At 42.7% G+C, this 119,664-nt stretch overlaps 1 protein-coding gene, 1 long non-coding RNA gene and 40 gene segments (V, D, J or C); all 42 read right to left on the bottom strand.

Moving 5' to 3' along the window:
- Positions 1 to 9,318: 9,318 nt before the first annotated feature.
- LOC121193493 lies at positions 9,319 to 10,291 on the bottom strand. The segment is given in 2 exon segments: positions 9,319 to 9,855; positions 10,162 to 10,291. Coding segments are annotated over 2 exon segments (420 nt in total).
- A 131-nt stretch (positions 10,292 to 10,422) lies between these two features.
- LOC121193510 lies at positions 10,423 to 22,117 on the bottom strand. The segment is given in 3 exon segments: positions 10,423 to 10,637; positions 14,095 to 14,220; positions 22,048 to 22,117. Coding segments are annotated over 3 exon segments (396 nt in total).
- Positions 11,131 to 15,412, bottom strand: LOC121193504. The segment is given in 2 exon segments: positions 11,131 to 11,501; positions 15,249 to 15,412. Coding segments are annotated over 2 exon segments (411 nt in total).
- On the bottom strand, positions 12,915 to 13,818 carry LOC121193484. The segment is given in 2 exon segments: positions 12,915 to 13,309; positions 13,616 to 13,818. Coding segments are annotated over 2 exon segments (423 nt in total).
- On the bottom strand, positions 17,659 to 18,900 carry LOC121193485. The segment is given in 2 exon segments: positions 17,659 to 18,331; positions 18,638 to 18,900. Coding segments are annotated over 2 exon segments (423 nt in total).
- Positions 22,118 to 22,301: 184 nt separating the features above from the next.
- LOC121193503 lies at positions 22,302 to 23,064 on the bottom strand. The segment is given in 2 exon segments: positions 22,302 to 22,672; positions 22,925 to 23,064. Coding segments are annotated over 2 exon segments (411 nt in total).
- A 2,027-nt stretch (positions 23,065 to 25,091) lies between these two features.
- LOC121193507 lies at positions 25,092 to 25,931 on the bottom strand. The segment is given in 2 exon segments: positions 25,092 to 25,474; positions 25,588 to 25,931. Coding segments are annotated over 2 exon segments (402 nt in total).
- A 2,602-nt stretch (positions 25,932 to 28,533) lies between these two features.
- Positions 28,534 to 45,106, bottom strand: LOC121193481. The segment is given in 3 exon segments: positions 28,534 to 28,934; positions 29,122 to 29,218; positions 45,102 to 45,106. Coding segments are annotated over 2 exon segments (429 nt in total).
- LOC121193475 lies at positions 29,163 to 30,044 on the bottom strand. The segment is given in 2 exon segments: positions 29,163 to 29,797; positions 29,911 to 30,044. Coding segments are annotated over 2 exon segments (438 nt in total).
- On the bottom strand, positions 33,971 to 34,959 carry LOC121193516. The segment is given in 2 exon segments: positions 33,971 to 34,510; positions 34,763 to 34,959. Coding segments are annotated over 2 exon segments (378 nt in total).
- On the bottom strand, positions 36,561 to 37,538 carry LOC121193512. The segment is given in 2 exon segments: positions 36,561 to 37,097; positions 37,211 to 37,538. Coding segments are annotated over 2 exon segments (399 nt in total).
- Positions 39,027 to 39,857, bottom strand: LOC121193522. The segment is given in 2 exon segments: positions 39,027 to 39,421; positions 39,728 to 39,857. Coding segments are annotated over 2 exon segments (423 nt in total).
- Positions 39,989 to 51,155, bottom strand: LOC121193511. The segment is given in 2 exon segments: positions 39,989 to 40,332; positions 51,056 to 51,155. Coding segments are annotated over 2 exon segments (399 nt in total).
- LOC121193505 lies at positions 43,168 to 43,819 on the bottom strand. The segment is given in 2 exon segments: positions 43,168 to 43,567; positions 43,678 to 43,819. Coding segments are annotated over 2 exon segments (399 nt in total).
- Positions 43,931 to 44,670, bottom strand: LOC121193497. The segment is given in 2 exon segments: positions 43,931 to 44,302; positions 44,510 to 44,670. Coding segments are annotated over 2 exon segments (411 nt in total).
- Positions 51,156 to 51,226: 71 nt separating the features above from the next.
- On the bottom strand, positions 51,227 to 52,100 carry LOC121193791. The segment is given in 3 exon segments: positions 51,227 to 51,283; positions 51,385 to 51,680; positions 51,933 to 52,100. Coding segments are annotated over 3 exon segments (393 nt in total).
- Positions 52,101 to 53,209: 1,109 nt separating this feature from the next.
- LOC121193491 lies at positions 53,210 to 54,006 on the bottom strand. The segment is given in 2 exon segments: positions 53,210 to 53,589; positions 53,896 to 54,006. Coding segments are annotated over 2 exon segments (423 nt in total).
- A 150-nt stretch (positions 54,007 to 54,156) lies between these two features.
- Positions 54,157 to 54,724, bottom strand: LOC121193513. The segment is given in 2 exon segments: positions 54,157 to 54,500; positions 54,611 to 54,724. Coding segments are annotated over 2 exon segments (399 nt in total).
- A 139-nt stretch (positions 54,725 to 54,863) lies between these two features.
- On the bottom strand, positions 54,864 to 58,970 carry LOC121193502. The segment is given in 2 exon segments: positions 54,864 to 55,235; positions 58,808 to 58,970. Coding segments are annotated over 2 exon segments (411 nt in total).
- LOC121193480 lies at positions 56,063 to 57,245 on the bottom strand. The segment is given in 2 exon segments: positions 56,063 to 56,931; positions 57,119 to 57,245. Coding segments are annotated over 2 exon segments (429 nt in total).
- On the bottom strand, positions 57,383 to 58,134 carry LOC121193482. The segment is given in 2 exon segments: positions 57,383 to 57,782; positions 57,896 to 58,134. Coding segments are annotated over 2 exon segments (426 nt in total).
- A 964-nt stretch (positions 58,971 to 59,934) lies between the features above and the next one.
- LOC121193494 lies at positions 59,935 to 60,842 on the bottom strand. The segment is given in 2 exon segments: positions 59,935 to 60,432; positions 60,713 to 60,842. Coding segments are annotated over 2 exon segments (420 nt in total).
- Positions 60,843 to 60,973: 131 nt separating this feature from the next.
- On the bottom strand, positions 60,974 to 61,572 carry LOC121193508. The segment is given in 2 exon segments: positions 60,974 to 61,320; positions 61,431 to 61,572. Coding segments are annotated over 2 exon segments (402 nt in total).
- A 112-nt stretch (positions 61,573 to 61,684) lies between these two features.
- Positions 61,685 to 73,392, bottom strand: LOC121193498. The segment is given in 2 exon segments: positions 61,685 to 62,055; positions 73,254 to 73,392. Coding segments are annotated over 2 exon segments (411 nt in total).
- On the bottom strand, positions 70,357 to 71,775 carry LOC121193488. The segment is given in 2 exon segments: positions 70,357 to 71,317; positions 71,624 to 71,775. Coding segments are annotated over 2 exon segments (423 nt in total).
- On the bottom strand, positions 71,834 to 72,672 carry LOC121193506. The segment is given in 2 exon segments: positions 71,834 to 72,231; positions 72,345 to 72,672. Coding segments are annotated over 2 exon segments (402 nt in total).
- A 972-nt stretch (positions 73,393 to 74,364) lies between the features above and the next one.
- On the bottom strand, positions 74,365 to 75,712 carry LOC121193524. Its single transcript, XR_005895295.1, has 3 exons — positions 75,525 to 75,712; positions 74,610 to 75,260; positions 74,365 to 74,496 (listed from the first exon to the last, which is right to left on the bottom strand). It is a non-coding gene; the product is annotated as an uncharacterized LOC121193524 (long non-coding RNA).
- Positions 75,713 to 76,214: 502 nt separating this feature from the next.
- On the bottom strand, positions 76,215 to 79,644 carry LOC121193476. The segment is given in 2 exon segments: positions 76,215 to 76,767; positions 79,570 to 79,644. Coding segments are annotated over 2 exon segments (399 nt in total).
- An 81-nt stretch (positions 79,645 to 79,725) lies between these two features.
- LOC121193499 lies at positions 79,726 to 80,607 on the bottom strand. The segment is given in 2 exon segments: positions 79,726 to 80,194; positions 80,447 to 80,607. Coding segments are annotated over 2 exon segments (411 nt in total).
- A 1,110-nt stretch (positions 80,608 to 81,717) lies between these two features.
- LOC121193487 lies at positions 81,718 to 82,548 on the bottom strand. The segment is given in 2 exon segments: positions 81,718 to 82,112; positions 82,419 to 82,548. Coding segments are annotated over 2 exon segments (423 nt in total).
- A 112-nt stretch (positions 82,549 to 82,660) lies between these two features.
- On the bottom strand, positions 82,661 to 83,276 carry LOC121193514. The segment is given in 2 exon segments: positions 82,661 to 83,023; positions 83,134 to 83,276. Coding segments are annotated over 2 exon segments (399 nt in total).
- Positions 83,277 to 83,343: 67 nt separating this feature from the next.
- Positions 83,344 to 84,841, bottom strand: LOC121193479. The segment is given in 3 exon segments: positions 83,344 to 83,773; positions 83,961 to 84,627; positions 84,741 to 84,841. Coding segments are annotated over 2 exon segments (429 nt in total).
- Positions 84,842 to 90,363: 5,522 nt separating this feature from the next.
- LOC121193483 lies at positions 90,364 to 91,562 on the bottom strand. The segment is given in 2 exon segments: positions 90,364 to 90,993; positions 91,300 to 91,562. Coding segments are annotated over 2 exon segments (423 nt in total).
- A 516-nt stretch (positions 91,563 to 92,078) lies between these two features.
- LOC121193500 lies at positions 92,079 to 93,020 on the bottom strand. The segment is given in 2 exon segments: positions 92,079 to 92,642; positions 92,850 to 93,020. Coding segments are annotated over 2 exon segments (411 nt in total).
- A 3,092-nt stretch (positions 93,021 to 96,112) lies between these two features.
- Positions 96,113 to 97,037, bottom strand: LOC121193478. The segment is given in 2 exon segments: positions 96,113 to 96,597; positions 96,711 to 97,037. Coding segments are annotated over 2 exon segments (432 nt in total).
- Positions 97,038 to 98,864: 1,827 nt separating this feature from the next.
- On the bottom strand, positions 98,865 to 99,726 carry LOC121193473. The segment is given in 2 exon segments: positions 98,865 to 99,290; positions 99,597 to 99,726. Coding segments are annotated over 2 exon segments (462 nt in total).
- A 131-nt stretch (positions 99,727 to 99,857) lies between these two features.
- LOC121193515 lies at positions 99,858 to 100,355 on the bottom strand. The segment is given in 2 exon segments: positions 99,858 to 100,201; positions 100,282 to 100,355. Coding segments are annotated over 2 exon segments (399 nt in total).
- A 2,648-nt stretch (positions 100,356 to 103,003) lies between these two features.
- On the bottom strand, positions 103,004 to 104,944 carry LOC121193792. The gene is made up of 4 exons (XM_041056254.1): positions 104,766 to 104,944; positions 104,279 to 104,652; positions 103,980 to 104,046; positions 103,004 to 103,791 (listed from the first exon to the last, which is right to left on the bottom strand). Exons 1-4 carry the CDS (start codon positions 104,818 to 104,820, stop codon positions 103,406 to 103,408), a joined length of 882 nt encoding a protein of 293 aa, XP_040912188.1. The 5' UTR covers positions 104,821 to 104,944; the 3' UTR covers positions 103,004 to 103,405.
- A 4,797-nt stretch (positions 104,945 to 109,741) lies between these two features.
- Positions 109,742 to 113,169, bottom strand: LOC121193509. The segment is given in 2 exon segments: positions 109,742 to 110,290; positions 113,086 to 113,169. Coding segments are annotated over 2 exon segments (402 nt in total).
- Positions 113,170 to 113,339: 170 nt separating this feature from the next.
- Positions 113,340 to 114,133, bottom strand: LOC121193501. The segment is given in 2 exon segments: positions 113,340 to 113,710; positions 113,963 to 114,133. Coding segments are annotated over 2 exon segments (411 nt in total).
- Positions 114,134 to 115,320: 1,187 nt separating this feature from the next.
- On the bottom strand, positions 115,321 to 115,945 carry LOC121193518 (the record flags this gene model as incomplete). The annotated part of the segment is given in 2 exon segments: positions 115,321 to 115,634; positions 115,822 to 115,945. Coding segments are annotated over 2 exon segments (357 nt in total), but the record flags the coding sequence as incomplete, so codon positions are not given.
- A 10-nt stretch (positions 115,946 to 115,955) lies between these two features.
- On the bottom strand, positions 115,956 to 116,935 carry LOC121193477. The segment is given in 2 exon segments: positions 115,956 to 116,494; positions 116,608 to 116,935. Coding segments are annotated over 2 exon segments (435 nt in total).
- Between the last annotated feature and the right edge of the window lie 2,729 nt (positions 116,936 to 119,664).

Consider the following 119,664-nt stretch of genomic DNA (forward strand, 5'->3'; position numbering starts at 1 on the left):
TCACCAGCATCAGTGCTGGACCTCACTGAGGAGTGGAAGCTGTCAGAGCAGCACGTTAATGAACGTGGAGTCATGATCTCATGCTAAAGTGTCATGTTTGGACCATGTGAAGCTGAGACTGAGCAGCCAGGGTTCAGTTTGATCAAAGAGGAGTCTGTTGTCAGCAGGAAACAGGAAGTGTGAGCACGTTGTTGCGGTGGTGTGAGGACCTGCTGTCCTCGTGTCGGGCCGTCCTCTGCTTTACGGCAGCACACGTCCAAATTCTACAGTGAACCTGGAGTTTGGGGACATTTGCTTTTTCACATTCAGTGGTTCAGACTTTCTGATCCTTCCTGTCAGTGGCTGAGATCTGGTGAGATGCACAACCTGGACACTGTCTCACACCTGAGTGTGTGCTCAGGTGTGACTTGTCCACAAACACATGAAATCATCATCATCAGCATCTGGACATCGACATTTTCACATGTTCAGACCAGAAGAGTCAAAACTTAGAGGTGAACACACCGAGACATCACTCTGTTTAAAGACTGAACGTGATCAAACCGAAGCGTTTAAGTTCATCACTGATCTTCATTAAATGAGAACATGAAGGGTGAAGTGAATGAATGAATATTAAGAAAAGTATAAAAGAGACAGAGCTACAGGTAAATATCGACTTTATCTGCAAACAAACAGAAAAGTTCACTTTCATAAAGGTTTAAATTATAAGCTGCAGTTATGTGGAGGTGTTAGCATCTGCGATCTGATTGGCTGCTGCTGCTGCTGGAAAATCTTCTGCCTCATTGTTTCCACAGGATGTGGTCGCTCGATGTGATCGAGCTGCACGAAGACGCCTGCGTCACAGACGAAGGCGGCGGCGGTTTCAGCCTCAAAGCCTGCAGGGACAGGATGTGTGTGTGTGTGTGTGTGTGTGTGCGTGTGTGTGTGTGTGTGTGTGTGTGTGTGTGTGTGGGCGGGGAAATTGAGGTCAGGTGGAGCTGAGGTGAAGACCCATCATCAGGTGTGGCCTCAGAATCAGAGTGAGAAAACAGATCAGACGCCTAAATATAAACCCTCGCTGAAGCAGGTCACACCGTTCATCTCCTCACCTCATAAATATGTCACTATATATTTTCCTTACATGTTCAGGTGTAACGACACCAGGTGGACACACAAACACCTGCTCAGGGCCTGAAGCCACCACTCAGCCTTTCCACTCAGCTTCTGCTGTTTTTTAATTCATTGTCATTTTTCTGATCCTTTTCTGTCAGTTTTCGTTCCCATAACATCACTGTGCAATTTTTCTCTTCTTCTTACAGTCACTTTAATTTATTAAAGTTTTTTTATATTCAAATACAATAAATCCAAACAAAGAGGAAACATAAGATAAACTCAAACATCACTGATTCACCGAGAGGAAAATTACGTTAAACCTGTTTCATCAGGTTCTTTCCAAAGTTCCTGAGTATGTAACAGGACCAGAGAAGAGCCGGAGAGACAATAACTGTCTTCATCTCATCCATTGTGTCTTATGTCAGGACACGTTGTCGATGATCATCACTTAGGAGCATATATGTCTCTACTGATTGATTCATTTTCTTTGTCTCCCTCGTCTCATTTTCTCTTTGTGTACGTAGTTTTTTTTTTTTAATCGGCTGCGTTTTGTTGGTTTGCTCTGTGATTCTGATGCTGGGGGGCAAACTGGTTACCCTGCACACTTTCAGTTTCATCCCCACCAACATGTCATTTAGTCTCATCTGAATCTGAATCTTCTGCTCGATGGGAAAGTGAATTTCTTTTAAACTGCAGTTTCTGAATTTTCGACAAATAAGAAAAAAGAGCTTAGGACTCAATAATCCACAGAATTCCATGATGGCAGGTTGTTGTCCAGTGGTCAGGCTTCGGCCATGTGAAGAGAGCGTGGTTCATCTTCACTGAGGTCAGTGTTTTACACTGAAGCTGAGACTCAGCTACCCTGGGGCCCCAGACTCCCAGCATGTGATGACAGGCCGTGTGAAACGTTTGTGGTGCAGAAGAACGAACATTACGGTGAGACACTGTGTGATTTCAGGCTGGGCTCTTTGAGATGACTCACCTGGACTCCAGGTCTGAATCATGTGGTCTCAGTTTGCACGGACAGAGGAACTGTCTGTTGTACAGGTTTGATTTTGGTGCCTGGGAAAGTCTGTGTGGACGAATTTAGGTTTATTGTTGTGTTTCTGTTTTACAGATGAACAACACTTTTACAGCACCTGTATGTCCTTCACCCTCCACTCTGAACTTCCTGTCATGTAGAGTTTGTCCAAATTATCCACTTTCTGAACAAACCTTATCCCTGATGATTTCAGTCGAGGCCAGATTGTCTTCGGTGGCTCCACATTTACTGTTGCACAGGAAAGATGGCGGCTTCGCTTTGTTTTGAACAGAGACCCAGAAACAGGACTCGTCTCCTGGAATACAACCTGCTCCAGGTTTTCTGTATGTTTCAACTTTGTTCAGTAAACTGCATCAGCTGAAACCATGAAGGTCTCCTCTGCAACACAGGGCCAAACGCCTCTGATGCTGTGGGGACCAGCTGAAGTTGTACTGTGTGAGGCCCAGACTAACTTGTGATCAATCAATCATAACACGGCCTTGGTTTATGTTTCCTGTTTTCTCATTTGTCCACTGTGACACACAGTGTTTATCTCTGCACAGCACTTTATAACCTCATTTTTACATTTGTCCATTTGTAGAACATTGTACCTTATTTTTATGTCATTCCCCTCATTTGGTCTGAAGTTCATAACAGAAATGTGTATCATCATCATCACTCTCATTCTCACGATGGAGGCAGAGTTTGACCTGGTTTTTGTGTCAGCTCCGTGTGACCTGCTGTAAATAACCAGGTGACTCTGACAGCCATGGAAACGCACTTGTTTGTTGGTTGGTTTTGTTTGGTTTGTTTTTTGCAGCTTCACAACAGGTAGTGTGCAGCAGAGTGTGCATGAGGTTGAAGAAGCAGAGGAAGTACGGCGGCTGCAGCAGCGTGAGGCTTTGAGGTCAGGTCACCTCCTGACAAACATCCGTCAGCAGACAGAGAAGAAGAAAAACACGACCTCCGAATATTTCCCCTGCAGCTGAAGCTGTTTTAAAACTTTCAGAAAGTTACAGGACATGTATGTTGTATAAATATACAACATGTTTATGAACAGTGTTCAGTATTAGTTCTACATGTTTTATATCATTCCAGCTGTGTTTGACTATGTTGTTGTTAATTATCTATGTAGTTTTTACAGGAGCCTCCACTGACCTGTGTCCACAGGATGAGTCAGAGCTGGAATCAAACTCATTAAAAAACAATGAGCTCTGAGTATAGTCTGTTAGAGACCAGATAAATATGGAGACTGGCTGTATCTCAGTCCAGCAGCAGCTCAGTGAAGCTGAACGTTTCTATGTGTGTCCACCTGCTCCACCTGGGCCTTATCAATGCAACGGGCCAAAAGGGAAAAGCAGGAAATCAGAGACGTGAGTCAGATATTAAGAAGCAAGTCAGACATGTGTCCACATACTTTTGACCAAATACTGTATATAAAATCAAAACAGAGCAACAAACAACAAACAAACCACGTCTGCTCTTCAGCATGGAGAGTTTTTATTATATGTTCCTGTGTGATATGTGATATTTGACACTTCTGTCTGCGTCGTGCAGCACAACATGTTCTCAGTATCACACTGTTAGTCATCGCTCAGAGTTTATAATTATCCTTTATTTCAGCGTGTGTTGTTTCTGTTTGTCACTGCAGGCTTCATGTTGTGTACAGTGTATTTGGCTGAATGTGTTGTTTGTTGTGTGGAGATTTCTGATTTCATTTAATCTCCTGATTGGTTCATAAAGGAAGATCATACAGTTTTATCCAATGATAGTGAGCTTTTCCCAAAATGAACACACGTCAGGTTAAAAATGAATGAACTTCTCTTTCACAGTCTGGCCTGTTGTGTTTCCAGCTCTGCAGGGACTTCAGGGGTCAGAGGTCAGAGATGAAGGTGTGGTGGTGGCTGTCTTTTCCTTATGAATTCTCCCTCACATCTTTCCCTGGTCTTGCTCATGGACACTTTAGCATCGTGGAGGTGTGAAGTCAGCTCTCTGTGTAAAGACACAGAGAACAGATGAGTTAACAGTTTCTTTCTTTTTGTTTTTAATTCAACAATGATCACCGTGAGTTTGACGCTCAGTCATAGTTGTATTGTGGAGTCATGGAAGAGTAAAACTGGATTTTATGTTGAAGCTGCTGAAGCTTGTTTGTCAACTATGAAAAATATAGAAATTAGTTTTGTCCAGGGCTGAAAGTCCAGGCTGTAAAAACATGTGAGGTGTTTGAGTGCATCAAAAAATCTGAAATAGAAAACTAGATTTTTCATCATGTCAAATGAAAACTCTTTTTTTTTTAAACTGTTATATTTGGATTAAAAAATGATCTTAATTCAAGCTACAAAGCCACAGCATGTAGGTGATGTCTCCTTCTTCTTGCTGTTTGACGAGTGATAGAGGTGAGATCTTATTCCTACAAACTTCATCCAGTAAAATGCACAGACAGAGCCTGTACAGTCCAGCTGCAGCAGTGTGTTCATGTTATCAGCGGTGGTTGTAGTTTGGACTCATGTGTCCTGTAGGTGGAGTCCTGCAGGCTTTCTCTTTGCTTTCTGATGTGACACCAGCACCACCTTGTGGCTTTTACTGGACTATGCAGGTCTTTTCTGTCACATGCTGTGGGACAGCTTTTTGTTTTTATTAGCTTTTTTTCTGAAGCTTAGTTAGTGTACACTGCTGAGATGAATCCTTTAAACAGGTCTGTGGGTCCAAACAGGGATGTGGGTCAGGCTCAGCAGAGTTCATCAGCTTCAGTGAGATAATAGAAAGAACCACTAATAATCATGAAATTTCCCAGCTTTGTTCTCAGCCCTTAAAATGAACAAAAGGGGCCTGAGTTTGTTCCCAGATTTACTCCCATGATGTGAAATGAAATGAAAATGCTTGAATGATACTGGATGTTGGCTTTTCTAACAAATGAAGCTTCTCAGGATACGATGCCTTGATAAGAAAGGTCTGCTGCTGAAATATCAGATGTCTCACCGTGTGGGTTTTTAAAAAAAAATAAATTAAAAATAAAAATAAAATAAAAATAAGGAATATTTACTTTAACCCGTTCAACAGAAATTATAATTCCACATTTCTATGAATTAAGTTACAGCTCAGAGATAAAGGAGGAGACAGTTTATATCAACATGCCACACGCGCGCATCGCACTGCAGAAACATGATTAATGTGTGCGGATCGATCTTCAGCGTTGTTTCTCAAACTCATGTAAAGAAACTGTGAATGTGAACGTGACTTCCGGCAGCACGAGCAGCTCCGAGAGGCGGGACCGCTGACTGCCTACGCGCGATGTGATTGGCTGATTCAAACACGAGCCTTGGGAGCGTCGCGAGCGTCTCCGGCTGTCACGCACTTTTTTTTTCCAGCGGTCATTCAGACACAACCTGCGCGAAGTTTGGATCGTGTGAGCCGCGGAGCACGAAGCGCACACACCGCGAAGAAGCCAGTTTAAAAGGAATTTATTGTGGAAAATTTTCCGGGAAGTGAAGAAGTTCGTGTTGTGGAGGATTTCACGGAAGAACTGACTGTTTTTGGCGCTTCCAAGGTTAAAGTCGGCGAAGGGAGACTCGGCGTTGTACATGTCGTTAGCTAAGTTAGTTAGCTAAGGTCATTAGCACTGTACGTGAGGCTGTGCTGACCCGGACTGTGCCACCGTGATGAGCGCAAACATTTAACGTTCACCACCGAAGACGTTTGTAAGGTAAGTGTGTTTCCGTGAAAATACCGAGGATTCGTTGTTAGCCCGGTGCCTTGTGTGTCCGTGTCATCCCTCCATTCTGTCTGAAAAACGATAGACGAGTTGTTGTTTCATTTTTCTGTGTGCATCAGAAATTAAAGCAGGGAATCAAAACGAAGTAACAAGTTTGGTTTCCGTTTTTCTTTATTTTCCTGTATTTATTTTTGCCATGTCTTTAACGTGCCGGTTCACCAGCCGTCAGCTACACCGGGACAGAGTGCACGCAAACGGCCCCCGCAGCCGGCAGCGATGTTGTCACATTGAAGAAGAGTCACAGCGACAGAGGAAGACATGACAGAAAGATTTCAGAAATATTTCAGGGATTATGGTCATCAGACGTTAAGGTTTGCACGCGATAACACATCTCTTTATTTATTTATTTATTTATTTATAAAATCTTCATGTAAAATAAAAATTGTTCGGCTTATTTTTAAGGGACAAAGTTGCAGAGGCAGTGTCCATTGTACCGTGTATGTCTATATAGCTGAAGCTAATTTCTAACACCAGTGTCCTCATGGGCATTTATGGGTCAAGCGATCAAGGATCAAGGAACTTTATTGTCATACCAGGACATTTGCATGTTATGGTACGAAATTGGTACTCAGGTCCCAGTTTTAAGCCATAAACATTAGAAAAGTATAAATATAAACATTAGAGAAATGATAAACATTAGAGAAATATAAACAGAGCAGATATATAAACATTGTGAAATTTAACAACTAACAATTAAATAAGATAAAAATAGATAAGGTAAGGTAAGGAGGCCGAAGTTAGCATGTGCAAAAAAAAAAAAAAATACTCGTGCAAGTAGGAAGTAGTGGTAGTGCAAGGGTCAAGTGTTAGTGTCCATTAAAGGATGAAGAACAACATAAACATGGGCTTTATAACAGTATATCATTCAAAGCTTTAATTGATCAAACAATGTGTGTTCCAGCAATAATAATAAATGAATGGAGATTTAACAACAGGTCAATAGTTATAAAAACACAATAGAAGACATGTGATATGTATTATTTGGATGGAGGGGGATTCATTAGACCGAGTCACTAGATGGCGGTATGGTTACATGGTAAAATATTGGCTCAGACCATGCAATACACCTTTAAGCTTCCCCACAGCTTAGAAATTTAAAAGTTCAACCAAATTACCTGTAGGACAATTATCTTCATTTAATTCATTCATGTTGAAAAGAGGAACATTCTAGTTCCTAGCCATCAATAGAATGTAGTGTGATATATGGTATATCTCTGCAAAAGTCTAGTCATTCAGGTCATGGTATTTCTAAATACCAATAATATCATGCTTGCTTAGTAAATCCAGTTGCTTTTGTATAGCAGATATTTATTGTAGATGTAAAGGGTCATTTGGGACCCCTTAGGGGATGGGAAAGGGGAAGGGGGGGGGGGTCTGCAGTGTCTGTGCAGGTGATCCCAGTGAGTCCCTGGTGTCGTGAAAGATGCACACCTCAGTGAAAGGTGCACACCTCAGTGATAAGCCCAGTCCTTGCTGTATTTCTTTCTCGGAGAGGAATAACAGTCAGATATCAATCAGGTAGTTTAATTATGGGAGGTCAGGAACAGCAAGCCTTTTCTTGTTGAACTGCTGGTTAGTCTACACAGTTGTGTAGATTAACACACACACTTCTCTGATCATACAGCTGAAGTGGTACCTCTCTGAAACCGTTTAAACAAGAACTGAATATTTATATCCTTTGCATAGTGTTTATAACTGGTGCTGATTTATTGCAGGGCTGATTTATTGGACTGCATTAGTTATTTAGCCAGGTGGACCTAATAAATTGGCTGCTGATTGTAGTGCTCTGCCTATGTCTGTCAGAGAATAATGGATATGTCTAATTCCAATACTCTGGTTTCATCTACTGAAGAAGAAAGAAGGTAAGTTGTCCGAGGCTGTACCTCACTGGCGATGCCTATATGGCGGTGTTCCATGCAGCGGAGGGCCACTTCATTTCATTCAGTCACAGGGACAAGGTGATTGGATTATATATATATATATATATATATATATATATATCTTCTTTGTTCAATTTCTTCTTCATTTTTCACTTGGGAGTGTATAAGTAACAAAAGAATTTCCCTATGGGGATTAATAAAGTTTTTTCTGATTCTGATTCTGAGGGCTGTGTTTGTGCCGGTTTCAAGTCTTAACGTCACTGCCTCAGGGCCTCCTGCTGCTTCTTCCACGAGCAGCCAGTTTTGATTCTCCAGGTTGGTTAGATCAGCTTCTCAGGATTCAGTCCCTGAAATTCTGAAAGGTAAGATTCACTGAGCACGAGTCCTGTTCATGATTGCCAAAGTAAGAAAAATGCCTTAGGAAGCAATGAGCAACAACTCCTGAAAACAGAGTGGAATTTTAAAGAGTTACTTAATTTGAACAACTTCATTTACCTTGTTTTCCACTGCTTCACAATTTGGTTGCAAAGATTTTGTGGGCCTTGAATTACATCGGCATTGGCCCCAGATTTCTAACCGTACCCATGAACCATATCAGACTTTTGCAGCCATTTCAGATAAAGCTAAATTAATATGTGAGGAGAACGTACACAGGTTCTTCTCGGGGGTTTCATTGCTCCCTGCCATCACTCCTGGTTTTCTTCTTAGTGATTTAGTTCTTTGGTTCTTCACCCAAGATTTAATTCCATCACTTTGTAGGGTTGTTTTTTTGTATTTATCTTCAGTGAAAACAGGCTCACATCATGTCAAATTATACCATGTGTTTCAAACAAAGGACTATTAACATACATCTGACATGAGTATTTAAAAAAATTAAAGAAAAGCAACTATAATATCAACAGTCTAAACCATGTTACCTACAATAACTGAAATGACACCATTGTTTACATTGAGTCTTTTGTTTAGTGTTAATTCTAAACTTGATGCTACACATTGGAATTTTGGTTTGTTAAAGCCTACATGTCAAAGTCAAGGCCCGCGGGCCACATCCGGCCAGCAAAAGAATTTTCTATGACCCCCGGGATGATATTTGATTAGTATTAGAACCGGCCCGCTGGCCGTAGCCGCCCGCTGCCGTTTTGCGTGCGCCAATACATTACCTACAATGCAACGGTCGCATTCAGACTCACTGCAGTGCTAGCCTGGTTGTCATGACTACCAAAACTCTTCGCGCTATTGCAGTGCAGCAAGCGGGCATCGTTTTAATAATCCATCAGCAGTCAGAGCAGATGCTGACTTTCAGCTACCCCCCTCCCTAAAAAATGGCTAAATGGAAGGTGGACGCTTGAAATTACTAACAGAGCCATAAGACAATATTGCTTTATTCATTTAATGTACAGGACATGTGATTTCTCTTTAAAGGAAGTTTGTTTTTGTCTATGTGCCTGCTGAAAATGTTTTCACTGGAAATTACTGACAGAGCCATAAAAAATACTGGATTATTCATTTAAACATTGGCCTAAATAGTATACACCTTGTTGGGTATTGGTTCAATAGGCTATGTGTAATCATTTCAATATGTTTTAATAAACACTGAATCAGCCCGGCCCTTGGCTTGTAGCAAATTTGTTTTTTTGGCCCTCTGTGTATTTGACTTTGACATCCCTGTGTTAAAGGTACAAACATTGTAGTCTTTCAATGTAACAACTCCCTCTAGTGGATGTTGTGGAGTATTCTGTTGTCTTTGCTCCAAAGGTTTTTGTACAGAGTTGTGCTGTTTCCTGTCACTGTGGGCCTCAGAGCACAGTAGTACACAGCAGAGTCAGACAGCTGAAGCTTCTGGATCTTCAGAGGAACTGATTTCTCTTTGAGCTCAGCGTGAAATCTGTCTTTCTGAGAATCTTCAGGATCTTTTGTTCCAGAGAAACGTCGAAGTACAAGCTTGGGAAAATCATTTGCTTCTTGTTTGTACCAGAATAAATAATAACTTGTGCCACTGGTCTCATATTTACAAGGGAGTATAACTGTCTCTCCTTCAGCAGCAATGACATCTCCTGTTGGCTGCATCACTTTGTCTTCTCCTTTACACTCTGGGGAAGAACAGAACATGCAGAGGAAGAGATCAATCAAAAAAGATGATTGATTAAAGGAGATCAATCAGTAGCTTTACAGAGTTACGGAGCCAGAGAGTCAGACACACAGACATGTAGAATAGATGTGATTTTCACTGATCATTGTCACTTTGAAGCATAGAAAGTGTTTTTACAAGCTAACAAATGTCAGCACAAATGATCTGCTGTGATTTTCTCTATCATAAACATTGAAAGCTCTGACTGTACAGCTCAGTAATATGTCAAAGTGTTTGAAGAGGAAACATGTTGTGCTTTGTATCTTACCAAAGAAAAGAGCAGCAAGAATCATCCACAGCCAATGTTCCATCTCTACAAGAAGGTTTAAAGCAACAGGAGAAAGTAGCTGATGTTCAACACTGAGTCTGACAATTCTTCTCTTCACAGCAGCAGTTATTATTGACACAATGCTTGAACAGAGAGCACAAGTAGTGCACCGCCTACTTCATAATGTCGCCCTCTAGTGGAGCTAAAAAGTTGAGTTCAGCACTTTGTTGGAAAAAAGGCTTCCAGCAGCTTGTCAGTGAGTCAGCTTGTGTTTTTGTACAGAGTTGTGCTGTTTCCTGTCACTGTGGGCCTCACAGCACAGTAGTACACAGCAGAGTCTGTCACTGCAGCAGAGGAGATCTGCAGATCCATTTGGGTTTGATCCCGACTCACAGTAACCGTCAGTCCAGAGCCTGGATTTAAGATTTCTCCTTTCTCTGTGTGAGAGATGAGGAGCTGTGGTGGTTTTCCTGGATGTTGTTGATACCAGTAAAACTCATCACCAGCAGCAGCTTCTTTGGAGTATGTGTAGGACAGAGTAACAGAGCTGCCTTCTGAACTGAACTCTTCATCCTTGACAGGAGTCAGTTGTTCACAGCTGACACCTGAAGAAAGAGAAATCTGTTTTTAATCTGTCACAAAACTCTCAAAAAGTGAGTCACATTTCGAAAATATTGGAATTAAACCTTGTTTTCAAATGCAGATTGTAACATACCTGTTAGAGTAGAGACAAACAGTAGAGACAGTAGATTATAGTCTAATGACAGCATGTTGAATAAAGGGAAAGTTTATGGTCTGTGTATTGAACTCTGCTGAATATGGAAGTTCCTCTCTCTTCTATAGTTCAGTAACAGCTCAGCTCCTCCCTGAATCTCTCCGTCTCCTCTTAGATCTGGATTTTCTCTTCTCTTGTGAGCTTCTCTAACTGATTGGTTTCCTCTGGCTTGGTTGAACAGTGTGTGACTCCCTCTAGTGGATGTTGTGGAGTATTCTGTTGTCTTTGCTCCAAAGGTTTTTGTACAGAGTTGTGCTGTTTCCTGTCACTGTGGGCCTCAGAGCACAGTAGTACACAGCAGAGTCTGTCACTTTAGCTGAGATGATCTTCAGATCTACACGTTTCTCTGTTTTGTCAATGTGAGCTGAGAAATCAGAAAGAGTTGGATGAGTCGATCCTTCCTCTGTGATGGAGAGCAGGAACTCTGGTCTGGATCTGTGGTTCTGTCGGTACCACTGGATACTGTAGATAGAACCCTCATATTTACAGGTCAGGCTGATGGTTCTTCCCTCTTCAACAACTTCCTCTGTAGTTTCTGGCTTGATGCTGTTCATGGAGCCCATGGCTGCAAAATGAGAGTTATTCATGTCAGTTAGTTTGCAAGAGATTCAACCATGAAGAGACTCATCAGAGGTTGTTGACTTTTTCTTCACCATGTGATCATTCTGACATGGATTTAAGAACCAAGACAAACGTCCTGTTTTTCTATCATGGAAAGTGTAAAGTTCCACAGATAAACCTCTGCTTATGAAATGTAGAGCAAATATCTTGTTAAAGCAGCAGGTGAACTGAGACACTCATTAGTTGGGAAACTCACCTATGAAGTCAGATAAAAGCAAAAAGAGGTAAAGCAACACGTCTTTGGAGTTGTTGAAGCCAAACAGACAGCAGATGAACAATGTTCTTCCACTGCAGTAGAATCAAGCAACTAAACAGCCTCTCTGCTGCACAGCCCTTCTCCTCAACATCAAGCTGATTGTGCTTTTACTTCCTCAGACATTTCTGCTCTGGAGACACAAAGAATCTCATTGGCTGAGGGAGACTTCAGGGGGTGGGGCCGAGTTATCACATTTCCTTTTCTTCAATCATCAACAGGTATTGGAACAAAGAGTCCATTGCAACTAAAAGAGTTTACTGTATAAATTTTGCAACTTTACAATAAAGGTCACTAAAATAAACCAGAAATGCTGCAGAGTGTTTCAGTGATTCTAGTTAAGAAAAACAAAACCAAACATGTTCACTGTACATAAATGTGTAGTATAACTACAAACATACACATATATCAGGGGTAATCAACCCTGTTTTCAACCTTTGGCCACAAGTTTTCATCCACATCAGACTGTCTGTCCTCTGTTCAGTTTACCTGATCCATCCTGACTGTCTTCTGCAGATACGTCCACACATCCAGCATTCATTGTGTCCAGGAGGGACATCTGACGATAAACTGTCTCCTTCCATGAGGAGAAGAGTTCGTCTGTGGGGCTGAGGGATGGAGAGTTAGGTGGATGGAAAAGTGCCACCATCCTGGGACGGGCTGGAAACCAGTGTGTGACTGGGAGAGAACAGTGAAACACTACATGGTCCCACACAATTACAAAACCCAGTGGATTCAGCCTCAGCTGCCCCCTTTCCTCACCTGGTACAAGTCTTTCATAGAGATCATCATGGAATGAAAGGAGGTGCTCAGTGTTGTACGTCTCAGTTTGGAGTTCATGACAATTCATAGTTTTATTTCTTTGTAGGTGCAGATGTAGAGAATGTAGAAAGTATCAGGCTGATTTACAGTCATTTTTATGAAGTTTTAGGTTTTGAACCAAGTTTGAAGATGTGGTGATTGTCTGCATTTTGTGTCCGAGCAGTGGAAAGTGATCCACAGAGTCGTCCACACTGACTGCTGTTGTGCTGACTGTGTGAAGAGTCTTCAAATATTGGACTCAGTGTAGAGAAATGTGAGTTAGCAACTGTAAGATACTGTGACAGTGTGTGACTCCCTCTAGTGGATGTTGTGGAGTATTCTGTTGTCTTTGCTCCAAAGGTTTTTGTACAGAGTTGTGCTGTTTCCTGTCACTGTGGGCCTCAGAGCACAGTAGTACACAGCAGAGTCAGACAGCTGAAGCTTCTGGATCTCCAGAGGAACTGATGTCTTGTTGGCCACAGCATCGATTCTCTCTTTCTGTTTATCTGCAGGATTACCTGCTGTTGTTGGGAAGCGCTGCAGCAGAAGCTTTGGAAAATCATTTGCTTCTTGTTTGTACCAGAACAAAGTTGGACCTGGGTCACTGGTCTCATATTTACAAGGGAGTATAACTGTCTCTCCTTCAGCAGCAATGACATCTCCTGTTTCCTGGATCACTCTGTCTTCTCCTTTACACTCTGAGGAAGAACAGAACATGCAGAGGAAGAGATCAATCAAAAAAGATGATTGATTAAAGGAGATCAATCAGTAGCTTTACAGAGTTACGGAGCCAGAGAGTCAGACACACAGACATGTAGAATAGATGTGATTTTCACTGATCATTGTCACTTTGAAGCATAGAAAGTGTTTTTACAAGCTAACAAATGTCAGCACAAATGATCTGCTGTGATTTTCTCTATCATAAACATTGAAAGCTCTGACTGTACAGCTCAGTAATATGTCAAAGTGTTTGAAGAGGAAACATGTTGTGCTTTGTATCTTACCAAAGAAAAGAGCAGCAAGAATCATCCACAGCCAATGTTCCATCTCTACAAGAAGGTTTAAAGCAACAGGAGAAAGTAGCTGATGTTCAACACTGAGTCTGACAATTCTTCTCTTCACAGCAGCAGTTATTATTGACACAATGCTTGAACAGAGAGCACAAGTAGTGCACCGCCTACTTCATAATGTCGCCCTCTAGTGGAGCTAAAAAGTTGAGTTCAGCACTTTGTTGGAAAAAAGGCTTCCAGCAGCTTGTCAGTGAGTCAGCTTGTGTTTTTGTACAGAGTTGTGCTGTTTCCTGTCACTGTGGGCTTCACAGCACAGTAGTACACAGCAGAGTCTGTCACTGCAGCAGAGGAGATCTGCAGATCCATTTGGGTTTGATCCCGACTCACAGTAACAGTCAGTCCAGAGACTGGACCTGATGATAGTTTTCCTGATGCCAGATGAGAGATGAGGAACTGTGGTGGTTTTCCTGGATGTTGTTGATACCAGAAGAAATTTTCATTAGTTGCTTTTTTGGAGTATGTGTAGGACAGAGTAACAGAGCTGCCTTCTGAACTGAACTCTTCATCCTTGACTGGAGTCAGTTGTTCACAGCTGACACCTGAAGAAAGAGACAAATGTTGTTAAAGACCATGTTAAAGTGTGATTGGCTGTTCCAGTGGTTTCTAGCAAACAGATCCTCTAAAGTCATTTCTTCTTCCTGCTTTAACCTACCTTTTAGTATGATGAGAACCAAAGGAAACATTCCACAGTAAAGCAGTGAGAGCATCTTACACACAGTATCTGTGTTATGTATGCTTTAGATATTGAATGCATCTGACAGTGGGAGTTGTTGTCTGTCCTGCTCTTTGACAGTGTTGCTCCTCCCTCAGCCTGTTCCTCCTCTCATATCACTGTATGTTGTAGCAGCTGTAACCACAGTGACTCTGATAAAAGAGGAATTAGCAGAATCCATCTGATATGAAGCTGTGGTTTGAATACCACTTCCCTCCTCTTTGAAGAGGAGTCAGATATCTGTGTTCAGGTTTTTGTACAGTCTCTTCTACACGTTGTATCACTGTGTTTCTAAAGCACAGTAGTAGAGAGCTGTGTCTGCCAGGGTTAGTCTGCTTATGGTCAGTGTAGTTGATGTATCTGTTGTTTGGGATTGATATTGATCAAAAGGAATATGTTCATGATCACTCAGCGATCTTGCTCCTTTCCAGAGAATAAACTGAGGAGCCTGAAGGTCAGAATGATGTTTGTACCAGTAAAGGAGAACATTATCATATGATGTCTCATATTGACATCTGAGTGTGACAGATTGTCCTTCTGTTCCACTGACTTCAGCTCGTTCAGGAGAGATTGTGTCTCCAGCTATTAGTCCTGGAAAAAGTGGAGAAAATGAAGCCATTAGAGCAACATTGTCCATGAGGCTGAGAGGAGAAGACAGTGGAAAATGTCAGTGTACAGTGTTACTCTGTGGACACAAACAGCTCAACTGAAGCTCACATCATAACTAGATTGTACAGGACGTCATGACAAAGACAGATGATTGTGAGTTTTCAGCTGACAAAGTCATAAAATGGCGGCCAAATATCTTGTTAAAGCAGCAGGTGAACTGAGACACTCATTAGTTGTGAAACTCACCTATGAAGTCAGATAAAAGCAAAAAGAGGTAAAGCAACATGTCTTTGGAGTTGTTGAAGCCAAACAGACAGCAGATGAACAATGTTCTTCCACTGCAGTAGAATCAAGCAACTAAACAGCCTCTCTGCTGCACAGCCCTTCTCCTCAACATCAAGCTGATTGTGCTTTTACTTCCTCAAACATTTCTGCTCTGGAGACACAAAGAATCTGATTGGCTGAGGAGGACTTCAGTTGGGCGGGGCCAGAGAAAAACCTTTCTTTTTTTTATTGTGAGGAAACAAGCATTTAGATAATAAAGGTTTACTATTTGGATCACACCACACTTTGTCAGTGAGAGAATAACCTGCTTTCTTCCATGCATGTCTCTGTTCAGGTTTCTCTCTGGTCTGAAGTAGGTGTTAAAATCAGCTGTAGGTGTTAGTGGTGTTTCAGTCGTGGCAAGACTCTGAACAGCATGTTTTTGTTTTGTGGCTGCTTTTGCAGGTACATCTGCTCTGGCATTTCCCTGTGACACAGAGCCAGTGTTATTAGTGTGCACCTCTTGTTCGTAGACAGCAACCAGTGAAGGGAGGAGGACAGTGTAAAGAACTGCATCAGCCTAGGTGTGGTGGGCAATAGGTTTTCCTGTAGATATCCATAAAATCCTTTTAGGAGGCTAAAATCCTGTACCACTCTCTGTGCTATCTGCTGTCAGTGTAGAAGTTGCTTAAGTTGGGGCAACTAGTTCTGCAGCTTGTGCAGAGAAATTTGAGGGAAGTGGTGTGGAAAACTTTTTTCAATACTCAGTTTGGGCTTGTTAATTTAGAAATAAGCTGAACCCCAAACCTTCCTGTACAAGTTTTGTTCAGTCTGTCGTTACTTGTAATGTACACTACTCACAGTAAGTTAGGGATAATGTGAGAGACTCAGTGGATGTCATACATACAGTGTTTGTTTCATTTCAGAGATTTTTGGGATAGGGAGGAAATTGTATTGGGGTGATAGACACACCTCATTTTGTGTTTTCCATGTAATGGGCTCACTGTGTACAGTGTGCCTTACATTTTGGGGCCAATACCAAAAAATACTAAAAGAAAACCCTTTTCAATGTGACATCAACTTCAACATTCTGTGGGTATAAAAGCTGGTATTGTCAGTAAGTCATTACAAGTTCATCATTCAAACAGCCATGAACACACGAAGTCACTTCATGGACGAGCAGCGCCACCTGGCCATAGCACACCTTTGGGTCGGTGGCAGGCAGTCAGATGTTGCTCGTGATCTTGCTGTGTCTCAAAGTGCCATCAGCAGACTTGCATCAAGACACAGAACTACTGGCAGAGTTCGTGACAGACCCAGGAGTGGAGCCCCACGAGTGACAGGCCATAGCAATGTCCCCTGACCTGAACCCCATAGAGCACGTCTGGGACCAGCTGAAGCAGAGACTGGATGATCGTACCCCACCCCCATGTGACCTGGCAGAACTGTGTGTAGCACTTGTGGAAGAGTGGAACGCATTGCCTCCGAACAACATCATGAGGCAAGTGAGGAGCATGAGACGTCGCTGTCATTGTGGCAAATGGTGGAAACACCCGCTACTGACATTGTCAATTTTTGTTATTTGGGGCTATCCTTGTTATTGTCTAAATTTTTGGGGTAATAAATATTAAACTAATGAAAATGTTTCTTCTCATTCATTATTAGTGATATCAAAGGGAACTTTTACTTATTTTATTAAAATTCAGACCAAATAGGAAAAGCACTCATATAAATAACAATATCCCTAACTTATTGTGAGCAGTATATATTTTAAAATATCCATTCATTGAAGTAAAACACATTTATCTTTTCTTTATTATTAAATGAAAAAACGTGGTAATCCATCTCACCCTCCTCAGGAGACTTTCCACAGCAGGCAACTTGAGTGCTTTCTGAGAGGCCAGGTTGAGAGTGTGAACATAGCATTTCACATGTAGGAACTTAACCAGTTGAGCAGCAACAACCATATTTGATGCGTTGTCAGTGACTAACACCAAATCTTTGTCTGTAATCTGCCTTTCTTCTGCTACTTTCTGCAGCAGCTCAGCTACATTTACACCGGTGTGACTCTCACTCATCACTCTGGAGGACATGACTTACCAGCTTCCAGTTGTTGCTCATCTCACGCATAGAGTGTGCAACGTAAGATTCAGTTGCAACTGATGTCCACGCATCACATGTCAGAGCGACTCTGCCTGCTGTCTTTCATTATCTGGACTGGATCATAAGAAACCATTGAGATGACTGGGAGAGAACAGTGAAACACCACATGGTCCCACACAATTACAAAACCCAGTGGATTCAGCCTCAGCTGCTCCCTTTCCTCACCTGGTACAAGTGTTTCATAGAGATCATCATGGAATGAAAGGAGGTGCTCAGTGTTGTACGTCTCAGTTTGGAGTTCATGACAATTCATAGTTTTATTTCTTTGTAGGTGCAGATGTAGAGAATGTAGAAAGTATCAGGCTGATTTACAGTCATTTTTATGAAGTTTTAGGTTTTGAACCAAGTTTGAAGATGTGGTGATTGTCTGCATTTTGTGTCCGAGCAGTGGAAAGTGATCCACAGAGTCGTCCACACTGACTGCTGTTGTGCTGACTGTGTGAAGAGTCTTGAAAAATTGGACTCAGTGTAGAGAAATGTGAGTTAACAACTGTAAGATACTGTGACAGTGTTTGACTCCCTCTAGTGGATGTTGTGGAGTATTCTGTTGTCTTTGCTCCAAAGGTTTTTGTACAGAGTTGTGCTGTTTCCTGTCACTGTGGGCTTCACAGCACAGTAGTACACAGCAGAGTCAGACAGCTGAAGCTTCTGGATCTCCAGAGGAACTGATGTCTTGTTGGCCACAGCATCGATTCTCTCTTTCTGTTTTTCTGCAGGATTACCTGCTGTTGTTGAGACGCGCTGCAGCAGAAGCTTTGGAAAATCATTTGCTTCTTGTTTATACCAGAACAGAGTAGAACCAGAGTAACTGGTTTCATATGTACAAGGGAGTATAACTGTCTCTCCTTCAGCAGCAATGACATCTCCTGTTTCCTGGATCACTCTGTCTTCTCCTTTACACTCTGGGGAAGAACAGAACATGCAGAGGAAGAGATCAATCAATAAAGATGATTGATTCAAGGAGATCAATCAATAGCTTTACAGAGTTACGGAGCCAGAGAGTCAGACACACAGACATGTAGAATAGATGTGATTTTCACTGATCATTGTCACTTTGAAGCATAGAAAGTGTTTTTACAAGCTAACAAATGTCAGCACAAATGATCTGCTGTGATTTTCTCTATCATAAACATTGAAAGCTCTGACTGTACAGCTCAGTAATATGTCAAAGTGTTTGAAGAGGAAACATGTTGTGCTTTGTATCTTACCAAAGAAAAGAGCAGCAAGAATCATCCACAGCCAATGTTCCATCTCTACAAGAAGGTTTAAAGCAACAGGAGAAAGTAGCTGATGTTCAACACTGAGTCTGACAATTCTTCTCTTCACAGCAGCAGTTATTATTGACACAATGCTTGAACAGAGAGCACAAGTAGTGCACCGCCTACTTCATAATGTCGCCCTCTAGTGGAGCTAAAAAGTTGAGTTCAGCACTTTGTTGGAAAAAAGGCTTCCAGCAGCTTGTCAGTGAGTCAGCTTGTGTTTTTGTACAGAGTTGTGCTGTTTCCTGTCACTGTGGGCCTCACAGCACAGTAGTACACAGCAGAGTCTGTCACTGCAGCAGAGGAGATCTGCAGATCCATTTGGGTTTGATCCCGACTCACAGTAACAGTCAGTCCAGAGACTGGATCTGATGATAGTTGTCCTGAAGCAGAGTGAGAGATGAGGAACTGTGGTGGTTTTCCTGGATGTTGTTGATACCAGAAGAAATAATCACCAGTTGCTTTTGTGGAGTATGTGTAGGACAGAGTAACAGAGCTGCCTTCTGAACTGAACTCTTCATCCTTGACTGGAGTCAGTTGTTCACAGCTGACACCTGAAGAAAGAGACAAATGTTGTTAAAGACCATGTTAAAGTGTGATTGGCTGTTCCAGTGGTTTCTAGCAAACAGATCCTCTAAAGTCATTTCTTCTTCCTGCTTTAACCTACCTTTTAGTATGATGAGAACCAAAGGAAACATTCCACAGTAAAGCAGTGAGAGCATCTTACACACAGTATCTGTGTTATGTATGCTTTAGATATTGAATGCATCTGACAGTGGGAGTTGTTGTCTGTCCTGCTCTTTGACAGTGTTGCTCCTCCCTCAGCCTGTTCCTCCTCTCATATCACTGTATGTTGTAGCAGCTGTAACCACAGTGACTCTGATAAAAGAGGAATTAGCAGAATCCATCTGATATGAAGCTGTGGTTTGAATACCACTTCCCTCCTCTTTGAAGAGGAGTCAGATATCTGTGTTCAGGTTTTTGTACAGTCTCTTCTACACTTTGTATCACTGTGTTTCTAGAGCACAGTAGTAGAGAGCTGTGTCTGCCAGGGTTAGTCTGCTTATGGTCAGTGTAGTTGATGTATCTGTTGTTTGGGACTGATATCGTTTATCAGGAATATGTTCAGCTGTGCTCTGCTTTGCTCCTTTCAAGAGAATAAACTGAGGAGCCTGAAAGTCAGAATGATGTTTGTACCAGTGAAGGTAAATATTCCTCAGGTTTGTCTGATATTGACATGTGAGTGTGACAGATTGTCCTTCTGTTCCACTGACTTCAGCTCGTTCAGGAGAGATTGTGTCTCCAGCTATTAGTCCTGGAAAAAGTGGAGAAAATGAAGCCATTAGAGCAACATTGTCCATGAGGCTGAGAGGAGAAGACAGTGGAAAATGTCAGTGTACAGTGTTACTCTGTGGACACAAACAGCTCAACTGGAGCTCACATCATAACTAGATTGTACAGGACGTCATGACAAAGACAGATGATTGTGAGTTTTCAGCTGACAAAGTCATAAAATGGCGGCCAAATATCTTGTTAAAGCAGCAGGTGAACTGAGACACTCATTAGTTGTGAAACTCACCTATGAAGTCAGATAGAAGCAAAAAGAGGTAAAGCAACATGTCTTTGGAGTTGTTGAAGCCAAACAGACAGCAGATGAACAATGTTCTTCCACTGCAGTAGAATCAAGCAACTAAACAGCCTCTCTGCTGCACAGCCCTTCTCCTCAACATCAAGCTGATTGTGCTTTTACTTCCTCAAACATTTCTGCTCTGGAGACACAAAGAATCTGATTGGCTGAGGGGGACTTCAGTTGGGCGGGGCCAGGTGATCATCTTTGTTTCCTCTAATATTTTCTTCCAGCTGTTTGTAGGCTTCATTAATCTCTTTCGTTGCTGCTTGTACACTTTTCTTTAGAATCCTTGTGAACCGTGAGCTTAAATTGATAAACTGAGGAAATCAATCCTTTACCTGAGCAATGTTTAGATGATGTTTCTTCCCCTTCCTTATTTGTAGGAATTTCATCAAGTCTTTACTTGGTAAATTAAATATAGTTTCCAGATCTTGAAAGGACATTAGGTTTTCATTCCTGTCTAGAACTTCAATCTTTCTAATTCCTTCTTCTGAGCCACATTTGAAACCTTAGTCCAGCCTTCCAGGTTTAAATTCTTACTCATGGTTCCATGTGGTGACAGAGATTAACAAGAACAATTGAATGAGTTAAGTTCTTAGGTAGAAACTATTCAGGACTCTGGAAGTTCAGGTCTCAGTGGACCTATAGCGCCTCCCAGAGGGCAGCAGAGTGAACAGGTGGTGGCCTGGATCAGATGAGTCCTTGATGATGTTTGTGTTCCTCCTTCCTTTGAAGATTTTCTGAAAAGCCTGCGACCCCAACGGACTCCAACAGGCAAACTGGTCTTGGTCTATGGTGGGTGGAAGGGAAGATTTGTTGTGCCTTAGGACCAGCGTCTGGAAACACTTCATTACAGTGGCAGTGACAGCCACAGGGCTGTAGTCATTAAGGCTGCTGACTGCTGCTGTCTCTGGGACAGTTACAATGGTGGGAGGCTTCATTTCATCATTTACTAGAACTTGTGCTAATGTGTCGTCTGATCTGCTCTAATGAATGAGTTCAATGTTCCCATCTACTGTTTGCAGAGGTCTCAGCAGAGTTCAGTAGAAAAACACGTGTAGTTGTTTCTCTGAATTCTGGAGATGAAGGAGCAGGAAACAATGAGTTTGTTCAACTTTCAGAGCAGCTCTGTGTCTCTGACATTTACTGCTTCATTTTCTGTTGTTTGATTCTGATCAGTTCTAAGAATCTATACTGGATCATAAGAAACCATTGAGGCTGAACAGTGTGTGACTCCCTCTAGTGGATGTTGTGAAGTATTCTGTTGTCTTTGCTCCAAAGGTTTTTGTACAGAGTTGTGCTGTTTCCTGTCACTGTGGGCCTCACAGCACAGTAGTACACAGCAGAGTCTGTCACTGCAGCAGAGGAGATCTGCAGATCCATTTGGGTTTTATCCCGACTCACAGTAACATTCAGTCCAGAGACTGGATCTGATGATAGTTGTCCTGATGCCAGATGAGAGATGAGGAACTGTGGTGATTTTCCTGGATGTTGTCGATACCAGAAGAAATAATCACTACCAGTCGCTTCTTTGGAGTATGTGTAGGACAGAGTAACAGAGCTGCCTTCTGAACTGAACTCTTCATCCTTGACTGGAGTCAGTTGTTCACAGCTGACACCTGAAGAAAGAGAAATCTGTTTTTAATCTGCCACAAAACTCTCAAAAAGTGAGTCACATTTCGAAAATATTGGAATTAAACCTTGTTTTCAAATGCAGATTGTAACATACCTGTTAGAGTAGAGACAAACAGTAGAGACAGTAGATTATAGTCTAATGACAGCATGTTGAATAAAGGGAAAGTTTATGGTCTGTGTATTGAACTCTGCTGAATATGGAAGTTCCTCTCTCTTCTATAGTTCAGTAACAGCTCAGCTCCTCCCTGAATCTCTCCGTCTCCTCTTAGATCTGGATTTTCTCTTCTCTTGTGAGCTTCTCTAACTGATTGGTTTCCTCTGGCTTGGTTGAACAGTGTGTGACTCCCTCTAGTGGATGTTGTGGAGTATTCTGTTGTCTTTGCTCCAAAGGTTTTTGTACAGAGTTGTGCTGTTTCCTGTCACTGTGGGCCTCAGAGCACAGTAGTACACAGCAGAGTCTGTCACTTTAGCTGAGATGATCTTCAGATCCACACGTTTCTCTGTTTTGTCAATGTGAGCTGAGAAATCAGAAAGAGTTGGATGAATCAATCCTTCCTCTGTGATGGAGAGCAGGAACTCTGGTCTGGATCTGTGGTTCTGTCGGTACCACTGGATACTGTAGATAGAACCCTCATATTTACAGGTCAGGCTGATGGTTCTTCCCTCTTCAACAACTTCTTCTGTACTTTCTGGCTTGATGCTGTTCATGGAGCCCATGGCTGCAAAATGAGAGTTATTCATGTCAGTTAGTTTGCAAGAGATTCAACCATGAAGAGACTCAACAGAGGTTGTTGACTTTTTCTTCACCATGTGATCATTCTGACATGGATTTAAGAACCAAGACAAACGTCCTGTTTTTCTATCATGGAAAGTGTAAAGTTCCACAGATAAACCTCTGCTTATGAAATGTAGAGCAAATATCTTGTTAAAGCAGCAGGTGAACTGAGACACTCATTAGCTGTGAAACTCACCTATGAAGTCAGATAAAAGCAAAAAGAGGTAAAGCAACATGTCTTTGGAGTTGTTGAAGCCAAACAGACAGCAGATGAACAATGTTCTTCCACTGCAGTAGAATCAAGCAACTAAACAGCCTCTCTGCTGCACAGCCCTTCTCCTCCACATCAAGCTGATTGTGCTTTTACTTCCTCAAACATTTCTGCTCTGGAGACACAAATAATCTCATTGGCTGAGGGGGACTTCAGAGGGCGGGGCCAGGTGATCATCTTTGTGTCCTCTAATATTTTCTTCCAGCTGTTTGTAGGCTTCATTAATCTCTTTCTTTGCTACTTGTAAAGTTTTCTTTTAGGACCCTCTTGAACCTTGAGCTTACCTGAGCAATGTTTAGATGAAGTTTCTTCCCCTTCCTTATTTGTAGGAATTTCATCAAGTCTTTACTTGGTAAATTAAATATAGTTTCCAGGTCTTGAAAGGACATTAGGTTTTCATTCCTGTCTAGAACTTCAATCTTTCTAATTCCTTCTTCTGAGTCAAATTTGAAACCTTAGTCCAGCCTTCCAGGTTTAAATTCTTAATCCTGGTTCCATGTGGTGACAGAGATTAACAGGAGCAATTGACAGAGTTCAGTTGTTTGGTAGAAACTATTCAGGACTCAGGAAGTTCAGGTCTCAGTGGACCTATAGCGCCTCCCAGAGGGCAGCAGAGTGAACAGGTGGTGGCCTGGATCAGATGAGTCCTTGATGATGTTTGTGGTCCTCCTTCCTTTGATGACTTTCTGAAAAGCCTGCGACCCCAACGGACTCCAACAGGCAAACTGGTCTTGGTCTATGGTGGGTGGAAGGGAAGATTTGTTGTGCCTTAGGACCAGCGTCTGGAAACACTTCATTACAGTGGCAGTGACAGCCACAGGGCTGTAGTCATTAAGGCTGCTGACTGCTGCTGTCTCTGGGACAGGTACAATGGTGGGAGGCTTCAATCATTTACTAGAACTTGTGCTAATGTGTCGTCTGATCTGCTCTAATGAATGAGTTCAATGTTCCCATCTACTGTTTGCAGAGGTCTCAGCAGAGTTCAGTAGAAAAACATGTGTAGTTGTTTCTCTGAATTCTGGAGATGAAGGAGCAGGAAACAATGAGTTTGTTCAACTTTCAGAGCAGCTCTGTGTCTCTGACATTTACTGCTTCATTTTCTGTTGTTTGATTCTGATCAGTCCAAAGAATCTAAACTGGATCATAAGAAACCATTGAGGCTGAACAGTGTGTGACTCCCTCTAGTGGATGTTGTGGAATATTCTGTTGTCTTTGCTCCAAAGGTTTTTGTACAGAGTTGTGCTGTTTCCTGTCACTGTGGGCCTCAGAGCACAGTAGTACACAGCAGAGTCAGACAGCTGAAGCTTCTGGATCTCCAGAGGAACTGATGTCTTGTTGGCCACAGCATCGATTCTCTCTTTCTGTTTTTCTGCAGGATTACCTGCTGTTGTTGGGAAGCGCTGCAGCAGAAGCTTTGGAAAATCATTTGTTTCTTGTTTGTACCAGAATAAATAATAGTTTGTGCCACTGGTTTCATATGTACAGGGGAGTGTAACTGTCTCTCCTTCAGCAGCAATGACATCTCCTGTTTCCTGGATCACTCTGTCTTCTCCTTTACACTCTGGGGAAGAACAGAACATGCAGAGGAAGAGATCAATCAATAAAGATGACTGATTCAAGGAGATCAATCAGTAGCTTTACAGAGTTACGGAGCCAGAGAGTCAGACACACAGACATGTAGAATAGATGTGATTTTCACTGATCATTGTCACTTTGAAGCATAGAAAGTGTTTTTACAAGCTAACAAATGTCAGCACAAATGATCTGCTGTGATTTTCTCTATCATAAACATTGAAAGCTCTGACTGTACAGCTCAGTAATATGTCAAAGTGTTTGAAGAGGAAACATGTTGTGCTTTGTATCTTACCAAAGAAAAGAGCAGCAAGAATCATCCACAGCCAATGTTCCATCTCTACAAGAAGGTTTAAAGCAACAGGAGAAAGTAGCTGATGTTCAACACTGAGTCTGACAATTCTTCTCTTCACAGCAGCAGTTATTATTGACACAATGCTTGAACAGAGAGCACAAGTAGTGCACCACCTACTTCATAATGTCGCCCTCTAGTGGAGGCAAAAAGTTGAGTTCAGCACTTTGTTGGAAAAAAGGCTTCCAGCAGCTTGTCAGTGAGTCAGCTTGTGTTTTTGTACAGAGTTGTGCTGTTTCCTGTCACTGTGGGACTCACAGCACAGTAGTACACAGCAGAGTCTGTCACTGCAGCAGAGGAGATCTGCAGATCCATTTGGGTTTGATCCCGACTCACAGTAACATTCAGTCCAGAGACTGGATCTGATGATAGTTGTCCTGATGCCAGATGAGAGATGAGGAACTGTGGTGGTTTTCCTGGATGTTGTCGATACCAGAAGAAATAATCATTATAATCAGCTTCTTTGGAGTATGTGTAGGACAGAGTAACAGAGCTGCCTTCTGAACTGAACTCTTCATCCTTGACTGGAGTCAGTTGTTCACAGCTGACACCTGAAGAAAGAGACAAATGTTGTTAAAGACCATGTTAAAGTGTGATTGGCTGTTCCAGTGGTTTCTAGCAAACAGATCCTCTAAAGTCATTTCTTCTTCCTGCTTTAACCTACCTTTTAGTATGATGAGAACCAAAGGAAACATTCCACAGTAAAGCAGTGAGAGCATCTTACACACAGTATCTGTGTTATGTATGCTTTAGATATTGAATGCATCTGACAGTGGGAGTTGTTGTCTGTCCTGCTCTTTGACAGTGTTGCTCCTCCCTCAGCCTGTTCCTCCTCTCATATCACTGTATGTTGTAGCAGCTGTAACCACAGTGACTCTGATAAAAGAGGAATTAGCAGAATCCATCTGATATGAAGCTGTGGTTTGAATACCACTTCCCTCCTCTTTGAAGAGGAGTCAGATATCTGTGCTCAGGTTTTTGTACAGTCTCTTCTACACTTTGTATCACTGTGTTTCTAAAGCACAGTAGTAGAGAGCTGTGTCTGCCAGGGTTAGTCTGCTTATGGTCAGTGTAGTTGATGTATCTGTTGTTTGGGATTGATATCGTTTATCAGGAATATTTTCATATCCACTCCGTGATCTTGCTCCTTTCCAGAGAATAAACTGAGGAGCCTGAAGGTCAGAATGATGTTTGTACCAGTGAAGTTCAGGATAAGTATATGTTGTCTCATATTGACATGTGAGTGTGACAGATTGTCCTTCTGTTCCACTGACTTCAGCTCGTTCAGGAGAGATTGTGTCTCCAGCTATTAGTCCTGGAAAAAGTAGAGATAATGAAGCCATTAGAGCAACATTGTCCATGAGGCTGAGAGGAGAAGACAGTGGAAAATGTCAGTGTACAGTGTTACTCTGTGGACACAAACAGCTCAAACAACTGGAGCTTAACTAGATTGTACAGGAAGTCATGACAAAGACAGATGATTGTGAGTTTTCAGCTGACAAAGTCATAAAATGGCGGCCAAATATCTTGTTAAAGCAGCAGGTGAACTGAGACACTCATTAGTTGGGAAACTCACCTATGAAGTCAGATAAAAGCAAAAAGAGGTAAAGCAACATGTCTTTGGAGTTGTTGAAGCCAAACAGACAGCAGATGAACAATGTTCTTCCACTGCAGTAGAATCAAGCAACTAAACAGCCTCTCTGCTGCACAGCCCTTCTCCTCAACATCAAGCTGATTGTGCTTTTACTTCCTCAGACATTTCTTCTGTGGAGACACAAAGAATCTCATTGGCTGAGGGAGACCTCAGTGGGCGTGGCCAGAGAAAAACCTTCGTAGAGATTCTCTGTCTTCCAAAGACCAGTTCAGACAGTGAGATCATTTCTTCATCCAGAGCAGCTCTGCCTCAGAGAAATGTTTGCTGAATGTCCAGTCTCACTTCTTCACACCATTGTTAGACCGAGGTCGGACACACCAGGAGGAAACTTGGTTACCTGAAGCTTTTGTCTTTATTCTGGGACCATGTGGAACATTTTATTGTATATAGTATTGAACCTCTGATTTTAGCAGGTGCAGCAGAGTGAAGAGTGGCTGACACAGTGCTCTCCAACTGAGAGACAACTTCATCTGTGCTCACATGGGCTGGTGGAGTCAGGAGGACTGTGTGGTGACCTGAGATCAGAGATTATGGCCATGTGATCTTACAGGTGAAGATCTTCCAACACGAGGCTGGAGACAGAGACCTAAGGACAGAACTGAATCCAGGCTGTGACCTTTAACGTGTTGGTCCATTGACAGACTCTATGAAAACTCTATAAACATGCGAATAGTCAGTTTGAATGCCATACTGGATCAGTCAGGACTGAGTTTAAAACGACTGCCATCAGTGCTGTTAATCTACAGGGTACTAGCGGAAATTGGACTACTGTTGGTCGAAAGAGAGGAGGCAGATCACTGACAGAGAGAGAAGAGGAAAGGCAGGAGTGTAGGTCTGAGAATAGGGACTCTTAAAGTTAGTACAATTTTTGATTTTAATTGAAAAAATTAAGAAATGACAAGGAAAGGTAGAGGGCTGGCAGACATGATGGAGAGAAGCAAGGTAGACATACTGTGTGTGTGGAAGGGTAGCAAAGTGCGTAGTATTGGAGGGGGAGGTCGGGCAGGTAGACTACGTCCTATGTACACGAGGTAATCTGAGAGGGATTAGTGACTGCAAAGTGGTGGCAGGAGAGATTGTAGCCAGACGGCATCGGATGGTGGTGTGTAGGATGACTCTGATGGTCAGGAAGAACAGGAGACCAAAGAAAGAGAAGAAGACCAAGTGGTGGAAGTTGAAAAAGGAAGAATGTTGTGAGGAATTCAGACAGAAGTTGAGACAGACTCTGAGTGGTCAGGAAGAGCTTCCAGATGACTGGGAAACTACAGCAGAGAGTGATCAGGGAGACAGGACAGGACTGAAGAAAGCAGATTAGCGAGACAGAGAGATAGAGATGGGAAGGATGTGCAACAGGTTAGGGTGATTAAAGATAGAGATGGAACGGTGCTAACAAGTGAGGAGAGAGTGCAGAGAAGATGGAAGGAGTGTTATGAGGAAAATGAGAGGGAAAGAAGGGGGGAAGAGATGAATGTTGTAGAGCAGGAAGTAGCAAAGATTAGAAAGGATGAGGTGAGGAAGGCTCTGAGGAGGATGAAGATATATAGTTCAGTAACAGCTCAGCTCCTCCCTGAATCTCTCTGTCTCCTCTTCGATCTGGATTTTCTCTTCTCGGTGTTACACTTCCTCCTGATTAACACACTGGTATCAGCATTTTATCTTTTCTTTTCCTTTTTTCTAATTTCTGTATAACAGGAAAAACAATAAAGTATCTGCTGTGAATAAAAGGTGGTACACCACAAATCTCTTACCAACCAGTTTATGCAGACGCTTGTTTAACATCGTTTCATTAGTAAGAACTAGAATTAAATATAACTGAAAATATGTTAAATCAACCTTTATGTTATGATTTTTTTTACCTCATTCTGAGTTTTGTCTTTACTGCTTCATTTTCTGTTCTTTGATTCTGATCAGTCCAAAGAATCTAAACTGGATCATAAGAAACCATTGAGGCTGAACAGTGTGTGACTCCCTCTAGTGGATGTTGTGGAGTATTCTGTTGTCTTTGCTCCAAAGGTTTTTGTACAGAGTTGTGCTGTTTCCTGTCACTGTGGGCGTCAGAGCACAGTAGTACACAGCAGAGTCTGTCACTGCAGCAGAGGAGATCTGCAGATCCACTCGATTCCTCTCCTCGTTCAGTTCAGCAGTCAGTCCAGGGTGTGGAGGTTTTGCTTTCACCACATCAGGCTCCTTTGTGTCAGTGATGAGGAGAAGATACTGAGGACCTGATCCAGGATCCTGTCGGTACCACTGGAGGTTTTCAGCTTTAACTGAATATTTACAGGACAGAGTAACAGTACGACCCTCTGATGAAAACACTTCAGCTCTGCTGGCAGTAATATCATCCTCCAAGCTGTTTCCTAATGAGGGAAACAAATGATCCTGTTAACATCAGAGTCTGCAGCTGTTACTGATGAGTCTTTATCATTTAGATCTCTATCTTTGAAATGTTAAATCCTGAGCTTCAACTAAAAAACTCCAACCAGGTCCTGAGATGCTTTGAAACTGTCTTTGTGTTTCAGGTTTTCTTGTCTGAAACATACGTACCTACGAGAGCTGAGAAGAACAAAAGAGCAGCGAGTTTTTCCATGTTCACTGAGGTGAAGTGTTGTAACTGTTCAGCGAGACAAAGTTGTGAGTGGTTCTGTGAGTTGTGTTTGGTTCACAGCTGGAATGAAACAGTTCTCTGCCAGACAGCCTCCTCTACAGGTCAGTAGGAGGAGACTGGTGTCAGATTATCTTCATTTCTAAAGCTCTTCATCACAGCTGTGTCTCATGAGTAAAAAGCATCCAGACTGGATCACAAGAAACCATTGAAGTTGAACAGTGTGTGACTCCCTCTAGTGGATGTTGTGGAGTATTCTGTTGTCTTTGCTCCAAAGGTTTTTGTACAGAGTTGTGCTGTTTCCTGTCACTGTGGGCTTCACAGCACAGTAGTACACAGCAGAGTCTGTCACTGCAGCAGAGGAGATCTGCAGATCCATTTGGGTTTGATCCCGACTCACAGTAACAGTCAGTTCAGAGACTGGATCTGATGATATTTCTTGTCCTTTCCCTGTGTGAGAGATGAGGAACTGTGGTTGTTTTCCTGGATGTTGTTGATACCAGAAGAAATAATCAGTGGCATCAGCTTTTTTGGAGTATGTGTAGGACAGAGTAACAGAGCTGCCTTCTGAACTGAACTCTTCATCCTTGACTGGAGTCAGTTGTTCACAGCTGACACCTGAAGAAAGAGACAAATGTTGTTAAAGACCATGTTAAAGTGTGATTGGCTGTTCCAGTGGTTTCTAGCAAACAGATCCTCTAAAGTCATTTCTTCTTCCTGCTTTAACCTACCTTTTAGTATGATGAGAACCAAAGGAAACATTCCACAGTAAAGCAGTGAGAGCATCTTACACACAGTATCTGTGTTATGTATGCTTTAGATATTGAATGCATCTGACAGTGGGAGTTGTTGTCTGTCCTGCTCTTTGTCAGTGTTGCTCCTCCCTCAGCCTGTTCCTCCTCTCATATCACTGTATGTTGTAGCAGCTGTAACCACAGTGACTCTGATAAAAGAGGAATTAGCAGAATCCATCTGATATGAAGCTGTGGTTTGAATACCACTTCCCTCCTCTTTGAAGAGGAGTCAGATATCTGTGTTCAGGTTTTTGTACAGTCTCTTCTACACTTTGTATCACTGTGTTTCTAGAGCACAGTAGTAGAGAGCTGTGTCTGCCAGGGTTAGTCTGCTTATGGTCAGTGTAGTTGATGTATATGTTGTTTGGGACTGATATCGTTTATCAGGAATATGTTCACTATCACTGTAGTCTCTTGCTCCTTTCCAGAGAATAAACTGAGGAGCCTGAAGGTCAGAATGATGTTTGTACCAGTGAAGTTCAGGAAGAGTATATGTTGTTTCATATTGACATGTGAGTGTGACAGATTGTCCTTCTTTTCCACTGACTTCAGCTCATTCAGGAGAGATTGTGTCTCCAGCTATTAGTCCTGGAAAAAGTAGAGAAAATGAAGCCATTAGAGCAACATTGTCCATGAGGCTGAGAGGAGAAGACAGTGGAAAATGTCAGTGTACAGTGTTACTCTGTGGACACAAACAGCTCAACTGGAGCTCACATCATAACTAGATTGTACAGGACGTCATGACAAAGACAGATTGTGAGTTTTCAGCTGTCAAAGTCATAAAATATCTTGTTAAAGCAGCAGGTGAACTGAGACACTCATTAGTTGTGAAACTCACCTATGAAGTCAGATAAAAGCAAAAAGAGGTAAAGCAACATGTCTTTGGAGTTGTTGAAGCCAAACAGACAGCAGATGAACAATGTTCTTCCACTGCAGTAGAATCAAGCAACTAAACAGCCTCTCTGCTGCACAGCCCTTCTCCTCAACATCAGGCTCATTGTGCTTTTACTTCCTCAGACATTTCTGCTCTGGAGACACAAAGAATCTGATTGGCTGAGGGGGACTTCAGTGGGTGGGGCCAAGCAATCACATTTCCTTTTCTTCAATCATCAACAGGTATTGGAACAAAGAGTCTATTGCAACAAAAAGACTTTACTGTATAAATTGTGCAACTTCACAGTCAATGTAAGTAAAATAAATCAGAAACGCTGCAGAGTGTTTCAGTGATTTTAGTGAAGAAAAACAAAACCAAATGTTCACTGTACATACATGTGTACAATAACTACAAACATACACATACAGGTAGGGAAAAAATTATTTTATCTTCTGCTGATTTTGTAAGTTTGCTCAGTAACAAAGAAATGATCAGTCTATAATTTCAATGGCAGGTTTATTTGAACAGTGCGAGACAGAACAATAACAAAGAAATCCAGAAAAATACATTACAAAAAAGTTATAAATGAAATTGTATTTTCATGAATAAGTATTTTATTCCTTTGCAAAATGTGCTTCAGTACTTGGTGGTAAAACCTTTGTTGGCAATCACAGAGATCAGACATTTCAGGCCAAAAGGTTTGCTCACATCTCAGGGGGGATTTTGTCCCACTCCTCTTTGCAGATCCTCTCCAAGTCATTAATGTTTCTTTGCTGATGTTTGGCAACTCCAACCTTCAGCTCCCTCCACAGATTTTCTATGGGGTTAAAGTCTGGAGACTGACGAGGCCACTCCAAGACCTTAATATGCTTCTTCTTGAGCCAATCCTTTGTTGCCTTGGCCGTATGTTTTGGATCATTGTCATGCTGAAATACCCACCCACAACCCATGTTCAATGCCCTGACAGAGGGAAGGAGGTTCTCACCCAAGATTTGACGGCACATGGCCCCATCCATCCTCCCTTTGATACGGTGCAGTTGTTCTGTCCCCTTGGCAGAAAAACACCCCCAAATCATAACGTTTCCACCTCCATGTTTGACGGTGGAGACAGTGTTCTTTGATGCCAAAGAGCTCGATTTTGGTCTCATCTGACCAGAACACTTTCAGCCAGTCCTCCTCTGAATCATTCAGATGTTCAGTGGAAAACGGGCCTGTACATGTGCTTTCTTGAGCAGGGGGACCTTGAGGGCCCTGCAGGATTTCAGTCCTTCATGGCGTAGTGTGTTACCAATTGTTTCCTTGGTGACTATGGTCCCAGCTGCTTTGAGATTATTGACAAGTTCCTCCCGAGTAGTTCTGGGCTGATTCCTCACCGTTCTCATTATCATTGAAACTCCAGGAGGTGAGATCTTGCATGGAGCTCCAGACCCAAGGAGATGATGTAACCCTCATCAGATTTGATGTTTCTTCCATTTGTGAATAATAGCACCTGCTGTTGTCACCTTCTCACCCAGCTGCTTGGCGATGGTCTTGTAGCCCCTTCTAGCCAGTTCCATGATCTTGTCCCTGACCTCCTTGGGAAGCTCTTTGGTCTTGGCCACGGTGAAGAGTTTGGAATCTGGATTGATTGATTCCTTCTGTGGACTTTTTCCCTAACTGTATATCAGTGGTAATCAACCCTGTTTTCAACCTTTGACCACAAGTTTTCATCAGGGAATGAAAGGAGGTGCTCAGCGTTGTACGTCTCAGTTAGGAGTTCATGACATTCATTAATTTTCTACCGCTTAATCTGAGCTGGAGCCTATCCCAGCTGACTATGGGCAAGAGGGGGGATCTGGACTGGTCGCCAGTCAGTCGCAGGGCTGACACACAAAAAGACCACACATACACCTACAGGCAATTTAGAGTGGCCAATTAACCTATCCCATGCATGTTTTAGGGATTGTAGGAGGAAGCCGGAGTACCCGGAGAGAACCCACGCAGGCACAGGGAGAGCATGTAAACTCCACACACACCACAGGCTGGGGTTCGAACCTGGAACCTTCTTTCTGTGAGCCGACAGTGCTAACCACTGCACCACCGTACCGCCCTAAGTTCATGACAATTCATCGTTTTATTTCTTTGTAGGTGCAGATGTAGAGAATGTAGAAAGTATCAGGCTGATTTACAGTCATTTTGTATCAAGTTTTATGTTTGAACCAAGTTTGAAGATGTGGTGATTGTCTGCATTTTGTGTCTGAGCAGTGGAAAGTGATCCACAGAGTCGTCCACACTGACTGCTGTTGTACTGACTGTGTGAAGAGTCTTCAAATGTTGGACTCAGTGTAGAGAAATGTGAGTTAGCAACTGTAAGATACTGTGACAGTGTGTGACTCCCTCTAGTGGATGTTGTGGAATATTCTGTTGTCTTTGCTCCAAAGGTTTTTGTACAGAGTTGTGCTGTTTCCTGTCACTGTGGGCTGCAGAGCACAGTAGTACACAGCAGAGTCAGACAGCTGAAGCTTCTGGATCTCCAGAGGAACTGATGTCTTGTTGGCCACAGCATCGATTCTCTCTTTCTGTTTTTCTGCAGGATTACCTGCTGTTGTTGGGAAGCGCTGCAGCAGAAGCTTTGGAAAATCATTTGCTTCTTGTTTGTACCAGAACAAAGTTGGACCTGGGTCACTGGTCTCATATTTACAAGGGAGTATAACTGTCTCTCCTTCAGCAGCAATGACATCTCCTGTTTCCTGGATCACTCTGTCTTCTCCTTTACACTCTGGGGAAGAACAGAACATACAGAGGAAGAGATCAATCAATAAAGATGATTGATTAAAGGAGATCAATCAGTAGCTTTACAGAGTTACGGAGCCAGAGAGTCAGACACACAGACATGTAGAATAGATGTGATTTTCACTGATCATTGTCACTTTGAAGCATAGAAAGTGTTTTTACAAGCTAACAAATGTCAGCACAAATGATCTGCTGTGATTTTCTCTATCATAAACATTCAAAGCTCTGACTGTACAGCTCAGTAATATGTCAAAGTGTTTGAAGAGGAAACGTGTTGTGCTTTGTATCTTACCAAAGAAAAGAGCAGCAAGAATCATCCACAGCCAATGTTCCATCTCTACAAGAAGGTTTAAAGCAACAGGAGAAAGTAGCTGATGTTCAACACTGAGTCTGACAATTCTTCTCTTCACAGCAGCAGTTATTATTGACACAATGCTTGAACAGAGAGCACAAGTAGTGCACCGCCTACTTCATAATGTCGCCCTCTAGTGGAGCTAAAAAGTTGAGTTCAGCACTTTGTTGGAAAAAAGGCTTCCAGCAGCTTGTCAGTGAGTCAGCTTGTGTTTTTGTACAGAGTTGTGCTGTTTCCTGTCACTGTGGGCCTCACAGCACAGTAGTACACAGCAGAGTCTGTCACTTTAGCTGAGATGATCTTCAGATCTACACGTTTCTCTGTTTTGTCAATGTGAGCTGAGAAATCAGAAAGAGTTGGATGAGTCGATCCTTCCTCTGTGATGGAGAGCAGGAACTCTGGTCTGGATCTGTGGTTCTGTCGGTACCACTGGATATTGTCGATAGAACCCTCATATTTACAGGTCAGGCTGATGGTTCTTCCCTCTTCAACAACTTCTTCTGTAATTTCTGGCTTGATGCTGTTCATGGAGCCCATGGCTGCAAAATGAGAGTTATTCATGTCAGTTAGTTTGCAAGAGATTCAACCATGAAGAGACTCAACAGAGGTTGTTGACTTTTTCTTCACCATGTGATCATTCTGACATGGATTTAAAAACCAAGACAAACGTCCTGTTTTTCTATCATGGAAAGTGTAAAGTTCCACAGATAAACCTCTGCTTATGAAATGTAGAGCAAATATCTTGTTAAAGCAGCAGGTGAACTGAGACACTCATTAGTTGGGAAACTCACCTATGAAGTCAGATAAAAGCAAAAAGAGGTAAAGCAACATGTCTTTGGAGTTGTTGAAGCCAAACAGACAGCAGATGAACAATGTTCTTCCACTGCAGTAGAATCAAGCAACTAAACAGCCTCTCTGCTGCACAGCCCTTCTCCTCAACATCAAGCTGATTGTGCTTTTACTTCCTCAGACATTTCTGCTCTGGAGACACAAAGAATCTCATTGGCTGAGGGAGACTTCAGGGGGTGGGGCCAGGTCATCACCTCCGTGTTTTGAACCACCAACGTTAAGTTCTTTAAATTATTTGAGCGTCCAGAAGACGTGTGCTTCTGGGAACCAGATCAAACTCAAGCTGTGATGTACTGTCATCATTTTTGTCCACTCTGGAGAATCATTTTACCTGTTGGAGGTGAAGTGATCAGAAATCAGTGACATCATCATTTATTGCATTTAGACAATAACTGGGAAACACAGTCAACATCCACACAAGTAAATTATGTTCATGGTTCAAGGTTTTCTTCATTGTCCCACTGGTGGAAATTTGTTTTGCAGCAAGTGTTCACACAGAGACAGAATACAGAGTAACAGCATCAACAACAGCATCAACAGTAAATCACAAATTTAGAGCAAGAAAATGGAAATTCACACAAATTACAAATACACAAGTGAGCAGATGTGCCAGGGTCGTTCAAGGAATGCAACCAAAGTGTTAGTGTCCATGAAACAGTAGCATTTGGGATGAGAGAGACATGAAGCCTTTCAGTCCTCAAGTGTCCTGAAATGACGGCCTGAGGACAGCAGCTCAAACTCCCTCTGAAGTGGATGGTCCTGACAGTCCAATATAACATAAGGCCTCCAAAGGACCTGCCTGTTATAAATGAGCAAAAGCTTGGTCTGACTCCTCCCTGAGATCTTCCTGCTCATTTTACCAAGACTTCCAAGTCTGTTCTCATTGGACAAGTTTAGGTTTCCAAACCAAGCAATAATAGAAACACCTTCATGTGAATACTACAATGGATCATAAGAAACCATTGAGGCTGAACAGTGTGTGACTCCCTCTAGTGGATGTTGTGGAGTATTCTGTTGTCTTTGCTCCAAAGGTTTTTGTACAGAGTTGTGCTGTTTCCTGTCACTGTGGGCTGCAGAGCACAGTAGTACACAGCAGAGTCAGACAGATGAAGCTTCTGGATCTTCAGAGGAACTGATTTCTCTTTGACCTCAGCATGAAATCTGTCTTTCTGAGAATCTTCAGGATCTTTTGTTCCAGAGAAACGTCGAAGTAAAAACTTGGGAAAATCATTTTCTTCTTGTTTGTACCAAAATAAATAAGGAAATTGGTCACTGGTCTCAAATGTACAGGGGAGTGTAACTGTCTCTCCTTCAGCAGCAATTACATCTCCTGATTCCTGGATCACTTTGTCTTCTCCTTTACACTCTGTGGAAGAACAGAACATGCAGAGGAAGAGATCAATCAATAAAGATGATTGATTCAAGGAGATCAATCAGTAGCTTTACAGCGTTACGGAGCCAGAGAGTCAGACACACAGACATGTAGAATAGATGTGATTTTCACTGATCATTGTCACTTTGAAGCATAGAAAGTGTTTTTACAAGCTAACAAATGTCAGCACAAATGATCTGCTGTGATTTTCTCTATCATAAACATTGAAAGCTCTGACTGTACAGCTCAGTAATATGTCAAAGTGTTTGAAGAGGAAACATGTTGTGCTTTGTATCTTACCAAAGAAAAGAGCAGCAAGAATCATCCACAGCCAATGTTCCATCTCTACAAGAAGGTTTAAAGCAACAGGAGAAAGTAGCTGATGTTCAACACTGAGTCTGACAATTCTTCTCTTCACAGCAGCAGTTATTATTGACACAATGCTTGAACAGAGAGCACAAGTAGTGCACCGCCTACTTCATAATGTCGCCCTCTAGTGGAGGCAAAAAGTTGAGTTCAGCACTTTGTTGGAAAAAAGGCTTCCAGCAGCTTGTCAGTGAGTCAGCTTGTGTTTTTGTACAGAGTTGTGCTGTTTCCTGTCACTGTGGGCCTCACAGCACAGTAGTACACAGCAGAGTCTGTCACTGCAGCAGAGGAGATCTGCAGATCCATTTGGGTTTGATCCCGACTCACAGTAACCGTCAGTCCAGAGCCTGGATTTAAGATTTCTCCTTTCCCTGTGTGAGAGATGAGGAGCTGTGGTGGTTTTCCTGGATGTTGTTGATACCAGAAGAAATAATCAGTGGCATCAGCTTTTTTGGAGTATGTGTAGGACAGAGTAACAGAGCTGCCTTCTGAACCGAACTCTTCATCCTTGACTGGAGTCAGTTGTTCACAGCTGACACCTGAAGAAAGAGACAAATGTTGTTAAAGACCATGTTAAAGTGTGATTGGCTGTTCCAGTGGTTTCTAGCAAACAGATCCTCTAAAGTCATTTCTTCGTCCTGCTTTAACCTACCTTTTAGTATGATGAGAACCAAAGGAAACATTCCACAGTAAAGCAGTGAGAGCATCTTACACACAGTATCTGTGTTATGTATGCTTTAGATATTGAATGCATCTGACAGTGGGAGTTGTTGTCTGTCCTGCTCTTTGACAGTGTTGCTCCTCCCTCAGCCTGTTCCTCCTCTCATATCACTGTATGTTGTAGCAGCTGTAACCACAGTGACTCTGATAAAAGAGGAATTAGCAGAATCCATCTGATATGAAGCTGTGGTTTGAATACCACTTCCCTCCTCTTTGAAGAGGAGTCAGATATCTGTGTTCAGGTTTTTGTACAGTCTCTTCTACACTTTGTATCACTGTGTTTCTAGAGCACAGTAGTAGAGAGCTGTGTCTGCCAGGGTTAGTCTGCTTATGGTCAGTGTAGTTGATGTATCTGTTGTTTGGGATTGATATCGTTTATCAGGAATATTTTCATATCCACTCCGTGATCTTGCTCCTTTCCAGAGAATAAACTGAGGAGCCTGAAGGTCAGAATGATGTTTGTACCAGTGAAGTTCAGGATAAGTATATGTTGTCTCATATTGACATGTGAGTGTGACAGATTGTCCTTCTGTTCCACTGACTTCAGCTCGTTCAGGAGAGATTGTGTCTCCAGCTATTAGTCCTGGAAAAAGTGGAGAAAATGAAGCCATTAGAGCAACATTGTCCATGAGGCTGAGAGGAGAAGACAGTGGAAAATGTCAGTGTACAGTGTTACTCTGTGGACACAAACAGCTCAACTGGAGCTCACATCATAACTAGATTGTGATCATCTTTGTTTCCTCTAATATTTTCTTCCAGCTGTTTGTAGGCTTCGTTAATCTCTTTCTTTGCTGCTTGTACAGTTTTCTTTTAGGATCCTTGTGAACCTTGAGCTCAAATTGATAAACTGAGGAAATCAATCCCTTACCTGAGCAATGTTTGGATGAAGTTTCTTCCCCTTCCTTATTTGTAGAAATTTCATCAAGTCTTTACTTGGTAAATTAAATATAGTTTCCAGATCTTGAAAGGACATTAGGTTTTCATTCCTGTCAAGAACTTCAATCTTTCTAATTCCTTCTTCTGAGTCAAATTTGAAACCTTAGTCCAGCCTTCCAGGTTTAAATTCTTAATCATGGTTCCATGTGGTGATAGATTAACAAGAGCAATTGGCAGAGTTCAGTTCTTTAGTACAAACTATTCAGGACTCTGGAAGTTCAGGTCTCAGTGGACCTGTAGCGCCTCCCAGAGGGCAGCAGAGTGAACAGGTGGTGGCCTGGATCAGATGAGCCCTTGATGATGTTTGTGGTCCTCCTTCCTTTAGTGACTTTCTGAAAAGTCTGCGACCCCAACGCACTCCAACAGGCAAACTGGTCTTGGTCTATGGTGGGTGGAAGGGAAGATTTGTTGTGCCTTAGGACCAGCCTCTGGAAACACTTCATTACAGTGGCAGTGACAGCCACAGGGCTGTAGTCATTAAGGCCACTGACTGCTGCTGTCTCTGGGACAGGTACAATGGTGGGAGGCTTCAATCATTTACTAGAACTTGTGCTAATGTGTCGTCTGATCTGCTCTAATGAATGAGTTCAATGTTCCCATCTACTGTTTGCAGAGGTCTCAGCAGAGTTCAGTAGAAAAACACGTGTAGTTGTTTCTCTGAATTCTGGAGATGAAGGAGCAGGAAACAATGAGTTTGTTCAACTTTCAGAGCAGCTCTGTGTCTCTGACATTTACTGCTTCATTTTCTGTTGTTTGATTCTGATCAGTCCAAAGAATCTAGACTGGATCATAAGAAACCATTGAGGTTGAACAGTGTGTGACTCCCTCTAGTGGATGTTGTGGAGTATTCTGTTGTCTTTGCTCCAAAGGTTTTTGTACAGAGTTGTGCTGTTTCCTGTCACTGTGGGCTGCAGAGCACAGTAGTACACAGCAGAGTCAGACAGCTGAAGCTTCTGGATCTCCAGAGGAACTGATGTCTTGTTGGCCACAGCATCGATTCTCTCTTTCTGTTTTTCTGCAGGATTACCTGCTGTTGTTGAGACACGCTGCAGCAGAAGCTTTGGAAAATCATTTGCTTCTTGTTTGTACCAGAACAGAGTTGGACCTGAGTAACTGGTTTCATATGTACAGGGGAGTGTTACTGTCTCTCCTTCAGCAGCAATGACATCTCCTGTTTCCTGGATCACTCTGTCTTCTCCTTTACACTCTGGGGAAGAACAGAACATGCAGAGGAAGAGATCAATCAATAAAGATGATTGATTCAAGGAGATCAATCAGTAGCTTTACAGCGTTACGGAGCCAGAGAGTCAGACACACAGACATGTAGAATAGATGTGATTTTCACTGATCATTGTCACTTTGAAGCATAGAAAGTGTTTTTACAAGCTAACAAATGTCAGCACAAATGATCTGCTGTGATTTTCTCTATCATAAACATTGAAAGCTCTGACTGTACAGCTCAGTAATATGTCAAAGTGTTTGAAGAGGAAACATGTTGTGCTTTGTATCTTACCAAAGAAAAGAGCAGCAAGAATCATCCACAGCCAATGTTCCATCTCTACAAGAAGGTTTAAAGCAACAGGAGAAAGTAGCTGATGTTCAACACTGAGTCTGACAATTCTTCTCTTCACAGCAGCAGTTATTATTGACACAATGCTTGAACAGAGAGCACAAGTAGTGCACCGCCTACTTCATAATGTCGCCCTCTAGTGGAGGCAAAAAGTTGAGTTCAGCACTTTGTTGGAAAAAAGGCTTCCAGCAGCTTGTCAGTGAGTCAGCTTGTGTTTTTGTACAGAGTTGTGCTGTTTCCTGTCACTGTGGGCCTCACAGCACAGTAGTACACAGCAGAGTCTGTCACTGCAGCAGAGGAGATCTGCAGATCCATTTGGGTTTGATCCCGACTCACAGTAACCGTCAGTCCAGAGCCTGGATTTAAGATTTCTCCTTTCCCTGTGTGAGAGATGAGGAGCTGTGGTGGTTTTCCTGGATGTTGTTGATACCAGAAGAAATAATCAGTGGCATCAGCTTTTTTGGAGTATGTGTAGGACAGAGTAACAGAGCTGCCTTCTGAACCGAACTCTTCATCCTTGACTGGAGTCAGTTGTTCACAGCTGACACCTGAAGAAAGAGACAAATGTTGTTAAAGACCATGTTAAAGTGTGATTGGCTGTTCCAGTGGTTTCTAGCAAACAGATCCTCTAAAGTCATTTCTTCTTCCTGCTTTAACCTACCTTTTAGTATGATGAGAACCAAAGGAAACATTCCACAGTAAAGCAGTGAGAGCATCTTACACACAGTATCTGTGTTATGTATGCTTTAGATATTGAATGCATCTGACAGTGGGAGTTGTTGTCTGTCCTGCTCTTTGACAGTGTTGCTCCTCCCTCAGCCTGTTCCTCCTCTCATATCACTGTATGTTGTAGCAGCTGTAACCACAGTGACTCTGATAAAAGAGGAATTAGCAGAATCCATCTGATATGAAGCTGTGGTTTGAATACCACTTCCCTCCTCTTTGAAGAGGAGTCAGATATCTGTGTTCAGGTTTTTGTACAGTCTCTTCTACACTTTGTATCACTGTGTTTCTAGAGCACAGTAGTAGAGAGCTGTGTCTGCCAGGGTTAGTCTGCTTATGGTCAGTGTAGTTGATGTATCTGTTGTTTGGGATTGATATCGTTTATCAGGAATATTTTCATATCCACTCCGTGATCTTGCTCCTTTCCAGAGAATAAACTGAGGAGCCTGAAGGTCAGAATGATGTTTGTACCAGTGAAGTTCAGGATAAGTATATGTTGTCTCATATTGACATGTGAGTGTGACAGATTGTCCTTCTGTTCCACTGACTTCAGCTCGTTCAGGAGAGATTGTGTCTCCAGCTATTAGTCCTGGAAAAAGTGGAGAAAATGAAGCCATTAGAGCAACATTGTCCATGAGGCTGAGAGGAGAAGACAGTGGAAAATGTCAGTGTACAGTGTTACTCTGTGGACACAAACAGCTCAACTGGAGCTCACATCATAACTAGATTGTGATCATCTTTGTTTCCTCTAATATTTTCTTCCAGCTGTTTGTAGGCTTCGTTAATCTCTTTCTTTGCTGCTTGTACAGTTTTCTTTTAGGATCCTTGTGAACCTTGAGCTCAAATTGATAAACTGAGGAAATCAATCCCTTACCTGAGCAATGTTTGGATGAAGTTTCTTCCCCTTCCTTATTTGTAGAAATTTCATCAAGTCTTTACTTGGTAAATTAAATATAGTTTCCAGATCTTGAAAGGACATTAGGTTTTCATTCCTGTCAAGAACTTCAATCTTTCTAATTCCTTCTTCTGAGTCAAATTTGAAACCTTAGTCCAGCCTTCCAGGTTTAAATTCTTAATCATGGTTCCATGTGGTGATAGATTAACAAGAGCAATTGGCAGAGTTCAGTTCTTTAGTACAAACTATTCAGGACTCTGGAAGTTCAGGTCTCAGTGGACCTGTAGCGCCTCCCAGAGGGCAGCAGAGTGAACAGGTGGTGGCCTGGATCAGATGAGCCCTTGATGATGTTTGTGGTCCTCCTTCCTTTAGTGACTTTCTGAAAAGTCTGCGACCCCAACGCACTCCAACAGGCAAACTGGTCTTGGTCTATGGTGGGTGGAAGGGAAGATTTGTTGTGCCTTAGGACCAGCCTCTGGAAACACTTCATTACAGTGGCAGTGACAGCCACAGGGCTGTAGTCATTAAGGCTGCTGACTGCTGCTGTCTCAGGGACAGGTACAATGGTGGGAGGCTTCAATCATTTACTAGAACTTGTGCTAATGTGTCGTCTGATCTGCTCTAATGAATGAGTTCAATGTTCCCATCTACTGTTTGCAGAGGTCTCAGCAGAGTTCAGTAGAAAAACACGTGTAGTTGTTTCTCTGAATTCTGGAGATGAAGGAGCAGGAAACAATGAGTTTGTTCAACTTTCAGAGCAGCTCTGTGTCTCTGACATTTACTGCTTCATTTTCTGTTGTTTGATTCTGATCAGTCCAAAGAATCTAGACTGGATCATAAGAAACCATTGAGGTTGAACAGTGTGTGACTCCCTCTAGTGGATGTTGTGGAGTATTCTGTTGTCTTTGCTCCAAAGGTTTTTGTACAGAGTTGTGCTGTTTCCTGTCACTGTGGGCTGCAGAGCACAGTAGTACACAGCAGAGTCAGACAGCTGAAGCTTCTGGATCTCCAGAGGAACTGATGTCTTGTTGGCCACAGCATCGATTCTCTCTTTCTGTTTTTCTGCAGGATTACCTGCTGTTGTTGAGACACGCTGCAGCAGAAGCTTTGGAAAATCATTTGCTTCTTGTTTGTACCAGAACAGAGTTGGACCTGAGTAACTGGTTTCATATGTACAGGGGAGTGTTACTGTCTCTCCTTCAGCAGCAATGACATCTCCTGTTTCCTGGATCACTCTGTCTTCTCCTTTACACTCTGGGGAAGAACAGAACATGCAGAGGAAGAGATCAATCAATAAAGATGATTGATTCAAGGAGATCAATCAGTAGCTTTACAGAGTTACGGAGCCAGAGAGTCAGACACACAGACATGTAGAATAGATGTGATTTTCACTGATCATTGTCACTTTGAAGCATAGAAAGTGTTTTTACAAGCTAACAAATGTCAGCACAAATGATCTGCTGTGATTTTCTCTATCATAAACATTGAAAGCTCTGACTGTACAGCTCAGTAATATGTCAAAGTGTTTGAAGAGGAAACATGTTGTGCTTTGTATCTTACCAAAGAAAAGAGCAGCAAGAATCATCCACAGCCAATGTTCCATCTCTACAAGAAGGTTTAAAGCAACAGGAGAAAGTAGCTGATGTTCAACACTGAGTCTGACAATTCTTCTCTTCACAGCAGCAGTTATTATTGACACAATGCTTGAACAGAGAGCACAAGTAGTGCACCGCCTACTTCACAATGTCGCCCTCTAGTGGAGGCAAAAAGTTGAGTTCAGCACTTTGTTGGAAAAAAGGCTTCCAGCAGCTTGTCAGTGAGTCAGCTTGTGTTTTTGTACAGAGTTGTGCTGTTTCCTGTCACTGTGGGCCTCACAGCACAGTAGTACACAGCAGAGTCTGTCACTGCAGCAGAGGAGATCTGCAGATCCATTTGGGTTTGATCCCGACTCACAGTAACAGTCAGTCCAGAGACTGGATCTGATGATAGTTGTCCTGATGCCAGATGAGAGATGAGGAACTGTGGTGGTTTTCCTGGATGTTGTCGATACCAGTAGAAATAATCAGTAGCAGCTTTTTTGGAGTATGTGTAGGACAGAGTAACAGAGCTGCCTTCTGAACTGAACTCTTCATCCTTGACTGGAGTCAGTTGTTCACAGCTGACACCTGAAGAAAGAGAAATCTGTTTTTAATCTGTCACAAAACTCTCAAAGAGTGAGTCACATTTCAAAAATATTGGAATTAAACCTTGTTTTCAAATGCAGATTGTAACATACCTGTTAGAGTAGAGACAAACAGTAGAGACAGTAGATTATAGTCTAATGACAGCATGTTGAATAAAGGGAAAGTTTATGGTCTGTGTATTGAACTCTGCTGAATATGGAAGTTCCTCTCTCTTCTATAGTTCAGTAACAGCTCAGCTCCTCCCTGAATCTCTCCGTCTCCTCTTAGATCTGGATTTTCTCTTCTCTTGTGAGCTTCTCTAACTGATTGGTTTCCTCTGGCTTGGTTGAACAGTGTGTGACTCCCTCTAGTGGATGTTGTGGAGTATTCTGTTGTCTTTGCTCCAAAGGTTTTTGTACAGAGTTGTGCTGCTTCCTGTCACTGTGGGCGTCAGAGCACAGTAGTACACAGCAGAGTCTGTCACTTTAGCTGAGATGATCTTCAGATCTACACGTTTCTCTGTTTTGTCAATGTGAGCTGAGAAATCAGAAAGAGTTGAATGAATCAATCCTCCCTCTGTGATGGAGAGCAGGAACTCTGGTCTGGATCTGTGGTTCTGTCGGTACCACTGGATATTGTAGATAGAACCCTCATATTTACAGGTCAGGCTGATGGTTCTTCCCTCTTCAACAACTTCTTCTGTACTTTCTGGCTTGATGCTGTTCATGGAGCCCATGGCTGCAAAATGAGAGTTATTCATGTCAGTTAGTCTGCAAGAGATTTAAACATGAAGAGACTCAACAGAGGTTGTTGACTTTTTCTTCACCATGTGATCATTCTGACATGGATTTAAAAACCAAGACAAACCTCTGCTTATGAAATGTAGAGCAAATATCTTGTTAAAGCAGCAGGTGAACTGAGACACTCATTAGTTGGGAAACTCACCTATGAAGTCAGATAAAAGCAAAAAGAGGTAAAGCAACATGTCTTTGGAGTTGTTGAAGCCAAACAGACAGCAGATGAACAATGTTCTTCCACTGCAGTAGAATCAAGCAACTAAACAGCCTCTCTGCTGCACAGCCCTTCTCCTCAACATCAAGCTGATTGTGCTTTTACTTCCTCAAACATTTCTGCTCTGGAGACACAAAGAATCTGATTGGCTGAGGAGGACTTTAGGGGCGGGGCCAGAGAAAAACCTTCGTAGAGATTCTCTGTCTTCCAAAGTTCAGTTCAGACAGTGAGATCATTTCTTCATCCAGAGCAGCTCTGCCTCAGAGAAATGTTTGCTGAATGTCCAGTCTCACTTCTTCACACCATTGTTAGACCGAGGTCGGACACACCAGGAGGAAACTTGGTTACCTGAAGCTTTTGTCTTTATTCTGGGACCATGTGGAACATTTTATTGTATATAGTATTGAACCTCTGATTTTAGCAGGTGCAGCAGAGTGAAGAGTGGCTGACACAGTGCTCTCCAACTGAGAGACAACTTCATCTGTGCTCACATGGGCTGGTGGAGTCAGGAGGACTGTGTGGTGACCTGAGATCAGATTATGGCCACGTGATCAGACAGGTGAAGATCTTCCAACACGAGGCTGGAGACAGAGACCTAAGGACAGAACTGAATCCAGGCTGTGACCTTTAACATGTTGGTCCATTGACAGACTCTATGAAAACTCTATAAACATGCGAATAGTCAGTTTGAATGCCATACTGGATCAGTCAGGACTGAGTTAGAAACAACCGCCACTGGTGCTGTTAATCTACAGGGTACTAGCGGAAATTGGACTACTGTTGGTCGAAAGAGAGGAGGCAGATCACTGACAGAGAGAGAAGAGGAAAGGCAGGAGTGTAGGTCTGAGAATAGGGACTCCTAAAGTTAGTACAATTTTTTATTTTAATTGAAAAAATTAATTAATGACAAGGAAAGGTAGAGGGCTGGCAGACATGATGGAGAGAAGCAAGGTAGACATACTGTGTGTGTGGAAGGGTAGCAAAGTGCGTAGTATTGGAGGGGGAGGTCGGGCAGGTAGACTACGTCCTATGTACACGAGGTAATCTGAGAGGGATTAGTGACTGCAAAGTGGTGGCAGGAGAGATTGTAGCCAGACGGCATCGGATGGTGGTGTGTAGGATGACTCTGATGGTCAGGAAGAACAGGAGACCAAAGAAAGAGAAGAAGACCAAGTGGTGGAAGTTGAAAAAGGAAGAATGTTGTGAGGAATTCAGACAGAAGTTGAGACAGACTCTGAGTGGTCAGGAAGAGCTTCCAGATGACTGGGAAACTACAGCAGAGAGTGATCAGGGAGACAGGTAGGAAGGTGCTAGGTGTGTCATCTGGAAGGAGGAAAGAAGATAAGGAAACTTGGTGGTGGAGTGAGGAAGTACAGGACAGCATTCAGAGGAAGAGTTTAGCTAAAAAGAAGTGGGACGTAGAAAGGACTGAAGAAAGTAGATAAGCGAGACAGAGAGATAGAGATGGGAAGGATGTGCAACAGGTTAGGGTGATTAAAGATAGAGATGGAAAGGTGCTAACAAGTGAGAGTGTGCAGAGAAGATGGAAGGAGTGTTATGAGGAAAATGAGAGGGAAAGAAGGGGGGAAGAGATGAATGTTGTAGAGCAGGAAGTAGCAAAGATTAGAAAGGATGAGGTGAGGAAGGCTCTGAGGAGGATGAAGAGTGGAAAGGCTGTTGGTCCTGATCACATACCTGTGGAGGTGTGGAAGTGTCTGGGAGAGACAGCAGTGGAGTTTCTAACTAATTTGTTTAACAGGATTTTAGAGAGTGAGAAGATGCCTGAGGAATGGAGGAGAAGTGTTCCTGTGCCGATCTTTAACAACAAGGGTGGTGTGCAGAGTTGTAGCAGCTACAGAGGTATAAAGTTGATGAGCCACACAGTGAAGCTGTGGGAAAGAGCAGTGGAAGCTATGCTAAGAAAGGAAGTAGATGTTTGTGAGCAGCAGCGTGGCTTCATGCCCAGAAAGAGAACTACTGATGCAATTATTCCTCTGAGAATGTTAATGGAAAAATACAGAGACGGGCAGAGGGAGCTGCATTGTGTCTTTGTGGATTCAGAGAAAGTGTATGACAGGGTGCTGAGAGAGGAGCTATGGTGCTGGATGAGTGGCAGAGAAGTACTTCAGTGTAGTTCAGGATATGTGTGAGAGGAGTATGACAGTAGTGAGATGTGCTGTAGGTCAGACAGAGGAGTTCAAGGTGGAGGTGGAGCTACATCAAGGATCGGCTTTGAGTCCCTTCTTGTTTGCTATGGTGATGGACAGGTTGGTAGATGAGGTCAAACAGGAATCTCTGTGGACAACGATGTTTGCGGATGACATTGTGATCTCTAGCGAGAGCAGAGAGTAGGTGGAGTAACACCTGGAGAGGTGGAGGTTTGCTCTGGAAAGAAGAGGAATGACAGTCAGTCATATTAAGACAGAATACGTGTGTGAATGAGAGGGAGGGAAGTAGAACAGTGAGGTTACACAGGGCTGAGGTCCAGAAGGTGCAGGAGTTTAAGTACTTGGGGTCAACAGACCAGTGCGACGGGGAGTGAGGAAAAGAGGTGAAGAGGCGAGTGCAGACAAGTTGGAGTGGGTGGAGAAACGTGTCAGGAGTGTTGAGTGATAGAAGAGTGTCAGCAAGAATCAGAGTAAAGGTGCACAAGACAGCAGTGAGACCAGCTGTGCTGTATGGTTTAGAGACGGTGGCGGGAAAGGACAAGAAGCAGAGCTGGAGGTAGCAGAGATGAAGATGTTGAGGTTCTGTTTAGGACTGATGACGAGGATGGACAGGATTAAGAACGAGCACATGAGAGGGACAGCTCAGGTTGGCTGTCAGTCAGAGAGACTGGATTGACATGGTTTGGACATGTGCATAGGACGGATACTGTTTATACTGGTAGAAGGATGTTGGAAATGAAGCTGCCAGGAAAGAGATGAAGGAGAAGGCCAAAGATGAGATAGAAGGATGTGCTAAAAGAGTACATGAAGTTAGTTGGTGAGAGAGAAGAGGATGCAGAGCATAGGGTTCGGTGGAAAGAGATGATTCTCTGAGGCGACCCCTGACAGGAAGAGCCGAAAGTAGAAGATGAAAACAACTGATTAGAGCACATTTAAGAAATCACAAGTCAAAGTTAGTTTTATTCACATAAATAAATTTCACTCCACTCCTCATTATCATCAGAGTTTGAAAATAAAAATTTCTATCATTGTTTTTCATCTTTACTGCTTCATTTTCTGTTGTTTGATTCTGATCAGTCCAAAGAATCCAGACTGGATCATCAGAAACCATTGAGGCTGAACAGTGTGTGACTCCCTCTAGTGGATGTTGTGGAGTATTCTGTTGTCTTTGCTCCAAAGGTTTTTGTACAGAGTTGTGCTGTTTCCTGTCACTGTGGGCCTCAGAGCACAGTAGAACACAGCAGAGTCTGTCACTGCAGCAGAGGAGATCTGCAGATCCATTTGGGTTTGATCCCGACTCACAGTAACATTCAGTCCAGAGCCTGGATTTAAGATTTCTCCTTTCCCTGTGTGAGAGATGAGGAGCTGTGGTGGTTTTCCTGGATGTTGTTGATACCAGAAGAAATAATCAGTGGCAGCAGCTTTTTTGGAGTATGTGTAGGACAGAGTAACAGAGCTGCCTTCTGAACTGAACTCTTCATCCTTGACTGGAGTCAGTTGTTCACAGCTGACACCTGAAGAAAGAGACAAATGTTGTTAAAGACCATGTTAAAGTGTGATTGGCTGTTCCAGTGGTTTCTAGCAAACAGATCCTCTAAAGTCATTTCTTCTTCCTGCTTTAACCTACCTTTTAGTATGATGAGAACCAAAGGAAACATTCCACAGTAAAGCAGTGAGAGCATCTTACACACAGTATCTGTGTTATGTATGCTTTAGATATTGAATGCATCTGACAGTGGGAGTTGTTGTCTGTCCTGCTCTTTGACAGTGTTGCTCCTCCCTCAGCCTGTTCCTCCTCTCATATCACTGTATGTTGTAGCAGCTGTAACCACAGTGACTCTGATAAAAGAGGAATTAGCAGAATCCATCTGATATGAAGCTGGGGTTTGAATACCACTTCCCTCCTCTTTGAAGAGGAGTCAGATATCTGTGTTCAGGTTTTTGTACAGTCTCTTCTACACTTTGTATCACTGTGTTTCTGAGAGCACAGTAGTAGAGAGCTGTGTCTGCCAGGGTTAGTCTGCTTATGGTCAGTGTAGTTGATGTATCTGTTGTTTGGGATTGATATTGTTTATCAGGAATATGTTCAGCTGTGCTCCTCTTTGCTCCTTTCAAGAGAATAAACTGAGGAGCCTGAAGGTCAGAATGATGTTTGTACCAGTAAAGGTAAATATAACTATCTGTTGTCTCATATCGACATCTGAGTGTGACAGATTGTCCTTCTGTTCCACTGACTTCAGCTCGTTCAGGAGAGATTGTGTCTCCAGCTATTAGTCCTGGAAAAAGTGGAGAAAATGAAGCCATTAGAGCAACATTGTCCATGAGGCTGAGAGGAGAAGACAGTGGAAAATGTCAGTGTACAGTGTTACTCTGTGGACACAAACAGCTCAACTGGAGCTCACATCATAACTAGATTGTACAGGACGTCATGACAAAGACAGATGATTGTGAGTTTTCAGCTGTCAAAGTCATAAAATGGCGGCCAAATATCTTGTTAAAGCAGCAGGTGAACTGAGACACTCATTAGTTGGGAAACTCACCTATGAAGTCAGATAAAAGCAAAAAGAGGTAAAGCAACATGTCTTTGGAGTTGTTGAAGCCAAACAGACAGCAGATGAACAATGTTCTTCCACTGCAGTAGAATCAAGCAACTAAACAGCCTCTCTGCTGCACAGCCCTTCTCCTCAACATCAGGCTCATTGTGCTTTTACTTCCTCAAACATTTCTGCTCTGGAGACACAAAGAATCTGATTGGCTGAGGAGGACTTCAGGGGCGGGGTCAGGTGATCATCTTTGTGTCCTAATAATATTTTCTTCCAGCTGTTTGTAGGCTTCATTAATCTTTTTCTTTGCTGCTTGTACACTTTTTTTTTTATGATCCTTGTGAACCTTGAGCTTAAATTAATAAACTGAGGAAATCAATCCCTTACCTGAGCAATGTTTAGATGAAGTTTCTTCCCCTTCCTTATTTGTGGGAATTTCATTAGGTCTTTACTTGGTAAATTAAATAGTTTCCAGGTCTTGAAAGGACATTAGGTTTTCATTCCTGTCTAGAACTTCAATCTTTCTAATTCCTTCTTCTGAGCCACATTTGAAACCTTAGTCCAGCCTTCCAGGTTTAAATTCTTAATCCTGGTTCCATGTGGTGACAGAGATTAACAAGAACAATTGACAGAGTTCAGTTCTTCAGTAGAAACTATTCAGGACTCTGGAAGTTCAGGTCTCAGTGGACCTATAGCGCCTCCCAGAGGGCAGCAGAGTGAACAGGTGGTGGCCTGGATCAGATGAGTCCTTGATGATGTTTGTGTTCCTCCTTCCTTTGATGACTTTCTGAAAAGTCTGCGACCCCAATGGACTCCAACAGGCAAACTGGTCTTGGTCTATGGTGGGTGGAAGGGAAGATTTGTTGTGCCTTAGGACCAGCCTCTGGAAACACTTCATTACAGTGGCAGTGACAGCCACAGGGCTGTAGTCATTAAGGCTGCTGACTGCTGCTGTCTCTGGGACAGGTACAATGGTGGGAGGCTTCAATCATTTACTAGAACTTGTGCTAATGTGTCATCTGATCTGCTCTAATGAATGAGTTCAATGTTCCTATCTACTGTTTGCAGAGGTCTCAGCAGAGTTCAGTAGAAAAACACGTGTAGTTGTTTCTCTGAATTCTGGAGATGAAGGAGCAGGAATCAATGAGTTTGTTCAACTTTCAGAGCAGCTCTGTGTCTCTGACATTTACTGCTTCATTTTCTGTTGTTTGATTCTGATCAGTCCAAAGAATCTAGACTGGATCATAAGAAACCATTGAGGCTGAACAGTGTGTGACTCCCTCTAGTGGATGTTGTGGAGTATTCTATTGTCTTTGCTCCAAAGGTTTTTGTACAGAGTTGTGCTGTTTCCTGTCACTGTGGGCCTCACAGCACAGTAGTACACAGCAGAGTCTGTCACTGCAGCAGAGGAGATCTGCAGATCCATTTGGGTTTGATCCCGACTCACAGTAACAGTCAGTCCAGAGACTGGATTTAATATTTTTCCTGACCCCATATGAGAGATGAGGAACTGTGGTGGTTTTCCTGGATGTTGTCGATACCAGAAGAAATAATCAGTAGCAACAGCTTTTTTGGAGTATGTGTAGGACAGAGTAACAGAGCTGCCTTCTGAACTGAACTCTTCATCCTTGACTGGAGTCAGTTGTTCACAGCTGACACCTGAAGAAAGAGAAATCTGTTTTTAATCTGTCACAAAACTCTCAAAAAGTGAGTCACATTTCGAAAATATTGGAATTAAAACTTGGTTTCAAATGCAGATTGTAACATACCTGTTAGAGTAGAGACAAACAGTAGAGACAGTAGATTATAGTTTAATGAGAGCATGTTGAATAAAGGGAAAGTTTATGGTCTGTGTATTGAACTCTGCTGAATATGGAAGTTCCTCTCTCTTCTATAGTTCAGTAACAGCTCAGCTCCTCCCTGAATTTCTCCATCTCCTCTTAGATCTGGATTTTCTCTTCTCTTGTGAGCTTCTCTAACTGATTGGTTTCCTCTGGCTTGGTTGAACAGTGTGTGACTCCCTCTAGTGGATATTGTGGAGTATTCTGTTGTCTTTGCTCCAAAGGTTTTTGTACAGAGTTGTGCTGTTTCCTGTCACTGTGGGCCTCAGAGCACAGTAGTACACAGCAGAGTCTGTCACTTTAGCTGAGATGATCTTCAGATCTACACGTTTCTCTGTTTTGTCAATGTGAGCTGAGAAATCAGAAAGAGATGGATGAGTCGATCCTGACTCTGTGATGGAGAGCAGGAACTCTGGTCTGGATCTGTGGTTCTGTCGGTACCACTGAATATTCCTGATAGAACCCTCATATTTACAGGTCAGGCTGATGGTTCTTCCCTCTTCAACAACTTCTTCTGTACTTTCTGGCTTGATGCTGTTCATGGAGCCCATGGCTGCAAAATGAGAGTTATTCATATCAGTTAGTTTGCAAGAGATTCAACCATGAAGAGACTCAACAGAGGTTGTTGACTTTTTCTTCACCATGTGATCATTCTGACATGGATTTAAGAACCAAGACAAACGTCCTGTTTTTCTATCATGGAAAGTGTAAAGTTCCACAGATAAACCTCTGCTTATGAAATGTAGAGCAAATATCTTGTTAAAGCAGCAGGTGAACTGAGACACTCATTAGTTGGGAAACTCACCTATGAAGTCAGATAAAAGCAAAAAGAGGTAAAGCAACATGTCTTTGGAGTTGTTGAAGCCAAACAGACAGCAGATGAACAATGTTCTTCCACTGCAGTAGAATCAAGCAACTAAACAGCCTCTCTGCTGCACAGCCCTTCTCCTCAACATCAGGCTCATTGTGCTTTTACTTCCTCAAACATTTCTGCTCTGGAGACACAAAGAATCTCTTTGGCTGAGGAGGACTTCAGGGGCGGGGCCAGGTGATCATCTTTGTTTCCTCTAATATTTTCTTCCAGCTGTTTGTAGGCTTCATTAATCTCTTTCTTTGCTGCTTGTACAGTTTTCTTTTAGGACCCTTGTGAACCTTGAGCTCAAATTGATAAACTGAGGAAATCAATCCTTTACCTGAGCAATGTTTAGATGAAGTTTCTTCCCCTTCCTTATTTGTAGGAATTTCATCAAGTCTTTACTTGGTAAATTAAATATAGTTTCCAGGTCTTGAAAGGACATTAGGTTTTCATTCCTGTCTAGAACTTCAATCTTTCTAATTCCTTCTTCTGAGCCACATTTAGTCCAGCCTTCCAGGTTTAAATTCTTACTCATGGTTCCATGTGGTGACAGAGATTAACAAGAACAATTGACAGAGTTCAGTTCTTCAGTAGAAACTATTCAGGACTCTGGAAGTTCAGGTCTCAGTGGACCTATAGCGCCTCCCAGAGGGCAGCAGAGTGAACAGGTGGTGGCCTGGATCAGATGAGTCCTTGATGATGTTTGTGGTCCTCCTTCCTTTGATGACTTTCTGAAAAGTCTGCGACCCCAACGGACTCCAACAGGCAAACTGGTCTTGGTCTATGGTGGGTGGAAGGGAAGATTTGTTGTGCCTTAGGACCAGCCTCTGGAAACACTTCATTACAGTGGCAGTGACAGCCACAGGGCTGTAGTCATTAAGGCTGCTGACTGCTGCTGTCTCTGGGACAGGTACAATGGTGGGAGGCTTCAATCATTTACTAGAACTTGTGCTAATGTGTCGTCTGATCTGCTCTAATGAATGAGTTCAATGTTCCCATCTACTGTTTGCAGAGGTCTCAGCAGAGTTCAGTAGAAAAACACGTGTAGTTGTTTCTCTGAATTCTGGAGATGAAGGAGCAGGAATCAATGAGTTTGTTCAACTTTCAGAGCAGCTCTGTGTCTCTGACATTTACTGCTTCATTTTCTGTTGTTTGATTCTGATCAGTCCAAAGAATCTATACTGGATTATAAGAAACCACTGAGGCTGAACAGTGTGTGACTCCCTCTAGTGGATGTTGTGGAGTATTCTGTTGTCTTTGCTCCAAAGGTTTTTGTACAGAGTTGTGCTGTTTCCTGTCACTGTGGGCTGCAGAGCACAGTAGTACACAGCAGAGTCAGACAGCTGAAGCTTCTGGATCTCCAGAGGAACTGATGTCTTGTTGGCCACAGCATCGATTCTCTCTTTCTGTTTTTCTGCAGGATTACCTGCTGCTGTTGAGACGCGCTGCAGCAGAAGCTTTGGAAAATCATTTGTTTCTTGTTTGTACCAGAACAGAGTTGGAGTTGGGTTGCTGGTCTCAAATGTACAGGGGAGTGTAACTATCTCTCCTTCAGCAGCAATGACATCTCCTGTTTCCTGGATCACCTTGTCTTCTCCTTTACACTCTGGGGAAGAACAGAACATGCAGAGGAAGAGATCAATCAATAAAGATGATTGATTCAAGGAGATCAATCAGTAGCTTTACAGAGTTACGGAGCCAGAGAGTCAGACACACAGACATGTAGAATAGATGTGATTTTCACTGATCATTGTCACTTTGAAGCATAGAAAGTGTTTTTACAAGCTAACAAATGTCAGCACAAATGATCTGCTGTGATTTTCTCTATCATAAACATTCAAAGCTCTGACTGTACAGCTCAGTAATATGTCAAAGTGTTTGAAGAGGAAACATGTTGTGCTTTGTATCTTACCAAAGAAAAGAGCAGCAAGAATCATCCACAGCCAATGTTCCATCTCTACAAGAAGGTTTAAAGCAACTGGAGAAAGTAGCTGATGTTCAACACTGAGTCTGACAATTCTTCTCTTCACAGCAGCAGTTATTATTGACACAATGCTTGAACAGAGAGCACAAGTAGTGCACCGCCTACTTCATAATGTCGCCCTCTAGTGGAGGCAAAAAGTTGAGTTCAGCACTTTGTTGGAAAAAAGGCTTCCAGCAGCTTGTCAGTGAGTCAGCTTGTGTTTTTGTACAGAGTTGTGCTGTTTCCTGTCACTGTGGGCCTCACAGCACAGTAGTACACAGCAGAGTCTGTCACTGCAGCAGAGGAGATCTGCAGATCCATTTGGGTTTGATCCCGACTCACAGTAACAGTCAGTCCAGAGACTGGATCTGATGATAGATCTCCTGATGCCAGATGAGAGATGAGGAACTGTGGTGGTTTTCCTGGATGTTGTCGATACCAGAAGAAATAATCATTAGTTGCTTTTTTGGAGTATGTGTAGGACAGAGTAACAGAGCTGCCTTCTGAACTGAACTCTTCATCCTTGACTGGAGTCAGTTGTTCACAGCTGACACCTGAAGAAAGAGAAATCTGTTTTTAATCTGTCACAAAACTCTCAAAAAGTGAGTCACATTTCGAAAATATTGGAATTAAACCTTGATTTCAAATGCAGATTGTAACGTACCTGTTAGAGTAGAGACAAACAGTAGAGACAGTAGATTATAGTCTAATGACAGCATGTTGAATAAAGGGAAAGTTTATGGTCTGTGTGTTGAACTCTGCTGAATATGGAAGTTCCTCTCTCTTCTATAGTTCAGTAACAGCTCAGCTCCTCCCTGAATCTCTCCGTCTCCTCTTAGATCTGGATTTTCTCTTCTCTTGTGAGCTTCTCTAACTGATTGGTTTCCTCTGGCTTGGTTGAACAGTGTGTGACTCCCTCTAGTGGATGTTGTGGAGTATTCTGTTGTCTTTGCTCCAAAGGTTTTTGTACAGAGTTGTGCTGTTTCCTGTCACTGTGGGCCTCAGAGCACAGTAGTACACAGCAGAGTCTGTCACTTTAGCTGAGATGATCTTCAGATCTACACGTTTCTCTGTTTTGTCAATGTGAGCTGAGAAATCAGAAAGAGTTGGATGAGTCGATCCTTCCTCTGTGATGGAGAGCAGGAACTCTGGTCTGGATCTGTGGTTCTGTCGGTACCACTGGATACTGTTGATAGAACCCTCATATTTACAGGTCAGGCTGATGGTTCTTCCCTCTTCAACAACTTCTTCTGTACTTTCTGGCTTGATGCTGTTCATGGAGCCCATGGCTGCAAAATGAGAGTTATTCATGTCAGTTAGTTTGCAAGAGATTCAACCATGAAGAGACTCAACAGAGGTTGTTGACTTTTTCTTCACCATGTGATCATTCTGACATGGATTTAAGAACCAAGACAAACGTCCTGTTTTTCTATCATTTAAAGTGTAAAGTTCCACAGATAAACCTCTGCTTATGAAATGTAGAGCAAATATCTTGTTAAAGCAGCAGGTGAACTGAGACACTCATTAGTTGGGAAACTCACCTATGAAGTCAGATAAAAGCAAAAAGAGGTAAAGCAACATGTCTTTGGAGTTGTTGAAGCCAAACAACAGACAGCAGATGAACAATGTTCTTCCACTGCAGTAGAATCAAGCAACTAAACAGCCTCTCTGCTGCACAGCCCTTCTCCTCAACATCAAGCTGATTTTGCTTTTACTTCCTCAAACATTTCTGCTCTGGAGACACAAAGAATCTGATTGGCTCAGCGGGACTTCAGTGGGCGGGGCCAGGTCATCACCTCCGTGTTTTGAACCACCAACGTTAAGTTCTTTAAATTATTTGAGCGTCCAGAAGACGTGTGCTTCTGGGAAACAGATCAAACTCAAGCTGTGATGTACTGTCATCATTTTTGTCCACTCTGGAGAATCATTTTACCTGTTGGAGGTGAAGTTATCAGAAATCAGTGACATCATTATTTATTGCATTTAGACAATAATTGGGAAACACAGTCAACATCCACACAAGTAAATTATGTTCATGGTTCAAGGTTTTCTTTATTGTCCCACTGGTGGAAATTTGTTTTGCAGCCAGTGTTCACACAGAGACAGAATACAGAGGAACAGCATCAACAACAGCATCAACAGTAAATCACAAATTTAGAGCAAGAAAATGGAAATTCACACAAATTACAAATACACAAGTGAGCAGATGTGCCAGGGTCGTTCAAGGAATGCAACCAAAGTGTTAGTGTCCATGAAACATCAGTTGCATTTGGGATGAGAGAGACATGGAGCCCTTCAGTCCTCAGAACAGGTGTCCTGAAATGACGGCCTGTGGACAGCAGCACAAACTCCCTCTGAAGTGGATGGTCCTGACAGTCCAATATAGCATAAGGCCTCCAAAGGACCTGCCTGTTATAAATGAGCAAAAGCTTGGTCTGACTCCTCCCTGAGATCTTCCTGCTCATTTTACCAAGACTTTCAAGTCTGTTCTCATTGGACAAGTTTAGGTTTCCAAACCAAGCAATAATAGAAACACCTTGATGTGAATACTAGAATGGATCATAAGAAACCATTGAGGTTGAACAGTGTGTGACTCCCTCTAGTGGATGTTGTGGAGTATTCTGTTGTCTTTTCTCCAAAGGTTTTTGTACAGAGTTGTGCTGTTTCCTGTCACTGTGGGCGTCAGAGCACAGTAGTACACAGCAGAGTCTGTCACTGCAGCAGAGGAGATCTGCAGATCCACTTGATTCCTCTCCTCGTTCAGTTCAGCAGTCAGTCCAGGGTGTGGAGGTTTTGCTTTCACCACATCAGGCTCCTTTGTGTCAGTGATGAGGAGAAGATACTGAGGACCTGATCCAGGATCCTGTCGGTACCACTGGAGGTTTTGAGCTTTAACTGAATATTTACAGGACAGAGTAACAGTACGACCCTCTGATGAAAACACTTCAGCTCTGCTGGCAGTAATATCATCCTCCAAGCTGTTTCCTAATGAGGGAAACAAATGATCCTGTTAACATCAGAGTCTGCAGCTGTTACTGATGAGTCTTTATCATTTAGATCTTTATCTTTGAAATGTTAAATCCTGAGCTTCAACTAAAAAACTCCAACCTGGTCCTGAGATGCTTTGAAACTGTCTTTGTGTTTCAGGTTTTCTTGTCTGAAACATACGTACCTACGAGAGCTGAGAAGAACAAAAGAGCAGCGAGTTTTTCCATGTTCACTGAGGTGAAGTGTTGTAACTGTTCAGTGAGACAAAGTTGTGAGTGGTTCTGTGAGTTGTGTTTGGTTCACAGCTGGAATGAAACAGTTCTCTGCCAAACAGCCCCCTCTACAGGTCAGTAGGAGGAGACTGGTGTCAGATTATCTTCATTTCTAAAGCTCTTCATCACAGCTGTGTCTCATGAGTAAAAAGAATCCAGACTGGATCATAAGAAACCATTGAGGTTGAACAATGTGTGACTCCCTCTAGTGGATGTTGTGGAGTATTCTGTTGTCTTTGCTCCAAAGGTTTTTGTACAGAGTTGTGCTGTTTCCTGTCACTGTGGGCTTCACAGCACAATAGTACACAGCAGAGTCTGTCACTGCAGCAGAGGTGATGGTCATGTTGATTTGGTTTTGCTCCACTTCAATCTTCAGTCCTTTGATTGAATCAGTTCCTTCTGCTCCTGAAGCAGAGTGAGAGATGAGGAACTGTGGTGGTTTTCCTGGATGTTGTCGATACCAGAAGTAATAATCAGTAGCAGCTTTTTTGGAGTATGTGTAGGACAGAGTAACAGAGCTGCCTTCTGAACTGAACTCTTCATCCTTGACTGGAGTCAGTTGTTCACAGCTGACACCTGAAGAAAGAGACAAATGTTGTTAAAGACCATGTTAAAGTGTGATTGGCTGTTCCAGTGGTTTCTAGCAAACAGATCCTCTAAAGTCATTTCTTCTTCCTGCTTTAACCTACCTTTTAGTATGATGAGAACCAAAGGAAACATTCCACAGTAAAGCAGTGAGAGCATCTTACACACAGTATCTGTGTTATGTATGCTTTAGATATTGAATGCATCTGACAGTGGGAGTTGTTGTCTGTCCTGCTCTTTGACAGTGTTGCTCCTCCCTCAGCCTGTTCCTCCTCTCATATCACTGTATGTTGTAGCAGCTGTAACCACAGTGACTCTGATAAAAGAGGAATTAGCAGAATCCATCTGATATGAAGCTGTGGTTTGAATACCACTTCCCTCCTCTTTGAAGAGGAGTCAGATATCTGTGTTCAGGTTTTTGTACAGTCTCTTCTACACTTTGTATCACTGTGTTTCTAGAGCACAGTAGTAGAGAGCTGTGTCTGCCAGGGTTAGTCTGCTTATGGTCAGTGTAGTTGATGTATCTGTTGTTTGGGATTGATATCGTTTATCAGGAATATGTTCACGATCACTGTAGTCTCTTCCTCCTTTCCAGAGAATGAACTGAGGAGCCTGAAGGTCAGAATGATGTTTGTACCAGTGAAGGTAAATATAAGTATATGTTGTCTGATATTGACACGTGAGTGTGACAGATTGTCCTTCTGTTCCACTGACTTCAGCTCGTTCAGGAGAGATTGTGTCTCCAGCTATTAGTCCTGGAAAAAGAGAAAATGAAGCCATTAGAGCAACATTGTCCATGAGGCTGAGAGGAGAAGACAGTGGAAAATGTCAGTGTACAGTGTTACTCTGTGGACACAAACAGCTCAACTGAAGCTCACATCATAACTAGATTGTACAGCACGTCATGACAAAGACAGATGATTGTGAGTTTTCAGCTGTCAAAGTCATAAAATGGCAGCCAAATATCTTGTTAAAGCAGCAGGTGAACTGAGACACTCATTAGTTGGGAAACTCACCTATGAAGTCAGATAAAAGCAAAAAGAGGTAAAGCAACATGTCTTTGGAGTTGTTGAAGCCAAACAGACAGCAGATGAACAATGTTCTTCCACTGCAGTAGAATCAAGCAACTAAACAGCCTCTCTGCTGCACAGCCCTTCTCCTCAACATCAAGCTGATTGTGCTTTTACTTCCTCAGACATTTCTGCTCTGGAGACACAAAGAATCTGATTGGCTGAGGGGGACTTCAGTGGGCGGGACCAGGTGATCATCTTTATGTCCTCTAATATTTTCTTCCAGCTGTTTGTAGGCTTCATTAATCTCTTTCATTGCTGCTTGTACAGTTTTCCTTTAGGATCCTTGTGAACCTTGAGCTTAAATTAATAAACTGAGGAAATCAATCCTTTACCTGAGCAATGTTTAGATGAAGTTTCTTCCCCTTCCGTATTTGTAGGAATTTCATTAGGTCTTTACTTGGAAAATTAAATATAGTTTCCAGATCTTGAAAGGACATTAGGTTTTCATTCCTGTCTAGAACTTCAATCTTTCTAATTCCTTCTTCTGAGCCACATTTGAAACCTTAGTCCAGCCTTCCAGGTTTAAATTCTTACTCATGGTTCCATGTGGTGACAGAGATTAACAAGAACAATTGAATGAGTTAAGTTCTTAGGTAGAAACTATTCAGGACTCTGGAAGTTCAGGTCTCAGTGGACCTGTAGCGCCTTCCAGAGGGCAGCAGAGTGAACAGGTGGTGGCCTGGATCAGATGAGTCCTTGATGATGTTTGTGGTCCTCCTTCCTCCAACAGGCAAACTGGTCTTGGTCTATGGTGGGTGGAAGGGAAGATTTGTTGTGCCTTAGGACCAGCCTCTGGAAACACTTCATTACAGTGGCAGTGACAGCCACAGGGCTGTAGTCATTAAGGCTGCTGACTGCTGCTGTCTCTGGGACAGGTACAATGGTGGGAGGCTTCAATCATTTACTAGAACTTGTGCTAATGTGTCGTCTGATCTGCTCTAATGAATGAGTTCAATGTTCCCATCTACTGTTTGCAGAGGTCTCAGCAGAGTTCAGTAGAAAAACACGTGTAGTTGTTTCTCTGAATTCTGAAGAAGAAGGAGCAGGAAACAATGAGTTTGTTCAACTTTCAGAGCAGCTCTGTGTCTCTGACATTTACTGCTTCATTTTCTGTTGTTTGATTCTGATCAGTCCAAAGAATCTAGACTGGATCATAAGAAACCATTGAGGTTGAACAGTGTGTGACTCCCTCTAGTGGATGTTGTGGAGTATTCTGTTGTCTTTGCTCCAAAGGTTTTTGTACAGAGTTGTGCTGTTTCCTGTCACTGTGGGCTGCAGAGCACAGTAGTACACAGCAGAGTCAGACAGCTGAAGCTTCTGGATCTTCAGAGGAACTGATTTCTCTTTGAGCTCAGCATGAAATCTTGTTTTCTGAGAGTCTTCAGGATCTTTTGTTCCAGAGAAACGTCGAAGTAAAAACTTGGGAAAATCATTTTCTTCTTGTTTGTACCAAAATAAATAAGGAAATTGGTCACTGGTCTCAAATGTACAGGGGAGTGTAACTGTCTCTCCTTCAGCAGCAATTACATCTCCTGATTCCTGGATCACTTTGTCTTCTCCTTTACACTCTGTGGAAGAACAGAACATGCAGAGGAAGAGATCAATCAATAAAGATGATTGATTCAAGGAGATCAATCAGTAGCTGTACCAACAGACATGTAGAATAGATGTGATTTTCACTGATCATTGTCACTTTGAAGCATAGAAAGTGTTTTTACAAGCTAACAAATGTCAGCACAAATGATCTGCTGTGATTTTCTCTATCATAAACATTCAAAGCTCTGACTGTACAGCTCAGTAATATGTCAAAGTGTTTGAAGAGGAAACATGTTGTGCTTTGTATCTTACCAAAGAAAAGAGCAGCAAGAATCATCCACAGCCAATGTTCCATCTCTACAAGAAGGTTTAAAGCAACAGGAGAAAGTAGCTGATGTTCAACACTGAGTCTGACAATTCTTCTCTTCACAGCAGCAGTTATTATTGACACAATGCTTGAACAGAGAGCACAAGTAGTGCACCGCCTACTTCATAATGTCGCCCTCTAGTGGAGGCAAAAAGTTGAGTTCAGCACTTTGTTGGAAAAAAGGCTTCCAGCAGCTTGTCAGTGAGTCAGCTTGTGTTTTTGTACAGAGTTGTGCTGTTTCCTGTCACTGTGGGCCTCACAGCACAGTAGTACACAGCAGAGTCTGTCACTGCAGCAGAGGAGATCTGCAGATCCATTTGGGTTTGATCCCGACTCACAGTAACAGTCAGTCCAGAGACTGGATCTGATGATAGTTTTCCTGACTCCAGATGAGAGATGAGGAACTGTGGTGGTTTTCCTGGATGTTGTCGATACCAGAAGAAATAATCACCAGCATCAGCTTTTTTGGAGTATGTGTAGGACAGAGTAACAGAGCTGCCTTCTGAACTGAACTCTTCATCCTTGACTGGAGTCAGGTGTTCACAGCTGACACCTGAAGAAAGAGAAATCTGTTTTTAATCTGTCACAAAACTCTCAAAAAGTGAGTCACATTTCTAAAATATTGGAATTAAACCTTGTTTTCAAATGCAGATTGTAACATACCTGTTAGAGTAGAGACAAACAGTAGAGACAGTAGATTATAGTCTAATGACAGCATGTTGAATAAAGGGAAAGTTTATGGTCTGTGTATTGAACTCTGCTGAATATGGAAGTTCCTCTCTCTTCTATAGTTCAGTAACAGCTCAGCTCCTCCCTGAATCTCTCCGTCTCCTCTTAGATCTGGATTTTCTCTTCTCTTGTGAGCTTCTCTAACTGATTGGTTTCCTCTGGCTTGGTTGAACAGTGTGTGACTCCCTCTAGTGGATGTTGTGGAGTATTCTGTTGTCTTTGCTCCAAAGGTTTTTGTACAGAGTTGTGCTGTTTCCTGTCACTGTGGGCCTCAGAGCACAGTAGTACACAGCAGAGTCTGTCACTTTAGCTGAGATGATCTTCAGATCTACACGTTTCTGTGTTTTGTCAATGTGAGCTGAGAAATCAGAAAGAGTTTGATGAGTCGATCCTGACTCTGTGATGGAGAGCAGGAACTCTGGTCTGGATCTGTGGTTCTGTCGGTACCATTGGATACTGTTGATAGAACCCTCATATTTACAGGTCAGGCTGATGGTTCTTCCCTCTTCAACAACTTCTTCTGTACTTTCTGGCTTGATGCTGTTCATGGAGCCCATGGCTGCAAAATGAGAGTTATTCATGTCAGTTAGTCTGCAAGAGATTCAACCATGAAGAGACTCAACAGAGGTTGTTGACTTTTTCTTCACCATGTGATCATTCTGACATGGATTTAAAAACCAAGACAAACGTCCTGTTTTTCTATCATGGAAAGTGTAAAGTTCCACAGATAAACCTCTGCTTATGAAATGTAGAGCAAATATCTTGTTAAAGCAGCAGGTGAACTGAGACACTCATTAGCTGGGAAACTCACCTATGAAGTCAGATAAAAGCAAAAAGAGGTAAAGCAACATGTCTTTGGAGTTGTTGAAGCCAAACAGACAGCAGATGAACAATGTTCTTCCACTGCAGTAGAATCAAGCAACTAAACAGCCTCTCTGCTGCACAGCCCTTCTCCTCAACATTAAGCTGATTGTGCTTTTACTTCCTCAAACATTTCTGCTCTGGAGACACAAAGAATCTGATTGGCTGAGGGGGACTTCAGTGGGTGGGGCCAAGCAATCACATTTCCTTTTCTTAAATCATCAACATGTATTAGAACAAAGAGTCCATTGCAACAAAAAGACTTTACTGTATAAATTGTGCAACTTCACAGTCAATGTAAGTAAAATAAATCAGAAACGCTGCAGAGTGTTTCAGTGATTTTAGTGAAGAAAAACAAAACCAAATGTTCACTGTACATACATGTGTACAATAACTACAAACTACTACTACAACTACTATTCATATTCATATTCATATTCACAATTAGTAGTACAAAAATCGTTATGTAAGAGAGAACACATTGAATGCTCATTATTCTATTGAAACTAAACCTGCATTATAAGAAATTAGTCAGAAAAAGTGCTATGATCAGAAATCAATACCTTTATGTGAATGAATGCTCTTGATTGCTGGGAACAAAAACCCACAGCCACATGGCCCTTTTGCTCTCTCCTGTTTCTAAGTGATATGTCGGTCGCGACCGCAATGGCCATCTTTGAAGTGAAGGACGGGAGCCGCAGCCGCTTTTTGTTTTTTCGTTCACGTGATTGGTCAAGTACCTGACGTGCGGCGTGTCCGCACTAAGCCGGGGGGGGGGGGGGGGGGGGGGTGTTGCGGTAGCGGGGGTTACAGACACAGGAGAGAAAGAGAGAGAGAACAGCCCCTAAAGAGACAACACGCTGAGAAGGTGACAAAATGAGTGACCGCAGGAAAATTAATTAATTTTACACGTAATTTTACATTATTTTGTTAATAAATCAATTTAAGCAACAAAAAACATCTGCGGAGAACCTGGGGAGCTGAAAGAACCGGCACTTTTTAGCGAGCCGAGCCATAAGAAAATCACTACTGTTTTTACGCACGTACACACGACTAGCTGACATCCAGTATATTTGTTTACGCACGGTCTTGTAGCCCCTCCTCCTTCCACAATCACAACATGTGACACTTCCCCACGACTGCAATCTCATTGGCTACACGGCCATTAGATCAGATTCAGCGTAAGATATGATAGGCGGAGAAGACAAGCGTCAGAGTGGGCGGTGCACTTTAACGTGTTAGAGTCGCTCATTGGCTATTTCTGGCTGTGGGGGGGCCATAGATCTTCCTGGATGGTCAAATGAGGTGTCAATCAAAAGCAGAGGGCAGGGACTACAAACCAAGCTTCATGGTATTAATTTTCAAAACAAAACAGAGGCGACAAAACGTAGAAACGAAGGAGCAATAGTGCACTGTAGTTTTCAGTCGGAAAAATTCGATTGCAACTTTTGATCATTTATGCACCTAAAGAAATGTTTTTGACCGCATTTTTCAACTCGACGTGATTCTTTAGACTTTTCCCGACAAAACAAGACCATTTTTGTTGTTGTTGCGCTGCGTGTTGAACCGCAGGGCGACTAGTAAAAAAATAAAAACAGTGAGCGACGACAGTTATTACTTTGTTGTTTTTTAGAAGATGGTTTAGTTCTACCTAAAGTTGTTGTTTTATCTTGTAAAGGTTTATATCGCTGAAAAGACTTTCAGCTTTCGAATGATATGCTGCATGCACACCACCTTAAATGCAGTAGTTATGTAGGTACAAAAAAACACAGACATGTCCGAGAAATAGCATGACGGCCCGCCGGCGGGCCGTCGGAGTGTTAAGGGGTTAATATGCTTCTTCTTGAGCCAATCCTTTGTTGCCTTGGCCGTGTCTTTTGGATCATTGTCATGGTGAAATACCCACCCATGGTCCACTTTCAATGCCCTGACAGAGGGAAGGAGGTTCTCACCCAAGATTTGACGACACATGGCCCCATCCGTCCTCCCTTTGATACGGTGCAGTTGTTCTGTCCCCTTCGCAGAAAAACACCCCCAAAGCATAACGTTTCCACCTCCATGTTTGACGGTGGAGACAGTGTTCTTTGATGCCAAAGAGCTCGATTTTGGTCTCATCTGACCAGAACACTTTCAGCCAGTCCTTCTCTGAATCATTCAGATATTCAGTGGCAAACTTCTAACGGGCCTGTACATGTGCTTTCTTGAGCAGGGGGACCTTGAGGGCCCTGCAGGATTTCAGTCCTTCATGGCGTAGTGTGTTACCAACTGTTTCCTTGGTGACTATGGTCCCAGCTGCTTTGAGATTATTGACAAGTTCCTCCCGAGTAGTTCTGTGCTGATTCCTCACCGTTCTCATTATCATTGAAACTCCATGAGGTGAGATCTTGCATGGAGCTCCAGACCCAAGGAGATGATGTCACCCTCATCAGATTTGATGTTTCTTCCATTTGTGAATAATAGCACCTGCTGTTGTCACCTTCTCACCCAGCTGCTTGGCGATGGTCTTGTAGACCCTTCTAGCCAGTTCCATGATCTTGTCCCTGACCTCCTTGGGAAGCTCTTTGGTCTAGGCCACGGTGAAGAGTTTGGAATCTGGATTGATTGATTCCATCTGTGGACTTTTTCCCTAACCATATATATCAGTGGTAATCAACCCTGTTTTCAACCTTTGACCACAAGTTTTCATCAGGGAATGAAAGGAGGTGCTCAGTGTTGTACGTCTCAGTTAGGAGTTCATGACACCTGAGACACCATGACATCTGAGCTGGAGCCTATCCCAGCTGACTATGGGCGAGAGGGGGGACCTGGACTGGTCGCCAGTCAGTCGCAGGGCTGACACACAAAAAGACCACACATGCACACACACCTACAGGCAATTTAGAGTGGCCAATTAACCTATCCCATGCATGTTTTAGGGATTGTAGGAGGAAGCCGGAGTACCTGGAGAGAACCCATGCAGGCACAGGGAGAGCATGCAAACTCCACACACACCACAGACTGGGGTTCAAACCTGGAACCTTCTTTCTGTGAGCCGACAGTGCTAACCACTGCACCACCGTACCACCCCAAGTTCATGACGTTTCATAGTTTTATTTCTTTGTAGGTGCAGATGTAGACGAATGTAGAAAGTATCAGGCTGATTTACAGTCATTTTGTATCAAGTTTTAGGTTTTGAACCAAGTTTGAAGATGTGGTGATTGTCTGCATTTTGTGTCTGAGCAGTGGAAAGTGATCCACAGAGTCGTCCACACTGACTGCTGTTGTACTGACTGTGTGAAGAGTCTTCAAATATTGGACTCAGTGTAGAGAAATGTGAGTTTCCAACTGTGAGATACTGTGACAGTGTGTGACTTCCATGTTCTTCCACTGCAGTAGAATCAAGCAACTAAACAGCCTCTCTGCTGCACAGCCCTTCTCCTCAACATCAAGCTGATTGTGCTTTTACTTCCTCAAACATTTCTGGTCTGGAGACACAAAGAATCTGATTGGCTGAGGAGGACTTCAGTGGGCGGGGCCAGGTGATCATCTTTGTTTCCTCTAATATTTTCTTCCAGCTGTTTGTAGGCTTCATTAATCTCTTTCGTTGCTGCTTGTACACTTTTCTTTAGAATCCTTGTGAACCTTGAGCTTAAATTAATAAACTGAGGAAATCAATCCTTTACCTGAGCAATGTTTAGATTAAGTTTCTTCCCCTTCCTTTTTTGTGGGAATTTCATAAAATCTTTACTTGGAAAATTAAATATAGTTTCCCGGTCTTGAAAGGACATTAGATTTTCATTCCTGTCTAGAACTTCAATCTTTCTAATTCCTTCTTCTGAGCCACATTTGAAACCTTAGTCCAGCCTTCCAGGTTTAAATTCTTAATCCTGGTTCCATGTGGTGACAGAGATTAACAAGAACAATTGAATGAGTTAAGTTCTTAGGTAGAAACTATTCAGGACTCTGGAAGTTCAGGTCTCAATGGACCTATAGCGCCTCCCAGAGGGCAGCAGAGTGAACAGGTGGTGGCCTGGATCAGATGAGTCCTTGATGATGTTTGTGGTCCTCCTTCCTTTGAAGATTTTCTGAAAAGTCTGCGACCCCAATGGACTCCAACAGGCAAACTGGTCTTGGTCTATGGTGGGTGGAAGGGAAGATTTGTTGTGCCTTAGGACCAGCCTCTGGAAACACTTCATTACAGTGGCAGTGACAGCCACAGGGCTGTAGTCATTAAGGCTGCTGACTGCTGCTGTCTCTGGGACAGGTACAATGGTGGGAGGCTTCAATCATTTACTAGAACTTGTGCTAATGTGTCGTCTGATCTGCTCTAATGAATGAGTTCAATGTTCCCATCTACTGTTTGCAGAGGTCTCAGCAGAGTTCAGTAGAAAAACACGTGTAGTTGTTTCTCTAAATTCTGGAGATGAAGGAGCAGGAAACAATGAGTTTGTTCAACTTTCAGAGCAGCTCTGTGTCTCTGACATTTACTGCTTCATTTCCTGTTGTTTGATTCTGATTAATTCAAAGAATCTAGACTGGATCATAAGAAACCATTGAGGCTGAAGAGTGTGTGACTCCCTCTAGTGGATGTTGTGGAATATTCTGTTGTCTTTGCTCCAAAGGTTTTTGTACAGAGTTGTGCTGTTTCCTGTCACTGTGGGCCTCACAGCACAGTAGTACACAGCAGAGTCTGTCACTGCAGCAGAGGAGATCTGCAGATCCATTTGGGTTTGATCCCGACTCACAGTAACCGTCAGCCCAGAGCCTGGATTTAAGATTTCTCCTTTCCCTGTGTGAGAGATGAGGAACTGTGGTGGTTTTCCTAGATGTTGTCGATACCAGAAGAAATTTTCATTAGTTGCTTTTTTGGAGTATGTGTAGGACAGAGTAACAGAGCTGCCTTCTGAACTGAACTCTTCATCCTTGACTGGAGTCAGTTGTTCACAGCTGACACCTGAAGAAAGAGACAAATGTTGTTAAAGACCATGTTAAAGTGTGATTGGCTGTTCCAGTGGTTTCTAGCAAACAGATCCTCTAAAGTCATTTCTTCTTCCTGCTTTAACCTACCTTTTAGTATGATGAGAACCAAAGGAAACATTCCACAGTAAAGCAGTGAGAGCATCTTACACACAGTATCTGTGTTATGTATGCTTTAGATATTGAATGCATCTGACAGTGGGAGTTGTTGTCTGTCCTGCTCTTTGACAGTGTTGCTCCTCCCTCAGCCTGTTCCTCCTCTCATATCACTGTATGTTGTAGCAGCTGTAACCACAGTGACTCTGATAAAAGAGGAATTAGCAGAATCCATCTGATATGAAGCTGTGGTTTGAATACCACTTCCCTCCTCTTTGAAGAGGAGTCAGATATCTGTGTTCAGGTTTTTGTACAGTCTCTTCTACACTTTGTATCACTGTGTTTCTAGAGCACAGTAGTAGAGAGCTGTGTCTGCCAGGGTTAGTCTGCTTATGGTCAGTGTAGTTGATGTATCTGTTGTTTGGGACTGATATCGTTTATCAGGAATAAGTTCAGCTCCACTCGCTGATCTTGCTCCTTTCAAGAGAATAAACTGAGGAGCCTGAAGGTCAGAATGATGTTTGTACCAGTGAAGGTAAATAACATTATCTGTAGTCTGATATTGACATGTGAGTGTGACAGATTGTCCTTCTGTTCCACTGACTTCAGCTCGTTCAGGAGAGATTGTGTCTCCAGCTATTAGTCCTGGAAAAAGTAGAGAAAATGAAGCCATTAGAGCAACATTGTCCATGAGGCTGAGAGGAGAAGACAGTGGAAAATGTCAGTGTACAGTGTTACTCTGTGGACACAAACAGCTCAACTGGAGCTCACATCATAACTAGATTGTACAGGACGTCATGACAAAGACAGATGATTGTGAGTTTTCAGCTGTCAAAGTCATAAAATGGCGGCCAAATATCTTGTTAAAGCAGCAGGTGAACTGAGACACTCATTAGTTGGGAAACTCACCTATGAAGTCAGATAAAAGCAAAAAGAGGTAAAGCAACATGTCTTTGGAGTTGTTGAAGCCAAACAGACAGCAGATGAACAATGTTCTTCCACTGCAGTAGAATCAAGCAACTAAACAGCCTCTCTGCTGCACAGCCCTTCTCCTCAACATTAAGCTGATTGTGCTTTTACTTCCTCAGACATTTCTGCTCTGGAGACACAAAGAATCTGATTGGCTGAGGAGGACTTCAGTGGGCCGGGCCAGAGAAAAACCTTTCTTTTTTTTATTGTGAGGAAACAAGCATTTAGATAATAAAGGTTTACTATTTGGATCACACCACACTTTGTCAGTGAGAGAATAACCTGCTTTCTTCCATGCATGTCTCTGTTCAGGTTTCTCTCTGGTCTGAAGTAGGTGTTAAAATCAGCTGTAGGTGTTAGTGGTGTTTCAGTCGTGGCAAGACTCTGAACAGCATGTTTTTGTTTTGTGGCTGCTTTTGCAGGTACATCTGCTCTGGCATTTCCCTGTGACACAGAGCCAGTGTTATTAGTGTGCACCTCTTGTTCGTAGACAGCAACCAGTGAAGGGAGGAGGACAGTGTAAAGAACTGCATCAGCCTAGGTGTGGTGGGCAATAGGTTTTCCTGTAGATATCCATAAAATCCTTTTAGGAGGCTAAAATCCTGTACCACTCTCTGTGCTATCTGCTGTCAGTGTAGAAGTTGCTTAAGTTGGGGCAACTAGTTCTGCAGCTTGTGCAGAGAAATTTGAGGGAAGTGGTGTGGAAAACTTTTTTCAATACTCAGTTTAGGCTTGTTAATTTAGAAATAAGCTGAACCCCAAACCTTCCTGTACAAGTTTTGTTCAGTCTGTCGTTACTTGTAATGTACACTACTCACAGTAAGTTAGGGATAATGTGAGAGACTCAGTGGATGTCATACATACAGTGTTTGTTTCATTTCAGAGATTTTTGGGATAGGGAGGAAATTGTATTGGGGTGACAGACACACGTCATTTTGTGTTTTCCATGTAATGGGCTCACTGTGTACAGTGTGACTTACATTTTGGGGCCAATACCAAAAAATACTAAAAGAAAACCCTTTTCAATGTGACATCAACTTCAACATTCTGTGGGTATAAAAGCTGGTATTGTCAGTAAGTCATTACAAGTTCATCATTCAAACAGCCATGAACACACGAAGTCACTTCATGGACGAGCAGCGCCACCTGGCCATAGCACACCTTTGGGTCGGTGGCAGGCAGTCAGATGTTGCTCGTGATCTTGCTGTGTCTCAAAGTGTCATCAGCAGACTTGCATCAAGACACAGAACTACTGGCAGAGTTCATGACAGACCCAGGAGTGGAGCCCCAGGAGTGACAGGCCAAAGCAATGTCCCCTGACCTGAACCCCATAGAGCACGTCTGGGACCAGCTGAAGCAGAGACTGGATGATCGTACCCCACCCCCACGTGACCTGGCAGAACTGTGTGTAGCACTTGTGGAAGAGTGGAACGCATTGCCTCCGAACAACATCATGAGGCAAGTGAGGAGCATGAGACGTCGCTGTCATTGTGGCAAATGGTGGAAACACCCGCTACTGACATTGTCAATTTTTGTTATTTGGGGCTATCCTTGTTATTGTCTAAATTTTTGGGGTAATAAATATTAAACTAATGAAAATGTTTCTTCTCATTCATTATTAGTGATATCAAAGGGAACTTTTACTTATTTTATTAAAATTCAGACCAAATAGGAAAAGCACTCATATAAATAACAATATCCCTAACTTATTGTGAGCAGTATATATTTTAAAATATCCATTCATTGAAGTAAAACACATTTATCTTTTCTTTATTATTAAATGAAAAAACGTGGTAATCCATCTCACCCTCCTCAGGAGACTTTCCACAGCAGGCAACTTGAGTGCTTTCTGAGAGGCCAGGTTGAGAGTGTGAGAATAGCATTTCACATGTAGGAACTTTCCCAGTTGAGCAGCAACAACCATATTTGATGCGTTGTCAGTGACTAACACCAAATCTTTGTCTGTAATCTGCCTTTCTTCTGCTACTTTCTGCAGCAGCTCAGCTACATTTGCACCGGTGTGACTCTCACTCATCACTCTGGAGGACATGACTTACCAGCTTCCAGTTGTTGCTCATCTCACGCATAGAGTGTGCAACGTAAGATTCAGTTGCAACTGATGTCCACGCATCACACGTCAGAGCGACTCTGCCTGCTGTCTTTCATTATCTGGACTGGATCATAAGAAACCATTGAGATGACTGGGAGAGAACAATGAAACACCACATGGTCCCACACAATTACAAAACCCAGTGGATTCAGCCTCAGCTGCCCCCTTTCCTCACCTGGTACAAGTCTTTCATAGAGATCATCAATGAATGAATGTAGAAAGTATCAGGCTGATTTACAGTCATTTTGTATCAAGTTTTATGTTTTGAACCAAGTTTGAAGATGTGGTGATTGTCTGCATTTTGTGTCCGAGCAGTGGAAAGTGACCCACAGAGTCGTCCACACCGACTGCTGTTGTACTGACTGTGTGAAGAGTCTTGAAAAATTGGACTCAGTGTAGAGAAATGTGAGTTAGCAACTGTAAGATACTGTGACAGTGTTTGACTCCCTCTAGTGGATGTTGTGGAGTATTCTGTTGTCTTTGCTCCAAAAGTTTTTGTACAGAGTTGTGCTGTTTCCTGTCACTGTGGGCCTCAGAGCACAGTAGTACACAGCAGAGTCAGACAGCTGAAGCTTCTGGATCTCCAGAGGAACTGATGTCTTGTTGGCCACAGCATCGATTCTCTCTTTCTGTTTTTCTGCAGGATTACCTGCTGTTGTTGAGACGCGCTGCAGCAGAAGCTTTGGAAAATCATTTGCTTCTTGTTTGTACCAGAACAGTGTAGAACCAGAGTAACTGGTTTCATATGTACAAGGGAGTATAACTGTCTCTCCTTCAGCAGCAATGACATCTCCTGTTTCCTGGATCACTCTGTCTTCTCCTTTACACTCTGGGGAAGAACAGAACATACAGTAGAAGAGATCAATCAATAAAGATGATTGATTCAAGGAGATCAATCAGTAGCTTTACAGAGTTACGGAGCCAGAGAGTCAGACACACAGACATGTAGAATAGATGTGATTTTCACTGATCATTGTCACTTTGAAGCATAGAAAGTGTTTTTACAAGCTAACAAATGTCAGCACAAATGATCTGCTGTGATTTTCTCTATCATAAACATTGAAAGCTCTGACTGTACAGCTCAGTAATATGTCAAAGTGTTTGAAGAGGAAACATGTTGTGCTTTGTATCTTACCAAAGAAAAGAGCAGCAAGAATCATCCACAGCCAATGTTCCATCTCTACAAGAAGGTTTAAAGCAACAGGAGAAAGTAGCTGATGTTCAACACTGAGTCTAACAATTCTTCTCTTCACAGCAGCAGTTATTATTGACACAATGCTTGAACAGAGAGCACAAGTAGTGCACCGCCTACTTCATAATGTCGCCCTCTAGTGGAGCTAAAAAGTTGAGTTCAGCACTTTGTCGGAAAAAAGGCTTCCAGCAGCTTGTCAGTGAGTCAGCTTGTGTTTTTGTACAGAGTTGTGCTGTTTCCTGTCACTGTGGGCCTCACAGCACAGTAGTACACAGCAGAGTCTGTCACTGCAGCAGAGGAGATCTGCAGATCCATTTGGGTTTGATCCCGACTCACAGTAACAGTCAGTCCAGAGACTGGATCTGATGATAGTTGTCCTGATGCCAGATGAGAGATGAGGAACTGTGGTGGTTTTCCTGGATGTTGTCGATACCAGAAGAAATTATCATTACTAGCAGCTTTTTTGGAGTATGTGTAGGACAGAGTAACAGAGCTGCCTTCTGAACTGAACTCTTCATCCTTGACTGGAGTCAGTTGTTCACAGCTGACACCTGAAGAAAGAGACAAATGTTGTTAAAGACCATGTTAAAGTGTGATTGGCTGTTCCAGTGGTTTCTAGCAAACAGATCCTCTAAAGTCATTTCTTCTTCCTGCTTTAACCTACCTTTTAGTATGATGAGAACCAAAGGAAACATTCCACAGTAAAGCAGTGAGAGCATCTTACACACAGTATCTGTGTTATGTATGCTTTAGATATTGAATGCATCTGACAGTGGGAGTTGTTGTCTGTCCTGCTCTTTGACAGTGTTGCTCCTCCCTCAGCCTGTTCCTCCTCTCATATCACTGTATGTTGTAGCAGCTGTAACCACAGTGACTCTGATAAAAGAGGAATTAGCAGAATCCATCTGATATGAAGCTGTGGTTTGAATACCACTTCCCTCCTCTTTGAAGAGGAGTCAGATATCTGTGTTCAGGTTTTTGTACAGTCTCTTCTACACTTTGTATCACTGTGTTTCTAGAGCACAGTAGTAGAGAGCTGTGTCTGCCAGGGTTAGTCTGCTTATGGTCAGTGTAGTTGATGTATCTGTTGTTTGGGACTGATATCGATTATTAGAAATATATTGACCTGTGTACCCCTTTGCTCCTTTCCAGAGAATAAACTGAGGAGCCTGAAGGTCAGAATGATGTTTGTACCAGTAAAGGCGAACCGCATATGTTGTCTCATATCGACATCTGAGTGTGACAAATTGTCCTTCTGTTCCACTGACTTCAGCTCGTTCAGGAGAGATTGTGTCTCCAGATATTAGTCCTGGAAAAAGTAGAGAAAATGAAGCCATTAGAGCAACATTGTCCATGAGGCTGAGAGGAGAAGACAGTGGAAAATGTCAGTGTACAGTGTTACTCTGTGGACACAAACAGCTCAACTGGAGCTCACATCATAACTAGATTGTACAGGACGTCATGACAAAGACAGATGATTGTGAGTTTTCAGCTGTCAAAGTCATAAAATGGCGGCTAAATATCTTGTTAAAGCAGCAGGTGAACTGAGACACTCATTAGTTGTGAAACTCACCTATGAAGTCAGATAGAAGCAAAAAGAGGTAAAGCAACATGTCTTTGGAGTTGTTGAAGCCAAACAGACAGCAGATGAACAATGTTCTTCCACTGCAGTAGAATCAAGCAACTAAACAGCCTCTCTGCTGCACAGCCCTTCTCCTCAACATCAAGCTGATTGTGCTTTTACTTCCTCAAACATTTCTGCTCTGGAGACACAAATAATCTGATTGGCTGAGGAGGATTTCAGTGGGCGGGGCCAGGTGATCATCTTTGTTTCCTCTAATATTTTCTTCCAGCTGTTTGTAGGCTTCATTAATCTCTTTCTTTGCTGTTTGTACAGTTTTCCTTTAGGACCCTTGTGAACCTTGAGCTTAAATTAATAAACTGAGGAAATCAATCCTTTACCTGAGCAATGTTTAGATGATGTTTCTTCCCCTTCCTTATTTGTAGGAATTTCATCAGGTCTTTACTTGCTAAATTAAATATAGTTTCCAGATCTTGAAAGGACATTAGGTTTTCATTCCTGTCTAGAACTTCTGCTAATGTGTCGTCTGATCTGCTCTAATGAATGAGTTCAATGTTCCCATCTACTGTTTGCAGAGGTCTCAGCAGAGTTCAGTAGGAAAACACGTCCAGTTGTTTCTCTAAATTCTGGAGAAGAAGGAGCAGCAAGAATCATCCACAGCCAACGTTCCATCTCTACAAGAAGGTTTAAAGCAACAGGAGAAAGTAGCTGATGTTCAACACTGAGTCTGACAATTCTTCTCTTCACAGCAGCAGTTATTATTGACACAATGCTTGAACAGAGAGCACAAGTAGTGCACCGCCTACTTCATAATGTCGCCCTCTAGTGGAGCTAAAAAGTTGAGTTCAGCACTTTGTTGGAAAAAAGGCTTCCAGCAGCTTGTCAGTGAGTCAGCTTGTGTTTTTGTACAGAGTTGTGCTGTTTCCTGTCACTGTGGGCCTCACAGCACAGTAGTACACAGCAGAGTCTGTCACTGCAGCAGAGGAGATCTGCAGATCCATTTGGGTTTGATCCCGACTCACAGTAACATTCAGTCCAGAGACTGGATCTGATAAGAGTCCTCCTGACCCCAGATGAGAGATGAGGAACTGTGGTGGTTTTCCTGGATGTTGTCGATACCAGAAGAAATTTTCATTAGTTGCTTTTTTGGAGTATGTGTAGGACAGAGTAACAGAGCTGCCTTCTGAACTGAACTCTTCATCCTTGACTGGAGTCAGTTGTTCACAGCTGACACCTGAAGAAAGAGACAAATGTTGTTAAAGACCATGTTAAAGTGTGATTGGCTGTTCCAGTGGTTTCTAGCAAACAGATCCTCTAAAGTCATTTCTTCTTCCTGCTTTAACCTACCTTTTAGTATGATGAGAACCAAAGGAAACATTCCACAGTAAAGCAGTGAGAGCATCTTACACACAGTATCTGTGTTATGTATGCTTTAGATATTGAATGCATCTGACAGTGGGAGTTGTTGTCTGTCCTGCTCTTTGACAGTGTTGCTCCTCCCTCAGCCTGTTCCTCCTCTCATATCACTGTATGTTGTAGCAGCTGTAACCACAGTGACTCTGATAAAAGAGGAATTAGCAGAATCCATCTGATATGAAGCTGTGGTTTGAATACCACTTCCCTCCTCTTTGAAGAGGAGTCAGATATCTGTGTTCAGGTTTTTGTACAGTCTCTTCTACACTTTGTATCACTGTGTTTCTAGAGCACAGTAGTAGAGAGCTGTGTCTGCCAGGGTTAGTCTGCTTATGGTCAGTGTAGTTGATGTATATGTTGTTTGGGACTGATATCGTTTATCAGGAATATGTTCAGCTCCACTCCGTGATCTTGCTCCTTTCCAGAGAATAAACTGAGGAGCCTGAAGGTCAGAATGATGTTTGTACCAGTGAAGTTCAGGATGACTATATGTTGTTTCATATTGACACGTGAGTGTGACAGATTGTCCTTCTGTTCCACTGACCTCAGCTCGTTCAGGAGAGATTGTGTCTCCAGCTATTAGTCCTGGAAAAAGTGGAGAAAATGAAGCCATTAGAGCAACATTGTCCATGAGGCTGAGAGGAGAAGACAGTGGAAAATGTCAGTGTACAGTGTTACTCTGTGGACACAAACAGCTCAACTGGAGCTCACATCATAACTAGATTGTACAGGACGTCATGACAAAGACAGATGATTGTGAGTTTTCAGCTGTCAAAGTCATAAAATGGCGGCCAAATATCTTGTTAAAGCAGCAGGTGAACTGAGACACTCATTAGTTGTGAAACTCACCTATGAAGTCAGATAAAAGCAAAAAGAGGTAAAGCAACATGTCTTTGGAGTTGTTGAAGCCAAACAGACAGCAGATGAACAATGTTCTTCCACTGCAGTAGAATCAAGCAACTAAACAGCCTCTCTGCTGCACAGCCCTTCTCCTCAACATCAAGCTGATTGTGCTTTTACTTCCTCAAACATTTCTGCTCTGGAGACACAAATAATCTGATTGGCTGAGGAGGATTTCAGTGGGCGGGGCCAGGTGATCATCTTTGTTTCCTCTAATATTTTCTTCCAGCTGTTTGTAGGCTTCATTAATCTCTTTCTTTGCTGTTTGTACAGTTTTCCTTTAGGACCCTTGTGAACCTTGAGCTTAAATTAATAAACTGAGGAAATCAATCCTTTACCTGAGCAATGTTTAGATGATGTTTCTTCCCCTTCCTTATTTGTAGGAATTTCATCAGGTCTTTACTTGCTAAATTAAATATAGTTTCCAGATCTTGAAAGGACATTAGGTTTTCATTCCTGTCTAGAACTTCTGCTAATGTGTCGTCTGATCTGCTCTAATGAATGAGTTCAATGTTCCCATCTACTGTTTGCAGAGGTCTCAGCAGAGTTCAGTAGGAAAACACGTCCAGTTGTTTCTCTAAATTCTGGAGAAGAAGGAGCAGCAAGAATCATCCACAGCCAACGTTCCATCTCTACAAGAAGGTTTAAAGCAACAGGAGAAAGTAGCTGATGTTCAACACTGAGTCTGACAATTCTTCTCTTCACAGCAGCAGTTATTATTGACACAATGCTTGAACAGAGAGCACAAGTAGTGCACCGCCTACTTCATAATGTCGCCCTCTAGTGGAGCTAAAAAGTTGAGTTCAGCACTTTGTTGGAAAAAAGGCTTCCAGCAGCTTGTCAGTGAGTCAGCTTGTGTTTTTGTACAGAGTTGTGCTGTTTCCTGTCACTGTGGGCCTCACAGCACAGTAGTACACAGCAGAGTCTGTCACTGCAGCAGAGGAGATCTGCAGATCCATTTGGGTTTGATCCCGACTCACAGTAACATTCAGTCCAGAGACTGGATCTGATAAGAGTCCTCCTGACCCCAGATGAGAGATGAGGAACTGTGGTGGTTTTCCTGGATGTTGTCGATACCAGAAGAAATTTTCATTAGTTGCTTTTTTGGAGTATGTGTAGGACAGAGTAACAGAGCTGCCTTCTGAACTGAACTCTTCATCCTTGACTGGAGTCAGTTGTTCACAGCTGACACCTGAAGAAAGAGACAAATGTTGTTAAAGACCATGTTAAAGTGTGATTGGCTGTTCCAGTGGTTTCTAGCAAACAGATCCTCTAAAGTCATTTCTTCTTCCTGCTTTAACCTACCTTTTAGTATGATGAGAACCAAAGGAAACATTCCACAGTAAAGCAGTGAGAGCATCTTACACACAGTATCTGTGTTATGTATGCTTTAGATATTGAATGCATCTGACAGTGGGAGTTGTTGTCTGTCCTGCTCTTTGACAGTGTTGCTCCTCCCTCAGCCTGTTCCTCCTCTCATATCACTGTATGTTGTAGCAGCTGTAACCACAGTGACTCTGATAAAAGAGGAATTAGCAGAATCCATCTGATATGAAGCTGTGGTTTGAATACCACTTCCCTCCTCTTTGAAGAGGAGTCAGATATCTGTGTTCAGGTTTTTGTACAGTCTCTTCTACACTTTGTATCACTGTGTTTCTAGAGCACAGTAGTAGAGAGCTGTGTCTGCCAGGGTTAGTCTGCTTATGGTCAGTGTAGTTGATGTATATGTTGTTTGGGACTGATATCGTTTATCAGGAATATGTTCAGCTCCACTCCGTGATCTTGCTCCTTTCCAGAGAATAAACTGAGGAGCCTGAAGGTCAGAATGATGTTTGTACCAGTGAAGTTCAGGATGACTATATGTTGTTTCATATTGACACGTGAGTGTGACAGATTGTCCTTCTGTTCCACTGACCTCAGCTCGTTCAGGAGAGATTGTGTCTCCAGCTATTAGTCCTGGAAAAAGTGGAGAAAATGAAGCCATTAGAGCAACATTGTCCATGAGGCTGAGAGGAGAAGACAGTGGAAAATGTCAGTGTACAGTGTTACTCTGTGGACACAAACAGCTCAACTGGAGCTCACATCATAACTAGATTGTACAGGACGTCATGACAAAGACAGATGATTGTGAGTTTTCAGCTGTCAAAGTCATAAAATGGCGGCCAAATATCTTGTTAAAGCAGCAGGTGAACTGAGACACTCATTAGTTGTGAAACTCACCTATGAAGTCAGATAAAAGCAAAAAGAGGTAAAGCAACATGTCTTTGGAGTTGTTGAAGCCAAACAGACAGCAGATGAACAATGTTCTTCCACTGCAGTAGAATCAAGCAACTAAACAGCCTCTCTGCTGCACAGCCCTTCTCCTCAACATCAAGCTGATTGTGCTTTTACTTCCTCAAACATTTCTGCTCTGGAGACACTAAGAATCTGATTGGCTGAGGAGGACTTCAGGGGCGGGGTCAGGTGATCATCTTTATGTCCTCTAATATTTTCTTCCAGCTGTTTGTAGGCTTCATTAATCTCTTTCATTGCTGCTTGTACACTTTTCTTTAGGACCCTTGTGAACCTTGAGCTTAAATTAATAAACTGAGGAAATCAATCCCTTACCTGAGCAATGTTTAGATGAAGTTTTTTCCCCTTCCTTATTTGTAGGAATTTCATCAAGTCTTTACTTGGAAAATTAAATATAGTTTCCAGATCTTGAAAGGACATTAGGTTTTCATTCCTGTCTAGAACTTCAATCTTTCTAATTCCTTCTTCTGAGCCACATTTGAAACCTTAGTCCAGCCTTCCAGGTTTAAATTCTTACTCATGGTTCCATGTGGTGACAGAGATTAACAAGAACAATTGAATGAGTTAAGTTCTTAGGTAGAAACTATTCAGGACTCTGGAAGTTCAGGTCTCAGTGGACCTATAGCGCCTCCCAGAGGGCAGCAGAGTGAACAGGTGGTGGCCTGGATCAGATGAGTCCTTGATGATGTTTGTGGTCCTCCTTCCTTTGAAGATTTTCTGAAAAGCCTGCAACCCCAATGGACTCCAACAGGCAAACTGGTCTTGGTCTATGGTGGGTGGAAGGGAAGATTTGTTGTGCCTTAGGACCAGCCTCTGGAAACACTTCATTACAGTGGCAGTGACAGCCACAGGGCTGTAGTCATTAAGGCTGCTGACTGCTGCTGTCTCTGGGACAGGTACAAAGGTGGGAGGCTTCAATCATTTACTAGAACTTGTGCTAATGTGTCGTCTGATCTGCTCTAATGAATAAGTTCAATGTTCCCATCTACTGTTTGCAGAGGTCTCAGCAGAGTTCAGTAGAAAAACACGTGTAGTTGTTTCTCTAAATTCTGGAGATGAAGGAGCAGGAAACAATGAGTTTGTTCAACTTTCAGAGCAGCTCTGTGTCTCTGACATTTACTGCTTCATTTTCTGTTGTTTGATTCTGATCAGTCCAAAGAATCTAGACTGGATCATAAGAAACCATTGAGGTTGAACAGTGTGTGACTCCCTCTAGTGGATGTTGTGGAGTATTCTGTTGTCTTTGCTCCAAAGGTTTTTGTACAGAGTTGTGCTGTTTCCTGTCACTGTGGGCCTCACAGCACAGTAGTACACAGCAGAGTCTGTCACTGCAGCAGAGGAGATCTGCAGATCCATTTGGGTTTGATCCCGACTCACAGTAACAGTCAGTCCAGAGACTGGATCTGATGATAGTTTTCCTTTTCCTGTGTGAGAGATGAGGAACTGTGGTGGTTTTCCTGGATGTTGTCGATACCAGTAGAAATAATCACCAGCAGCAGCTTTTTTGGAGTATGTGTAGGACAGAGTAACAGAGCTGCCTTCTGAACTGAACTCTTCATCCTTGACTGGAGTCAGTTGTTCACAGCTGACACCTGAAGAAAGAGAAATCTGTTTTTAATCTGTCACAAAACTCTCAAAGAGTGAGTCACATTTCTAAAATATTGGAATTAAACCTTGTTTTCAAATGCAGATTGTAACATACCTGTTAGAGTAGAGACAAACAGTAGAGACAGTAGATTATAGTCTAATGACAGCATGTTGAATAAAGGGAAAGTTTATGGTCTGTGTATTGAACTCTGCTGAATATGGAAGTTCCTCTCTCTTCTATCGTTCAGTAACAGCTCAGCTCCTCCCTGAATCTCTCCGTCTCCTCTTAGATCTGGATTTTCTCTTCTCTTGTGAGCTTCTCTAACTGATTGGTTTCCTCTGGCTTGGTTGAACAGTGTGTGACTCCCTCTAGTGGATGTTGTGGAGTATTCTGTTGTCTTTGCTCCAAAGGTTTTTGTACAGAGTTGTGCTGTTTCCTGTCACTGTGGGCCTCAGAGCACAGTAGTACACAGCAGAGTCTGTCACTTTAGCTGAGATGATCTTCAGATCTACACGTTTCTGTGTTTTGTCAATGTGAGCTGAGAAATCAGAAAGAGTTGGATGAATCAATCCTTCCTCTGTGATGGAGAGCAGGAACTCTGGTCTGGATCTGTGGTTCTGTTGGTACCACTGGATACTGTAGATAGAACCCTCATATTTACAGGTCAGGCTGATGGTTCTTCCCTCTTCAACAACTTCTTCTGTACTTTCTGGCTTGATGCTGTTCATGGAGCCCATGGCTGCAAAATGAGAGTTATTCATGTCAGTTAGTCTGCAAGAGATTCAACCATGAAGAGACTCAACAGAGGTTGTTGACTTTTTCTTCACCATGTGATCATTCTGACATGGATTTAAAAACCAAGACAAACGTCCTGTTTTTCTATCATGGAAAGTGTAAAGTTCCACAGATAAACCTCTGCTTATGAAATGTAGAGCAAATATCTTGTTAAAGCAGCAGGTGAACTGAGACACTCATTAGTTGTGAAACTCACCTATGAAGTCAGATAAAAGCAAAAAGAGGTAAAGCAACATGTCTTTGGAGTTGTTGAAGCCAAACAGACAGCAGATGAACAATGTTCTTCCACTGCAGTAGAATCAAGCAACTAAACAGCCTCTCTGCTGCACAGCCCTTCTCCTCAACATCAAGCTGATTGTGCTTTTACTTCCTCAAACATTTCTGCTCTGGAGACACAAAGAATCTCATTGGCTGAGGGGGACTTCAGAGGGCGGGACCAGGTGATCATCTTTGTTTCCTCTAATATTTTCTTCCAGCTGTTTGTAGGCTTCATTAATCTCTTTCATTGCTGCTTGTACAGTTTTCCTTTAGGACCCTTGTGAACCTTGAGCTTAAATTGATAAACTGAGGAAATCAATCCTTTACCTGAGCAATGTTTAGATGAAGTTTCTTCCCCTTCCTTATTTGTAGGAATTTCATCAAGTCTTTACTTGGTAAATTAAATATAGTTTCCAGGTCTTGAAAGGACATTAGGTTTTCATTCCTGTCTAGAACTTCAATCGTTCTAATTCCTTCTTCTGAGCCACATTTGAAACCTTAGTCCAGCCTTCCAGGTTTAAATTCTTAATCCTGGTTCCATGTGGTGACAGGGATTAACAAGAACAATTGGCAGAGTTCAGTTCTTTAGTACAAACTATTCAGGACTCTGGAAGTTCAGGTCTCAGTGGACCTATAGCGCCTCCCAGAGGGCAGCAGAGTGAACAGGTGGTGGCCTGGATCAGATGAGTCCTTGATGATGTTTGTGGTCCTCCGTCCTTTGATGACTTTCTGAAAAGTCTGCGACCCCAACGGACTCCAACAGGCAAACTGGTCTTGGTCTATGGTGGGTGGAAGGGAAGATTTGTTGTGCCTTAGGACCAGCCTCTGGAAACACGTCATTACAGTGGCAGTGACAGCCACAGGGCTGTAGTCATTAAGGCTGCTGACTGCTGCTGTCTCTGGGACAGGTACAATGGTGGGAGGCTTCAATCATTTACTAGAACTTGTGCTAATGTGTCGTCTGATCTGCTCTAATGAATGAGTTCAATGTTCCTATCTACTGTTTGCAGAGGTCTCAGCAGAGTTCAGTAGAAAAACATGTGTAGTTGTTTCTCTGAATTCTGGAGATGAAGGAGCAGTAAACAATGAGTTTGTTCAACTTTCAGAGCAGCTCTGTGTCTCTGACATTTACTGCTTCATTTTCTGTTGTTTGATTCTGATCAGTCCAAAGAATCTAGACTGGATCATAAGAAACCATTGAGGTTGAACAGTGTGTGACTCCCTCTAGTGGATGTTGTGGAGTATTCTGTTGTCTTTGCTCCAAAGGTTTTTGTACAGAGTTGTGCTGTTTCCTGTCACTGTGGGCTGCAGAGCACAGTAGTACACAGCAGAGTCAGACAGCTGAAGCTTCTGGATCTCCAGAGGAACTGATGTCTTGTTGGCCACAGCATCGATTCTCTCTTTCTGTTTTTCTGCAGGATTACCTGCTGTTGTTGAGACACGCTGCAGCAGAAGCTTTGGAAAATCATTTGCTTCTTGTTTGTACCAGAATAAATAGGAACTTGTGCTACTGCTCTCATATATACAGGGGAGTGTAACTGTCTCTCCTTCAGCAGCAATGACATCTCCTGTTTCCTGGATCACTCTGTCTTCTCCTTTACACTCTGAGGAAGAACAGAACATGCAGAGGAAGAGATCAATCAATAAAGATGATTGATTCAAGGAGATCAATCAGTAGCTTTACAGAGTTATGGAGCCAGAGAGTCAGACACACAGACATGTAGAATAGATGTGATTTTCACTGATCATTGTCACTTTGAAGCATAGAAAGTGTTTTTACAAGCTAACAAATGTCAGCACAAATGATCTGCTGTGATTTTCTCTATCATACACATTGAAAGCTCTGACTGTACAGCTCAGTAATATGTCAAAGTGTTTGAAGAGGAAACATGTTGTGCTTTGTATCTTACCAAAGAAAAGAGCAGCAAGAATCATCCACAGCCAATGTTCCATCTCTACAAGAAGGTTTAAAGCAACAGGAGAAAGTAGCTGATGTTCAACACTGAGTCTGACAATTCTTCTCTTCACAGCAGCAGTTATTATTGACACAATGCTTGAACAGAGAGCACAAGTAGTGCACCGCCTACTTCATAATGTCGCCCTCTAGTGGAGGCAAAAAGTTGAGTTCAGCACTTTGTTGGAAAAAAGGCTTCCAGCAGCTTGTCGGTGAGTCAGCTTGTGTTTTTGTACAGAGTTGTGCTGTTTCCTGTCACTGTGGGCCTCACAGCACAGTAGTACACAGCAGAGTCTGTCACTGCAGCAGAGGAGATCTGCAGATCCATTTGGGTTTGATCCCGACTCACAGTAACAGTCAGTCCAGAGACTGGATCTGATGATAGTTTTCCTGACCCCATATGAGAGATGAGGAACTGTGGTGGTTTTCCTGGATGTTGTTGATACCAGAAGAAATAATCAGTAGCAGCTTTTTTGGAGTATGTGTAGGACAGAGTAACAGAGCTGCCTTCTGAACTGAACTCTTCATCCTTGACTGGAGTCAGTTGTTCACAGCTGACACCTGAAGAAAGAGAAATCTGTTTTTAATCTGTCACAAAACTCTCAAAAAGTGAGTCACATTTCTAAAATATTGGAATTAAACCTTGATTTCAAATGCAGATTGTAACATACCTGTTAGAGTAGAGACAAACAGTAGAGACAGTAGATTATAGTCTAATGACAGCATGTTGAATAAAAGTAAAGTTTATGATCTGTGTTTTGAACTGTGCTGAATATGGAAGTTCCTCTCTCTTCTATAGTTCAGTAACAGCTCAGCTCCTCCCTGAATCTCTCCGTCTCCTCTTAGATCTGGATTTTCTCTTCTCTTGTGAGCTTCTCTAACTGATTGGTTTCCTCTGGCGTGGTTGAACAGTGTGTGGCTCCCTCTAGTGGATGTTGTGGAGTATTCTGTTGTCTTTGCTCCAAAGGTTTTTGTACAGAGTTGTGCTGTTTCCTGTCACTGTGGGCGTCAGAGCACAGTAGTACACAGCAGAGTCTGTCACTGCAGCAGAGGAGATCTGCAGATCCACTCGATTCCTCTCCTCGTTCAGTTCAGCAGTCAGTCCAGGGTGTGGAGGTTTTGCTTTCACCACATCAGGCTCCTTTGTGTCAGTGATGAGGAGAAGATACTGAGGACCTGATCCAGGATCCTGTCGGTACCACTGGAGGTTTTCAGCTTTAACTGAATATTTACAGGACAGAGAAACAGTACGACCCTCTGATGAAAACACTTCAGCTCTGCTGGCAGTAATATCATCCTCCAAGCTGTTTCCTAATGAGGGAAACAAATGATCCTATTAACATCAGAGTCTGCAGCTGTTACTGATGAGTCTTTATCATTTAGATCTCTATCTTTGAAATGTTAAATCCTGAGCTTCAACTAAAAAACTCCAACCAGGTCCTGAGATGCTTTGAAACTGTCTTTGTGTTTCAGGTTTTCTTGTCTGAAACATACGTACCTACGAGAGCTGAGAAGAACAAAAGAGCAGCGAGTTTTTCCATGTTCACTGAGGTGAAGTGTTGTAACTGTTCAGTGAGACAAAGTTGTGAGTGGTTCTGTGAGTTGTGTTTGGTTCACAGCTGAAATGAAACAGTTCTCTGCCAAACAGCCCCCTCTACAGGTCAGTAGGAGGAGACTGGTGTCAGATTATCTTCATTTCTAAAGCTCTTCATCACAGCTGTGTCTCATGAGTAAAAAGAATCCAGACTGGATCATAAGAAACCACTAAGGCTGAGCAGTGTGTGACTCCCTCTAGTGGATGTTGTGGAGTATTCTGTTGTCTTTGCTCCAAAGGTTTTTGTACAGAGTTGTGCTGTTTCCTGTCACTGTGGGCTTCACAGCACAGTAGTACACAGCAGAGTCTGTCACTGCAGCAGAGGTGATGGTCATGTTGATTTGGTTTTGCTCCACTTCAATCTTCAGTCCTTTCATTGAATCAGTTCTTCCTGCTCCTGAAGCAGAGTGAGAGATGAGGAGCTGTGGTGGTTTTCCTGGATGTTGTCGATACCAGAAGAAATAATCAGTGGCAGCAGCTTTTTTGGAGTATGTGTAGGACAGAGTAACAGAGCTGCCTTCTGAACTGAACTCTTCATCCTTGACTGGAGTCAGTTGTTCACAGCTGACACCTGAAGAAAGAGACAAATGTTGTTAAAGACCATGTTAAAGTGTGATTGGCTGTTCCAGTGGTTTCTAGCAAACAGATCCTCTAAAGTCATTTCTTCTTCCTGCTTTAACCTACCTTTTAGTATGATGAGAACCAAAGGAAACATTCCACAGTAAAGCAGTGAGAGCATCTTACACACAGTATCTGTGTTATGTCTGCTTTAGATATTGAATGCATCTGACAGTGGGAGTTGTTGTCTGTCCTGCTCTTTGACAGTGTTGCTCCTCCCTCAGCCTGTTCCTCCTCTCATATCACTGTATGTTATCAACAGCAAAAGCACAGCTCAATATATTTTACAGCTTTAAGCCCAGAAAGATGAACCTCTGTTATTCTGCTGGCTTTTCTTTTTCTTTCTTTTGCTTTGGACACATTTTCACCATCATCATCCAGTCAATCAGGAATCTTGTCAAACATGGTCTGAAAAGCCACATGGCAGCATTATAATTAATATTCAAATTATTATCAATCATTGGAAAACTCCTGAAGCATTGGACCAGTTGCTTTTACATTTTCTACACACGGTGCTCTCCAGCTTTTTCAGTTGGACTCTCCTGCCTGGTAAATCTTATTGAACAAAAAAGTTTTTTTTCCCACTGATTTAAAAATAATGAGATGCATATGCTCTGTTATATATTAGCTCATACCTTTGTTCAGAACACCCCATAATGACAATGTGAAAACAGTTTTTTAAATGTTTGCAAATGTTTGATAAAGAAATCACATGTACATAAGTATTCACAGCTTTTGCCTTAAAGCTCAAATCCTGCATCCTGTTTCCACTGATCATCTTTTAAATGTTTCTACAGCTTAATTGAAGTCTACCTGTGGTACATTCAGTTGATTGGACATGATTTGGAATGGCACACACCTGTCTATATAAGGTCCCACAGTTGATAGTGCATGTCAGAGCACAAACCAAGCATGAAGTCAAAGAAATTGTGTGTAGACCTCCTAGACAGGGTTGTCTCAAGGTACAAATCTGGGGAAGCGTACAGAAAAATTTCTGCTGCTTTGAAGGTCTCAATGAGCACAGTGCTCTCCATCATCTGTAAATGGAAGAAGTTTGGAACCACAAGGACTCTTCCTAGAGCTGGCCGGCCGCTTAAACTGAGCAATCGAGGGAGAAGGGCCTTAGTCAGGGAGGTGACCGAGAACCCGATGTTCACTCTGTCAGAGCTCCAGTGTTCCTCTGTGGAGAGAGGACAACCTTCCAGACGGACATCTCTGCAGCAATCCACCAATCAGGCCTGTATGGTAGAGTGGCCAGACGGATGCCACTCCTTAGTAAAAGACACATGGCTGTCCACCTGGAGTTTGCCAAAAGGCACCTGAAGGACTCTCAGACCATGAGAAATAAAATTCTCTGGTCTGATGAGACAAAGATTGAACTCTTTGGTGTGAATGCCAGACGTCATGTTTGGAGGAAACCAGGCACCGCTCATCACCTGGCCAATACCATCCCTACAGTGAAGCATGGCGGTGGCAGCATCAGGCTGTGGGGATGTTTTTCAGTGACAGGACCTGGGAGACTGGTCAGGACAGAGGGAAAGATGAATGCAGCAATGTACAGAGACATCCTGGATGAAAACCTGCTCCAGAGACCTCTTAACCTCAGACTAGGACAGTTCATCTTTCAGCAGCACACAGCCAAGATAACAAAGGAGTGGCTTCAGACCAACTCTGTGAATGTCCTTGAGTGGCCCAGCCAGAGCCCAGGCTTGAATCCGATTGAAAAGCTCTGGAGAGATGTGAAAATGGCTGTGCACCGGCACTGCCCGTCCAACCTGATGGAGCTTGAGAGGTTCTGCAAAGAGGAATGGGTGAACCTGGCCAAAGACAGATGTGCCAAGCTCGTGGTATCATATTCAAGAAGGCTTGAGGCTGTAATTGCTTCCAAAGGTGCATCAACAAAGTACTGAGCAAAGGCTGTGAATACTTATGTACATGTGATTTGGGATTTTTAATTAATTTGCAAACATTTCAAAATAACGTTTTCACATTGTCATGATGGGGTGTTGTGTGTAGAATTTTGAGGGGAAAAATGAATTTAATCCATTTTGGAAGAAGGCTGTAACATAACGAAATGTGGAAACGTGAAGCACTGTGAATACTTTCCAAATGCACTGTATGTTTTGATTCCCGTTCTGTGCAGCCTGAGCTATAACACCTTGAACTGCTACAAGGCGCACACATTGTTCCTCTGATACAGATACAGAGGCAGACGTGATGTTGTCTTTCTCGCTCAAGGAAACCAGCTATATCTGCATGTTTTGACTTTATGACTATCAGCTTGAGGGGAGGTGGACATCCTGTGTGTATAAAGAAGTACAGAGACTTCTCACCTTGGAGTATTACAAAGATCCCTTTCTGACCCATGGTTGATGTATGCTACTTCTTACAAGAATAAAACACTGTAAGCTTTGATAATCTCCGGGTCTTGGCTGATTTGGTTGGACTTTTCTAACACCCACCGAATCTTGTTAGTGTGAAGTCTTCAGATTAACTTTAAGTTATTTGTGTATTGATTTTCTTGTTGTCTTCATGGTGTGTTGTGTTTGAAGCATCATCCAGGTGGTTTGTCATTGATGTGGATTTGCTGCTCATGTGAATCCTCCCAGTGTTTCATTAGCAGCTGTAACCACAGAGACTCTGATAAAAGAGGAATTAGCAGAATCCATCTGATATGAAGCTGTGGTTTGAATACCACTTCCCTCCTCTTTGAAGAGGAGTCAGATATCTGTGTTCAGGTTTTTGTACAGTCTCTTCTACACTTTGTATCACTGTGTTTCTAGAGCACAGTAGTAGAGAGCTGTGTCTGCCAGGGTTAGTCTGCTTATGGTCAGTGTAGTTGATGTATCTGTTGTTTGGGATTGATATCGATTATCAGGAATATGTTCAGCTGTGCTCCCCTTTGCTCCTTTCAAGAGAATAAACTGAGGAGCCTGAAGGTCAGAATGATGTTTGTACCAGTAAAGTGCAACATAAGTATATGTTGTCTGATATCGACATGTGAGTGTGACAGATTGTCCTTCTGTTCCACTGACTTCAGTTCGTTCAGGAGAGATTGTGTCTCCAGCTATTAGTCCTGGAAAAAGTGGAGAAAATGAAGCCATTAGAGCAACATTGTCCATGAGGCTGAGAGGAGAAGACAGTGGAAAATGTCAGTGTACAGTGTTACTCTGTGGACACAAACAGCTCAACTGGAGCTCACATCATAACTAGATTGTACAGGAAGTCATGACAAAGACAGATGATTGTGAGTTTTCAGCTGTCAAAGTCATAAAATGGCGGCCAAATATCTTGTTAAAGCAGCAGGTGAACTGAGACACTCATTAGTTGGGAAACTCACCTATGAAGTCAGATAAAAGCAAAAAGAGGTAAAGCAACATGTCTTTGGAGTTGTTGAAGCCAAACAGACAGCAGATGAACAATGTTCTTCCACTGCAGTAGAATCAAGCAACTAAACAGCCTCTCTGCTGCACAGCCCTTCTCCTCAACATCAAGCTGATTGTGCTTTTACTTCCTCAGACATTTCTGCTCTGGAGACACAAAGAATCTGATTGGCTGAGGAGGACTTCAGTGGGCCGGGCCAGAGAAAAACCTTTCTTTTTTTTATTGTGAGGAAACAAGCATTTAGATAATAAAGGTTTACTATTTGGATCAAACCACACTTTGTCAGTGAGAGAATAACCTGCTTTCTTCCATGCATGTCTCTGTTCAGGTTTCTCTCTGGTCTGAAGTAGGTGTTAAAATCAGCTGTAGGTGTTAGTGGTGTTTCAGTCGTGGCAAGACTCTGAACAGCATGTTTTTGTTTTGTGGCTGCTTTTGCAGGTACATCTGCTCTGGCATTTCCCTGTGACACAGAGCCAGTGTTATTAGTGTGCACCTCTTGTTCGTAGACAGCAACCAGTGAAGGGAGGAGGACAGTGTAAAGAAGTGCATCAGCCTAGGTGTGGTGGGCAATAGGTTTTCCTGTAGATATCCATAAAATCCTTTTAGGAGGCTAAAATCCTGTACCACTCTCTGTGCTATCTGCTGTCAGTGTAGAAGTTGCTTAAGTTGGGGCAACTAGTTCTGCAGCTTGTGCAGAGAAATTTGAGGGAAGTGGTGTGGAAAACTTTTTTCAATACTCAGTTTAGGCTTGTTAATTTAGAAATAAGCTGAACCCCAAACCTTCCTGTACAAGTTTTGTTCAGTCTGTCGTTACTTGTAATGTACACTACTCACAGTAAGTTAGGGATAATGTGAGAGACTCAGTGGATGTCATACATACGGTGTTTGTTTCATTTCAGAGATTTTTGGGATAGGGAGGAAATTGTATTGGGGTGATAGACACACGTCATTTTGTGTTTTCCATGTAATGGGCTCACTGTGTACAGTGTGACTTACATTTTGGGGCCAATACCAAAAAATACTAAAAGAAAACCCTTTTCAATGTGACATCAACTTCAACATTCTGTGGGTATAAAAGCTGGTATTGTCAGTAAGTCATTCCAAGTTCATCATTCAAACAGCCATGAACACACGAAGTCACTTCATGGACGAGCAGCGCCACCTGGCCATAGCACACCTTTGGGTCGGTGGCAGGCAGTCAGATGTTGCTCGTGATCTTGCTGTGTCTCAAAGTGTCATCAGCAGACTTGCATCAAGACACAGAACTACTGGCAGAGTTCATGACAGACCCAGGAGTGGAGCCCCAGGAGTGACAGGCCATAGCAATGTCCCCTGACCTGAACCCCATAGAGCACGTCTGGGACCAGCTGAAGCAGAGACTGGATGATCGTACCCCACCCCCATGTGACCTGGCAGAACTGTGTGTAGCACTTGTGGAAGAGTGGAACGCATTGCCTCCGAACAACATCATGAGGCAAGTGAGGAGCATGAGACGTCGCTGTCATTGGGGCAAATGGTGGAAACACCCGCTACTGACATTGTCAATTTTTGTTATTTGGGGCTATCCTTGTTATTGTGTAAATTTTTGGGGTAATAAATATTAAACTAATGAAAATGTTTCTTCTCATTCATTATTAGTGATATCAAAGGGAACTTTTACTTATTTTATTAAAATTCAGACCAAATAGGAAAAGCACTCATATAAATAACAATATCCCTAACTTATTGTGAGCAGTATATATTTTAAAATATCCATTCATTGAAGTAAAACACATTTATCTTTTCTTTATTATTAAATGAAAAAACGTGGTAATCCATCTCACCCTCCTCAGGAGACTTTCCACAGCAGGCAACTTGAGTGCTTTCTGAGAGGCCAGGTTGAGAGTGTGAGAATAGCATTTCACCTGTAGGAACTTTCCCAGTTGAGCAGCAACAACCATATTTGATGCGTTGTCAGTGACTAACACCAAATCTTTGTCTGTAATCTGCCTTTCTTCTGCTACTTTCTGCAGCAGCTCAGCTACATTTGCACCGGTGTGACTCTCACTCATCACTCTGGAGGACATGACTTACCAGCTTCCAGTTGTTGCTCATCTCACGCATAGAGTGTGCAACGTAAGATTCAGTTGCAACTGATGTCCACGCATCACATGTCAGAGCGACGCTGTCTGCTGTCTTTCATTATCTGGACTGGATCATAAGAAACCATTGAGATGACTGGGAGAGAACAATGAAACGTAGTAGGTGCTCAGTGTACGTCTCAGTTTGGAGTTCATGACAATTCATAGTTTTATTTCTTTGTAGGTGCAGATGTAGAGAATGTAGAAAGTATCAGGCTGATTTACAGTCATTTTTATGAAGTTTTAGGTTTTGAACCAAGTTTGAAGATGTGGTGATTGTCTGCATTTTGTGTCCGAGCAGTGGAAAGTGATCCACAGAGTCGTCCACACTGACTGCTGTTGTGCTGACTGTGTGAAGAGTCTTCAAATATTGGACTCAGTGTAGAGAAATGTGAGTTAGCAACTGTAAGATACTGTGACAGTGTGTGACTCCCTCTAGTGGATGTTGTGGAGTATTCTGTTGTCTTTGCTCCAAAGGTTTTTGTACAGAGTTGTGCTGTTTCCTGTCACTGTGGGCCTCAGAGCACAGTAGTACACAGCAGAGTCAGACAGCTGAAGCTCCTGGATCTCCAGAGGAACTGATGTCTTGTTGGCCACAGCATCGATTCTCTCTTTCTGTTTTTCTGCAGGATTACCTGCTGTTGTTGAGACGCGCTGCAGCAGAAGCTTTGGAAAATCATTTGCTTCTTGTTTGTACCAGAACAGTGTAGAACCAGAGTAACTGGTTTCATATGTACAAGGGAGTATAACTGTCTCTCCTTCAGCAGCAATGACATCTCCTGTTTCCTGGATCACTCTGTCTTCTCCTTTACACTCTGGGGAAGAACAGAACATACAGAGGAAGAGATCAGTCAATAAAGATGATTGATTCAAGGAGATCAATCAGTAGCTTTACAGAGTTACGGAGCCAGAGACTCAGACACACAGACATGTAGAATAGATGTGATTTTCACTGATCATTGTCACTTTGAAGCATAGAAAGTGTTTTTACAAGCTAACAAATGTCAGCACAAATGATCTGCTGTGATTTTCTCTATCATAAACATTGAAAGCTCTGACTGTACAGCTCAGTAATATGTCAAAGTGTTTGAAGAGGAAACATGTTGTGCTTTGTATCTTACCAAAGAAAAGAGCAGCAAGAATCATCCACAGCCAATGTTCCATCTCTACAAGAAGGTTTAAAGCAACAGGAGAAAGTAGCTGATGTTCAACACTGAGTCTGACAATTCTTCTCTTCACAGCAGCAGTTATTATTGACACAATGCTTGAACAGAGAGCACAAGTAGTGCACCGCCTACTTCATAATGTCGCCCTCTAGTGGAGCTAAAAAGTTGAGTTCAGCACTTTGTTGGAAAAAAGGCTTCCAGCAGCTTGTCAGTGAGTCAGCTTGTGTTTTTGTACAGAGTTGTGCTGTTTCCTGTCACTGTGGGCCTCACAGCACAGTAGTACACAGCAGAGTCTGTCACTGCAGCAGAGGAGATCTGCAGATCCATTTGGGTTTGATCCCGACTCACAGTAACAGTCAGTCCAGAGACTGGATCTGATGATAGTTGTCCTGATGCCAGATGAGAGATGAGGAACTGTGGTGGTTTTCCTGGATGTTGTCGATACCAGAAGTAATAATCATCTGCAGCAGCTTTTTTGGAGTATGTGTAGGACAGAGTAACAGAGCTGCCTTCTGAACTGAACTCTTCATCCTTGACTGGAGTCAGTTGTTCACAGCTGACACCTGAAGAAAGAGAAATCTGTTTTTAATCTGTCACAAAACTCTCAAAAAGTGAGTCACATTTCTAAAATATTGGAATTAAACCTTGTTTTCAAATGCAGATTGTAACATACCTGTAAAAGTAGAGACAAACAGTAGAGACAGTAGATTATAGTCTAATGACAACATGTTGAATAAAGGGAAAGTTTATGGTCTGTGTATTGAACTCTGCTGAATATGGAAGTTCCTCTCTCTTCTATAGTTCAGTAACAGCTCAGCTCCTCCCTGAATCTCTCCGTCTCCTCTTAGATCTGGATTTTCTCTTCTCTTGTGAGCTTCTCTAACTGATTGGTTTCCTCTGGCTTGGTTGAACAGTGTGTGACTCCCTCTAGTGGATGTTGTGGAGTATTCTGTTGTCTTTGCTCCAAAGGTTTTTGTACAGAGTTGTGCTGTTTCCTGTCACTGTGGGCCTCAGAGCACAGTAGTACACAGCAGAGTCTGTCACTTTAGCTGAGATGATCTTCAGATCTACACGTTTCTCTGTTTTGTCAATGTGAGCTGAGAAATCAGAAAGAGTTGGATGAGTTGATCCTTCCTCTGTGATGGAGAGCAGGAACTCTGGTCTGGATCTGTGGTTCTGTTGGTACCACTGGATATTGTTGATAGAACCCTCATATTTACAGGTCAGGCTGATGGTTCTTCCCTCTTCAACAACTTCTTCTGTACTTTCTGGCTTGATGCTGTTCATGGAGCCCATGGCTGCAAAATGAGAGTTATTCATGTCAGTTAGTCTGCAAGAGATTCAACCATGAAGAGACTCAACAGAGGTTGTTGACTTTTTCTTCACCATGTGATCATTCTGACATGGATTTAAAAACCAAGATAAACCTCTGCTTATGAAATGTAGAGCAAATATCTTGTTAAAGCAGCAGGTGAACTGAGACACTCATTAGTTGGGAAACTCACCTATGAAGTCAGATAAAAGCAAAAAGAGGTAAAGCAACATGTCTTTGGAGTTGTTGAAGCCAAACAGACAGCAGATGAACAATGTTCTTCCACTGCAGTAGAATCAAGCAACTAAACAGCCTCTCTGCTGCACAGCCCTTCTCCTCAACATCAAGCTGATTGTGCTTTTACTTCCTCAAACATTTCTGCTCTGGAGACACAAATAATCTGATTGGCTGAGGAAGACTTTAGGGGCGGGGCCAGAGAAAAACCTTCGTAGAGATTCTCTGTCTTCCAAAGTTCAGTTCAGACAGTGAGATCATTTCTTCATCCAGAGCAGCTCTGCCTCAGAGAAATGTTTGCTGAATGTCCAGTCTCACTTCTTCACACCATTGTTAGACCGAGGTCGGACACACCAGGAGGAAACTTGGTTACCTGAAGCTTTTTTCTTTATTCTGGGACCATGTGGAACATTTTATTGTATATAGTATTGAACCTCTGATTTTAGCAGGTGTAGCAGAGTGAAGAGTGGCTGACACAGTGCTCTCCAACTGAGAGACAACTTCATCTGTGCTCACATGGGCTGGTGGAGTCAGGAGGACTGTGTGGTGACCTGAGATCAGAGATTATGGCCATGTGATCAGACAGGTGAAGATCTTCCAACACGAGGCTGGAGACAGAGACCTGAGGACAGAACTGAATCCAGGCTGTGACCTTTAACATGTTGGTCCATTGACAGACTCTATGAAAACTCTATAAACATGCGAATAGTCAGTTTGAATGCCATACTGGATCAGTCAGGACTGAGTTAGAAACAACCGCCACTGGTGCTGTTAATCTACAGGGTACTAGCGGAAATTGGACTACTGTTGGTCGAAAGAGAGGAGGCAGATCACTGACAGAGAGAGAAGAGGAAAGGCAGGAGTGTAGGTCTGAGAATAGGGACTCCTAAAGTTAGTACAATTTTTTATTTTAATTGAAAAAATTAATTAATGACAAGGAAAGGTAGAGGGCTGGCAGACATGATGGAGAAAAGCAAGGTAGACATACTGTGTGTGTGGAAGGGTAGCAAAGTGCGTAGTATTGGAGGGGGAGGTCGGGCAGGTAGACTACGTCCTATGTACACGAGGTAATCTGAGAGGGATTAGTGACTGCAAAGTGGTGGCAGGAGAGATTGTAGCCAGACGGCATCGGATGGTGGTGTGTAGGATGACTCTGATGGTCAGGAAGAACAGGAGACCAAAGAAAGAGAAGAAGACCAAGTGGTGGAAGTTGAAAAAGGAAGAATGTTGTGAGGAATTCAGACAGAAGTTGAGACAGACTCTGAGTGGTCAGGAAGAGCTTCCAGATGACTGGGAAACTACAGCAGAGAGTGATCAGGGAGACAGGTAGGAAGGTGCTAGGTGTGTCATCTGGAAGGAGGAAAGAAGATAAGGAAACTTGGTGGTGGAGTGAGGAAGTACAGGACAGCATTCAGAGGAAGAGTTTAGCTAAAAAGAAGTGGGACGTAGAAAGGACTGAAGAAAGTAGATAAGCGAGACAGAGATAGAGATGGGAAGGATGTGCAACAGGTTAGGGTGATTAAAGATAGAGATGGAAAGGTGCTAACAAGTGAGAGTGTGCAGAGAAGATGGAAGGAGTGTTATGAGGAAAATGAGAGGGAAAGAAGGGGGAAAGAGATGAATGTTGTAGAGCAGGAAGTAGCAAAGATTAGAAAGGATGAGGTGAGGAAGGCTCTGAGGAGGATGAAGAGTGGAAAGGCTGTTGGTCCTGATCACATACCTGTGGAGGTGTGGAAGTGTCTGGGAGAGACAGCAGTGGAGTTTCTAACTAATTTGTTCAACAGGATGTTAGAGAGTGAGAAGATGCCTGAGGAATGGAGGAGAAGTGTTCCTGTGCCGATCTTTAACAACAAGGGTGGTGTGCAGAGTTGTAGCAGCTACAGAGGTATAAAGTTGATGAGCCACACAGTGAAGCTGTGGGAAAGAGCAGTGGAAGCTATGCTAAGAAAGGAAGTAGATGTTTGTGAGCAGCAGCGTGGCTTCATGCCCAGAAAGAGAACTACTGATGCAATTATTCCTCTGAGAATGTTAATGGAAAAATACAGAGACGGGCAGAGGGAGCTGCATTGTGTCTTTGTGGATTCAGAGAAAGTGTATGACAGGGTGCTGAGAGAGGAGCTATGGTGCTGGATGAGTGGCAGAGAAGTACTTCAGTGTAGTTCAGGATATGTGTGAGAGGAGTATGACAGTAGTGAGATGTGCTGTAGGTCAGACAGAGGAGTTCAAGGTGGAGGTGGAGCTACATCAAGGATCGGCTTTGAGTCCCTTCTTGTTTGCTATGGTGATGGACAGGTTGGTAGATGAGGTCAAACAGGAATCTCTGTGGACAACGATGTTTGCGGATGACATTGTGATCTCTAGCGAGAGCAGAGAGTAGGTGGAGGAACACCTGGAGAGGTGGAGGTTTGCTCTGGAAAGAAGAGGAATGACAGTCAGTCATATTAAGACAGAATACGTGTGTGAATGAGAGGGAGGGAAGTAGAACAGTGAGGTTACACAGGGCTGAGGTCCAGAAGGTGCAGGAGTTTAAGTACTTGGGGTCAACAGACCAGTGCGACGGGGAGTGAGGAAAAGAGGTGAAGAGGCGAGTGCAGACAAGTTGGAGTGGGTGGAGAAACGTGTCAGGAGTGTTGAGTGATAGAAGAGTGTCAGCAAGAATCAGAGTAAAGGTGCACAAGACAGCAGTGAGACCAGCTGTGCTGTATGGTTTAGAGACGGTGGCGGGAAAGGACAAGAAGCAGAGCTGGAGGTAGCAGAGATGAAGATGTTGAGGTTCTGTTTAGGACTGATGACGAGGATGGACAGGATTAAGAACGAGCACATGAGAGGGACAGCTCAGGTTGGCTGTCAGTCAGAGAGACTGGATTGACATGGTTTGGACATGTGCATAGGACGGATACTGTTTATACTGGTAGAAGGATGTTGGAAATGAAGCTGCCAGGAAAGAGATGAAGGAGAAGGCCAAAGATGAGATAGAAGGATGTGCTAAAAGAGTACATGAAGTTAGTTGGTGAGAGAGAAGAGGATGCAGAGCATAGGGTTCGGTGGAAAGAGATGATTCTCTGAGGCGACCCCTGACAGGAAGAGCCGAAAGTAGAAGATGAAAACAACTGATTAGAGCACATTTAAGAAATCACAAGTCAAAGTTAGTTTTATTCACATAAATAAATTTCACTCCACTCCTCATTATCATCAGAGTTTGAAAATAAAAATTTCTATCATTGTTTTTCATCTTTACTGCTTCATTTTCTGTTGTTTGATTCTGATCAGTCCAAAGAATCCAGACTGGATCATCAGAAACCATTGAGGCTGAACAGTGTGTGACTCCCTCTAGTGGATGTTGTGGAGTATTCTGTTGTCTTTGCTCCAAAGGTTTTTGTACAGAGTTGTGCTGTTTCCTGTCACTGTGGGCCTCACAGCACAGTAGTACACAGCAGAGTCTGTCACTGCAGCAGAGGAGATCTGCAGATCCATTTGGGTTTGATCCCGACTCACAGTAACATTCAGTCCAGAGCCTGGATTTAAGATTTCTCCTTTCCCTGTGTGAGAGATGAGGAACTGTGGTGGTTTTCCTGGATGTTGTCGATACCAGAAGAAATAATCAGTGGCAGCAGCTTTTTTGGAGTATGTGTAGGACAGAGTAACAGAGCTGCCTTCTGAACTGAACTCTTCATCCTTGACTGGAGTCAGTTGTTCACAGCTGACACCTGAAGAAAGAGACAAATGTTGTTAAAGACCATGTTAAAGTGTGATTGGCTGTTCCAGTGGTTTCTAGCAAACAGATCCTCTAAAGTCATTTCTTCTTCCTGCTTTAACCTACCTTTTAGTATGATGAGAACCAAAGGAAACATTCCACAGTAAAGCAGTGAGAGCATCTTACACACAGTATCTGTGTTATGTATGCTTTAGATATTGAATGCATCTGACAGTGGGAGTTGTTGTCTGTCCTGCTCTTTGACAGTGTTGCTCCTCCCTCAGCCTGTTCCTCCTCTCATATCACTGTATGTTGTAGCAGCTGTAACCACAGTGACTCTGATAAAAGAGGAATTAGCAGAATCCATCTGATATGAAGCTGTGGTTTGAATACCACTTCCCTCCTCTTTGAAGAGGAGTCAGATATCTGTGTTCAGGTTTTTGTACAGTCTCTTCTACACTTTGTATCACTGTGTTTCTAGAGCACAGTAGTAGAGAGCTGTGTCTGCCAGGGTTAGTCTGCTTATGGTCAGTGTAGTTGATGTATATGTTGTTTGGGACTGATATCGTTTATCAGGAATATGTTCATTATCACTGTAGTCTCTTGCTCCTTTCCAGAGAATGAACTTAGGAGCCTGAAGGTCAGAATGATGTTTGTACCAGTGAAGGCGAGGATAATTAGATGTTGTCTGATATTGACATGTGAGTGTGACTGATTGTCCTTCTGTTCCACTGACTTCAGCTCGTTCAGGAGAGATTGTGTCTCCAGCTATTAGTCCTGGAAAAAGTGGAGAAAATGAAGCCATTAGAGCAACATTGTCCATGAGGCTGAGAGGAGAAGACAGTGGAAAATGTCAGTGTACAGTGTTACTCTGTGGACACAAACAGCTCAACTGGAGCTCACATCATAACTAGATTGTACAGGACGTCATGACAAAGACAGATGATTGTGAGTTTTCAGCTGACAAAGTCATAAAATGGCGGCCAACTATCTTGTTAAAGCAGCAGGTGAACTGAGACACTCATTAGTTGGGAAACTCACCTATGAAGTCAGATAAAAGCAAAAAGAGGTAAAGCAACATGTCTTTGGAGTTGTTGAAGCCAAACAGACAGCAGATGAACAATGTTCTTCCACTGCAGTAGAATCAAGCAACTAAACAGCCTCTCTGCTGCACAGCCCTTCTCCTCAACATCAAGCTGATTGTGCTTTTACTTCCTCAAACATTTCTGCTCTGGAGACACAAAGAATCTGATTGGCTGAGGAGGATTTCAGTGGGCGGGGCCAGGTGATCATCTTTGTTTCCTCTAATATTTTCTTCCAGCTGTTTGTAGGCTTCATTAATCTCTTTCTTTGCTGCTTGTACAGTTTTCCTTTAGGATCCTTGTGAACCTTGAGCTTAAATTAATAAACTGAGCAAATCAATCCTTTACCTGAGCAATGTTTAGATGAACTTTCTTCCCCTTCCTTATTTGTAGAAATTTCATCAAGTCTTTACTTGGTAAATTAAATATAGTTTCCAGATCTTGAAAGGACATTAGGTTTTCATTCCTGTCTAGAACTTCAATCTTTCTAATTCCTTCTTCTGAGCCACATTTGAAACCTTAGTCCAGCCTTCCAGGTTTAAATTCTTACTCATGGTTCCATGTGGTGACAGAGATTAACAAGAACAATTGACAAAGTTCAGTTGTTTGGTAGAAACTATTCAGGACTCTGGAAGTTCAGGTCTCAGTGGACCTATAGCGCCTCCCAGAGGGCAGCAGAGTGAACAGGTGGTGGCCTGGATCAGATGAGTCCTTGATGATGTTTGTGGTCCTCCTTCCTTTGATGACTTTCTGAAAAGTCTGCGACCCCAACGGACTCCAACAGGCAAACTGGTCTTGGTCTATGGTGGGTGGAAGGGAAGATTTGTTGTGCCTTAGGACCAGCCTCTGGAAACACGTCATTACAGTGGCAGTGACAGCCACAGGGCTGTAGTCATTAAGGCTGCTGACTGCTGCTGTCTCTGGGACAGGTACAAAGGTGGGAGGCTTCAATCATTTACTAGAACTTGTGCTAATGTGTCGTCTGATCTGCTCTAATGAATGAGTTCAATGTTCCCATCTACTGTTTGCAGAGGTCTCAGCAGAGTTCAGTAGAAAAACACGTGTAGTTGTTTCTCTGAATTCTGAAGAAGAAGGAGCAGGAAACAATGAGTTTGTTCAACTTTCAGAGCAGCTCTGTGTCTCTGACATTTACTGCTTCATTTTCTGTTGTTTGATTCTGATCAGTCCAAAGAATCTAGACTGGATCATAAGAAACCATTGAGGTTGAACAGTGTGTGGCTCCCTCTAGTGGATGTTGTGGAGTATTCTGTTGTCTTTGCTCCAAAGTTTTTGTACAGAGTTGTGCTGTTTCCTGTCACTGTGGGCGTCAGAGCACAGTAGTACACAGCAGAGTCAGACAGCTGAAGCTTCTGGATCTCCAGAGGAACTGATGTCTTGTTGGCCACAGCATCGATTCTCTCTTTCTGTTTTTCTGCAGGATTACCTGCTTTTGTTGAGACGCGCTGCAGCAGAAGCTTTGGAAAATCATTTGCTTCTTGTTTGTACCAGAATAAATAAGGACTTGTGCCACTGGTCTCAAATGTACAGGGGAGTATAACTGTCTCTCCTTCAGCAGCAATGACATCTCCTGTTTCCTGGATCACTCTGTCTTCTCCTTTACACTCTGAGGAAGTACAGAACATACAGAGGAAGAGATCAATCAATAAAGATGATTGATTCAAGGAGATCAATCAGTAGCTTTACAGAGTTACGGAGCCAGAGAGTCAGACACACAGACATGTAGAACAGATGTGATTTTCACTGATCATTGTCACTTTGAAGCATAGAAAGTGTTTTTACAAGCTAACAAATGTCAGCACAAATGATCTGCTGTGATTTTCTCTATCATAAACATTGAAAGCTCTGACTGTACAGCTCAGTAATATGTCAAAGTGTTTGAAGAGGAAACATGTTGTGCTTTGTATCTTACCAAAGAAAAGAGCAGCAAGAATCATCCACAGCCAATGTTCCATCTCTACAAGAAGGTTTAAAGCAACAGGAGAAAGTAGCTGATGTTCAACACTGAGTCTGACAATTCTTCTCTTCACAGCAGCAGTTATTATTGACACAATGCTTGAACAGAGAGCACAAGTAGTGCACCGCCTACTTCATAATGTCGCCCTCTAGTGGAGCTAAAAAGTTGAGTTCAGCACTTTGTAGGAAAAAAGGCTTCCAGCAGCTTGTCAGTGAGTCAGCTTGTGTTTTTGTACAGAGTTGTGCTGTTTCCTGTCACTGTGGGCCTCACAGCACAGTAGTACACAGCAGAGTCTGTCACTGCAGCAGAGGAGATCTGCAGATCCATTTGGGTTTGATCCCGACTCACAGTAACAGTCAGTCCAGAGACTGGATCTGATGATAGTTGTCCTTTCCCTGTGTGAGAGATGAGGAACTGTGGTGGTTTTCCTGGATGTTGTCGATACCAGTAGAAATATTCATTAGTTGCTTTTTTGGAGTATGTGTAGGACAGAGTAACAGAGCTGCCTTCTGAACTGAACTCTTCATCCTTGACTGGAGTCAGTTGTTCACAGCTGACACCTGAAGGAGAAAAGTCTGTAACTTTATGAAGTCAAAGGTTTTATCAGTGAAACTCTGTTAACTTTAGATTTCTCACCTACCTCTGATTGTGACCAGAATGAAAGCCACAAACAGACTGAAGGTCTCTGACAGCATCTTAAAGATAAAGAGAATCTGTCTGAGTTAAAGTTTGTGTCTTCTCTCTACTTGAGTCCCAGTCTGGCTCCGCCCTTAATCCTTTCCTCCTTCCTGTCTCAGCTCTGACAAGCAGTGTGTGCATGACAGCATCATTTTCATCAGGTAGGAAGTAGCTCATAAGGCAGCACTGACTGACACCTGACCTTGCATGTGAAGACTCCAGACTGGATCCCGTATGTTGGACAGATGCTAAGTGAGGACCTTTACATCATGTCTTTTTTACAGAATGGACATTTGAATCATTTCCTCCTGAAGACTAAAACAGCAGTGGAGAGAAAGGACACCCTTGGTGGACGCCACTGAGCTGTGAGCTTGGTTCTGAGAGGATTTGCTGTGTGATCGTCTCTCTCTGATAGAAACTACACCATTTTACACAGATACCATCCAACAACACTTGATCATCATCTTTTTGAGGGACATGATTCACAAACACTTCAGATCTGCTACTAATATCTTCCAGGTCTTTACCCTGTTACACACTTAAGATACACTCACCAGCCACTTTATTAGGTACACCTGTCCAACTACTTGTTAATGCAAAAATCTAATCAGCCAATCATGGTGGATTCTATGATGGTGAGCTGGCCAGGTCCTGCTGCAGCAAAGCCTCCCCAAACCGTGACACTTCCACCCCCATGCTTCACAGCAGGCATGAGGTTCTTTTCCTGGAATGCTGTATTTGGTTTACACCGAACATGTCCTCTGTTCTGTTGTCCAAATGATTTAATTTTAGACTCATCTGTCCAAAGAACATTATTCCAGAAGTCCTGGTCTTTGTGTTTGTTCATGTTTTTCTTAGAGAGCAAAGGTTTCCTCCTTGCACACCTCCCATGAAAGTTAAATTTGTGTAGTCTCTTTCTGATTGTAGAGACATGCACTTTCACATCAACAGTAGCAAGAGCCTGCTGTAGGTCCCGCGATGACCTTTTAGGGTTTTCGGTGACTACTTTTAGCATCTTGCAGTCTGCTCTTTGGGTGAACTTGCTTGAACGGCCAGACCTGGGCACGTTGGCAGTTGTTTTGAATGTCCTCCACTTGTAGACTATTTTCTGGACAGTGGAATGGCTGATTTCAAATTCTTTTGAGGGCTTTTTAAATTCCTTACCAAACTCAAACTGCTACAATATTCTTTCTGAAAGCCTCAGATGTTCCTTTCAATCTCACTATAATGTTCACTCTCACTTCAACAGTTAGGAGCACACCAGACTAAATGTCTGAGGTTTAAACAGGGCAAGCGTCCTCCAAAATGCTGAGTCACGATGTTCTGGTCATGTGCACCTGACGTGATACACCTGTGTGTGATTTAATCATTTTAAGCTGGAATAATGGGAGCATTATTTCAAAAGTACTGTACTGCAGAAAGTAGTGTGTCACTATAAAAAGGGCGAGAAAAAGGCAGTTAACAATGGAAGAGAGACAGACCATCATAACACTTAAAAATTTAGGGCTTTCCTACAGAGAAATTGCAAAGAAAGTCAAAGTGTCAGTGAGTCCTTAACCATCAAAAGGCACTCAGAAACTGGGGCAAACTCTGACAGGAAGAGGTCTGGCAGACCCAAAGCCACAACAGAATCAGAAGTTTCTGAGAGTCAGCAGTTTGCGTGACAGGCGGCTCACAGGAAAACAGCTTCAAGCACAGCTTAATAGTGGTTGTACTAAGCAAATCTCAGTTTCTACTGTGAAGAGAAGGCTTTGAGTTGTAGGTTTGACAGGTCGAGTTACAGTAAGAAAACCAGTGCTAAGACTTCAGAATGAGAAAAAGAAGCTTGAAACACCCCAATGGACTAAGGTGTGATGGACTGATGAATCAAAATTTGAAATCTTCGGCTCATCACGCAGGAGTTTTGTACGCTGTCGGGAAGGATAGTTCCTCAGTGTGTGACATCAACTGTCAAACATGGAGGAGAAAGTGTGATGGTCTGGGGCTGTTTTGCTGGATCCAGGGTCGGTGACTTGTACAGAGTGAGAGGCCTCCTGAACCAAAACAGCTACCACAGCATGCTGCAGTGCCATGCAGTACCCTCTGGTATGCACCTAGTTGGTCAGGGGTTTATCCTACAGCAAGATAATGACCCAAAACAGAAGTCCGAGCTTTGCCAGAACTACCTGAGGAAAAAAGAACAAGATGGTAAAATTGCAAACATGGATCAGCCAGCACAGCCTCCAGACTTTAACCCCATCCAGCTGGTTTGGGATGAACTGTACAGAAGATAAAAAGCAAAGCAACCTATAAGTGCCAAACATTTATGGGAACCTCTGCAACAGAGTTGGGAAGAACTTTCTGAAGTATATTTTATTTGCATTGTAGAAAGAATGCCACGGGTGTGTTCAGCTGTTATATCTGCCAAAGGTAGCTGCTTTGAAGAGTCAAAAGTTCAGAATAAATTTTGGTTTATAAATTTTTTACATGATTTCTTCTTCTTCAGTCCAGTTGTTTATTTGTTCACTTCAGAGTACAATGAGACATTAAACTGCATCATTTTCAATGAAAAACTGGAAAAAGTGGGGTATTTTAAACTTTTTGACCAGTTGTGGTTATTACTTGAATCTCTCAGTTTGGTTAAAATTGATATTAAATATCCATGTGTCCAAATATACATAGTTAAAATGATTTACAAATACACAAGTGAGCAGATGTGCCAGGGTCGTGCAAGGAATGCAACCAGAGTGTTAGTGTCCTTTAAACATCAGTAGCATTTGGGATGAGAGAGACATGGAGCCTTTCAGTCCTCAGAACAGGTGTCCTGAAACGACAGCCTGAGGACAGCAGCTCAAACTCCCTCTGAAGTGGATGGTCCTGACAGTCCAATATAGCATAAGGCCTCCAAAGGACCTGTCTGTTATAAATGAGCAAAAGCTTGGTCTGACTCCTCCCTGAGATCTTCCTGCTCATTTTACCAAGACTTCCAAGTCTGTTCTCATTGGACAAGTTTAGGTTTCCAAACCAAGCAATAATAGAAATACCTACATGTGAATACTAGAATGGATCATAAGAAACCATTGAGGTTGAACAGTGTGTGACTCCCTCTAGTGGATGTTGTGGAGTATTCTGTTGTCTTTGCTCCAAAGGTTTTTGTACAGAGTTGTGCTGTTTCCTGTCACTGTGGGCCTCACAGCACAGTAGTACACAGCAGAGTCTGTCACTGCAGCAGAGGAGATCTGCAGATCCACTCGATTCCTCTCCTCGTTCAGTTCAGCAGTCAGTCCAGGGTGTGGAGGTTTTGCTTTCACCACATCAGGCTCCTTTGTGTCAGTGATGAGGAGAAGATACTGAGGACCTGATTCAGGATCCTGTCGGTACCACTGGAGGTTTTCGGCTTTAACTGAATATTTACAGGACAGAGTAACAGTACGACCCTCTGATGAAAACACTTCAGCTCTGCTGGCAGTAATATCATCCTCCAAGCTGTTTCCTAATGAGGGAAACAAATGATCCTGTTAACATCAGAGTCTGCAGCTGTTACTGATGAGTCTTTATCATTTAGATCTGTATCTTTGAAATGTTAAATCCTGAGCTTCAACTAAAACAACTCCAACCTGGTCCTGAGATGCTTTGAAACTGTCTTTGTGTTTCAGGTTTTCTTGTCTGAAACATACGTACCTACGAGAGCTGAGAAGAACAAAAGAGCAGCGAGTTTTTCCATGTTCACTGAGGTGAAGTGTTGTAACTGTTCAGTGAGACAAAGTTGTGAGTGGTTCTGTGAGTTGTGTTTGGTTCACAGCTGGAATGAAACAGTTCTCTGCCAAACAGCCCCCTCTACAGGTCAGTAGGAGGAGACTGGTGTCAGATTATCTTCATTTCTAAAGCTCTTCATCACAGCTGTGTCTCATGAGTAAAAAGATTCTAGACTGGATCATAAGAAACCACTGAGGTTGAACAGTGTGTGACTCCCTCTAGTGGATGTTGTGGAGTATTCTGTTGTCTTTGCTCCAAAGGTTTTTGTACAGAGTTGTGCTGTTTCCTGTCACTGTGGGCTTCACAGCACAGTAGTACACAGCAGAGTCTGTCACTGCAGCAGAGGAGATCTGCAGATCCATTTGGGTTTGATCCCGACTCACAGTAACATTCAGTCCAGAGACTGGATCTGATGATAGTTGTCCTGATGCCAGATGAGAGATGAGGAACTGTGGTGGTTTTCCTGGATGTTGTCGATACCAGAAGAAATAATCACCAGCAGCAGCTTTTTTGGAGTATGTGTAGGACAGAGTAACAGAGCTGCCTTCTGAACTGAACTCTTCATCCTTGACTGGAGTCAGTTGTTCACAGCTGACGCCTGAAGAAAGAGACAAATGTTGTTAAAGACCATGTTAAAGTGTGATTGGCTGTTCCAGTGGTTTCTAGCAAACAGATCCTCTAAAGTCATTTCTTCTTCCTGCTTTAACCTACCTTTTAGTATGATGAGAACCAAAGGAAACATTCCACAGTAAAGCAGTGAGAGCATCTTACACACAGTATCTGTGTTATGTATGCTTTAGATATTGAATGCATCTGACAGTGGGAGTTGTTGTCTGTCCTGCTCTTTGACAGTGTTGCTCCTCCCTCAGCCTGTTCCTCCTCTCATATCACTGTATGTTATGAATAGTAAAAGCACAGCTCAATATATTTTACAGCTTTAAGCCCAGAAAGATGAACCTCTGTTATTCTGCTGGCTTTTCTTTTTCTTTCTTTTGCTTTGGACACATTTTCACCATCATCATCCAGTCAATCAGGAATCTTGTCAAACATGGTCTGAAAAGCCACATGGCAGCATTATAATTAATATTCAAATTATTATCAATCGTTGGAAAACTCCTGAAGCATTGGACCAGTTGCTTTTACATTTTCTACACACGGTGCTCTCCAGCTTTTTCAGTTGGACTCTCCTGCCTGGTAAATCTTATTGAACAAAAAAGTTTTTTTTCCCACTGATTTAAAAATAATGAGATGCATATGCTCTGTTATATATTAGCTCATACCTTTGTTCAGAACACCCCATAATGACAATGTGAAAACAGTTTTTTAAATGTTTGCAAATGTTTGATAAAGAAATCACATGTACATAAGTATTCACAGCTTTTGCCTTAAAGCTCAAATCCTGCATCCTGTTTCCACTGATCATCTTTTAAATGTTTCTACAGCTTAATTGAAGTCTACCTGTGGTAAATTCAGTTGATTGGACATGATTTGGAATGGCACACACCTGTCTATATAAGGTCCCACAGTTGATAGTGCATGTCAGAGCACAAACCAAGCATGAAGTCAAAGGAATTGTCTGTAGACTTCCGAGACAGGGTTGTCTCAAGGTACAAATCTGGGGAAGCGTACAGAAAAATTTCTGCTGCTTTGAAGGTCTCAATGAGCACAGTGCTCTCCATCATCTGTAAATGGAAGAAGTTTGGAACCACAAGGACTCTTCCTAGAGCTGGCCGGCCGCTTAAACTGAGCAATCGAGGGAGAAGGGCCTTAGTCAGGGAGGTGACCGAGAACCCGATGTTCACTCTGTCAGAGCTCCAGTGTTCCTCTGTGGAGAGAGGACAACCTTCCAGACGGACATCTCTGCAGCAATCCACCAATCAGGCCTGTATGGTAGAGTGGCCAGACGGATGCCACTCCTTAGTAAAAGACACATGGCTGTCCACCTGGAGTTTGCCAAAAGGCACCTGAAGGACTCTCAGACCATGAGAAATAAAATTCTCTGGTCTGATGAGACAAAGATTGAACTCTTTGGTGTGAATGCCAGACGTCATGTTTGGAGGAAACCAGGCACCGCTCATCACCTGGCCAATACCATCCCTACAGTGAAGCATGGCGGTGGCAGCATCAGGCTGTGGGGATGTTTTTCAGTGACAGGACCTGGGAGACTGGTCAGGACAGAGGGAAAGATGAATGCAGCAATGTACAGAGACATCCTGGATGAAAACCTGCTCCAGAGACCTCTTAACCTCAGACTAGGACAGTTCATCTTTCAGCAGCACACAGCCAAGATAACAAAGGAGTGGCTTCAGACCAACTCTGTGAATGTCCTTGAGTGGCCCAGCCAGAGCCCAGGCTTGAATCCGATTGAACATCTCTGGAGAGATGTGAAAATGGCTGTGCACCGGCACTGCCCGTCCAACCTGATGGAGCTTGAGAGGTTCTGCAAAGAGGAATGGGTGAAACTGGCCAAAGACAGATGTGCCAAGCTCGTGGTATCATATTCAAGAAGACTTGAGGCTGTAATTGCTGCCAAAGGTGCATCAACAAAGTACTGAGCAAAGGCTGTGAATACTTATGTACATGTGATTTGGGATTTTTAATTAATTTGCAAACATTTCAAAATAACATTTTCACATTGTCATTATGGGGTGTTGTGTGTAGAATTTTGAGGGGAAAAATGAATTTAATCCATTTTGGAATAAGGCTGTAACAGATGTGAATACTTTCCAGATGCACTGTATGTTTTGATTCCCGTTCTGTGCAGCCTGAGCTATAACACCTTGAACTGCTACAAGGCGCACACATTGTTCCTCTGATACAGATACAGAGGCAGACGTGATGTTGTCTTTCTCGCTCAAGGAAACCAGCTATATCTGCATGTTTTGACTTTATGACTATCAGCTTGAGGGGAGGTGGACATCCTGTGTGTATAAAGAAGTACAGAGACTTCTCACCTTGGAGTATTACAAAGATCCCTTTCTGACCCATGGTTGATGTATGCTACTTCTTACAAGAATAAAACACTGTAAGCTTTGATCGTCTCCGGGTCTTGGCTGATTTGGTTGGACTTTTCTAACACCCACTGAATCTTGTTAGTGTGAAGTCTTCAGATTAACTTTAAGTTACTTGTGTATTGATTTTCTTGTCTTCATGGTGTGTTGTGTTTGAAGCATCATCCAGGTGGTTTGTCATTGATGTGGATTTGCTGCTCATGTGAATCCTCCCAGTGTTTCATTAGCAGCTGTAACCACAGTGACTCTGATAAAAGAGGAATTAGCAGAATCCATCTGATATGAAGCTGTGGTTTGAATACCACTTCCCTCCTCTTTGAAGAGGAGTCAGATATCTGTGTTCAGGTTTTTGTACAGTCTCTTCTACACTTTGTATCACTGTGTTTCTAGAGCACAGTAGTAGAGAGCTGTGTCTGCCAGGGTTAGTCTGCTTATGGTCAGTGTAGTTGATGTATCTGTTGTTTGGGACTGATATCGTTTATCAGGAATATGTTCAGCTGTGCTCTGCTTTGCTCCTTTCAAGAGAATAAACTGAGGAGCCTGAAGGTCAGAATGATGTTTGTACCAGTGAAGGCGAGGATAATTAGATGTTGTCTGATATTGACATGTGAGTGTGACAGATTGTCCTTCTGTTCCACTGACTTCAGCTCGTTCAGGAGAGATTGTGTCTCCAGCTATTAGTCCTGGAAAAAGTGGAGAAAATGAAGCCATTAGAGCAACATTGTCCATGAGGCTGAGAGGAGAAGACAGTGGAAAATGTCAGTGTACAGTGTTACTCTGTGGACACAAACAGCTCAACTGGAGCTCACATCATAACTAGATTGTACAGGACGTCATGACAAAGACAGATGATTGTGAGTTTTCAGCTGACAAAGTCATAAAATGGCGGCCAAATATCTTGTTAAAGCAGCAGGTGAACTGAGACACTCATTAGTTGGGAAACTTACCTATGAAGTCAGATAAAAGCAAAAAGAGGTAAAGCAACATGTCTTTGGAGTTGTTGAAGCCAAACAGACAGCAGATGAACAATGTTCTTCCACTGCAGTAGAATCAAGCAACTAAACAGCCTCTCTGCTGCACAGCCCTTCTCCTCAACATCAAGCTGATTGTGCTTTTACTTCCTCAGACATTTCTGCTCTGGAGACACAAAGAATCTGATTGGCTGAGGAGGACTTCAGTGGGTGGGGCCAGGTGATCATCTTTGTGTCCTCTAATATTTTCTTCCAGCTGTTTGTAGGCTTCATTAATCTCTTTCTTTGCTGCTTGTAAACTTTTCTTTTAGGATCCTTGTGAACCTTGAGCTTAAATTAATACACTTAGGAAATCTATCCTTTACCTGAGCAATGTTTAGATGAAGTTTCTTCCCCTTCCTTATTTGTAGGAATTTCATCAAGTCTTTACTTGGTAAATTAAATATAGTTTCCAGGTTTGATGACTTTCTGAAAAGTCTGCGACCCCAACGGACTCCAACAGGCAAACTGGTCTTGGTCTATGGTGGGTGGAAGGGAAGATTTGTTGTGCCTTAGGACCAGCCTCTGGAAACACTTCATTACAGTGGCAGTGACAGCCACAGGGCTGTAGTCATTAAGGCTGCTGACTGCTGCTGTCTCTGGGACAGGTACAATGGTGGGAGGCTTCAATCATTTACTAGAACTTGTGCTAATGTGTCGTCTGATCTGCTCTAATGAATGAGTTCAATGTTCCCATCTACTGTTTGCAGAGGTCTCAGCAGAGTTCAGTAGAAAAACATGTGTAGTTGTTTCTCTGAATTCTGGAGATGAAGGAGCAGGAAACAATGAGTTTGTTCAACTTTCAGAGCAGCTCTGTGTCTCTGACATTTACTGCTTCATTTTCTATTGTTTGATTCTGATCAGTCCAAAGAATCTAGACTGGATCATAAGAAACCATTGAGTCTGAACAGTGTGTGACTCCCTCTAGTGGATGTTGTGGAGTATTCTGTTGTCTTTGCTCCAAAGGTTTTTGTACAGAGTTGTGCTGTTTCCTGTCACTGTGGGCTGCAGAGCACAGTAGTACACAGCAGAGTCAGACAGCTGAAGCTTCTGGATCTTCAGAGGAACTGATTTCTCTTTGAGCTCAGCATGAAATCTTGTTTTCTGAGAGTCTTCAGGATCTTTTGTTCCAGAGAAACGTCGAAGTAAAAACTTGGGAAAATCATTTGCTTCTTGTTTGTACCAGAACAAAGTTGGTACTGAACTGGTTGTTTCATATGTACAATGGAGTATAACTGTCTCTCCTTCAGCAGCAATGACATCTCCTGTTGGCTGGATCACTCTGTCTTCTCCTTTACACTCTGGGGAAGAACAGAACATGCAGAGGAAGAGATCAATCAATAAAGATGATTGATTCAAGGAGATCAATCAGTAGCTTTACAGAATTACGGAGCCAGAGAGTCAGACACACAGACATGTAGAATAGATGTGATTTTCACTGATCATTGTCACTTTGAAGCATAGAAAGTGTTTTTACAAGCTAACAAATGTCAGCACAAATGATCTGCTGTGATTTTCTCTATCATAAACATTGAAAGCTCTGACTGTACAGCTCAGTAATATGTCAAAGTGTTTGAAGAGGAAACATGTTGTGCTTTGTATCTTACCAAAGAAAAGAGCAGCAAGAATCATCCACAGCCAATGTTCCATCTCTACAAGAAGGTTTAAAGCAACAGGAGAAAGTAGCTGATGTTCAACACTGAGTCTGACAATTCTTCTCTTCACAGCAGCAGTTATTATTGACACAATGCTTGAACAGAGAGCACAAGTAGTGCACCGCCTACTTCATAATGTCGCCCTCTAGTGGAGCTAAAAAGTTGAGTTCAGCACTTTGTTGGAAAAAAGGCTTCCAGCAGCTTGTCAGTGAGTCAGCTTGTGTTTTTGTACAGAGTTGTGCTGTTTCCTGTCACTGTGGGCCTCACAGCACAGTAGTACACAGCAGAGTCTGTCACTGCAGCAGAGGAGATCTGCAGATCCATTTGGGTTTGATCCCGACTCACAGTAACATTCAGTCCAGAGACTGGATCTGATGATAGATCTCCTGATGCCAGATGAGAGATGAGGAACTGTGGTGGTTTTCCTGGATGTTGTCGATACCAGAAGAAATAATCATTATAATCAGCTTTTTTGGAGTATGTGTAGGACAGAGTAACAGAGCTGCCTTCTGAACTGAACTCTTCATCCTTGACTGGAGTCAGTTGTTCACAGCTGACACCTGAAGAAAGAGACAAATGTTGTTAAAGACCATGTTAAAGTGTGATTGGCTGTTCCAGTGGTTTCTAGCAAACAGATCCTCTAAAGTCATTTCTTCTTCCTGCTTTAACCTACCTTTTAGTATGATGAGAACCAAAGGAAACATTCCACAGTAAAGCAGTGAGAGCATCTTACACACAGTATCTGTGTTATGTATGCTTTAGATATTGAATGCATCTGACAGTGGGAGTTGTTGTCTGTCCTGCTCTTTGACAGTGTTGCTCCTCCCTCAGCCTGTTCCTCCTCTCATATCACTGTATGTTGTAGCAGCTGTAACCACAGTGACTCTGATAAAAGAGGAATTAGCAGAATCCATCTGATATGAAGCTGTGGTTTGAATACCACTTCCCTCCTCTTTGAAGAGGAGTCAGATATCTGTGTTCAGGTTTTTGTACAGTCTCTTCTACACTTTGTATCACTGTGTTTCTAGAGCACAGTAGTAGAGAGCTGTGTCTGCCAGGGTTAGTCTGCTTATGGTCAGTGTAGTTGATGTATCTGTTGTTTGGGACTGATATCGTTTATCAGGAATATGTTCAGCTGTGCTCCTCTTTGCTCCTTTCCAGAGAATAAACTGAGGAGCCTGAAAGTCAGAATGATGTTTGTACCAGTGAAGGTAAATATTCCTCAGGTTTGTCTGATATTGACATGTGAGTGTGACAGATTGTCCTTCTGTTCCACTGACTTCAGCTCGTTCAGGAGAGATTGTGTCTCCAGCTATTAGTCCTGGAAAAAGTGGAGAAAATGAAGCCATTAGAGCAACATTGTCCATGAGGCTGAGAGGAGAAGACAGTGGAAAATGTCAGTGTACAGTGTTACTCTGTGGACACAAACAGCTCAACTGGAGCTCACATCATAACTAGATTGTACAGGACGTCATGACAAAGACAGATGATTGTGAGTTTTCAGCTGTCAAAGTCATAAAATGGCGGCCAAATATCTTGTTAAAGCAGCAGGTGAACTGAGACACTCATTAGTTGGGAAACTTACCTATGAAGTCAGATAAAAGCAAAAAGAGGTAAAGCAACATGTCTTTGGAGTTGTTGAAGCCAAACAGACAGCAGATGAACAATGTTCTTCCACTGCAGTAGAATCAAGCAACTAAACAGCCTCTCTGCTGCACAGCCCTTCTCCTCAACATCAGGCTGATTGTGCTTTTACTTCCTCAGACATTTCTGCTCTGGAGACACAAAGAATCTGATTGGCTGAGGAGGACTTCAGGGGCGGGGTCAGGTGATCATCTTTGTGTCCTAATAATATTTTCTTCCAGCTGTTTGTAGGCTTCATTAATCTTTTTCTTTGCTGCTTGTACACTTTTTTTTATGATCCTTGTGAACCTTGAGCTTAAATTAATAAACTGAGGAAATCAATCCCTTACCTGAGCAATGTTTAGATGAAGTTTCTTCCCCTTCCTTATTTGTGGGAATTTCATAAAATCTTTACTTGGTAAATTAAATAGTTTCCAGGTCTTGAAAGGACATTAGGTTTTCATTCCTGTCTAGAACTTCAATCTTTCTAATTCCTTCTTCTGAGCCACATTTGAAACCTTAGTCCAGCCTTCCAGGTTTAAATTCTTAATCCTGGTTCCATGTGGTGACAGAGATTAACAAGAACAATTGACAGAGTTCAGTTCTTCAGTAGAAACTATTCAGGACTCTGGAAGTTCAGGTCTCAGTGGACCTATAGCGCCTCCCAGAGGGCAGCAGAGTGAACAGGTGGTGGCCTGGATCAGATGAGTCCTTGATGATGTTTGTGTTCCTCCTTCCTTTGATGACTTTCTGAAAAGTCTGCGACCCCAACGGACTCCAACAGGCAAACTGGTCTTGGTCTATGGTGGGTGGAAGGGAAGATTTGTTGTGCCTTAGGACCAGCCTCTGGAAACACTTCATTACAGTGGCAGTGACAGCCACAGGGCTGTAGTCATTAAGGCTGCTGACTGCTGCTGTCTCAGGGACAGGTACAATGGTGGGAGGCTTCAATCATTTACTAGAACTTGTGCTAATGTGTCGTCTGATCTGCTCTAATGAATGAGTTCAATGTTCCCATCTACTGTTTGCAGAGGTCTCAGCAGAGTTCAGTAGAAAAACACGTGTAGTTGTTTTTCTAAATTCTGAAGAAGAAGGAGCAGGAAACAATGAGTTTGTTCAACTTTCAGAGCAGCTCTGTGTCTCTGACATTTACTGCTTCATTTTCTGTTGTTTGATTCTGATCAGTCCAAAGAATCTAGACTGGATCATAAGAAACCACTGAGGCTGAACAGTGTGTGACTCCCTCTAGTGGATGTTGTGGAGTATTCTATTGTCTTTGCTCCAAAGGTTTTTGTACAGAGTTGTGCTGTTTCCTGTCACTGTGGGCCTCACAGCACAGTAGTACACAGCAGAGTCTGTCACTGCAGCAGAGGAGATCTGCAGATCCATTTGGGTTTGATCCCGACTCACAGTAACAGTCAGTCCAGAGACTGGATTTAATATTTTTCCTGACCCCATATGAGAGATGAGGAACTGTGGTTTTTTTCCTGGATGTTGTCGATACCAGTAAAACTCATCACCAGCAGCAGCTTTTTTGGAGTATGTGTAGGACAGAGTAACAGAGCTGCCTTCTGAACTGAACTCTTCATCCTTGACTGGAGTCAGTTGTTCACAGCTGACACCTGAAGAAAGAGAAATCTGTTTTTAATCTGTCACAAAACTCTCAAAAAGTGAGTCACATTTCGAAAATATTGGAATTAAAACTTGGTTTCAAATGCAGATTGTAACATACCTGTTAGAGTAGAGACAAACAGTAGAGACAGTAGATTATAGTCTAATGACAGCATGTTGAATAAAGGGAAAGTTTATGGTCTGTGTATTGAACTCTGCTGAATATGGAAGTTCCTCTCTCTTCTATAGTTCAGTAACAGCTCAGCTCCTCCCTGAATCTCTCCGTCTCCTCTTAGATCTGGATTTTCTCTTCTCTTGTGAGCTTCTCTAACTGATTGGTTTCCTCTGGCTTGGTTGAACAGTGTGTGACTCCCTCTAGTGGATATTGTGGAGTATTCTGTTGTCTTTGCTCCAAAGGTTTTTGTACAGAGTTGTGCTGTTTCCTGTCACTGTGGGCTGCAGAGCACAGTAGTACACAGCAGAGTCTGTCACTTTAGTTGAGATGATCTTCAGATCTACACGTTTCTCTGTTTTGTCAATGTGAGCTGAGAAATCAGAAAGAGATGGATGAGTCGATCCTGACTCTGTGATGGAGAGCAGGAACTCTGGTCTGGATCTGTGGTTCTGTCGGTACCACTGAATATTCCTGATAGAACCCTCATATTTACAGGTCAGGCTGATGGTTCTTCCCACTTCAACAACTTCTTCTGTACTTTCTGGCTTGATGCTGTTCATGGAGCCCATGGCTGCAAAATGAGAGTTATTCATATCAGTTAGTTTGCAAGAGATTCAACCATGAAGAGACTCAACAGAGGTTGTTGACTTTTTCTTCACCATGTGATCATTCTGACATGGATTTAAGAACCAAGACAAACGTCCTGTTTTTCTATCATGGAAAGTGTAAAGTTCCACAGATAAACCTCTGCTTATGAAATGTAGAGCAAATATCTTGTTAAAGCAGCAGGTGAACTGAGACACTCATTAGCTGGGAAACTCACCTATGAAGTCAGATAAAAGCAAAAAGAGGTAAAGCAACATGTCTTTGGAGTTGTTGAAGCCAAACAGACAGCAGATGAACAATGTTCTTCCACTGCAGTAGAATCAAGCAACTAAACAGCCTCTCTGCTGCACAGCCCTTCTCCTCAACATCAAGCTGATTGTGCTTTTACTTCCTCAAACATTTCTGCTCTGGAGACACAAATAATCTCATTGGCTGAGGGGGACTTCAGTGGGCGGGGCCAGGTGATCATCTTTGTGTCCTCTAATATTTTCTTCCAGCTGTTTGTAGGCTTCATTAATCTCTTTCTTTGCTACTTGTACAGTTTTCCTTTAGGATCCTTGTGAACCTTGAGCTTAAATTAATAAACTGAGGAAATCAATCCTTTACCTGAGCAATGTTTAGATGAACTTTCTTCCCCTTCCTTATTTGTAGGAATTTCATCAAGTCTTTACTTGGTAAATTAAATATAGTTTCCAGGTCTTGAAAGGACATTAGGTTTTCATTCCTGTCTAGAACTTCAATCGTTCTAATTCCTTTTTCTGAGCCACATTTGAAACCTTAGTCCAGCCTTCCAGGTTTAAATTCTTAATCCTGGTTCCATGTGGTGACAGGGATTAACAAGAACAATTGACAAAGTTCAGTTGTTTGGTAGAAACTATTCAGGACTCAGGAAGTTCAGGTCTCAGTGGACCTATAGCGCCTCCCAGAGGGCAGCAGAGTGAACAGGTGGTGGCCTGGATCAGATGAGTCCTTGATGATGTTTGTGGTCCTCCTTCCTTTAGTGACTTTATGAAAAGTCTGCGACCCCAACGGACTCCAACAGGCAAACTGGTCTTGGTCTATGGTGGGTGGAAGGGAAGATTTGTTGTGCCTTAGGACCAGCCTCTGGAAACACTTCATTACAGTGGCAGTGACAGCCACAGGGCTGTAGTCATTAAGGCTGCTGACTGCTGCTGTCTCTGGGACAGGTACAATGGTGGGAGGCTTCAATCATTTACTAGAACTTGTGCTAATGTGTCGTCTGATCTGCTCTAATGAATGAGTTCAATGTTCCCATCTACTGTTTGCAGAGGTCTCAGCAGAGTTCAGTAGAAAAACACGTGTAGTTGTTTCTCTGAATTCTGGAGATGAAGGAGCAGGAAACAATGAGTTTGTTCAACTTTCAGTGCAGCTCTGTGTCTCTGACATTTACTGCTTCATTTTCTGTTGTTTGATTCTGATCAGTCCAAAGAATCTAGACTGGATCATAAGAAACCACTGAGGCTGAACAGTGTGTGACTCCCTCTAGTGGATGTTGTGGAGTATTCTGTTGTCTTTTCTCCAAAGGTTTTTGTACAGAGTTGTGCTGTTTCCTGTCACTGTGGGCTGCAGAGCACAGTAGTACACAGCAGAGTCTGTCACTGCAGCAGAGGAGATCTGCAGATCCACTCGATTCCTCTCCTCGTTCAGTTCAGCAGTCAGTCCAGGGTGTGGAGGTTTTGCTTTCACCACTTCAGGCTCCTTTGTGTCAGTGATGAGGAGAAGATACTGAGGACCTGATCCAGGATCCTGTCGGTACCACTGGAGGTTTTGAGCTTTAACTGAATATTTACAGGACAGAGTAACAGTACAACCCTCTGATGAAAACACTTCAGCTCTGCTGGCAGTAATATCATCCTCCAAGCTGTTTCCTAATGAGGGAAACAAATGATCCTGTTAACATCAGAGTCTGCAGCTGTTACTGATGAGTCTTTATCATTTAGATCTGTATCTTTGAAATGTTAAATCCTGAGCTTCAACTAAAAAACTCCAACCTGGTCCTGAGATGCTTTGAAACTGTCTTTGTGTTTCAGGTTTTCTTGTCTGAAACATACGTACCTACGAGAGCTGAGAAGAACAAAAGAGCAGCGAGTTTTTCCATGTTCACTGAGGTGAAGTGTTGTAACTGTTCAGCGAGACAAAGTTGTGAGTGGTTCTGTGAGTTGTGTTTGGTTCACAGCTGGAATGAAACAGTTCTCTGCCAAACAGCCTCCTCTACAGGTCAGTAGGAGGAGACTGGTGTCAGATTATCTTCATTTCTAAAGCTCTTCATCACAGCTGTGTCTCATGAGTAAAAAGCATCCAGACTGGATCACAAGAAACCATTGAAGTTGAACAGTGTGTGACTCCCTCTAGTGGATGTTGTGGAGTATTCTGTTGTCTTTGCTCCAAAGGTTTTTGTACAGAGTTGTGCTGTTTCCTGTCACTGTGGGCTTCACAGCACAGTAGTACACAGCAGAGTCTGTCACTGCAGCAGAGGAGATCTGCAGATCCATTTGGGTTTGATCCCGACTCACAGTAACAGTCAGTTCAGAGACTGGACCTGATGATATTTCTTGTCCTTTCCCTGTGTGAGAGATGAGGAACTGTGGTGGTTTTCCTGGATGTTGTCGATACCAGAAGAAATTTTCATTAGTTGCTTTTTTGGAGTATGTGTAGGACAGAGTAACAGAGCTGCCTTCTGAACTGAACTCTTCATCCTTGACTGGAGTCAGTTGTGTACAGCTGACACCTGAAGAAAGAGACAAATGTTGTTAAAGACCATGTTAAAGTGTGATTGGCTGTTCCAGTGGTTTCTAGCAAACAGATCCTCTAAAGTCATTTCTTCTTCCTGCTTTAACCTACCTTTTAGTATGATGAGAACCAAAGGAAACATTCCACAGTAAAGCAGTGAGAGCATCTTACACACAGTATCTGTGTTATGTATGCTTTAGATATTGAATGCATCTGACAGTGGGAGTTGTTGTCTGTCCTGCTCTTTGACAGTGTTGCTCCTCCCTCAGCCTGTTCCTCCTCTCATATCACTGTATGTTGTAGCAGCTGTAACCACAGTGACTCTGATAAAAGAGGAATTAGCAGAATCCATCTGATATGAAGCTGTGGTTTGAATACCACTTCCCTCCTCTTTGAAGAGGAGTCAGATATCTGTGTTCAGGTTTTTGTACAGTCTCTTCTACACTTTGTATCACTGTGTTTCTAGAGCACAGTAGTAGAGAGCTGTGTCTGCCAGGGTTAGTCTGCTTATGGTCAGTGTAGTTGATGTATCTGTTGTTTGGGACTGATATCGTTTATCAGGAATATGTTCAACTCCACTCGCTGATCTTGCTCCTTTCCAGAGAATGAACTGAGGAGCCTGAAGGTCAGAATGATGTTTGTACCAGTAAAGGTAAATATAACTATCTGTTGTCTCATATCGACATCTGAGTGTGACAGATTGTCCTTCTGTTCCACTGACTTCAGCTCGTTCAGGAGAGATTGTGTCTCCAGCTATTAGTCCTGGAAAAAGTGGAGAAAATGAAGCCATTAGAGCAACATTGTCCATGAGGCTGAGAGGAGAAGACAGTGGAAAATGTCAGTGTACAGTGTTACTCTGTGGACACAAACAGCTCAACTGGAGCTCACATCATAACTAGATTGTACAGGACATCATGACAAAGACAGATGATTGTGAGTTTTCAGCTGTCAAAGTCATAAAATGGCGGCCAAATATCTTGTTAAAGCAGCAGGTGAACTGAGACACTCATTAGTTGTGAAACTCACCTATGAAGTCAGATAAAAGCAAAAAGAGGTAAAGCAACATGTCTTTGGAGTTGTTGAAGCCAAACAGACAGCAGATGAACAATGTTCTTCCACTGCAGTAGAATCAAGCAACTAAACAGCCTCTCTGCTGCACAGCCCTTCTCCTCAACATCAAGCTGATTGTGCTTTTACTTCCTCAAACATTTCTGCTCTGGAGACACAAAGAATCTGATTGGCTGAGGGGGACTTCAGTGGGTGGGGCCAAGCAATCACATTTCCTTTTCTTCAATCATCAACAGGTATTGGAACAAAGAGTCAATTGCAACTAAAAGAGTTTACTGTATACATTTTGCAACTTTACAATAAAGGTCACTAAAATAAACCAGAAACGTTGCAGAGTGTTTCACTGATTCTAGTGAAGAAAAACAAAACCAAATGTTCACTTTACATACATGTGTACAATAACTACGAACATACACATACAGTTATGGAAAAAATTATTTGATCCTCTGATGATTTTGTAAGTTTGCTCCCTAATAAAGAAATGATCAGTCCATAATTTCAATTGCAGGTTTATTTGAACAGTGAGAGACAGAACAATAACAAAGAAATCCAGAAAAATACATTTCAAAAAAGTTATAAATGAAATTGTATTTTCATGAATGTAATAAGTATTTTATTCCTTTGCAAAATGTGCTTCAGTACTTGGTGGCAAAACCTTTGTTGGCAATTACAGAGATCAGACATTTCTTGTAGTTGGCCAAAAGGTTTGCTCACATCTAAGGGGGGATTTTGTCCCACTCCTCTTTGCAGATCCTCTCCAAGTCACTGATGTTTTGTGGTTGATCTTTGGCAACTCCAACCTTCAGCTCCCTCTGCAGATTTTTGATGGGATTAAAGTCTGGAGACTGACGAGGCCACTCCAAGACCTTAATATGCTTCTTCTTGAGCCAATCCTTTATTGCCTTGGCCGTGTGTTTTGGATCATTGTCATGCTGAAATACCCACCCATGGCCCATTTTCAATGCCCTGACAGAGGGAAGGAGGTTCTCACCCAAGATTTGACAGCACATGGCCCCATCTGTCCTCCCTTTGATGCGGTGCAGTTGTCCTGTCCCCTTGGCAGAAAAACACCCCCAAAGCATAACGTTTCCACCCCCATGTTTGACGGTGGAGACAGTGTTCTTGGAGTCATAGGCAGCATTCCTTCTCCTCCAAACACGGCGAGTTGAGTTGATGCGAAATAGCTCGATTTTGGTCTCATCTGACCAGAACACTTTCAGCCAGTCCTTCTCTGAATCATTCAGATATTCAGTGGCAAACTTCAAACGGGCCTGTACATGTGCTTTCTTGAGCAGGGGGACCTTGAGGGCCCTGCAGGATTTCAGTCCTTCATGGCGTAGTGTGTTACCAACTGTTTCCTTGGTGACTATGGTCCCAGCTGCTTTGAGATTATTGAGTTCCTCCCGAGTAGTTCTGGGCTGATTCCTCACCGTTCTCATTATCATTGAAACTCCACGAGGTGAGATCTTGCATGGAGCTCCAGACCCAAGGAGATGATGTCACCCTCATCAGATTTGATGTTTCTTCCATTTGTGAATAATAGCACCTGCTGTTGTCACCTTCTCACCCAGCTGCTTGGCGATGGTCTTGTTGCCCCTTCCAGCCTTGAGTAGGTCGAAGATCTTGTCCCTGACCTCCTTGGGAAGCTCTTTGGTCTTGACCACGGTGAAGAGTTTGAAATCTGGATTGATTTATTCCTTCTGTGGACTTTTTCCTTAACCATATATATCAGTGGTAATCAACCCTGTTTTTAACCTTTGGCCACAAGTTTTCATCAGGGAATGAAAGGAGGTGCTCAGTGTTGTACGTCTCAGTTAGGAGTTCATGACATTCATTCATTTTCTACCGCTTAATCTGAGCTGGAGCCTATCCCAGCTGACTATAGGCGAGAGGGGGTACCTGGACTGTCGCAGGACAATCGCAGGGCTGACACACAAAGACAAAAGACCACACACGCACACACACCTACTGGCAATTTGGAGCGGCCAATTAACCTATCCCATGCATGTGTTTGGGATTGTGGGAGGAACCCAGAGTACCCGGAGAACATGCAAACTCCACACACACCGCAGGCTGGGGTTCAAACCTGGAACCTTCTTG

The sequence above is a fragment of the Toxotes jaculatrix genome, chromosome 14, assembly GCF_017976425.1.
Source record: "Toxotes jaculatrix isolate fToxJac2 chromosome 14, fToxJac2.pri, whole genome shotgun sequence".
Taxonomy (NCBI): Eukaryota; Metazoa; Chordata; class Actinopteri; family Toxotidae; genus Toxotes; species Toxotes jaculatrix.

Bases quoted from the DNA above. Each gene is read 5' to 3' on its own strand.
- LOC121193792 (XM_041056254.1), bottom strand. From the start codon at position 104,820: ATGCTCTCACTGCTTTACTGTGGAATGTTTCCTTTGGTTCTCATCATA. The intron at 104,047-104,278 runs CACTAGAGGGAG...CTCACTGAACAG, and splicing joins ACAGAATACTCCACAACATC to TTACAACACTTCACCTCAGT. The intron at 103,792-103,979 runs GTACGTATGTTT...TTCCCTCATTAG, and splicing joins GTTCTTCTCAGCTCTCGTAG to GAAACAGCTTGGAGGATGAT.